At 48.3% G+C, this 144,179-nt stretch overlaps 3 protein-coding genes across 3 annotated transcripts; 2 read left to right on the top strand and 1 right to left on the bottom strand.

Annotated features, from left to right (window-relative positions):
* Positions 1-3,188: 3,188 nt before the first annotated feature.
* Positions 3,189-39,634, top strand: LOC144160041 (calcium-activated chloride channel regulator 1-like). The gene is made up of 8 exons (XM_077691661.1): positions 3,189-3,937; positions 6,984-7,281; positions 15,666-15,772; positions 24,226-24,390; positions 32,644-32,771; positions 38,205-38,319; positions 38,664-38,891; positions 39,335-39,634. The coding sequence occupies exons 1-8, from the start codon at positions 3,680-3,682 to the stop codon at positions 39,632-39,634; spliced, it is 1,599 nt and encodes a 532-aa protein (XP_077547787.1). The 5' UTR covers positions 3,189-3,679.
* Positions 39,635-64,667: 25,033 nt separating this feature from the next.
* Positions 64,668-122,619, top strand: LOC144160040 (calcium-activated chloride channel regulator 3A-1-like). Its single transcript, XM_077691660.1, has 6 exons — positions 64,668-64,851; positions 65,031-65,246; positions 102,360-102,508; positions 103,990-104,139; positions 116,459-116,704; positions 122,081-122,619. Exons 2-6 carry the CDS (start codon positions 65,203-65,205, stop codon positions 122,617-122,619), a joined length of 1,128 nt encoding a protein of 375 aa, XP_077547786.1. The 5' UTR covers positions 64,668-64,851; positions 65,031-65,202.
* Positions 77,197-78,565, bottom strand: LOC144158060 (uncharacterized). The gene is made up of 2 exons (XM_077688727.1): positions 78,199-78,565; positions 77,197-77,599 (listed from the first exon to the last, which is right to left on the bottom strand). The coding sequence occupies exons 1-2, from the start codon at positions 78,456-78,458 to the stop codon at positions 77,272-77,274; spliced, it is 588 nt and encodes a 195-aa protein (XP_077544853.1). The 5' UTR covers positions 78,459-78,565; the 3' UTR covers positions 77,197-77,271.
* Positions 122,620-144,179: the final 21,560 nt, after the last annotated feature.

The raw sequence follows: 144,179 nt of genomic DNA, 5'->3' as shown, positions 1-144,179 counted from the left end.
CAATCATCAGCACCATCAGCAGCACGCGCGTCGCGCGGCCATGCGCGGGGCACGGGCAAGGCCTGCGACGCCATTTTGTCACCAGCTGTGGAGGTGAGTGCCACGCCATCGTTCTCTCCTGACCCTGCCGAACGCGTCTCAGGTCGGTCGCCTTGATGGTCTTTATGGTCGGTCGGCTAGCAGCGATGTTTGCCTGGCCCTGAAGCGCTCTAGCAGAGCCGTGTCCCTCCGTAAATCGCCTTTCGCCGCCGCCGTCGTCTTGTGACTGGATTTCGAGCTCGTCACGCCCGTTAGGCCTAATTTTGTTCCGCGCTCCCTAGAGCTGACGTGCCGTAAGATGGTCGTTGGCGCAGTTTTGCAAATGTCGTTTGTTGTTAATGTCTAGTCGAGTGTCGTACCCTCTGTTTTCGGTGTCAGAAAATCCTCTGGTTTCTGAACTACGTCTCTGGTTGTTGGATTTTCTCGCTGCGCCCCACGCGTCTCGAGTCGGCCGCCTTGACGGTATTTTTGGTCGGTCGGCTAGCAGCGAGGTTTGCCTGGCCCTGAGACGCTCTAGCAGAGCCGCGTCCCTCTGTATATCGCTGGGTTTTATAAGGTGCGTCGTTTCGCCGCCGTCGTCTGGTAACTGGATTTCGAGCTCGTCACGCCCGTTAAGGCCGAACCGCATGGAGCGTTTTTTCACGCGATTCGCGCGCGTCGGCGTTGCGCGTGCGTTTTTTCAATCTGCCTTGGCTAGATTTTGACGCGCGGCAGTGGGAGGAGCCTGACGACTTGCGCCAATGGGGAGGCGCGCGCCTCATGGAGGTGGTTATGAAGACGGTCGTGGTATTAACTATGCCCGAGACAGCCGGTTGGCTCCGCCGGGGATGTTTATTTAGGCTTACCACCCCAGCAGATATTGAATGGGCGCTGTCACTAGCTGCGCGGATGGTTTTATACTACCGTTTTCACCCACATTGTAAGCTCCTTTACCGCACAAGCAACTGCGTGCGTTCCTTGAGCGGCATTTTAGAGAGCGCTTAGAAGCGGTCGCTCGAGCTCCCTACACCACTTCGCTGCCGAAGCCGCCGCCATGTTGCCGCCACCAGCCTGCGCAGCGTGCGGGTGGTTCCGCGGCAGCGTCAGCGCGCCTGTGGCGTGCGCGGCGCGTTTTCTCGAGTAGAAAACGCTCCATGCGGTTCACGCTTAGGCCTAATTTTGTTCTGCACTCCCGAAGGCGGCTGACGTGTCGTTAGGCGGTTGTTGACGCAGTTTTGCAAATGCCGTTTGTTGTGGATGTCTAGTCGAGTGTCGTACTTTGTTTTTGGTGTCCGAAAATCCTGTTTTCTGAATTATGTTTTTGATTGTTGGATTTTCTCGCTGCGCCTGTAGCGGTAGGTAGCCGTGACGTGCGGTTACGGCTTGATGCGCAGTGTGTAGAGGAACGTGCTTTGACTGATTGCACTGTGATCGTGTTGACTGTTTAATTTGTGGACTATCGTAATTTACAATATTTAATTACCCATTTTGTCAAGCGTCTGGTGGTTCTCATTTGTTCGCCTTTGTATACTCGGGTGCAAATTACGGCAATAGCACAAGTTGTGGATAACTCCGCCGATACGAGGGCGCCTAATGTCCGCGCGCGCGTTTTGAAATGCGATTGCGCTTGATGCATGACATCGTCTGCTCTTTCTAGCATAGTGTCACCGCTGCAGTAATTTATAAGCCAATTAAGATCGAGAAATCATGGAGATGACGCACGTCACGTTAAAAAAACTCGCATTAACGCGCTCTTTGCGCCACGTGGAGGAACAGCCGGCTGCGGTGATGAACTGCCCCTGTTCGTTCCTACGCATATTTGCGGGTACACTTTAAGGATGTCTACTTAGGAGAGCTGCAGATTTTTTCATCAAGTGGTGTTGTTATACATTAGAATTCTTAGTTTATTCGAATAGTTTCGAGGTTAAATAACTGATTGGCTGTTCATTTTCTGTGTGTGTGTGTGTGTGTGTGTGTGTGTGTGTGTGTGTGTGTGTGTGTGTGTGTGTGTGTGTGTGTGTGCAGTACTTGTGTATGTGTATCTTATGGGAACTATGGCATCTCCGATGGGGACTCGTATGGGATAGCGGAATGTTTTTGGCTGGAGAAATTTTTATTTGGGTCTTCTTTGCTAATACAATGTTCTTTTTTGTTGCCATTTTTCATATTTTTTAAGGTAAGTTGTGAACTGTTCAACCAGCTTCCGAGTGCGAATTTCTTATTCTTACGCTTATTGCACTCAGCCTTACTACATACTTCATGATTTTATTCACAATATGCAAGAAAATTAGCGTCAGCAGCAGTATAATTTCACAATTTTGCCAGAATATTTACGCCGTTTTTACGGGCTATGCATTATTCTCTATTTTTCCTAGTGAATGGTCACAGTCTTCAGTGGTTGTTCGTTGCAATTTTGGTATATCTGCGGATGAATGGTTTATCAGTAGTTGTTGGTGTCGTTTTTTGTGCAAGGTCTCCTGTAGTACACGAAAATCATGCGAAAAAAGTTTAGGGAGTGTCACTATTTGGACAGCACAAAGTGGCTAACAGCAAGTATTGAGGGAGTTTTTCCGCAGCTGCCCCCTGTAGCTTACTTGATCTGGGATCACATTTTTTCATCACAAATTGTAACGCTGTGCATTACAATTGTAACTGTGCCGCAATCTGCATATGATGGGGTCCCAAACACATTCTGCATTGAATTAGCAATAAAGACTTCTGCGCCCCTGATGCATATACAATGTTCAGCTATGTTTTCACAATGCAGAAGTAGCAAAGCGGCACATTGTGAAGGCAATGGGAAGTGCTTCTTGTATGGTGTTCTGGGGAAAGGCTACGATTTGTGATATCATTGGGGTGCTCTGAGACCGCTCCATGGGCTTATTAACCCGCGATGTCATTGGGGCTGCTTAGCAGACCGTGTTACGGTGACTACACATGGCTGCCTGGTGCTCCCTAATCACGAGGCTAAGCTTCATAGAACTTGTCAAAGTTTTCAGGTTGATTCCACTGCTTGCCAAATCAATTTTTGCGTTCCCCTGCTCACTCTGGTTGTTAGAACCTTTTCTTATTTTTTAACTTGCAGCACTGCCAAGAGGGGGCGCCCCGAGCGCTATATGTCTTATTTTCTAAAGCAAAAAACAAGCAGCCATCAATTTTTAACTACTATAACAAGAATGCTTGACTGATGATTAATTGATTGTGGAGTTTAACGTGCCGACGCTTCACACTCAATGAGGCGCACTGTAGTGAAGGCCTCCGGATTAATATTGACCACCTGGGGATCTTTAACTTCCCCCGAAATCTCGAACACACGAGCGTTTTCGCTTTCCGCGTCCATCAGAAAAGCAGGCGCCGTGGCCGGGAACCTAAAAAAACAGTGCAAATATTTCTTATGTAATAATGTAAAATATGCGTAATATTTTCTTTTAGCTCAATGATGCTGGCCAGTTTAAACATTGCTACCAGATTTAATAGCTAAGATCTCATTGAAGCATTCTTTTAACTTGCTTCAGCTGGTGCTAGGCGCTTGCTCTCCTATCGCTACGCTGTGCTCTCTACATTGCCGTGACCGCGTTATTACATTTCGTACCACAAAAGCCTCGCTCAAGAGAAGCTTTGCGGTTAAAATGAGAGATAACGAGAATCACCGGAAGTTTGAATGGGCAAGCGATGTTATTGTCTTCACGAATGTTCTTTGCGCTCGCAGTTTTTCCCTCGACTGTTACAAACGAACCCGCAGATCCCGCTCCATATTCTGCAGGAGTCCCTTAAAATGCTGCGCTTAGTCATCACAGCGCTTGTAATAGCTGCTGCTGGAACCATTCACATCGACACTACCGACGGAGGCTACGAAGGTGTGACGGTGTCCATTCACCACAGTGTTCCTTTCAACGAAGCCATTGTGGAAAACCTCAAGGTAATTCGAATGATCGTGTCGATAGACGCCCACTCGAGTCCGCGCGCTATAAAATCAGAGTGAAACAAGGCATTTCAATTGGGATGCACAAGCGGTGGCAGAAGCGCTTAAATGAAGTGCTTTCCGGAGTTCCGACAGGATCATGTTATCGCAAGAAAGTGTGACTGCATTCAGTTCGGCTGCTAATGTCAATATAGGTAACAAGTGATTAAGTTTGTGAGTGACTCGGTGAGCGAGTAATTTAGTAAACGAAAAATAAAGTAAGGAAGGAAGAAAGGAACAAAAAAGCAGTGCCGTTGAGATCCCAGTGTGCGATCCGGAGGGCCCTCTGTCGTGTACTGGTTAATGTTAGTAAAGCTGCAGTGGGGGCTACTTTGTACTGTATGGAAGTCAGGGAGTACGTCCCATGTTAGCATGTAGATGTCAGCATAAAGAACGAAGGCGGTAAAGTCTAGGGCGCTTTCAAGGTCGTCTTGCGTCTTCTTAAGCTCAAGCTGCATTCTATTAACATACACAAATCTCTACTAAACAACGTTTGAGTAAACTCCGCTAGCATCTTTAGTAGTGGAATGGCGAGCTTTCACTCTGCATAATTTTCATAGAATAAATACCCAACACTTAGCAGACAACATGCGAAATGAAGATGAAGGACAGCCCTATAAGATTTGAAAAACACCTAGTGGTATTTTCCTTGTCCTTTTCTTTCTGCACTGACCTCTACATTTCGGGTGTGACTATATGTATGTGTTTGATACTTATCGTTGATTCGTTCCTTTAAGGGGGCAGTTGGGTCTTGGAGGCCGAAAAACGGTCAAAAAAAGCGTTCGAAAAACGTCATTTTCGGCCTTCACGGCCATTTTTCTGTCAGTCTGTAAATTTTCTCATCAAAAGGAACCATATTTTGTTATTCTATTATAATAGCATTTTAAAGCGCACTCTGCAGCTCAGCACTGAATTCGATGATGAAACGGCACTTTTCTTGCAATACAAAGCTAGCATTTCGTCCTCAGTTATCTCTGCACCCAGAGCAGGTTCAACTTCAATTATTTTTGCTTCCGATACCAAAATGTGTGGAGAATACAGTGTTGGAAACAAATTTTTCAAATGGAGGCTTCGGAAAATATTATTGTGTTCAATTGGCACCACCCGCGAGCCATTTCTCGCAGAGCACGGGAGAAGCGAAATTCACTGTGTTGTATTGTAACTGTGACCCAAAATAATGGCAATTAATCATTAACTCAAAATATAAACAACTCACAAAACATCTAATGGCCGATTTGAAATCAGCACAAAAAGCTCTATAATGCAGTGCAGTTTCATTAAAATTGGTTGGTAAATAAAAAAAATTACGTACCATGATGTGATGCGACGCATCAGGGGGGAGCGTTAGGACTGACCTGGTATTGGATTGCGTCAGTCCACTCGCTGAAGGGACTGTTGCTTCCATCAACAAGATCTTGCACGGAGGTGTCGTCAAGCAAGTCAAGTGCGAGAGCGAGCGCTGGACTGATCCGGCGCCGTGCGCTCCCCCGCTTATATTCCCGGGGAGAGTCTCGCGCATGCGCACACATGTGCGCACCCAGAGCAGCGAAGCGCACACGCGCAGCTGTTATGATAATGACACGGAGTGAAAGTGTGCACACATGCGCGCACCCAGAGCAGCGAAGCGCACACGCGCAACTGTTATGATGAGACAGAGTGAGTGTTGCGCACAGCTGTCGGAGAGAAGAACGGAGGAGAGTTGCGCATGTGCAGTGAACGTGCGGACAAAGCCGCGACGACAACGGAGGGACATAGCCAAGAGCAAGAGATGCGTTGCATCTAAAAAATAGCTCTAAGACCAGTCTGCCCCCTAAAAAGCCAGCAACACTGTTTTTTACATGTCTAAATGCAGTACCAAAGGTTGAGTTCCCATTGAAGTGATTGGGCTGATTACTGCATTAGACGACTAAGATAAAAGCTCATGAACACTTCTTCGATGATGAGGAGCAGATAGAAGGTGGTAGTAGAGGGGAGGCCATGTTAACCAGTATCTAGCCAAGTTAAATACCTGCGCTTGGGTAAGAGAAATGGGAAAGGGGGGAGCAGAAAGAGAACGCTGAAAGCTTGAAATAGGACTAAAAGAGATGCGCCCAGTGTTAGGACACCAAGCATTCAAGTGGTGCAAATTTCACTGTGCAAACGTCTGTGCAAGTTTATTGTTTGGAGGGAGGGGGCGGGTGCCTCCATAACCTAGCAGGCCAATGAAAGAGACCGGTTGCCCAGGGTTGACGAGAGCTGCTGCTTTGGGTTGAAACACGCGGCTACTTCCATAAAAAGTGTTTATTACTACGCTCTACTTGCTCAAGTGCCGTTCAAGTGGGAGGGAGTTCTCTAGAGCTCCCAGCGGGAGCTATATGGGGGAACTATAAATGCAGCGACCAGAGAAAACAGGAAATGGTCACTTGTGTCACGTCAAGGAACATGTTCCTTGGCAAGGAAGGACTACAGAGTCAGGTCATGGCCGCAGATGCGAGCACGTATGAGTTGCTATGTGCAACGCCTGTGCAGTAAATAGTTTGCTTTAGCACCTTGTATAGAGCCAATCGAGAACCACAGATGTCCAAGTAATACTGTCCTATAGGGTTGAAAATGCCGTGAGACCGACGTTCTGCCCTTCAGCTACCTATTTTTCTCCACCATACTTTTTTATATTTTTATGGGAAAAGAGAGGTCAGCGCAGGTGAAGAATTTCGGGACATATACACAATGCTCAGGCGCCCCAAAAAGGAAACTGAGCACGGCTTTGAAATTAGAGTAATTTTTATTTTATGCGGCTGCGAGCATAAAGAAAATATGTGCGGACGATTTTGGAATGACTTCCTTGAACAGTCACTTAGAGGTTGCTGGCTAAGCACATGGTGGAGGTATCCCCTCAAAATCTCCAACCCGTGCTCCGTTTACATTTGAAGGCCCCTGTACATGCTATAGGAAGAAAAAAAATGCAAACTTCATCACCACTTAAACAGGGCTTTGTACATGTCTTTATTGTCTCTTACTCGCGCAGGAGATGTTTCGTGCTGCCTCGATATTTCTACACCATGCAACAAACGGCAGTGTTTACTTCAAGAGCATTAGGATTGAGTTCCCAATCTCGTGGCCAAAGAGGGACCATGCCCGGGCCGTGTCATCCAACTCCTACGAACGGAGTGACGTCCGAATTAACCTACCAACAGAGACAACTGGTGATGCGCCATTCACGGAATATCCAGGGATATGTGGTGAAATCGGATATTTCATCCAGCTAACTCCCCGATTCTTAGCGCAAACCCGAAACATGACGGCGGGTGGATCAGACTTCACAGGCAAGTCCATTTGCACCTCTCAAAGCTCTTTTAAAGGGAAAATAAAAATGTAGACGTCAGGTTCATTAAAGAGACTGCTTTGTCCTCATAACAATGAAACCAATTTTATTGCGAGCTTCAAGCAAATTGAGATAACCAGGAAAAGGGGGCACCGCTGGTGTAGAGGCAGAGCATCCGCCTCGCATGCAGAAGAACCGTGGCTCGAATCCCGGTGCCGCACAATTCGCACCAGATTAAAAAAAATCCTCTTGTTGATGGAATGGCAGAAGGGGGGCTTGGGGTGCGGCCTAATCCTGGCGAACATTGCCCGCAACATGCTCCCTCACCAGAGCAGGATTCGCCACTTTGGTGGATTGGCCACAACCTCCCAGGAACACGCCAATTAACCCTGGGCCCTCAGTCTTGTCGGGTTGCGAAGCAAGTGATTGCGGCGGTGGTCAGACCTCTGACTCAGCAGAGGGTGCTAAGAATCCCTGGATCCGGAAAGGCCGCCATTGTAATCTGAAGCTGGCAACGTTTAACACGAAAACGTTATCTAGCGAGACGAGCCTAGCGGTGTTCGTGCAGTCAGAGGACATTAAAGGGATGTAATAGGGCTTAGTGAGTCCAGGATAGCTGAAGCCTATGCAATGCTGACAAACGAGTACGTCGTATCTTTCCGGGGTCTAGTAGACAGGAGAAAACAGAGGGGGATTTCTAGTCAACAAAAGCATAGCGGGCAGCATCGACTAATACTGTGGCATTAACGAAAGTGTAGCTGGTCTTGTAATTATGCTGAATAAGAGGTACAAATTCACGGGGGTACAGGGCTACGCACCTACATCCAGGCACGACGATCTGGTAGTTGAACGCTTTTATGAAGATGTGGAATTGGCAATGGCTGAAGTAAAAACACAGTATACCGAAAGAATGGGAGACCCGAGTGCTAAAGTAGGCAAGAAGCAAGCATGGAGACAAAGCAGGTGGGAACTATGCCCTGGGTTGTACAAATAACAGAGGTGGCTTATTAGTCGAGTTCGCCGAACGGAATCCTGTACGCATCATGAGTACCTTCCTGTGCAAACGGGAGAGCCGGAAGTGGATGGGATGGAGTCCGAATGGAAAGCATAAACGTGAAATAGGCTTCACACTATGCGACGACCCTGGTGTCGTGCAGGTAGTGCAAGTGCTCGGAAGGGGGAGGTGTAGTGACCATCGTATGTTGCGATATCGAATTAAAGCTAGCTTTGAGGAGGGACCGTAACAAGCTAGTACGAAAGAAGCCGATCAAAGAACTAACAGTAAGACGGAACGTTGAAGAATTCAGGATCGCACGGCAGAAGCGATATTCAGCTCTTACAGAGGAAGCAGAGCTTACGACACAGGAAGCCTGCGAGAATCCTAACGCGCATTATCAAGGAGTGTGCAGGAGAAGTAGGAGGTACGATCGCTAGACAGGATCACCACCCCAGCTGACAGAATAGAGCTAGCAGAGCTATCGAAGTTAATAAGCGTAAGACAGCTGACATACACCATGTACAATATGGACAGGATCAGGAATGCTGTTTAGAATGGAGGCAGCCTGAAAGCAGTAAATAGGCGACTAGTCATGGGGAAAAATCAGATGTATACACTTAAAGGCAAGCAATGCAATGTTATCCAAACAGGGATAAAATAGTTATAGTAGCCAAGGAGTTGTAGAAAGATCTGTACAGTAGCCGAGACATCCAGGATAATACCGAACGAGGAAGTAGTTCAGAGGAGATAGACATCCCACCAGTAACGACACAAAAAGTAAAAAAGGATTTGAAAGAAATTCTATGGGGCAAAGCTTCTGAGGAGGATCGGATGATGGTAGACCTTCTGAAGGATGGCGGGCAAATTGTACTAGAAAAACTTTCAAACCTGTATACCTATTGCCTAATGACCGCGAGTGTACCGGAAACTTGGAAGAACGCGAGCATCATTCTAATCTATAAGAAAGGTGATATGAAGGACTTGAAAAATTACAGGCTGATAAGCTCACTGTCAAATGGCATGGCTTTTGTGAAGCTCTCTGAATATTATTGAGGGTGGCACTAAATTTGAAGCAGATATTTTGCGTGTGAGCAGAACAGTAGTAGAACAGTCTGGCACAGGTTCACCCCTGCACCCTTGAAAATACCTTGACAGGGTCTTGAAAGTCCTTGAATATCCTTGAATGCTTGTATTTGAATCCTGTACGAACCCTAATGACAGCTGCAGGGGTGAGACAGCTACGCATATTGCACCTTTATTAATATAATTCCATTTTCCTGCGCCAAGCTGCTCCAAAAGCATGAAAATTGGGAAAATTGCGCCAAACTGCTCCAGAAGAGCCTGAAAGGCACGGATTTTGATGCTGATGTCAGTTCCAGCGGGGACGAAAGCCTCCCGCATCCCGGTGACTGCTTTTATTGTCGGTCAACAGAAATGGCAGAAATAGAAAGACTGAAATGAAGCAAACAATAGCTGCTAAAACACGATTGCCTTTTTGTATGGGTTCGCTGGAACGGCCTTCCCGATTAGGCATCGCTGTAACTACAAACATGGCCGCCGCCTGATCTGCCTGCTACTGCCTACTTCACGCGCTCACTGCGCATCGCCGATATTTTCCCTGGTTTATTTTACGCTATCAGCTGGGGGACAGTCTATTCATTCTATCAATTGTGGCTCTGAACAGTGACGTTAACGCGGGGGCATGGTTTGAGATTGGTGCGAGATTACGAGAAGTTGCGCGGCTCGTAAAAAAGTTTTGAAATGTGGGGCCTACGGCTTCGGCGTGGTTTGTCCTTGAGTGCGAAACGTGGTGCGTGCGTTTATAATCGGGTTCGTGAATTGAACTTTTTGGCTCGTTGTGGTGTTATAAAATGCTGAGGTGTTGCTGTGCTTCGAACCGTGATCGCGAGCCTCGGCCCGGGAGGGAACGGTCGGCACGAAAGTTGCGGGCTGCACTGCGGCGCCGCAACCTGTCCGGGCAGCGCCCAATAGCTGCAGGACTGCATGGTTGCCATAGCACGCGACTAATAACACTTGATGTATGCGAAGTGAAATTTAATGCCCAAATCTAGGTGACTAAACAGTAACGCTACTCAAATGATCACCGGGTCGACGTGCGCCCCACGGACTGCAATGGGTAGGCTGGTTGGGCTATGCGACCGTTATCTCGAAGTTGCTCTACTGTTGCCGTGACTACACTCGTTCATACAACGCAGCCTGGGATTACAAAAGTAATAATTTTAGCCGGCAAGAAAACGCGCCACAATTGCAGAGCACTCAAATTTACCCTCGACCAAATTTATTTTTAATGCGTAGTAAGTACCCCCAAATCAGCTGTGACACAAGTGGCAGCCCCGTAAAACGCCTCGTTAATCAGCCGTAAGCGTTTAAAAAAGCTCCGCCGCAGACCACGCTGCACCTGCCGGCGGATCGCGTAAACAGCCATGACGCGCCTGTGACGTTCCAGCCGACGGGGGCTTTTTCCTCTGCTCAGCCACGCAGCCGGAGAACCGGTCGAGCTCGGCTGCGCACGTGCGCGCGTAGAGCGTGCGCGCAGACCTTCTCCCGAGCTGGTGACCGTCCAGCCGCTCACTGGACGGCTGCAACGTCACTGCGATGGCCGCGCTCTGCTCGGTTTCGGTTTCAAAATCGCCGATTTTTGCTGGCCGCTTGCGGCGTCCACGCGCGTATTTCAGCTGTTGTATTTTGCATGTTGCTTTCTTTTTAAGCAGACTATACGAAAATAGGGTTTTGAAGAGGTGGAAATTTTGAGTGCAGTTGGCCTTTAAATTTGATAATGTTAACGGCAGTATTGTTGTCAATGTTGCGGACATCCGCAACACAATATCAGTAGTTAGGAAAAAGGTAGTGCAGTTAGAACTTTGTGATACTCTTGAAAAATTCTTTCGCGTAAGGCTGTTCCAGTGTTCTGGGTATTTAAAACTGATTGGAATGTGTACTTGACCCTTCAAATTGCTGAAATTATGATTTTTTTAAGCTCACAAGATGTATAAATGTCCCTACCTGCTCCAAATCAAGATTCTTCTGCTCCAAAATCAAAATTTTGCTGCTCCGAAAACTGCTCCCAAATCTCTTTGGGCTGTCTCACCCCTGCAGCTGCATCTTACTGGTACTTATCTACGGGGCATTGGAGGCGCACGAAAAGGGTTCAACTTAAACTGGGGATGACTCGGCTAGCTTTGGAATGAGAAAATGATAGGGGTAACATTAAGGGATAAGAAGAAAGCGGAATGGTTCAGGGAACAAACACGTGTTAAGAACATAATAATAGAAATTAAGAAGACATGGGTGTGGGAAGGACATATAATGCAAAGGCAAGGTGACTGCTGGTCATTGTTTAATGGTAACAGAGTGGATACCTAGAGAAGCAAGCGTGGCAGAGGGTGGCAGGAAGTTAGGTGGGCAGATGACATCAAGACGTTTGCGGGGATAAAGTGGTCGCAGTTAGCACAGGGCCGGGATAATTGGAGGTCTATGGTAGCAGCCTTTGCCCTTCAGTGAGCGTAGATAGGCTGATGGTTATGATGATTGCGATTATGATGATTATGATGAATGGAAAAGAGATGAAGCAGTGCGACTCCCCAGCCACTTCCTGGGTCGGTCTCTCTGACGTGACAGGATCTTGTTCGTGCGATTGGATTCGAGCGTACAACTTGAATGATGTGGGAAAGTCCACCCCCTGAAAACTATTTTAGTGCTCACTCTAAGACGTCACCGTTTATGTCACTTAGCGAGAAAGTAGAACGTTTTTTAATATTTGTGCATTTTTTGCCAGAACACGTCTTGGTGGCCAAAGTAGAGCTTAGTGAGTCAGCAAAGGCCCTCCTTGAAAGTTTAACGAGTGTGTGTTTTGTCTGCACGGTCCCTTTAATTATAAGCAAAGTGGTTTAACTGGGATTGAATTCAGAGGAAAGGAAAGCTTCTACAGCACCCCCTTCTTTAGAACACACCAGATGGAATGCCTTGATCGCGGCTGACGGTGTGAAGGCAGACGCTTTCTTGTTTCGTGCTGGGATCACTGAACAATAAGCAGTGGTTTAAGTGACAAAGGCATTGGAACAAGAGATGGAATCCAAGCCTTTACCAGAGGATCCAACAGGCTGAATAGGTACATTGTGTTAGATTAGCACTGTAGATGTTGAGTCGCATTAACGCGCCCTTCATTAATATTTGCCTAGCGGCCAGCGTCTGAATAGTTTGTAGGCCTTTCAGTTACGAATTTCTATATTCACTGCAGAAAAATTCCATACTTAGAGGTTTAGCAGTGTCAAGTGTTTAGAGGTAAGAAAAAAAGTTCTATAGAATACCTATTACAGAAATCGCGTCGTGTCCTCATTTGCCTATAAAAAATAATAAATATCATGAGGCAGTTTACAAACAAGAAGGGGAAATAATAATCTCTGCACATGAAACAGGTGTTTCTAGCCTTTATAAATGATTTATGCGGCTTTAACTCTTTCGCTACCGCGCCTATTAAAATCGATCAATTTGATCGATACTTTGGAAGCGCCTTTTCATTGCATTTTCATAGCATTCCAGGCATTGCTCGAACAAGTAAAGCTGTTCGGAGTTAGATCAGAAAATCGCCTTTCAAAATCAGTTTCGTTTCATTTTTGCAACAGCCTTTCAAAATCAGTTTTGTTTTCATTTTTGCAACGGAAGCGTGATTTTTAACACACTTTTGAATCACCTGGGTGTGGAAAAGGGGCGTGGTCATCGCGCGTCACTTCTACCAACGAAGAATGCGTGCCACTCGTGATCGCTCTGCACCAGCGTTTGTTTTTTGCTATCAGGGCGTGAATGGTCAACCAGCAAACGATTTTCAATCGTCAGGTTCGCGCTCTGACAACAATAATCCCAGAAATCGGCTGAAAATGTCAAGCAGTGCCTGGTTGCAAAGCTACTTTATGATTTTAGGGAGTTTTATTGCCTTTGCGCACATTTTTCCAAGTTCTGTGGTAGTTCTACTTACCCCAGGACCATTCGCGAACAGTTTACAACAGTTTCGGTTTCGTTTCTGGATCGCGAAATTCATATTTAGCGCTACTATGCAGCTACCCAACTTCAAGGCTACCTCCCATGGCGCCTGGAGCGTCCGCGACCGATCCTCGAACAAAGCACCCCGCTCCTGATTTCCCACCACCATAACCCGATTTCTGCGATAAGAACTTCAGATGCAAGTCAAAAGATCACACGCAGTCGCCCGATATCTGTTCCGCCGAGGACAGCGCTTCAAACCGGCCTTACACTACCAGGTGTTCACCTTCCGGTTTCGTGTCCATGCGAGGGTATATCCGGCGCTCTAATGGTGCTGCTTTGTTGAACTGTCTATTCGGACGGAGTCTCCGATAAGTTTTTGTACTGTTTCATTTGAAAACTGTAAGGTGGCGCTGCAATAGAGGAGGCTCGTTGTGCTGATATTTTTCATTGCGCAACTGCTACTCTGCCAAAGATCGCAGGGCACAATTCTAGCGCATCATACCTCATTTCTGTGAGCAAGGCTACAATTGCGAGTAAGATGATGATATTAAAGCTCAGCTTTATGTTTTCAAAGATAACTGACCGTGATCATCAGCAAGCATCAACCACGGCGTTCCGTTTTCAACTTCATGCATGGTTTTTTCCGCATCGCGTGCTTGTGCCAAATATTGTGCTCGCTGTAAATGCAAAGTCGGTCATTGCGAAGACGTTTTTACTTTATGTGGGGGCAAATTGGTGCCTCTGATAATGTCAAACTGCCAGATTTATTGCAAGGAACCACATGAAATTGCACATTTTGAATTGGAAATTGGGCTTCACTGCATGACACGAGCACCGTGCGTGCTAACATATCTGACAAACTGTTCCGCACAAGTCGGCATTTTTCTAGGGCGTGTTTTTGAAATGTTTCCCTACAAAATGTATGTGTAATTTTTTCTACTACTGGTGGTTTGATATACACAACTCCTTTTTAATCTTTTTTTTTCGACAGCTTGACAAAAATTTTGATTTTAAATTTTTTTTACAACTATATGTAAAAACATTTAAAAAACTGGTGTTATTGGAAAGGCCGTTAAATAATCTGCATTTTGTGTTCCTGTAATTAGTGCCTAACCAATTTTTTAGCAGAAAAAAAGTTTTATTGGATTTCTCAAAATGGTCAATTTTCCGGCGGTAGCGAGAGAGTTAAACGCCAACTGCACTCAAAATTTCGACCGCGCGAAATCACTGTTCCTACATTGTTTGACTAAAAAGACCGCGATGTACGAAGTATGACGCCTAAAATGTGCGTAATTACGCCGCAAGCGACCAGCAAAAATCGACGATTTTGAAAACGAAACTGGGCAAAACGCGGCCATTACGGGCAGGCGGAAGTGACGTATCAGCCGTCGGCGCAAGCGGCCAGACGGCCTGGCCTGACGGCGCGAGCTCTGCGGACCGGCCGACGCGGCCGGCTCGGCCAGCCAGGAGGAGGGTGTGAGCGCGCGAGCGGGGGTGTGGGAAGCGCGCGGAAAAGCGAGCGCTTGTCCCGCAAGCACGCCAGCTAGCAGAACACCGCGTAGGCATGATGCCGCGATGACACTCGAAAAGGAGAGAACCGTACGGTTAACAAAGCCTCTTCGGAGCCATGAAAGCCAGGCGTACCGGCGCGAATGTGGCCTCCGCGATCGGCTACCGGCGGCGCGCCGCCGGCAGCAAATCGCGGAGGCCACGGGCGCGAAATACGAGTTTCCTGGATTCTCCCGCTGCGAGGCAGGCCGATCGGCCTCGACGGCTGGCATGTCACTTCCGCTAAATGGCTGTTTGCGCGACACGCCGGCAGGTGCTTTGTCGTCTGCAAGGGCGTTCTTTTGAGTGCCTGAAACTGAATAACCACGCATTGCACAGAGCTACCGGTCACGTCGAAGTAGTTCTCATAGTACCTACTACACATTTCGAAGGCATTTAGCAAGGGTGAAATTTGAGTGCAGTTGGCCTTTAAATAATTTAGGACGGCCACACACCGGAGCTCCCACAAACCTTGGTGGCGTCCATTTTGGAACGATGTTAATGAGTGCGGTTCTGCCATTCCACATCACATGGTGATACCTTTCACTTCCGTGGGTTTCGAACATCAGCGGCACCGCTCTGCAGCATGAACTCTTCGTTTTTACGAGGAAAACGACGAAGGAAGTTGCGTCTCCATATGGAGACAGTGACTAAAAGGGGTAGAGTGCAGTTGCTGAAGGCCACTTGAAATAAGTGCCGTGATGTCAATATAACTGGAATTTTTTTCAGCGGTGTTCTTTGTGCATCCTGAATGGGATTACAGGGCAGGCACTCTCTGAAGCGACAAAGTATCCTGTCTAAACACACTTTTTGATGAGGTGGGTATGTGTTCGTTCCAGCGTACGTGTTTGTGCACGAGTGGGCCCACTTGAGGTATGGCGTGTTCGACGAGTTTGGAAGCCTTGGTGATGCAGCCTATCCGCCTCTTTACTGTCAGAATGGCTCGGTGAGTACATTTGTGATTTGTACTGGTCACAGGGAGTGACCAGTACGTCCCTGGCTACTTCCCTTGCACGGCTCGTGTGCAAAAAAAAAAAACAATGAATCTTGCTCGACCTCTTAAGGGGAGACGCGTGTCTTGGAATCTTGAAATATTTATGACCAAAAAATCGATTTTTCAAAACTGCCATTTTCGGAAAGTAGCGCTATTTTTCTTTCTGTCGTCCAAATATCAAGACGCAAGAGTACATATTTGAGCCATGATATCAATTTATAGCACTGACAACTGCTAAAATCGGCCAGTATTCAATGTGAAAATAGCATTTTTTCAACGGCTTGCTGCTCGGACTCTACATGAGCTGTGGCGTCCATCTTAATCTCAATAGAAAGGGCGCCTTTTTTCGTTTTCTAATCTAATCTAATCGATTGGTTGCGAGTACAGTGTAGACAATTTATAACGTAACCGCTTAGTGTAGGACCGGATATGACGCGGGTGTTTTTGACCACCGGTTCACCTCCCACAGAACTCAATGCTTAATCATACCGCTTAGAATGTGGTTGGCCAAAGCACAATACCGATTTATAGTGCGGTTTTCTGGTGGGACTGCTGATCAACCGGCGCAGATGGGGCATTGTTTTAGGGTAGTAAAAGAAAAAAGAGGATGAAATCGGCCATCTGACGCAGCGCGCACCCCTTGCTCTCCTCTAACTGTGACACGGAAAAAAAAAAACTCCCCCCACCTCCCCGAAGGGGATCGTGCGGAAATGCGGATGCATTGGGTGCACCGATGGGTGCGCTGCGGCAAGCAGTCGCGGAGAGAGGCACGCGCTCCACTGCATTTATATATATTTTTGCAAGCGCAGGGTGCGGAGAGAGGGTACGCGGAGAGGAGAGAGAGACCCGCGCAACACGCCCGCTCCGCGCGCGAGCTCTCTCCGCCGAGCTCCGCGATGCTAGCGCCCTCACACGCCCGAGCGCGCTCCTCCTCTCCACTCACTCTCCGCTACTCCGCCCGAGCTCTGCGATGCGAGCGCCCTCACACGCCGAGCGCGCTCCTCCTCTCCCCTTGCCCTCCGCTACTCCCGCTCAAGCTACCGCGTGCTCCAGTTGCTAGGCGCGCCACAGCTGTTGCTAGGCGCACGCCGGCCAACGCACGACAACCCCCGACTAAGAAATGCATTTGCATTTAAAAAATGGGCACCCTTTTAGTTCACGCGTAGTGATAACATCAACTGACCTTGCTTGACGCACATAAGAAGATAGCGACCCCTTTCCCTGTCTGCGCGCGCCAAGTTATTTCTATTAAACGTGAACCGCATGGTCCGTTTTCGCACATGATTCGTGCAGGTTGACGTTGCGCCTGCATTTTTTGCATGCTCGTGTTGACGATCGCTCACGGTCGCTTCTTTGCGTGGCAGTGGGAAGAGCCTGTCAGCTTATCGGATTTGACTGCGGGAAGTATAGATGCGTCGCTCAGGAGGGAGCCGGATTTTTTGAGCCACATCTTTCTCAAGAGCGGATGAGCCGTGGCTTAGAAAGTGAGCGGCGGTACTTTTTGAGAGAGGCAGGCCCTTCTCGCCTGCTCAGTGACCCATGTGGATCAGAGCAAGCCCCAGTCCAGCCAACTATGAAGAAAGAAGAGCCAACTGATCCGGAGAGCTCCTTGTTGCGAGTTTTGCGCACTCTTCTAAGCCGCTCTGCACATTTTAAACTACTATTTTGTGTGGCGATGTTAACACATTTTGAAAGCCTAACATGGTTTATAAGATGTTCCAATGGCTAAGTTGGAAGTTGCTGAAGTTTACACAACTAGGGGCTGAATGTTGAAAGATGGCAGCTTGTCGCAGAATTGCGAGGTAATTTAGTGGCCGATGTCTCAGAATGGAGGAGTGACAAACAACTCCCCCCTACATGCGAATCAGATGATGTAGTTTGGACTTGCCAACCGGCAGGCCTGATCAGCCCTTTGCGCGAGGCATGAGTCGAGACACAGGATGTGCCGAACACAAAGACGTATTTTTACTCTCGTAGATAATACGGGAAATACACTCGCAGGCAGGCGCGTAGCCAGGATTTTTGTTCGGGGGGGGCTAAGGTTGTTCTCGTCCCCCCCCCCCCCCCGAAAGAAAAAAAAAAGCGCGGCAGTTTGCAAGCGCCCTTAAAGGCTATGAAGATAAAATACATGTTGGGTTCATTAAAAAGACTGTCTTGTCCCAATAACAACGATACCAGTTCTATCTCACACTAATCAAAGGAATAATCGACATAATAAATTAAACATTGGGCGTTCTGCTGCTGAGCATGAGGACGCGGGTTCGATTCCCGGCCGCGGAGGCCGCTTTTCTGATGGAGGCGAAAAGCACAAATGCCCGTATGTACAAGATTTAGGCGCACGTTAAAGATCTCCAGGTGGTAAAAATTAATCATGAGCCCCTCCACTACGGCGCGTAAACCCTACAATCCATCAATCAGTCAATTAAATATTTGAAGCAGTGGCCAATCCCCGCCCACTTCCTGGCGGCGATTTCACTATAACATCACAGGATCTTGTATGTACGATTGGCCCAACGACCTAAGTCACCGCCAAGGAACATGATTGCGCGATTGTAGAGCGGCCTCCATTGATCTTATCATTTGAATTCTAACGTGCAGTTAACATACTCATAACTACGTTTTAGTGCTGGCCTATATACATCACTCCTGCCCATATTACTTCACTGCAGCGCACAATTTGAAAATTTATGACATTTGTTGCATTGCTTCGGTTGAAAAAAACGTCTGTGATTGGAATGAAGCGGTGCGAGTTACCAAAGGCTAGTGCTATTAAATTGAACTAGGTTGTATTTTGTCTTCAAATAGCTAGGCCCTTTAAGGTTCTGATTGTATTTGTGCCAGGTGAAGTTGTAAACTGGGCGAAAATCCGCAGACCGCGTGGTGCAAATCTGCGCCCGTGATACGGGACGTACATTGCACGCACGGGCACATTGTGCAGGCATTGCACTAAATGGTCACAGTTTCACGTGATTACTTGCTTTATTTCAACACGGGCAGTATGGTGTCTGCGACATCCGCAATAAAATTACGTAGGCCGTAAAAATGAGATCTTTTTATTTAGTTGATGTTTAAATGCAGAAATTGTTTTGCCTATAAGCCTTCTGCGCTCGTACAGAATCTTCCAGTGTAAGGCCAATGAGAAAAGGTTTGTGCCGAATACACCGAGTCTATGCACTTACGTTGTAGCGCAGGTTTTATTTATGAATTATGCATACAAGAAGCGTTACACAGACATCACGCGCGAGAACTGCGCTGTTAACGGCGAAAATTACACGAACATGGTAGGATTAGCCCTCACGCAAAGCGGAATAATTCAGCCATAGGTACTGTCAAGCCATGTCAGTTGAAATTTCGGCTTCTGTTTTGATTCTGTGACGCAGTCCACCTCATAGCTTCTAAGGACGTCAGGCAGATATGAGAAGCTGGTGCTTTGTAACATCGCCAATCTGGTTAACGTTTCGGTACGCCCAAATGTTGACTCTGCCGTAAAAAGCTCGGCCTTGGTGTTCTGAAATACTTGCATTATTCTCTGTCAAGTTTTCAATGCTTCGTGCGTAAATGCCCTACAGTCTGCCTGGAGGAGTGTACTATTCAGTAACTTTTGTGGGGCGGCAATCCCCTTTAGGTGCAAGTAGCACTCCTTTATGAGGTAGAGCAAATCACTGCAAAGGTCACTATTCAATGCAATAACGAACTTTAAATTTATCAAGAACAAATAATAGCGCAAAGACGGCGTTGTTTGACCATACTGTTTCGGTTAGGCATGCAAGTTGAGCAAAACCTTGCTGCATTTGGAATTTTGTCGTCAGATCTCAGGAAAGAATTATAATGAAGTCCTACCATTCTGGTTACAAACATTAATGAAAGGACATACTGTTTAGTGGACGCGTGCGCTGCCATTGTTGAGCCGAGCACACACTGGCGGTTTTAGAGGTAAACGATAAAACAGCATTGGAGGACGCACAGGAATTTTGCGGTTTTCGTTAGCGACTCGGAAAATTGAAATATATTATTATGTTGGGACGCTCCTTGGTCCACCAGAAAACAGGGTGCAGTGGGAAGCTGCACATGACCTTCAGGCTTGGGTCGATGCTCGACACAAGTCAGCATTTTGTTGCCCGCAGCACCAAGAAAACATGCGTAATGGCATGGTCCCGCGTACATAAATGCCACAGACTACCGTATTTCAGCATGAAACGGACAGTAATGGTACAGTTGAGGTGGTACAGCGACCGTGATGTTCACATACATGATTTGATTTGATTTGATTTGAAATTGAAGCATGGTTTCAGGCTACGACACAATACATTGGCAAAAAATTGCAAAGTTGTTTACAGTGATAATTCCTCAGTCATTTCGGTTACTTAAGTAATGCTCGAAATTTACTTCATGCGATATTTTAGGACGTATAACAGTAGTGGATCCAGGCAAAATCACTTCAGCGCGCACCCGTATGTGGGGCGGGGGGCGGAAGTGTACTGGTGTTCTTGAGAAGGTCTGTGGTCTGTAGCCTATTTTTTTTAATTACGACATTCGTTGATCATGCCAAATCGAATGAGCATTGAAAGAACGATACTCTTGAGCCCACAAAACTTCAAAAAAAGGCCAGAAAGAGCTGAAGGAAAATTCTACTAGAAAGGCAAGTTGGTTTCTTCGCCACCAGTACGAGGGTCCTTCACTTGCGCATGATGATTTTAAAATTGGGTGTAGCAGTGAATGCGCGCGTCGGTATGAAACGCGGCAACGTTCCGATAACGGGCACACCATGCGACAGTGGCTACCTCATATTGAGTTGCGTGAATGTAGATGAAGCAAACTATACTAAAGCTGCAGCGAACACAAATATATTTTTAACTCTTCACGTACTTCTTGGACAGCGGTAACTCTTAATGAACTTAACGCTGTCCCGATACGCTTTGAGTAACCCTCGTCAACTTTGTGCATCATAGGATAGTTAAGTATTTATATGAGTAGAATTTACGTTTTCCATCTTTCAAAGGTACCTACCCGGTTTATAGCTGGCGCTCCTTCAACAACCAATTCAAACGCAAAAATTGCATTAGACATAAAATTAGATATACTTTTTTTCCGCACGCAGACATAAAGGCACTGTGACGTCGTCTAAATATTAGGAAACAATTATTTAAATATTAAAAGATGCAGTGATCACGCAAGCATAAATCAGGGGTCAAGGGAAGAAAATGACTTACAATTGCGGCCTCTTTTGTGTGTTGCACGGCACTTCGAGTGTGAGCTTCCCAAAGCCAGGTCGCTTCTGCCCTTGCACCGTTCTCTCATGTCGGCGTTGTTGTGACTCAGGCCCTGAATATACACAGCTCTGGGCAGCCGCCGCCCTGGCAAAAAGCGGCCGTGGACGCAATGGAGGGGCTTTAGTTGTGACCGAGGTCGAAGATGGCCACCGGGTATTGGTTACTGTCGCGACCGCCGTCTGCCCGTGGTAGGGCTGGTGACTGTCGCGCCTTCGCGCTTACAATAAAGCCGCGCCGGATTCGCCGAACCAATGCGATACGCTGCTGTCGCATTCATGTAAACCCGCTTTGGGGGCAGCGCGCCCTTTTTGTCAAGTGGGCGTTCCCCAGTTTCCTAGAAGGCGAAAAATACCGCCGAACGAATCTGCCTAATCGCGGAGGAGAAAATGTCTGTCTGGAACACCGCTTTCAGGAGAGGACATGCAGTGCGCGCAAGCTGAGACCATACAATTATCCCACGCCAACACCCTCCCGGGCTCCACAGAAACGTGAAAAAGAATGAAGGGGTGACGTGCAGAAGAGGGGCATACTTTGCTGTGCGCCTCACCCACAAACCCCCCTTCCCCCCCCCCCCCCCCCCCGGACAGTCATCCAGCTAAAGCAGACGTTTCGCCCAATACGCAGAACCATCGTCTTCTTCAGAACCACCACCGCTTACACGTGGTTCTGCTTACGCATACAAAGATCGTCTTCTCCCTTTCGGGCCTTCATCGCCAGTCTTCACCCATCAATGACCGGCGGTCCCTCTTCTTTTGCGCACTCCATGCTTCCCCGGCCATACTGTGACGAGTCAATCTACTCTGCTGAGAACGACTCAGCCGGGCAATTATTCTCTGTGTGGCGACATGTCACACACAAAGGGACACAACGCACGCCTTTGGCGTCCCGTGGGCTGAGCTTACCCGAAGGCGCCATCGCTTTTGGAGCTGCACCCCTCCGCAATTATCCTGACCTGGGCGCTTCGTTTTGTGTAAGCACCAATGCGACAGGACAGGCATTCAGTCGTGAATGTTTTTAATAGTAGCACATCCGAAGGTTATGCCCCTTTGTTCACAGGCGACGTACCAGGCATAACAGGCAGCACGGCGCCGGCCGGAAAAATTTCGGGGGGGGCTTGAGCCCGGTTAGCCCCCCCCTGGCTACGCCACTGCTCGCAGGTCACGGCACACACGCCGTGTGCAACATACCTCAGCTGACACCCCGCTGGGGTCAGAGCTGACATCAGACAAAGAGGGAGGGCATGATGACTTGCCAACGCACTGCAGTTGACACCCTGTTAGGTTCAGAGCTGACGCGAGAGTACATTGACGACAGCGAAAGAAACGGTACTTGCCATTGCGAGCCCAAGAAGGCGACAGTAGATGGAGATAGTAAAGTGTACAATAGGCGGGGTTGGAGGCTTCCCCCAACTGCTAACAAAGGCCTGCGAGAAACACATACAGCATGGTGCACTGAAGGAAGCGTACTTCTCTAAGTGGACTGCCTGTGCAGTCCACTTAGAGAAGTACGACAGAGCAGACAATTACCAAGAGTCCGCAGAAAAGTGGAGAAGGGGAGGACAGCTTAGCTGCGTTCCGGCTGATGGTCCTGCCGGGGTGACGCCTGAGGCTGCCAGCCGTCTGTGGTGGGGCGGCGCTCATTAGCGGCGCAATTTAAGCAAACTTCGACCGCACTATTTGACCTCCTTGAAGTGATCTTTGGGGGCCCAGAGTTCACCGCCGTAGGCACTCGGCCTCCACAGCACACCCCTCAAGGCCGATGCAGCGTCCCGGCTGTCCGTCCGGCCACTGCCAGTTCTCACTCCATTCTCCGCGCAAACCCCGCACTTCACCGCGCACAGTCCCTGAAGTTGCGCGTCTTCCGGGAACCCGCTGGGTGCAGGCTTCCGTTGGCCGCGGCACTCTCGCGTACCTCCCTCCGCAAAACACGTGGCCATCTGAACCGGGCGCGGCAATGCAGGCGAAAACTCTTTTGCTACGCTGTACACTTCTAGTCACCTGTAAAATGGTGAGCGGTGAAAAACAGCCAAGCAGGGACACGAATTTCACGTAAGGTAGTAAAGCGTATAGAATCTTACAGTTGCTCAGTATATTCGTGCTTGAATTGAAATTATGTCCGTGACAGCCCGTGTATCAAGAACCTTCCTGTTACGTAACTCAGCATCAACGCCGTTGCGGCATTCTGATGCGAGCTTTTCGAAGAATCTTGACTGGTGCGTTAAAGCTTTGATTTTTGTGGGGTACTGTCCGAGTAAAGAACCGTGCAAGTGGTCCGGATTTCGATTTGTTAGCTACGTATCTGCTTCTCGTCAAGTTTACGAACATTAACCTGGTATGCGTATTCGTCAAGCACGAATAAATGTTTACATTCCATGCCCAGTGCTTGGGTAATTTTGGTCGTCTGCTCGACAGCTACCAAGCTCGCCGACAATTGTTTGTTTCACTGTGTGATGGCAACGGCGAAGGCATAAATGTCTTGGCTCGTAAAGAGCTGCGACAGTGATATTGTTTGTTCGCTACCGGCCGCTGACTGAAAGTGACCGTAGCGAAAAAAACAATGGGCGCGTATCACTTGTTACTCGACACTGACACCCTGCTACTACTGGTCATGTTTATCAAGCATATTGTCTACAACCAGCATACAGTCCTCCTTGAGAGGTGCAATGTGCATGTGGTATACTTCTGAAGCATTTGGAATGGGCCAACATTACTTCGTCCCTCTTGCCGCGCCCCTGCGAGCCGATAACCAGGCATTGACTGGTACATTCATGCTTGAAGAGACAAAATTGTTGACTCCAAATCGTTTGCTCATAGAAATCACTGTTAAACACAGTAGCACCACTGTGCTTGTGTTGCGTCACGTCCGGTTGTTTGCTTTTAGCCAATCAGAGCTCACTCAAAATGGTTCGAAATGGACACAAAACAGATCAGGGGTGGAGCTAGAAGTGGATTGTTTTTGAAGCGATGATCTTGTGTTTAACCTGCTTCGTGGCTTTGAAAGTCCTTAGCCTGCTGCCTATTTCACTGTTACTTTATACAATGCCTTCTAGACCGCATACCCATTACACAAAATTACTTGCCACAAGGGAGTCATGTCCTCAAGTCTTGTATTTTCTCTAATAAATCTTTTTTGCAGGTGTGGCTGAACGGATGCTCAAAAAATTTCGAAACGGTGGAAAACGTTACGAAATGCATAGGACCTAACTGCACGGTTGACCCAAGCTGCAAAATCACACCTAGAATATCGCGCTCGCTTCATGTTGAATCATCCATCATGTTCTTGCCCTACATGGGCAGCGACGTAAGTAGCATTTAAATCCATCCATCGAAACAAGACTGTGTGTGTAGCTCTGCTTCTAAAATACACAACATTTTTTGTACGCACTTCGGCAAATTCGGCAATGCTGACGCGCATTGGAGCATCGTATGACTGCGCAACCGGTGACGATTGAACGCCAGTAGTTGTAATTAATGCCTGCTACGTCCTATTTAATCTTTATAGTCAACTGACCAGACACATCAGGGATAATCAAAGTGCGATATGTCGCGGTAAGCGTGCGCTGCGATGCGTGCGAGCCATATCGCCTTTCTTGTGCAACGTTTCCTGTGCGCTTCTAATAATCATGAAAACAAGTTGAGTTAGGAATATAGGAATAAAAATAGGTTCTCTGCGTTAAAAATTACCTTACTATCGCAGCATTTAACAGTGAATTTTTTTAGGGAAAAATTGATACCAATGCATGTATGGCTTAGGGCATACTGGCTGTGCTGCGAGAACTTTTAGATGCCTTGAATGTCAAAAGTATTAAAAGAATGCCCTTGCATTGAAGTTGGAGTTGTCCAGAATATTATACCAAGCTTTAAAGTAGCTCATTTGCATCCTTGTGGTATGCAAACTTTTCGCAACGAACACCTGCATGTATGAATACTAAGTTGCTGCGCCAGGCAAGATAAAACATAACAGAAGCCAAAAATTCAAATTTAAGTAAAAAAAATGCTTCACATGTTGCTATGGGGACAACACTTCTAAGGGAAGTTGTCCAATGCGATACAGCCAACCAGCTAACCTACTTTGCATTGAAAGCCTATTGAAAGCCATCTCCCTCTTTGTTTGGTCTGCAAACTGGGCTATGTACTCTTCACAGAGGAGCTGAAATTGACGTTTTGTGGAAAGAAAAAGGCTGTAAAAGGCACTCCAATTTCAAGGCACGGCATTTCAGAAGCCTCATGTTAAAAAGGACACGAAAGGCTACAGCCCTGACCTATGTAGCAACTTCGGAAACCGTTTGCCACCTGTGTCGCTTGTTCCAGGGATTTCTTCATGACTGCTGGGTGTGTTTTGATTCCGTTTATTGCATTACATTCCTTGATGAACAGTTCAGGTCGTGACACTCTTGGTTTTCAGGATTTGTTTTTGTGATTTTTTTATTCAAATAGTCGTTCACAGTTGACATGCCTGTTGCACATTAACCTCTAAAAGTGAAAACTAAAAAACAGTGTTGTAAAAAAATTCTAAAACTGTCGCGACCTCGTCCATTCATTCGGGAATGCAAAGGACTTCGAACAAGTTTCCTATCATGTTTTATAAGCCGCTCAAGCTTGGTATAAGCGGAACAGAAAGAAAATTTAATAAAAATATCAAAGTATATTTTGAAAACTTTTTTATTTATGGTGTTATCACAGAAGCATTTCCAGTTGCTGTGCCGATTTTTATCAAAATCTTATAAAAAAATAAAAAAAGTTGATTTTGAAATCTACGTCCCCCCTTAAGTCTTCTTGCGTGATTTGAAGGCGAAAGCTTAGCGATACTCAATAACTGATACATTGTACTTCGATACTTAACATCTGGCATTTAACATCTGATTTTTGGCTGTTTTTGCACTGTTTTTTTTTAATTTTATGGAATTTTGTGGTATCACCTGATCCTGATTTCTTGATGTTCCCAATGTGCCTATACATTTTGATTTGCATTCCTTGATTATTCGTCCAGTATAGTGAACTTTCTAATTTTGTGCCCAAAACTCGCAAAAATATGAAATGTTATCATGGAAAGCAATTTATTTTTCTTCGCCTGTCCATGACATGATAATGGTTTAAGGGGGGACGCGGCTTTCAAAATCAACTTTTTTATTTCTTTGTGGATTTTGATGAAAATTGGCACAGCAACTGGAAATGCTTCCGTGATAACACCATAAAAATTTCAAACTAATATTTTGAAAACTTGTTTATGTATTTCATTTTCTTTCTGTTCCGCTTGTACCGAGCTTGACCGGCTTATAAAACATGATAGAAAACTTGTTCGAAGTGCTTTGCATTCCCAAATGAATGAACGAGGTCGTGACAGTTTTAGAATTTTTTTTTACAACACAATGTTTTTTAGTTTTCATTTTTTGAGGTTAATGTGCAATAGGCATCGACTGTGAACGATTATTTGAATAAAAAAATCACAAAAAACAAATCTGGAAAACCAAAAGTGTCACGACCTGAACTGTTCATCAAGGAATGTAATGCAAGAAACGGAATCAAAATAGACCAAGCGGTCACAAAGGAATCCCTGGTACAAGCGACACAGGTGGCAAAAAAAAACTGTTTTGAGAAAACGGCTTCCGAAGTTGCAACATAGGTTTCACTTATCAAAAGTCGTCACGGTTGTAGCCTTTCAAGTCCTTTTGAACATGGGGCTTCTGGAATGCCTTTCCTTGAAATTGGAGTGCCTTTTACAGCCTTTCTCTTTCCAGAAAACATCATTTTCAGCTCCTCTGTGAAGAGTACATACCCCACTTTGCAGACCAAACGAAGGGGGAGATGGGTTTCAATGGGCTTTCAATGCAAAGTAGGTTAGCTGGTTGGCTGTATCACACTGAACAGCCTCCTTTTGCAGTGTTGTCACCATGGCAACAAGTTAAGCATTTTTGTTAACTTAAATTTGAACATTTTTGGCTTTTTTTATGTTTTATCATCGTTCCTGGCACAGCAACTTAGTACTCATACGTGCAGGTGTTCATTGCCAAACGTTTGCATACCACAAGGATGAAAATGAGCTACTTTGAAGCTTCGTAGAGTATTCTGGATTACTCCCAACTTCAATGCAAGAGCATATTTTTTTACTACTTTTGACATTCAAGGCATCCAATATTTCTCGCAGCAAAGCCAGTATGCCCTAAGCAATGGTATCAATAATTTCACTAAAAAATCACTGTTAAGTGCTGCGACAGTAACGTACATTTCTAATGCAGAGAACATATTTTTATTCCTATATTACTAACTCAAACCTGTTTGCATGAAAATTACAAGTGCACGGGAAACGTTGCGTAAGAAAGGCGATATGGCTCGCGCGCATTGCAGCGCACGCTTACCGCGACATATCGAACTTTGATTATACCTGATATGACTGGTCAGGTCGCTTTTAAGATTAAATCTAACGTCGCAGGCATTAATTACAACTACTGGCGTTCAATCGTAACCGGTTGCCCAATCATGTGCTGCTCCAATGCGCGTCGGCTATGCCGTGCGCGCCGCAGCGTTTGACACGTCGACCGTTTCTTTCTCAAGGCTAGCGAGCCCACAGTCAAAACGCAGCAATAACTAAGCGTGTAAACATCGCAAACCCGACTAAAAGTTCACTTCACGAACCGCTATCGCAAGCGCGCACACCGCGTCACCCTCCGGGGTCTGGCGACGGTAGAGTCACGCGCACCACGAAGCGTTCGATGACCTCCTCCTTTCGAGCCACACAACTTCCCGTAATCTGGCTCGTTATCTCCGGCATTCCCACCGCGATAACGTCCGTGTTGAATACCATAGATTGAACAGGCTATGCAAATGCGTGGAAACTTCCATGGATATGCAAATGCGTGAAAATATTTGTGTGGTGTGTGGATGCTCCGTGAATTTTGTGGCCCTTTGGAGCCAGGCTGACTTCTGTTTGCGAGTCAAATATATGCTTAGGTCGAAAGGGATCTCACCAATTTGCATCGTTGAATAATTAGGCCCCATAGCACGTAACGCTGCGTCCTCAGTTGGGAATATCTGTTATGAAAATGCCAAATAAAAATATTAGGTGTGTACGCATGCATACGATGTTTTTGGCACTGCCAGTCAACAGGCGGAAACTGGTACCATCAAATCTTTTATAACGCGCCCCTGTAATTTTTGTGAGTTCCACAATTTGATAAATTCGCTAACTTGAGGGGCCCGCGTAACGAATCAAGCTGCATTCTTCATTGCACAACGCTTTTTTTGATCGCCCGCATACTCGGATGAATCGCGAGATGCTCGCTGGGAAAGCAAGAAGGGAGAATGTTTGTGTTATGACCTTAGTTATTCTGGCAAATTTGCAAGGTTCGAAGTGTTTCTGATTAAGCACGACGACCCATTCGTGGCGGCACTCAAGGAACGCAGGCAATGTGCAATGAATAGACTCCGCACATGCAGAAACTTGTGTCGTGGGCACTTCACATATTTCTTGCATGAGCTCTTTGCACTTACACTGATTGATGTGCAGCCAACAATGGCGTAGTCGCACCCAGACGAGTAGCTTCTGTACATAGTCAAGTAAAGGCAGTGACGACAGCCTGCCCACAATTAAGAAAATAACAATAAATTGTAGACGAAAAGTCGGGCGTCCTGCTCGCACGGCGAAACGTAGCCTCCCAGGCAACCCCCGTCGGGACAATGCGCGTGTAGGGTGGCCCGCCACCATAGCGGGTTGGGAATGTAATTTACGCACAAACCTGACAGCTCTCGGATGCTTTGAAAGTTCTCCTTACTGTTGAACTTGTCGTTGCTGATATACACCGAATAAATGACTTACCAGCTTTCGATGCCGCCTGTAGTCTGATGTACACGCATGGCAGGGAGAGAGAGAGAGAAACAACTTTATTGATGCCTGCAGCAAAAAAGCGGCCTAACCGTCGTGACGGCCTGCACCCTGTCGCGACCTATTAGCACCGCCTCCGGTGGAGGGAGCACTTTTGGACCGCTGACAGTCGAGGGCAGCCATCACCTGCTGGACGGCCAAGAGTTGGGTGGCGTGGTCACTGCTTCTTGCCGCAGCCTCGAGCTGCGGCGGGATCGTCATGGCTTTGCTGGCTTCTCGTGGGTGGAGTTCGCAGTTCCACAGGATGTGAGCCACCGTGGCCATCTCCTTCGCACATAGTCTGTACACATCACTGGAGTACACTTCGGAACACATATGCTTGGCAAGCAGCGGGGTTAGCAGCGAGTTTGTAGCTGTCTGTATATCACTGATTCTTCCCTTGTCAGCCTCGGATGAGGCGGCAGGTAGGTTCGACGACCGAGGCGGTACCACTCGAGGACGTCCCGGTATGTGGTGAGGTGTTCCAGTTCCGCGAGTAGGGGCGGCACAGGCGGGGAGGCCAGACCATCGGGCGCGTCGCGATGGGTGAGCGCGTGCGTGGCCCGGTCGGCCTCCTCGTTCCTGGGGCCCGCGTGCGCCGGGAAGCAGAGTAGAGTTACCGGTGTCATTCGGGGAGGTAGGGCACCGCACACCCTCACAGCACTGGGGGACCCTCTGTTTGTGGCGTAGCTAAGGATCGCCAGTCGAGTCGCTGAGCACGGTGGTACATCTTGGGTTCGTGAGTGCCAGGGCAATGGCCATCTCTTCGGCTTAGTGGGCGTCGCCAGAGACAGCTGCTTTGACTACTGCAGCGTAAGCGTTCGGTCGGCTTGGTTACTTAGCGATGTCGACGTAGAAGGCGCCGGTGTCCCTGGCGAGTCAACGCTCCTGGTTGTGGTCCGGATGCATGTGTCGAGGAACCGGGGGCACGTGGAGGTTGCATAGTATACTCTGCGGCAGAGACGGCGAGACTTCGCTGCACCGCTCCTCTCGTCTTCTAAGGCCGAGACGCTGCAGGATGTAGCGCCCGGTGCAAGTTTGCGACAATCGCGTGAGTTGAGCCGTACGCTGGGCTCAAGAGCTTGTCCGTGCTGGCGTGGAAATAGAGGCCGAGGGCCGCCTTGTAGATCTTGCGAATGATGGCGCTCAGCTTCTGGCGCTCAGCGACTTTCCAATTGTGGAAAACGGCTACATAGGTGATGTGGCTGATGGCGAACGACTGCACCAGCTGGAGGAGACTAGCCTCCTTCATACCCGCGTGGCATGTGGATACCCTCCGGATGACCCGGGTGGCTGCCGTAACGTTGATCTCCAGCTTGTTGATGGCGAAACCGTTGCGCCTGTGCACGTCGAGATGAAGGCCCAGGACACCTAGGGTCTTCACGTGCGGAATTGTAGTTCCGTCTCCCGTGCGGAGCTGCTGAGGCACCAGGGCGGCGTTCGTGGGGCGGTAGTATTAGAAGCTCGGACTTGGTTGGGGAGCAGACCAGACCCGTGTGCTGAAGTCGGTCTTCGATGACATCGATCGCTTGCTGTAGGGTAGCTTCGATGTGGCCGTGCACGGCAGGGAGCAACAGCATGGGACTGCGGCATCGCCTGCTCGCCTCGCAGTCCCCATGAACTGCCTGCCAGCTGGCGCCTTGATCGTTCAAAAATGGCCAACCCGGCAAAATTCTAGTCTATACAACTTGTTGCGTTCTACGAAACGTGCCTCTATTAGACTGGCCTACCCACGTGGTCGTCGCTGACGTGTAGCATTTGTTTTGGGGGCCGTGACGTGGTTGTAACCGGTTGTAACGTGGTTGTGTTTTGGCCGGCATCGCTGTGCGTGGTCGTGTGGACAAGGTTGCCCCCCCGCGTCCCTAAGCGGTTCCTCGGTGGCTACCCTTGTGGTAGCCGCTGCCACCCGAGGTACCCAAGAGGATGCATAAAATAGCCTTGCGGGGCCGTCGAAGTGAAAGTCGACGGGGTGTAGGCGCTAGGCGCAGGTGCCCGTTCATCGCCGCTGGGGCAACCAATGTGCAGGTCGGTGGTGCAGCTAAGACGCCGAAGCCGATGCGAGGTCGGCCTGCTCCTGCACAGGCTTGGTTGGCACAGTCGGAGGACCGGCCACGTCCCCCTTCTCGTTCCTTAAAGCTCACGTGCTCCTTCCGCCTCCTGGTTGTCTCTCCTCTCTTGTCCTTGGACTCCTCCCTTGTATATCTTCTGAGCACTGTTGCGGTGCCTCGGGTGGGCCGTCTCCCTTTTCACTTTCATATTTGGTCACAAAGCTCTGGGTCCCGTTGTGCGTTCACGGATTGGCTCCCCATTTCACTACCATATATGGTAATGGTGCTGTCGTCATGGCGCTAGTGAATAGGTCCGTTTTTGGCGCGCGCTTCAAATTTATGGTGTTTTTTTCTTTCTTCGGAGGGTTTTGGGGCATCCCCTCTTTTTAGTGAACCAATGAAAACTAAGGCAAACTGCCCCTGGTATTCTTTGTGTCATGTTTGCAGGCTCTGTTCTTGGTTTATCGGAGCTTACAAACTGATGTTCGCAGTGATTGCATAAATACGAAGCATATATTTGTGCAGTCACCTAGGGAGTAGTGTCTTAAAAGGCTTGCTATTTTGGAGATGTGTAAATTTACGGATTCTGTCGTACAGGCCCCAGATCTTAATGTCGAAAAAACAGTGGCGTACATAATGCAAATAATGCATGATTTACAAAGCCCGAGTAAAGGTATTGCTAACATAGTAAGCCTAATGATATCCTAAAAGTTTTCTGATTGCCTTTAGAGGCAAAATGCATTTGCATCATTTCAAGTAGCTCCGTATTGTAAGAGTACTACTTATCGCAAGATCAAATTTCTCTCATGCATTTTCAAGCGAAGCTTTATATATATCGGTGAAATTGAAATCTCGCGGTCACTTGTACTCAAACTCCTTTGGCAAACACCATGCACATAAGCCAAAAAAGACGAGGTGAAATGACGAGGCAAAGAAATAAGAAAAGACACGCGAAATGAAAAAAAAAGAAGCGGCCGCAATGTGAGAGCAAAGGATTCTGCCTTCACTTTCGTAAAGGGTGGACAACGCGTCATGCGCAAAACAGCGGGCTGCACATTGCAGCTTCCCGGCTTAACCATTTCTAAGGAGTGTATGCCCACATGTTTTGTGGCGAGAAAGTGGGATCACTTTATATAGGTGGCTACTGAAACCCTTCCAGCCTGCATATCACCCTAAATCAGTGGGCATATGACACTTTCTGGGTTTTCTTTCACCACGGCTTCAACCTAAGAGCAACGGTTTTCTTGTTTCTTATTCTGGTTTTGCTACAAAGAATTGAAACCATACCTTTTAAATATTTTATGTTCTATGATATGTTTTATGATCATAGGTCCTACAGTGAATGTACCCGAGGTTTCTTATGTGATGAAAAAAGTTGGCATGCATGAATAACAGTACAGATGTTGCCGTTGGGTTACATAGGGCTGTGAATTTTCTTGAATTTAAAAGGCTTTGTTAATATTATCGTAGCCTTGTGATCTGCGGGGGATTGATTTGGCGTCAGAAGTGCAACACGTAGAGATAAAAAGAGAATGCACATTAATGTGCAAGTGTAGTTCGTCGCCACCGAAATTGCTTTTGCTGTGTGCGTTTTCTAGCTCACAGATACATTGTAGTTTCCTTCTTGTCGTTAACCTAATCCCACTAGGTGAAATACTTCTGTGATGACGAAGGGGGAATCCGTCAACATAACTATAAAGCTCCCAGTAGGCAGAATGCACTCTGCAAACAAAGATCAACTTGGGACGTTATCAAGGAACATGCCGACTTTAAGAAGTGAGTGGTCTTTTTTGTGCGACTGGAGTCGTGCTTACAATAGCTTCTTTTTTAGGAACACCTTAAGTGGCTTACTGGTTACAGTCTACAGTTAAAGGAGCCATGAAGACAAAATGCAAGTTGGGTTTATTAAAAAGACGGCTTAGTCCCGATGACAATGATACCAATATCATCGCAATCTTCGAACAAATAACGGAGATATGAAAGAAAATGTGTGAAGCAGTCACGACCCCCTAGCCAATTTCCCGCAACTTTTCTATGACGTCACGGAACCTGGTTTGTGCGATTGGCGGCCGCCTAGCGTACCTGTCGCGACGACACATGACTGGACGTCTGTAATGGGGCCTCTAGTTCCATTTGACCACATCACTTGAATGCTAACGTGCAGTTAACGCACTGAAAATTATGTTTTATTGTTGGCCCGTATGACGTCATTCTTGCTCATAACACGTCACTGTGGCGCCAAATTTGAAAGTTTTTAAATACTTCCTGCTTTTTTTTCGTTAAAAAACATCTTTTGTGGCTGTAATGAAGCTGACTGAGATAGTGAATCCTAGTTCTTTCAAATTAAACGAAGTTGTATTTTCTCTTCATGGCTCCCTGATGTAACGAAGTCGGTAAAATTCGTAATTTACTTCGTTACATTGAAATTCGCGGTTATAATGAAGTGTTCATACCGTGAAGCGTTTCCTGCTAAAGAAAACGTGGCGCGCATACACGGTTGGCACACTGTTTCTGTTTCTATCGGACCTTAATCGTCTTTGCGGGCATCAGTGTGAACCGCCTGGAGCGTCTTCTCCCTGCAAAAACATGCCCCGAAAGCCACAGGCCCGCTGACGCAGCCGCGGGGACCACTCGAAGAATTTCAAGCTTTTTTTAGTCAAAAGCAATGATAATTGCCTGTGACAACTGCGCGCCACTTTATGCCATCTGCAGTAGCTACAGTTCAGAATAAATTCAAAGTAACATCAAACTGGGTTGCAAAACCAAAATGCAGCTTGTAAATTATTACAGAGAGTTACTCTGAAAGAGGTAAATGCGCTGCTAACTCATAAAATGACAGCTTCTGATCAGTTTCGATTTTCGCGCCGCTTCCGTTCGTGTCACTTCCGTGCGCCATGACACCTTTATTGCGCTGATTTACGACAGCAAGCAAGAGACGTGGCCAAATGGGTCTCCGACTCTTGGGACTCATTTCTACAAAAACAGTTGTAGCCGGGTTGATAAAGGCCGGAGTAATCTGATCCGCTAGTGGGGACAATGTTGGCGAAGAAGACATCGGAGAGTCGGAGGAAGACAGTGATGCGCCGGCAGAACTCCCACTTGAATTTGCTAAATTCATTAGTGAGTCGGAGGAAGAAGACTTCGATGGTTTTGACTAAACGCCGTCTTTAAGTATACTGCCATATGTGTGTATCAATAAACCATTTTTGAGAAGTTAGTTCTGTCTAGACTTCGGACGGTATATTCAAGTGTCTAGCCGCCTTACCGGGGAATGTGTTCATCGGCCGCGGCCGCCGCAACCATGTTCTTTTGCCACAGTTTCTAACGATCTGATTCACTATGAGTTTACCTACTTAACAAGTGTGTCTTATAACTGGTGTGTCTCATACACCGGTGCAACTTAATCGGAAAAACTCATTTTGATGGGGGTGCGAATAATAGACCGGAAATTACGGTTCTGGTTTTTACAGTCTATAACGTTTTTTGTAGGCGTAAGGATAACATGGGGATGACCCTAACAAAACATGGGCAATTTCATGTCCCTGCTTTACAGTGTAGTATCTCAATTCTGTACCCACAATGACAAAGCAAATCAGAACGACAATCACTGAATCTGGACATAAAGAACCCAGAATAGTGCGTAAAAACATCGAAACGAGTGACTGGATTGTGTCAACATTGCACGAAGGTCTCAAGGGTTTCCCCCTCAAACAATTCGAGCAGCAGGCAGCAATACTCTCACTGTAGTGCCTATTTTCCTTATTGCCTCTATTGAGATGCAGAAAAGAGGAAGCGCTGATAACGAGCTTAGATGGATGGAGATGTAGCGCGTTCTTCTGCGCTCGGCTAAGCATACAAGAGGGGTTGATAGTTCGACTACATTGCGAAGGGAGGGTGGACGGCACCTAGAGTTTACAATCCTGGTTACCTTTTGGTGATTGAACTACTGGTAACTAATTTTGCCCACTTTAATCAAGAAAGCACGAAGAAAAAGGTACGTGTACCATAGTGTTTTACCATCTGGCTGACAACAATTAAAAACTTACATCTCCCTTGATATTATTTAAATCTAGACAAGTAATGTGTCCTTTATGGTTTTTGTAAGCACTCATGGTCATGTCAGGTTTTAATTGTTGTCATGCAGTTTCCCTACCAGACGGGTTTCCATCCAACCCTTTATATCCTACCGTCTGGCTAGACTTAAAGCGAAAAATGCTCACTAGGCAAAATATATACACGCCATTTTTGGTCGTGCACGATGTTATTTATCAAACACGAGAGATGGCCAGCTAAAAAATTATAAGGGGCTGCTTATGTCAGTGTGCAAATGTGATTTGATCCAAAAGGCGACCAACAGCCACCAGAACCTCGCCGGTGATTCCTTTGAAGTCATTTTGTTTTCAAACCAAAAGAATCTTACGGAGTAACATAAGAAAAGTTCTAAAAGTTTCGCGGGCGCAAAAAGCGGGTAAAGCCCATGAAGCACATCAGTTTTTCGGACGGGCGCAAAGGACGAAACCGAAACCAGTCGCTGCACGCCCGCGCATGACCCGATACGCAAGTGATAGATGGCTCACCGCTCCAGCAAAAGAAAGCCATCCATGCAAGAAAAAAATGTGGTTGATGCCTCTTTCAATTGGTAAAACACGAAACTGAAATGTGCCTTCACAGGAGCATTTAAATAGTTATTGGGCATCCATATGAACTTGCACATCGCTATTTATTACGTAGGTATGGCACCGTTAGAAAATCAACTTTAGACACTCTATTGCATGTGCCGGAACATTGCGCAAGTCCGAATGGAACCACAGCCCCTTGAAAACCGTGCGAACAAAACTGAACCGAAACAAAACGCAGTGTGGGGCCAAGAGTGTCTCAATTCACCTGCATCCTGCGTTCACGAAGGCACTGGCATCGAGGCCCCAACTGTCGGCGTTCAACAGCGTCATGAACTACTTTGCTTCGCCTCTCCTAGACGGCAGCACCATCTGAATAAAGTCGGTAGTGGGGAAAAGGCGCATTCGGATACCTCGGGCTTGAATTCATAGTGCAGATAACATAGCTCTCTGTAGCTCCCGTTGCGGCAACAGAGTTCGTAGCTAGAAACCGGGCGGAGCCGTGTCATTGGAACTTTTTTGGTGAGGTCATTTTTGTGACGGATACGCCGGGGAGATCTTGGTGTACGTGGGCATAAAACACTTGTTCCGCAGTGTGGCAGCGCAGGCCAAGCGAGAGAACTGCGCTTTTACCAGCGATGAGGTACATGTACGTCATTTTGCCGTTTTGAAGGTGTTTGCTGGGGACCTGTACGTCGTTGACCCTGAAAGGGTTAAAAGGAGCCACAAAGACAAAATACAAGTTTGTTTTATTTGAAAGATTTCATGTTTTATAGGGCTGCTAGCGCTTGTCCGGCAGCAAATGATGCCGTATTCACTGAGAAATTAAAGGCTAACTGCACTCAAAATGTTGATTTTTTGAAAACCCTATTTTCGTATAGTCTACTTAAAGAGAAAGCAACATGCAAAATGCAACAACTGAAATAAGCCCGTGGACACTTCAAAAGGCCAGCGAGAATTGGCGATTTTGAAACCGAAACCGAGGAGAGCGCGCCCATTGCAGTGACGTTGCAGCTGTCCAGCGAGCGGCCGGACGGTCCCCAGCTCGGGAGGGTGTCTGTGCGCAAGCTCTACATGTGCATGGGGCAGCAAATGGGTGAAGCGTGCACAGCAGAGTTCGACCGGTTCTCTGCCGGCGTGGCTGGCCAGAGGAAGAAGCGCCCATCGGCTGGAACGTCATGGGCGCGTCATGGCTGTTTACGCGATCCGTCAGCAGGTGCAACGTGGTCTGCGGCAGAGCTTTTTTAAACGTTTCTGAATGATTGACGAGGCATCTCACAGAGCTACCACTCGTGTCCCAGCTGATTTGGAGGTACGTACTACACATTAAAAATAAATTTGGTCCAGGTGAAATTTTAGTGCAGTTGGCCTTTAATCAATTTATGTTAACATTTTGATCCTCCTGCGAAATTGTGTGTTTTCGGCATGTCAGCAATGAAGTCATAAGGGCGCGTATACCAATGAACTTGCACTGCATGATTCGGCAGCAGCGCTGCTTGCCGTCAGTCTTCCCAGATGGCGCTGCTATACTCATGCATAGACCATTGTCTGCGGTTGCTTTGTTTTTTGACCGTATTTGCACCTGGCTTGTTTTTGTTACTGTAGAAAGTAATCGTTTCATGAAACATGGTAATTCCTCGACAAACAGGGTCGCGTAAGACAACATCGTTCATGATAGTGCATGTAAGGCAACTCAAAAGTGGCAGACTGCTGTGCAGTTAAAACAAGCATCGTGCACGCAGTACCACCAGCAGTGCGCATCGGTACTTTAATGTTTACGTGTGCTTTCGTAACTTCCACTGCTATCTCTTCATTCTTACTGTTTTAATAAGAATGTGCCCTAAATCTAAGCGCAAGTAGTAGCTCGTTCAGCAAGCTTATAAGCTCCGCTGAATTTGGGTTTGCTTTTGCCGGTCTCCGCCAATCGCAGACCTGGCTGGTATGACTTCATAGGTTCTGTGGCGGGAAATGAGCTGGTGGGTCGCATGTACATTCCTTTTTTCGCAAATATATTGCTTATTTGAGCGAAGTGTGTGTTAAAATGGGTGTCAGTATGATTGTAACAGGCCAATTTTTCGAATGAGCCAGACTTGTATTTTGTCTTCATGGCTCCTTTAAGCACAGAGCCCAGGTCCCCAACCAAGCGTACGGCGGCTATGATTTTGCCATTGCTCGTCCCCTTCTTAGAGGCAAGTTCCTCCCTCAGGAGTGCCTTACAAAACACGGGATCAGCTACAGTTCAGGGCCGTAAAGGTATCCTGTCATGGCAACCCTATGAAATAATGAAGGCAGTGTTTCAAGAAGAGCTGGCAATGTTTCAAGAAGAGCTAGCTTCCCTTGTTGGCACTGAAAGGCAATGCAACAATCACCATGTGTACACTGACCAGTGCAGTATGTAGGTCGTCGCTACAAGCTACAACCTGACGAACAAGATGGCTCACTAGAATACTAATTAGGTTCTACTACTAATTACATACTATTTACAATCACAATTACTCAGAATACTAATTACCATTTCCTTTCACTTGTTGCTGGTTGTGCTACTTGGCAATTATTTCGCCGTAAATATTCAGTGCCATTTTCTTCGATCCAGTCTTGCAATGCCGAATCGGTCCAAGACCATTCAAGTCAACTTCGAGGAGGTGCAGCAAAAGGAACTGCTCCCCCAGCGCGTTGTTCTCGTCCTGGATGCTTCGATTAGCATGCGTGTGAGTATCTCGTCATTAATGTCTGCGATACCTGTAGGCATTGTTTCTATATCAAGCGCTTAAAATTGGGTGTTAGATTTTTCCGCGAGCCGAACTGTTAGCGAGGCACACATATCAAATAATTCTTGTACTGGGAGGCCTCTGCAGAATTTAGGTTCTTCTACTTGTTTTGTGTCGCCTTGTGAGCGACGTTAAGCAACTGTGCCAAGAGGACGCTTCAGTTTCAGGTCGCGTGGCCGCAACTGTACTCTTGCTTGATTATTCATTTGATCACTCAGTCGACCATCGACCCACTGACTCACTCTATCACTCCCTCATTCACTCACTCACCCATTTTGTTACAGGAAAAAGACCGGTTGAAAATCCTAAAAGAGGGTGTAACGAGCTATGTGCAGCACATAAAAGATAACACCTGGCGACTCGCCATCGTCACCTTCAGTTGGAACGCGACAACTGTGCGCTCACTGATGATGGTGAATGGCACCACACGGAGGGGATACCTGGAAGAAATAGAAAAGATGTCTGTGGGTCCATATACCTGCATTGGCTGTGGCCTCGAGAGGGCACTTCAGGTACGCAGAAGTAATGGTGCCGGCATGTTTCTGTTAACAGAAGTGGAGGAAAAATGAGCAGTGAGCGGGAGACATATTTGAACTTAGCGAATTTTGGTGATCGAATCCCTTCGAAATGTAAAATGAATGTTTACAAAATTTAAATTTTTTTTGTTGTTGTTATGATTGCCAGCACTCAGGTCATCAGCTGTACCTGGCCACGTAAATAAATGTTATTGATTATTATATTTTTATTTATATTGTGAATATTTTTAGTATTAATATTATTGATGGTTCCCCGTAAGGATGCTTGTGTTCTTGGCTGCTGCCTTTTCTTTAGAAATGTTGTGAGTGCAACAAGTGTGGTGACGCTAAATGTATAACGTTGGCGGAAGAAGACGCGAAGTGCGCGAAGTGCTTGATAGTCACTAGCGCTGGCTTAACGGCACTTTCTGTCTTTGCAGGAACTCACTTCTCCGAAGGAGAGTGCAGAAGGTGGCGTGATCGTGCTCGTAACCGATGGAGAGGAGAACAAGGGCCCCATGATCAAAGACACTCTACCGAAGTTGGTTGAAGCGAAAGCCGTGGTCAGCACAGTGGGACTTGCATCGGCGGTGGACGAAAAGCTCCTGGAGCTGGCAGTATCGACGGGTGGCAAGGCGTTCACCATGCGAGACAGCAGCTGGCCGAGGGATTCATTATTGGAGGAATTTATTGAGTCGACTACTTTCACCAAGAATGACAACTACTTGGAACTGGTATGAGCTTCTGTGCTAGTAGACTTCATACCATATAGTAAAAAACCCTTGCTTTACAGCACTGGCAACCGGCAAATGTAGTTGAGTACGCTGCTGTTCCTTGTATACAAAGCCAAGATATTATTACGCTTAAAAGAGCGTGTTGAAGCACAATTGTCAACTGTTTAGTTAAAACTTAATGTAGAGTATGCAGCATCAGCTAAAATCTGTTGCTTCTTTCTTTTCTGTGCACTCTGCTTAACACTTCTGCGGGTGGTCTCTTACGTAATTGTGCCTCCTGTTACAGCATATTAGAGCAATTTTTTCGTGTAGTGTCACTGCGGGTAGGATTTGCTGTTGTGGTAGAGTTTTTAATGAAACCGAAAAAAAAATTGCGCAGATTGCAATAGTTGTGCAAGGCAGGAGAAACAACAGAGCTGGCTGCCCCCCTCACCCTTCGTCAGAGGCCGGGCTGTGGCCTCTCCCATGAATTTCCGAACTTGCCACTGAAAGTTCTCCATGACTGGCAAGTCCGGATCGTTCTTTCGACAGGCTTTCATTCACACCGCTCCCAAACTTGACGGCATTAGCATGTGCTAGAATCTGCGGCAACCGGCTTCGTGAACTCAGCCTCTGTGCTCTCTATTTTAGGCTGGAACGCACGCGAGCTGGTGAAGAGAACAGCAGGCAAAAGATAATGCGAGGGACCTAGGTTAGATTCCAGCCACGCGAAGCGTTCCCCCCCCCCCCCCCCCCCGAACCCGTTAGGCTTTTTCACGCGGTGGCTGTCTTTTAATGATTTTTGTTGGGCATAATTTGTGGTATTGTGTTATTGCTTTTTTATTTTGTTATTTATTTTTAGGCTCCCCTACCCATGTGCTTTAGAGCTTAAAGATGTGTTCATTGGCCTTCCCGTCCCGTAATGAGGCGGCCTGCTAAGGTGACAAGGAACGGCTTTTGCATGCTATGGGGCCCTAAATTCTTTGTTAGGTTAATTTTTTTTCCGCTTCAAAATTAACCTGTTTTAGTGTTACACTTGCGAAAATTCTAATGTGGCCTTTTTTCCATGCAGATGTTGTGCACTGCGTGCCAACACAAACGTTTTTTTTCCAGATGGCTCCACATGTTGTTCCCCGCCACTGCTCGCATGTATCCCTCGGGCCTTGGGTGAAGCACAGTGGTTAGGTTGCCGGTTCTGCAGCGTAGAGGTTCCGAGTTCAATTCCCGCGGACATTCCTAACATTTTTTTCTCTAGGCGCGCAATCCCAACTTCTGCTTGTGGAAACCTTTCCACCACACCACTTTCCCTCAGACTTCTTGGCATGTAGAATGTTCACCCTCTCCGCATCATTGGTGATGAGTTTTCTGGGAGTGCTCCACAGCAGAACTAAAACCTGAAAGAGCTCTGCTGGGGAAACGCTGCAGAAAATTTCCAAGGGCATCCAATCCGAAACAACTTCTGGACGTGCCGCATAGTGAGCAAGCCACCAAGTCTTCATTCCTTGCTCTTGGGCCACAAATCTTATCAATTCTTACTCAATCTCGAGGGTATAAGATAACCCGTGAAGGATTCGCTTATAAAGCACTTGCGCGTCGCGCGTTTCCTCACACAACGCACAGGAATCTCAAATCAGTTGCGAGAAGGGCATACCGTGCATAACATTAATGTATCAAAAGTGTTGAAACAGTGATCAGCATTAGTGTGTGATAACACTTAATTGCCTGATGAAAAAATGTGCTCAGAAACCAGCTTCGTGAGTGTCACAATGCAGGTGCGTGCTTCTCAAGAAAGCTTTATCTCGGTGTCTAGGATCGTGAAGCTAGACAAATTATTTGTTTTTTTTGTAAAAAAAGAGGATTGCTACAAGTTAAAAAAAGTTATATGAAAACCGGGAAGTAGGGGACTTTAACGGCACGCAGATGACCTCTCTTATCTAGGCAGCACTGACTGAGAGATCAGCGTGCGAAGAAAGAACCATGAGGGCGTAAGAGGCTTAGGAGGTAGAGGTAGAGGTTTTCTCGTGCTGTTTGTTTACTTGTCACCGTCACTGCAAGGAAACGCTTGTCAGCAGCGGATTGATTGATTGATTGATTGTGGGGTTTAACGCGCCGACGCAACGCAGGCGATGAGGCGCGCCGTAGTGGAGGGCTCCGGATTAATTTAGACCACCTGGGGATCTTTAACGTGCGCCGAAATCTCGTACACACGGGCGTTTTTGCTTTTCGCCTCCATCAGAGAAGCGGCCGCCGCGGCCGGGAATTGAACCCGCGACCTCGTGCTCAACAGCGCAACGCCTTAGCCGCTGAGCCACCGCGGCGGGTCTGTCAGCAGCGGAGAGCGCCGGTGCATGTTTTCAAATTTCGAAATAAATTGTTTGAAGCCGAATCGAATATTGCGCCATCTGCACCGATATGAGTGACTTTAGGATATTGGCACGCCCATAAGTTCTTCTTATTCTTTCAACATACCGAAAGGTTAAATCATTTCGAAAACGGGAGCGAAGGGAGTTGAAAAAGTTTTAGTGCTCCATTGAATCCTGCTGTAGTAATACGTTCGTGGAGACATCAGTTAGAGATTGAGCCAAGTAAAATCCCAACAGATGGGCTCAATTTGTACCTGTTAAGAGAAGTGCCTGGCTCAGTGACTGGCTGACTTATCGAGGCCCGGCCAGGACAGCTCTACCTAAAGATTTGAAACTGCGAGAGTACCGAAGTAGACTCGAATGTAGGAAGACCCACTCAAAATTGCATATAAAAAAAAGCAATCCCAGGAATGCTGGTGCGAACGAGCGCCGAGAGTTATTCGGGGTCACCCCCGGTAAATCATTTCGAAACATTTTCCGGGGGTGACAGCCCAGGGCTCTCATGACAGACGGGGCGATTCAGCACAACACTGAAGTGACACAAGAACAGGAGGCAACGCGGCCGCTTAGAAACTCGTATCACAAAATGAAGCTCTTCCGTCAACTACCAGTACCCCCCAGACGGCGGCACTCAATGATCGATGCTCCCTTCAAGAGCCGTACGCTCGTGGTGTGCGCAGGTGCTTTTGTATAAGCGCGCAGAATAACCATGTGCTGTGGGTTGAGCGGGAAACGTTATTCCCAATCATGAGAACACATTCGCTGCCACATCCATCGAAGCTACCGGCAGCGGCACTGCCGTGCCATATCAAAGCAAACATGGCGGCTGACACTAGCGGCCGCTCTCGATTTCCTTTGATTCGTGAGTACGTTATTCGCTTTTAAGTGTTTTGTTCGTCTCTAATAAACAAAATGAGTATTATCGAATTCCTTGAATCGATGCATGGCGCGCGCTGACATAGGCACAATCGTATCACGTTCGGTACATTTCTGAATGTGCTGGTGGAAGGTTAGCCGCTCTATAGTCCACACCACAAGCTGCATGCAGCACTGTGGGGTCGACATTGTTGTCAATAGAGCACCCTCTGAGGGCGCCAACTTACTGCGAAAGGAAGTGAGAATAGGTGGGCGCCGGGGCCTTGCGGTTCCACATGGCGATAGGGGAGACTGACAGATTTTTTCAAAACCCCCTTCACGCCGAGTTGGGTGCCCTGAGTGGACGCTCTACTGACAACAATGTAGCCTCCACAGTGCTGCATGCAGCTTTTCGTATGAACTATAGGTACGGTGGACAAAGCGCACAGATCGGAATTGCCAACCTTCAAAGTCGGCATTAGCTTTATTGATGCTAGAATGTATGCAATGGTATGCATCAATAAAGCTAAACGCTACACTTCGACCTTAAACATAGACACGAGGGTGTTACTCTTTCCCCAGCTCCTAGCACCCCCGATTTCTCATTTCTCTTGCCGTTACTAAGCCGACCCCCAACATTGGATTGTCAAACTTCAAACTTCAAACCTGCAATCGTGTAAATATGGTACATGTACGGTACATGTAAATACCCGTAGGGCCCCCCCTCTGGTCTCTCGTCTAGAACTTGTGGTAATCCGGCAATAGTGGCGGTGGACAATCCCGCGCGATGGACATGTGCCGGCGGAGTATGAAGAGGTGGCGCGAGAGGAGCGAGGATAGGACATGGCGGACTCGGCTGGGCGACGTGTGTGCAGCCGGATCGGCTGAGCGGTGTACCTTGGCGTAGCGGGACTCCAAGTAAAGGTGTGATCGAGGGGGCTCAGTGTCCTTTCTTGGGAACCGCGGCCGGGTGCAAGAACCCCGGTACCACATTTGGCGCCCTGAACGTGGGGCCGGCCGTGGTTCCTGGGAAGGGCATTGTGGTCTTCTTCCCGCCCAGAATGCAGTGGCACAGGACATGGTGAGTGGGCGTTTTCGAACGGAGGAAGCAGCGAGGCCGGGTCGGAGCGGTCGCTGCTTTGGGTCGTGCGTGATTTCGGTGGACTGCGTCGTCGCTGTGCCGGCCAGCGCCCAGTGATGATGACTCTTCAGGACGGCAGCGATGACACGGCAAACGTGACCGACAGCTCGCTGAGGATGCGGTCAGACACGATCGACCTGGCGGACCAGTCTCTGGTGGTGGACATCTCGGATGCCCTCAGCGAGAGGGACAAGGTCAAGTTCACTGTCCACACCAAGACGACGCTGTCGAACTTCCAGAAGCCGGAGTTCTCTGTGCTTCGGCAGTACGAGGAGTTCATCTGGCTCCATGACGCCCTGGAGGAGAGCGAGGACTACGCCGGGATGATCATTCCCCCGGCCCCTCCGCGGCCGGACTTCGACGCCTCGCGGGAGAAGCTCCAGAAGCTCGGCGAGGGCGATGGCTCCATGACCAAGGAGGAGTTCGCCAAGATGAAGCAGGAGCTCGAGGCGGACAGCTGCTGACGACTGCGCCGGACACCACCCCCGCGGAGCAAGGCCCGCGGACAGGACCTTGCCACGTTTGGACCTTCTGCAAGGACCCCGGGTTTTAGGAGGCCACCTGTGGCACCGGTCTACTGCCATCCGGGCTGAGCCGTGGGAGTCCCTCGAGAGTGCCGACGCGACCCGCGGAGCAAGGCCCGTGGACAGGACCTTGCCACGTTTGGACCTTCTGCAAGGACCCCCGGGTTTTAGGAGGCCACCTGTGGCACCGGTCTACTGCCATCCGGGCTGAGCCGTGGGAGTCCCTCGAGAGTGCCGACGACTGCAGCCGAGGGCAGCCAGCGTCGGCCTTTTCTTTGGAGGGGGGGAGAGTGTGGTAATCCGGCAATAGTGGCGGTGGACAATCCCGCGCGATGGACATGTGCCGGCGGAGTATGAAGAGGTGGCGCGAGAGGAGCGAGGATAGGACATGGCGGACTCGGCTGGGCGACGTGTGTGCAGCCGGATCGGCTGAGCGGTGTACCTTGGCGTAGCGGGACTCCAAGTAAAGGTGTGATCGAGGGGGCTCAGTGTCCTTTCTTGGGAACCGCGGCCGGGTGCAAGAACCCCGGTACCACAAACTTGACAAGACCACAAACCCTGTAGTACCCTTGACAGCACCGGGTCTGTTGCAGTGGCTTCAGCAACCACTTTGGGTGACAGCACACAGGGATATACGCCTTCCAGCATGAACACTTCTGCCGGGGCCCCTGCAGAACATCCTGTTGTTGGCAAAGGCAACCGACTCAACCCATCCGCAGGGGCTATCAGGCCTCCGGGCCGATTCGGATATCGGATAATGGCCCCGCGTTCGTGAGTGAAGCATACGAGGTATTTCTGAAGAACGGCGTGAAGAGGATGCTCGTGCCTCCCTATCATCCTGCCTCTAACGGTGCTGCAGAGAGAGCTGTGCAATGAAAGTGAATCTACAGAAAGTTGGCACAGGGGACCTACATGCACAAATTGCCCGAATACTGTTAACCTATCGGTCTACTCCCCACGAAGTTACCGGGTGTTGCCCGTCCAAACTCCTAATGGGACGGAAGCTGAGGACTGCGTTGGATCTTCTGCGGCCGGATCTACGAACAACAGTCCTCCAGAAACAAATCGCTCAGAAGAGGGATTATGATCAACGAGCCAAGCCGAGGGCGCAAGCACAACCAGGAGACAGGGTATTCGCCAGGAATTTTCGTCCAGGTCCAGCTGGATGCCTGCCACTGTCACCAGGCAACACAATTCCCAGACGGAGCTGCAGTTGGATGATGGGCGACAATGGACCCGCCACCTGGATCACGTAAGGCAACCCCAGCCGATACCAGGCCGGCACAGCCTTTGTGGCTCTGGCACTGAAGGCACCGAGCTACAAGTACCGCCGTCGTCAACTCCAGAAAACACCGAGGACAGTGTCTATCCCAACGCGGTGCCAAGTTTGGCTGAACAAGTGCATCCCTCCGGTGCGTCCTTCCCATTGGAGGCCAGGGACATAAGTGCACCGCGCACAGAGTGCGCCTCATCTCCTCCCACACCACGGCTTCGTCGGAGCACCATGGAACGCGGTCCTGTGGCACCATGATGCGAGCCTTAACCCCCCGGAACGTGCCTAACCCTTCAGAAAACACCTCCTGGAACTCCACCACCGCTTCTTCCGCAGACGACACGGAACAAATGGATTCCGGCTTGCTGATTCCTACTTGAAATTCTCTCATCCAGCTCCTACCGAACAATGTGGGGCAAGGTCCTTTTACCACAAACAGTGGCAGCTGTCTCTCTTCTCTGAGCTTCACAGTTGCCGCGTACTTCCCAGTGACTGGTCGTGTGTCTCCACAAAAACTCCGAAGTTGCACGTCGGATGGTTCAAAACGGCAGAAGGAAACAGCTGCGTGAACTTCTTTTCACTTATCGTTGACACACTGTTGCCCGTATCTAGTTCCATTTCTAACGGCACGCTGTTAACGATAACCGCAATGCGCATCGGCACCGGTCCGGCCGTCTGTAGTGGCCAAAGGTCATACACTTCCCCCTTGTCTTCCGCCTCGCGCGCTTCATCCACAGTATTCACGCGGATCGAATCTGCGCGGAGAATCATTTTATCTGTTAGCCCTTGATCAGCCTTGCACACTCTTGCCAGATGCCCTTGCCGCCCGCATTTGTAGCAGACATGAGTTCACGTGTTGGCACTGGTGCGCTTGATGGGTACCGCCGCAGAGGAAACACCCGCATTCACGATGCCCCGTTTGTACGATGTTTGCCGACACCGTGGCCGTTTCGACTGTCAATTGGGCTGGCACAGACTGTGGTGTTGGTTGAGCGCTCAGCGTACGGGAATCCTCACGAGCAGCTTCGATGGCCCTCACCGTACTTATCGCGGTTTCTAAGTTTAGATCAACTGTTTCTAATAACCGCGTTTGCATCGGGACGTAGTTAATGCCACTGACGATTTGGTCTCGTAGCATGCGGTTCCGGAATGACTCAAACTTGCAGTCCTCGGCCAGTCGCTTCAAAGATGCTATGTAGTCCCCCACCGCCTCCCCTTCCCGCCTGTGTCTTGAAAAGAACTTGAAACTTCCTACCACCTCCGACACCCTTGGCGAGAAGTGGTTGTTGAGAGCTTCAAAAATTGTCGCTAAGTTCGTCTCTGCAGGTTTTCCTGGGGCCAGTAAACTTCGTAGCAAAGAATACGTCGCGGCTCCGCAACAGGTCAGAAATACGGCCGTCGTCTTACCGTCGGGGACGTCGTTCACCGTGATGTAAAGCCCCACCCGCTGCCGGTATTCCGTCCAATCCATGGTGTCCGCGTTGAACTCGTCTATCTTCCCGATGACCGGCATGGCTGCTCGTGCGTCGTCGTTCACTTGACTCATTTTTCCTCGTCGCCAGTTGTGGTGACCGGTCCCGCGAACATAGCGCGCGGCAGTCAGCACACACAGCCGCTGTCGGGGGCGTAGGCACTCTGACCCACAGGTCACGCGCTCTACCTTTATTGGCACTCTCGTCGCGGCATCCCGTGGATGTACATGGAAGTTCCTCCGTGTATTGCTCCCAGGTGGCGCCAGTTACCACAGTATATCATGACGTAGAGCCTCACTAAGGCATTATTTTGGCAATATATGCTCCTAACTGAGAAAAGAGAAATAGTGTTCTTGCAAATTCGTTATTTCACTCACCCATGCAGATTTGAAGTGCCTTTCGCTGATATATGCATTCAGTAACAATCTATAAAGCATATTTGCCGTTTTGCCCTAACAAATCGGCATTTTGGAGCATATGGGGTGTGTAAAGATACCACAAAATGCGTTTCGCGGCTTTGTACGCTCAATTGATTTTTAGTGATAAATGTTATTCAATCGAACACAGAAAACCAATCTGAAGGATTTCGCCTTGCGATGCCGCTCAAAGGTCGGAAAAGATATTTTTGAAATTAAGCCCCTGACAGGACAAAAAGACTTAGCATTTATGTGAATGCCAAACCAAACTGCTGCTTCAAGAGATTTCAGGTTTCTGGATCGCTTTCGTATTATAATGTAGACGGTCAATTATACTGAATTTTTGAAGATACCTATAGGTCTTAGAGCAGGAACATGTAAAAACTTTTCCACAATTTTTTTTCGAAGGGCCACTGAGATATCGAAGAGGATTTTGTCGATATTTTCACGGATGGCACAGAGACCTTGACGTGAAGCAAATTGAAAGTTAAAAAACCTGGTGTTTAATTGCTGGGAACCACCCCGCACGGGGCACCTTGAGCAATCTTGGTGACGGTATTGGCGACACGGCGGACTCCGAGGCCCCATACACATAAGCTGGATCCAACGGTGGCGATGTGTTCTTAGGTGAAGGGTAGAAACCTCAAACGGTAGCCGTCGGAGCCCAGATCAGGCTCCGGCGGATGGCCTCCCTGTCTTTTTACCAAGCAGCGAGCTCTGGGACCTCTTCAGCTATCAGGGTAAGGCTGACGAAGAAAGTACCCCTGTCCCTGCTTTTATACATGCTGTATGGTTTTTTCTTGCCTTGCGCCATTAACATCCAACCATCATCAATTGCTGAGAACCACTGGAGCAAAAGTGAGGAAAATGTGCTCGCCGATCACACGTGGTCAGCGTTCTTCTACTATCACCTCGGTTACAGCTAGACGGCGATTGGGGATTGATCATTGCGTCACTGGTGGTGAAGGAGACGTTGGAATGATCATAACTGGCAGCTTTGTCATTACTCTGCCTGTTAAGAAGCATCGTGTACATGGCTGGTGCGGAAAGGATGAACAGAAACGTGATGTTCTTAGTACGACAGCTCTCATGTTATCGTTCGTAGTATGGCTCAGACCACTCAACGCGTGCCCCTTCCAATTTCATTGTTTAGACGATAACGCATTCCATCAGAAATAAATTCGTAGTTGAGGGCTCCGACGCGGCTCTGCACTTTGTACGGATCGATATACCGCATCAGTAGTTCTTCACTGAGACCCCGGAGGTGTACTGGAGTCCACTCGCCAACCCAATCACTAGGTCTGAAGGACGCGCCGTCAACGAAGCTTGTAACGGTGAGCATCAACACTGTTGGTGTTGAATCTAAACCTTGGCGAGTTGTCGAGCTTCCTCCACTCTCTAGGCGTGGGAGCTGTCACAGGGTATGTGAGGCAGCATCGCATTCAGCACCGTGGTAACGGGTCGGCTGTGCACTGGGTGGAAGAGCCCCCTTGTTTCTTGGACGGCCGTGTAATACGTGAATGTCAAAAGGGGGCATTTGCTCCCACGTTGGTTGCTTTGCGTCGACATCAAAGGGGATCATGTCAGCAGTGGTTTTATTGGGCACTCGGAGAGCCTGTTTGTCGGTGGAAGGTAGGCCTTTGTTCGGCGGTGGGTGACTTGCTATTCAGTCGCGGGATATCCTGCATAAGTTAAGACCTAACCGCGGACCCGTGGTCAGTGATTACAACATTCGTAGCGCAGTGTCCTAATACCACACACTGTGTAAAGAATGCGGCAACTTCAGTATTCATTCTAGACAGAAGGAGTTTCAATGTCTCAGATCAGCTTCAGTAGTTCGGGCTATTATGAATCGCTGACCGAGTGTTGGATTTAGAAAACTGGCCGTGTAGATTTGTTCCTACATGTTGTAAGGGCGTCGTTGGTGGCTCAACAGGGTGTGGAAGTCCGGCAGGCCACATTGCAGGTCTCTTGCGCCTCTGGCACTCCCTTTGTATTTTGGTGTACTGGTGGCCGGTCTCGGGCCATGGGGCCAATACTACTGTTAGCGAATTGTCGCTAGTGTTCTACTGTAGCCAAAACGCCAGCGGCTGGGTCACCATGGCATGCTTAGATGACCTCTTCTAGTAAATCGTCTGGCACGACAGGTTGTTTCTGTTGAAGTTATTTTGAACGCGAAGCATTTTACGGGCCTGGTTTGCTGTCGTAGCTTGTCCCTGGTCACGGTGTCATGCGGCATCGTGCACCCAAACAGCCACGTGGTGTCGCGCACCCAAACATTGCCTTCGAAAATATACCTGTTTGCCCCTCGACTCAGCCTTCGGGCCAAAAGTTAAGAGGATATTTGAACAAGAAGTTTATATTGCCAGTACCGTTAAAATCCTGGAACCACTGGCACTGGTCGTACATGGCCCCATTAGTTCGTGCAAAGAAACCTGCAGGTACATTTGAGGCAAAATATGTGCACTTGACGAGACAGTCCTCGCGTTCATTGAGTTGGGAATGCTCGTTTGGTTTGTTTTTATTTAGTTATTTGTGTAATCTGCCTACCTTTGAAACGAGGTCCTTGGCAGGAGTGAGCGATACAATATACAAATGACATAGAATAGGTTGATAGGCAGATAAAAAATGGCCGCGTATCTGCTCCTTTCGTTGCAATAAAATATAGCTGCGTATCTGCTCCTTTCATTGCAAATGTCGACGAAAGAAGATAGTCTACTGGCGCCCCTGCCAAGTAAATGCCTCTTCTCTTTCCCGCTCACCAAGATAACGTGCTAGAGGTTAGCTAAAGCCAATTTAAATTTGCCGCGTTCCACTGCTCCAAGTTGGGTGCCTTGATGCCAGCACTGTCGTTCAGCGGAGACGCACGTGAATTGAGGCACCCTAGCATAGGTCGGCGTGCTCACTCGGGAGTACACTCATTTGTACTCAAACTCACGAGTGAGTATGATGATGAAAGAGTACACACCCAGAAAAAAAGAGTGAGTACGATGACGAGTGAGTACAGGGGTAAGTCCACTACTTGTGAGTACAGTACTCATGAGTACACTACTCATGAGTGAGTACTCATGAGTACAGCATTCAAGAGTTTGAGTACCAGCGAGTTTGAGTACTAATGAGTATGAGTACTCACAGTAGTAGTGAGTACACAGTACTAGTGAGTACACAGTACTCGTGAGTACAATATACATGAATCCTGGTTTTGCGAGTGCTTGCCCCCTTGAGTATGTGCACTCGTGAGTACAGTAGTGCAAACAAGTTTTATCACGAGCTCGAGTCCGGACGCGCGTGTACGAGTTGCAAAGATTTAGCAGTGCCGCTGTGCAGCTTAACTGTCAGGCATGGCTTAACACACACACACACACACACGCGCGCACGCACGCGCACGCGCACACACGCACGCACGCGCACACGCGCACACGCGCACGCACGCACGCACGCACGCACACACGCACACACGCACACACGCACACACACACACACACACACACACACACGCACGCGCACACACGCGCACGCGCACGCGCACACGCACACGCGCACACACGCACGCACGCACGCCCCGCCGCAGCCGCTTGCAGTTCGAATCTTTCTAATCAGGCCTATCACTGGCCGCAGTTTGAAAGCGAAGTGATTGCGTCAGCCGAGCCACGATGCGGGTTTTGACCGTGCTGTTACCAGAAATAGACACAACGCCGCGTAGCGCCCTTGTCCTGTCCCTTTCTCGCGGCGGGACCTCCCTCTTTGGCTTTTTGCGCGGCAGCCGGTTTTCGTCTTTCTGTTTATCTGTTACTCTGCGAGCTAGCGGCGGTTGCGAGGGGTAGGGTTGCGCAATGTTCGCAGAATGTGGAACTGTGGCGGCAGCGTCTCTTTCCAGCTGGTTTTAAAGACGATAGCCTTTCTTTGGCCACTTGAGCGCGACAATGTTGGCCTGTCAGTCTGTTTGTCTGTGTCTCATAAAGATAATTTATTGCAACTTAATATCACGCCCCGCTGTATACGTGGGGGCTACTGGGGTCGCCGTTAAGTAGCTTTATGTACATAATGTGCCCTCTCTACAACTGGCCAACTGCCCCGCGATTCAGCCGCTCGGCCAAAAGTTAAAAGAATCCTTGATCGAGGGCTTCATATTGGCAAAATATACCCTCGCTACTAAAGCTCGTACTATGCTTCCTATTTATGAGCTTTGTTCAACAAAAATAAAACATTAGGGATATTTGAACCCAAACATAAATACGAAAGTGATATGAAAGTGAAAGTGAATGTCTCAGGCTACAGAACCCCGCGCGCTTCGAAGACTCATGGAGTCTCGGGAGTTCTTATTTACAGACAAGAATTATACACGGAGCCGCAGGCACACAAGCTTGGCTAACAGCCGTGAGCCTTCTGATGCCACCGACGTCGACAGTGCATTATTTATCTACAGTGGAGCACACAACGATTAAAGCATTGCCGCGTTTTCGAGCTATTACGGGAACTTTACGTCATGAAAGTAAGAAAAAAAAAACACGAGAAATCCATCAGAAGGGCGATTTTTTCCCTCTTCGCTGAGCCGCCTCGCTGGCGCGCCGGCACCGGGAGCGCAAGCGTGAAAGTAAAAAGAAAGGGTGTGCAACCGGCAGCACAAGGCGGCGAAAAATCCGCTTTTTTCTTTGTTTTGCTGACCTCGGTTAACCCACGCCATCGACCAATGAGAGGCATCCCATTGCCTGTTGCCCTGAGCTCCTTTCCAGGCACTGTGATAGCATCCTTGGAGAAAAGAAAGCGGCGCGCCACCCTGACGCTTTTCCCTGCGTCCCGATACACACAACGGACCGAGTCCGCGGTCCAATCGGTCACGTGATGAGACGTCGCGGTCCGCCACGGTCCGATCCAAAGCAGAGCACATCCACACGGCGGGCCGGCTGAGCGGACCGCGAATGGCCGACCGTCTGAACTCACAAGCTAGAAGGTTGAACACAGGCGCCGTTTGGCCGCGACAACATGTAATGCACAAGCCTGCACGAAACGTTTCATCCCCACAATAACAGCCACCCGCATGCAAGCCGGGTGGGCGTGCTCACGCAGCCGCCGCTGTCGGTCGCACGAAGGCGACACGACGAGCGGCGACGGCGGGGCGATCGGGGCTGCATACGGCTCGTCACCGCTCGCTGGAACCGAACTCTTCCCTGAATTGAGGTCCACATTCGTGAAACAAAGTGATAATCATAGCTAACATCACACTAGTAAGAGTCATAAGAATCGCAAGAAAAAGCACGAATAAAGTAGGCGTCGCGATTGTAAGCCTAGCCCGCTGCTTATCCAACCGGGGGTGATTCAGGCTCTTTCGAGCAGTTCGAAACAGCTGCGCAGCCCGCGCTGTTCTCTATTGGCGCAACTGGACGCGGCTCCGCCCACGCGACGCGGCTGCTTTCAGACCATGCTGATTGATGTCGCGGTCCGCTGTCGAGACTGTGGACCGAAAAGTCTCGGCGAATATTTGGACCGCGAAGGCCGCGGTCCAACGGCGGTCCCCGCGAACTGGTGACGTCCTATCACGTGATGCGCGGACCGCGGTCCAAATAATCGTTTTGGTCCACCGTGTGGATCGGCGAACACACAAGCCTTAGCCAAAAGGTAAACACATCAGGGAGGGAGTACTTGTGGTGGTTGCGCCGTGAAACTTGCAACTTCGCGCTGCGTAGCGCGAGGTATTGCAGTGTCGCCCGTTCCTCTTTCGCCCGTTCCTCTTTCGTGCTGTCCTGGCGCCGGTCCTTGCAACCAACGACATCGCATCCGGATTGGTGGATATGGCCCCGACAAGCGTGCAAGACGCACGGCGCCCGAAATGCACCATACGTGGTGAACGACCGCACACTAATTATAAGGGAGTTCCCTAGATAAAACGAGACGCACAGCGCACAAAACGCACCAGAGGGGACGAACAACATCCATTTTGAACCAGTGGAGCTGACCATGGCGAACGAAATGCACAGCGCACGGAACGCCGCCAAGCCAGCACACACGGAGGAAACTGATATTCGCGACATCCTCCGCTTCCACTTCTGCTATCCGGACTAGGCCAGCGAATGTTACAACCGCAGAAATCACCTGGCCACAAGCAACAAAAGACCCAGCACACGCCGTTCTACCCTACCGGAACGTACGAGCTCTCCGACACCCGCTGCTCCAGCCAGAGTCCAGCGGACGAACGACATAACACTCGTGCAGGTAGGTACATCAACGAGCAACGACACGGCCAGCACATGCGGCATTTCCGAGTCAGAACGAACAAGATCCCCAGCTCTGACCGAGACTCGCACGATAAACACCATTTCGTACAAGAGGACGCAACCGCGAGCAAGCGTACTCGGGACGAACGGAGCCTGCTTTTATGGGAGAGTTAGCGATTATAGCATTCTCGAAATAACGGGCAAAAAACGATGGCTTGAGCGACGACACGCACACAGCAAGAACGGCAACGAATGAACCCGATCCAGACGAAGGCATCGAATGCCCTAACGATGAAGTCACGCTTGCGATGCCAAGGAATGTGGGACCGAACGGACGGCACGAACTACGCTCGCTTCCCCACCACAACGGTTTCACTTCCGAAACAACCACGGCGACTGCGAGCACGGAGCCGCAACGACTTTGACCGAGCAGACATGCCACCCTACGAAAACGCCACGCTACCGCACACTAAACGAAAAGCAAATCGGCTCCCGCACCATACGCAATGCATACGTCAATCCAAGCAACATCCTCAACGCGCCGAACTATGCCTTCCCTACACAGCGCAGCTCGCCACCGGACAAACCGGACGTCTACGCCCCCACATGCATCAAACACGCGACGAGCTACACGAACACAATCGCCGACGGAAGTGGCGCGACTAACGCAACGCCGTAAACACTGTCAAGTTCAGGTCTGACAAAGTGAATCCCACGGCACACACACAATAAAATAAAGCAAATTTGAAATTCACCGAAGCTGAACGAGACGAACACCCTCTACAAACGACAGCATCGAGCATCTGTGAATAAGCGTACAGTGATCTGGATATGATTGGACGTCAATCTACGGAAACTTCATTGTGCCTGGGGCAGGCACAATTTGGATTTGGAGCACGATTAGGAGAGTATTGGCGCTCCCGGAAACGAAAACGGACGACAAAAGCTGCCACCCGAAGACATGCAGAAAACCGCAGTTTACGGCTACGGCCGCCCCGACAGGCCCCGAGCTCCCCTGAGCCCGACCCGGCCCAGACTTTGTTCTTTTATGCCTGAGAACAAGAGGAGACGCCAGACGCAACGCGAGTGCTTACGTTCCGTTTCGATCTCTCACATGTACGTGCCTTAGCGCAGTAAGTCACCCTACTACAGTGCACTGCGTCAGACGTTTTCTTCCTCTGTCCTGATATATATGTAACCTGTGTTTTTCTTGTCAATTAAACATTTCATTTTTGTCTATTTAGTCTTTCATTTGAGATACGAACTAGCTCACAGTGCAGATAAGTTGATTATTCGTGAGTAATACAAATTGAGTACTCATGAGTACAGATTGAGTACTCATGAGTGCAGAATGAGTAGTACTCATAATTGCAGAATGAGTAGTACTCATGAGTACAGAAGATTGAGTACTCATGAGTACAGATTGAGTACTCACAAGTACAGAGTGAGTACTCATGAGTACATATTGAGTACGAATACTCGTGAGGACAAATGAATTCGAGTACAAGTGAGTATGATTACAAATGAGTATTTGATGAGTGAGTACGAGTGATTTTGTGAACAGACGAGCTTTTTGAGTGAGTTTGATTGAGTACAGCGTGAATGAAAAAAATTGTGATTGAGTTTGAGTGAGTTCTTTCTGTTTTGCCTAGTACATTTATAGAACCACATTGCCTTACTCCATGAGCAGTCCATGAGGAACGTGGATCTCATCTAATGGAACCATTCGTTGCTATTGCCGTTTGATTTCTTGTGTGCTGCCAGGAGGTGGCACGGGCAACCACAGTCGACAGTAAGGAACAACGCAAATATAACTTATGTATTGATTTTCTGCCCTATGTTTGCGTAATGCCTTGTTGGTACCAACATTTAGATTTGACGTTCTGCCCTATGTTTGCGCAATGCCTTGTTGGTACCAACGTTTAGATTTGACGGTAAGTATATGACTATTGTGCAGCTTTTGTTTCACTTTACCCGGGTGGCTGAATCGAGTCGCACAGAGAGAGAGACATACAGACAGACCAAAATTTCTTCCTTTGAGTAGCCCAAGAAAGACTATCATCCTTAAAACAGTTCCCTGGGGTACTCATAGCTAACCGTACAGCACTTCATACAAACATCAAGCCAATGAGCAGCAAAAGTTTAGAACAAAACTGCAAACAACAGATAACCAGTATATCTGTGAGATATGAAAATAAATGCGCCGTCGTCGTGAACAAGATGACACAAGGACCACATTAATCGCTCTTCAAAGGGAAGTTTTATAACCCGTGTAGACCTAACTATAAGTGTAGCAACGCCCTGCATGCTCCCCCTGAAAGTGGAAGGAAAGGATAAACAATGGGGTTTTAATATTTAAGAGTTATTTTTAAAGTTCCCAAAGGTTGAAGGGACCAGCATTCCACAACATCTGTTAGAAGCCTATTCCAATCGCGAACTGTCCTCGGAAAAGAATTTTTAAAGGCATCTTTTCTGCAAGAGAAAGTTTTTTTAGTGTTGTGAGACTGCAGAAGGTGAAACCGCTTGGTCCATGTGCATATTTTTATTTATGGCCATTTTTCCATGGAAAATTAGGCACCAAAGTTTTTTTGTCATAATACCGTCTGGACTGTAAGGTATCTAACTGCGCGTGTTCTAAGAACAGCTTGGGTGATAGTGCGCCAACCACAGCTGTTGTTAAATTGGAATCCAAGACAACTGAGGCAAATTTAATATTTCACGGCTGTAGGTTTTGCAGGCTAGTAGTTTGATTTATTTCGTAGACGTTTTCAATGACCTTCCCAGACACTCAAAGGCGCATGGCTTTTTTTTTGTATATTTGCGCCAACTACAGCTGTTGTTAAATTGGAATCCCAGACAACTGAGGCAAATTTAATATTTCACGGACGTATTTCGTAGACGTTTTCAATGTCCTTCCCAGACACTCAAAGGCGCATGGCTTTTTTTTTGTATATTTGGACATGATCGTTTCTTCACAAATGTGAGAAAATTATTACTTGAGTATTTGTAGTAATTTACGGATGACAAAGCGTGACCATCGATACAATATTAGAGGTTTTCGCTTGCGTGATTAGCCCATTGGTAGTTTTTTTTCTCACATTAACCTTGATACCATGACTGAATTTAATGGAATTCGAAATTTAGACGAATTTGGTCAGCAGAAGCGTGTACTTCCTGAGAGAGCACAGTCATCAGCAAACAATTTGATTTTTACCGGTAATTCATGGTATAATTTATCTAAATTAAGAAAAGAGGACTAAGCATGGATCCTTGCGATATACTGGAATGAACTACTGGAATGAACTACATATGCGCTCGAACACTGATTATGGTTGATAACGAGGTTTAACGCGATGACGTCACACAGGCGACGAGGTGCGCTGTAGTGGAGCACTCCAGATCAATTTTGGCCCCCTGGGGATCTTTAACGTGAGCCAAAATCTTGAACACGGGCGTTTTCGCTTTCCGTCATCAGAAAGCGGGCCTGAACCCAACCAATCACAACGTCACTGAAATAAATGGTGCTTTAACAGTAATTTTGTATGCGACACGCAGTCAAAGGCTTTCTCAAAGTCAACAAAAATAACGGCGATTTTTCTTTGCTTATCTTAAACAGCGCTGAAGTTGTGGATGCTTTCGACTAGCTGCGTTGTAGATCAATCCTTACTGAAACCGCGTTGGCAAGAAATAATGATGCTATGTTCTTCGAAGAGCTGTGATAAATGCTTGAAGATTATGTGCTCAAGAATTTTAGCGCTAGTGCATAACAAAATTGTTCGGTAACATGGATTCTGGTTGGTGTTACTGGTACTTCTACAATTTTCGAAAATTTCCAGTCTTTTCTACAACCGTTCCTTGGCTGTAGCACTGCTCCGCACATGACAGCTTTGACATTTAGTGGAACTGCTTTGACGTTTTGTTAAGAGCATCGTTTCAGACACAAAATGTTGATAAATGATGGGTGAGGGATCGAAGAATAACCGTCTTTATCTTCAAGATGAGCAATCTACTTGCTCAGTTCGGGATCATGTATTGCGGCCATGTCTTAGATCGGCAGGGTCCCAAGGAAGGCGCCATCGTCATCGTCAATATCTGTCTGGTGTGGCTCAACGGGTGATCTGGACAGAGTCAGCGTTACTGTGCTTAGGACCTGATTTATGGGTGATGGTGGAGTCAAATTCCTGGAGGTAGAACCTACCGTCGTCATGAAGGGTCCCTCAGATTAGGGAGCCAGCATAGCGAGTGGTGGTCAATAACACATGAGAGGGGCGTTCAATAGGTGGGTCGAAATATAGTGGTTGCCCAAACAACTACGAAACCTTTCGTTTTCATCGTTGAGTAATCGTGGTGAGGTTTGCAGAGTGCGATATTGGTGTACGCTATTACGCGTTCATCGCCATCCTATTTTTAAATGAGCATAGCACACATCACCTCTTCACTGGCATCGGTATGAATTTCTGTTTGTGCCTCTGAATTGAAGTGCATCAGGGAGGGCGTTGTCAGTAGTGTTCTCTTCAGTTTCTGGAAGGCATTTTGTTCCTCGGTTCATTTAAATTAAACGTCTTTAAAGAGATAAGTGAGCGGTGTCTCAATCTGCGAGAAATTTGATACAAAGCGGCGGTAATATGCGCATAAGCCTCTTTTCTGATAAGGTCTGCGGGACAGGTTGTATGGTGGCCGGTTTTTTGGTCAGTGCTGATACCTTGGCTGTTAACTTTATTGACGAGGAACGTAGGGTCGTCATATCCGAATCGGGATTTTGGGTGGTTAGGGGCGGTCCCCACGCTTTTCATAGAGTGGAAAACTGCTCTGAAGTGCTCTTGGATGGGGTGGGCACAGATGACGGCGTCGTCTAAATGCACTAGGCAAGTTGGCCACTTCAGGCTGGAGGGGACATTGTGCATCACTCAGAGACGTCGCCAATGCTGTACAGAGCCCAAATGGTATGACTTTAAACCTGGAAAAACTCTTAAAGCCCACATGGAATGTGAAATGCTGTTCTTCCTGTCTCGCTCATGTTTCAGCTAGATCACCATCTGTTTCAGCTACATGGCGATCGAAAGTGTTGTCAATCCGGGGTAGTGGGTACAGGTCATTTTTGTATACTTTATATATGCGCCAGTTGTCCACGCAAAATCACATAACCCCATCCTTATTCTCACAAGCACCAGCGGTGCAGACAAGGGACTGTGTGGCGGCTAAAACGCTTCACCTCTTAAAGGGACACAAGTGATTTGTAAACATTGTCAGATTGTAAACATTGTCGAATTGTAGTCCGCAGTTCATAGGCCAAGTTTCGACCACTCTGAATGCATTTAAGTGAATTTATTTAGCGGAAAAATCAGTTCGAAAACGCTGTCCACCTCTCTGGATCTTCGCCCATTTTCTGTGGAGTTTTCGTGTGACGTCAGGAATAAATGGCTTGGCTTCAGTGCGCTACTGAACGGCCTCCCCCGACCTTCCGACAGAGCCAGTCGGCCCAGCGTTTAGTCCGCCAGCCGCCGACGGGTTGTCGCAATTCGTTCGTTTATTTGGAATTAAGCCGCAAACGCGTTTGTGAATGGAAGAATGTGCCTTTCTTGAGTTTGTTAGTTTGAACATTGTATCAAATTAAGCTCCAAGTCCAGGTCGATCCACACAAGCACACATGCGACGCTTCGCTGACTGGTACGCTAGTAGGAAAATCGAAGGCCACTTGAAGGCGGGAAAAAAGTCAGCCAAGTCTTACCGTACAGCGTAAAACTAGGGAGCAGGAAGCACGTTTTGCGCTGGCTGAACAAGCGCAGCGGTCAGCAGCATGACCACACATCAGTGTACGCTTTTCTGTCTAAGAAATGCAATTGCTGGACGTGAGATATGGAAATTTGGGGATGCTGACTAAATGAGCGTTATACAACAAAGTCACCTAAGCTAAATGCTGAAACTAAATAGTGTAAACTGATTATACACTATGTACCTCATATTTCCTACGCTGCAGCGCTAACCCGTGGCCGAGTGGTCTGGAGGGCTTTAGGTTATTTTGGAAGTCGCAAGTTCGAATCCCCGAAAATGCATTTTTTCGTAAGTTGACTGTTTCGTTTTAGGCCGATTTCTATACTGAGATCATCATTGTTGTGCCGTAATGTTCACTGCTCCACGAACGAGTTCGCAGAACGCGCGCAGACTGATTGTGACACCCTAGCTAGTTTTCGTTGGCGTGCTGTTGCCATAAGCATCGACTGCTTGCGGGAAGTGGGCACAGGCCAGAATCAGCAGACCCTTGGCCTGGTGCAAACACGCGTTTTGCGATACAGGCATGAGTGAGGCAAGCTCCAAATACAAGGCAAGAGCGCATGGCATTTGAGTGTCTGCAGTGACGCGGAGGGCGTTCAGCCACTGCTTTGGCCTGGGCTAGTGATTCCTACGATTCCAAGCCGTCCTTTGAGGCTTATCTTGAAACATTTTACAGCCGACAACGTGGCGGAATAATGATATCGAGAATGCTTATCCAATGATAAGGTCGGATGTCAAGCATGTTGTTTTACAGAACCGAAACTTGTTAGAGTCCAATAACGGTGCACCTCCTCTCGACGTCAGAGTCTTCAGTTTGTGCAGCCGCTGCAGACTGCGCATGGTAGTTTTTCTTTTTTCGGGCTTTATAAAATGATTACCGACTTAACAACCGAATAAATGAAGAAGTGTGTTAATTTGAGCCAGTCTACGCAGTGCAAGCAAAAATGTGAGCTTGACAAATTCACTTCAGTGTCCCTTTAAATTATCATTTCTCACACCTGAATCAGTATGGCCCTTCGCTATATTGGTGAAACGTGGTGTGGTGACTGGTGGGTTGGGTGCGCAGCTTCGTCAGGTAGTATTCGGTATTTTGAACCCCCGTTCTTCCCACAGCAGAAAGCATTGCAAAAAGTCATAAAACCCTGCCACCAAATCCAGCAGATCCAACTCGCATCGAGGCTCTTGAGGAAAAATAAACATCGAGTTCAAGGCTCGGTGGCGTTTCTCGTTTGGGCATTTTTTTTCTATCTGATACCGTAGCAAATGGTAGGACTCAGCCATCTCGTCTGGGTGCGCTATGACCATTCCCTTCATTGCATACGCATACCTAAAATTGTGGACAAGTACTCGCGCATGCCCGTCCTCAGTCAGTGCTACGCCCCTCGGGGAACCAATTGCTTTATCTGGAAAAAGCTGTATGCTGCCCTCTACGATAACTTCACCTAGGGTGATGGTGCCAATCCGGACAGGCAAGAAAATGGCTATTCGGCAGCTTCACATGGTCGGCTACGACTTCTTGCGAAGGAAGACGACCTAAACGAGTTTGCACTGTGGCGACAGAGGCATCCAAAGCGACAGATTGCTCGAGGCAAGATTAATGACGAAGTCCCAAAGGGGAGTCCATTACGAGGATAATGTATCCTAACCAGTTTGCTAAACCCCGAATTTCACAGCACACGTCTTACCGTGATTCTCGGTGCGAGCCGTGCACCCTCTGATTGGCGTCATAAGGTGTCCTCCGGCGGTGAGTGTCGGGGCCATTCCACTCGGTCGTCGCTTTTCAGAAACTGCAGAAAAATGTTTCGCCCATATTAGAGTAGCCAGCCCCGGTATCGTGCAGTGTTGTGGCGTTGTGGCGTTTGATAACGATGACAATTATATTCGACGTCTTCTAAGAAGACTATCGGGATAGGCAAGGGTATTTGTGTGCTGCCACTCGACGAATGTGGAGGTTTTTCTTGGGGTTCATCGTCGGCAACGCCACCTCCAGATGTTGGTGCACTTACGTTTCCCGGTTTTGCAGGGGTGACAGGCTCTTCCGGTAAGACCGCCGGAGATGCGAAGGAGGGCGACGAGGTTAGGGCATGCGCAGACCGAGTTGCAACCCTTACAGCTGTTGGCGGGCGCCGGAGGTACTTCTCGATTTCGTAAAGCTGTTCACAGTGGCGTGAACATCGGATAGGCGTATGGAATTCGCGATGCCCTAGTTCACGATACGGAAAGCCGCGATACACTTGGTTGCCCTCGCCACAGCAAAAGCACAGCCGTCGGGTGTCCGGCGTCCACCAGATGTAGATTTTCCATAGACCAGGCGGCCGCAGTCTGCTAGTACGACGGCATAGTAGCTCGTCGCGGGTTACCTATGGGCGTTTTGTGACTGGCGGGTGAGGGTGGTAGGAAGCCATGGCTCACGTCAGAACAGGGCGCACGATAGCTGTGTTCGCGCATAATTCAAAAAGGAGTGCCCGTTGTAATTCTTCCTGGACAACCGCTGCAACCGAAACGGAGGAGACTGATCGCTCGAACGTTAGAAAGAACATGCGCAGGTCCTCCTGGAGAATTTCGCAGACAGTCTCGTGCCGCCCTCTTGTCACGGGCGTCCACTCCAGGCCATGACGCCACGCCGGTATGTTGGTGGTGCCGTTGCCATACGATAAAAGTGGTTGCTTTTTTTCTCAAGTTAGTTGCTTCAGCCTAAAACTCGTTGACAGTTGTTGGGGGATGAACTAGCTTGCGAACGATATCGCTTTTTACGCCTCTCATTAAAGCACGCACTTCCTTTTTCTCGACGGCCTGCGGGTAGCCCGCGCTATCAGCTGAAGCACGTCTTACGAATCTGGTGAGTGTTTAATTGGGCCCTTAGATTCTGGCCTCGAGGAGGTCCTCAGCTCTTTGCCGTCGGTACTGGTTGGTGTGCGGCAGACTGTCATTTGGCCACGCCCAAAATGTGAGAGGAGCCTCGTGGCTCTCAGACCAGTTGCGTGCTGTGCCTACGTGCGAGAAGTAGAAGTACAGTCCTCCACATCTTCGAACGCGTCGCTGCGGAACGGAGCATGACTACGCGGTGTCGTAGGCCAATACATGACGTGCGACCAGAGTACATCTCCTGAGACTGCGACGTTATGGCTATTGGCACGCTCGCCTGTGTATTTCTCTGCTGAGACTGCACTGGGTGGACCTCCGGTGCGTGAACTTTTAGTAGACGGCTGGCACGAGCTTCGGGATTTTCAACGAAGGTTCGGTGGCCCGGACTTGTTATTGGACTAGGTTTGCGGAGCCGTTGAAGGTGGCTCAGCATGAAATACAAGTGCGCGGCTCCTCACTGTACAGAAGATGAAATGGGCGAATAGAGCATACCGCGGTGGTTCCTACGATCTACAACAGTTGTGTGTGCGGACAGCATGAACAGGTTCCGTTATGGCTACCTTTAAATCGTTCGTCTCGTAACGTAAATACATGGCGTCAGCGCTGCAAGGTTCGTGTCATCTCTTCTACAGCCACGTAAAATTTTAGTGGTAGTGCTAAATGCATCGCATTCAGGTAATAATGATGTGGGCGTTAGCCACCTTGTTGAGAGCAGGGCTGTCACACTATTTGCTTCATCTTCTGAGGAGGGGATGCCTGGTGCTTTGTGTAATTGTGTACTTTTCTTTGTGACATATCCTCTGGTCAAGGGTGACCTTCCCTGTTGAGGCTGTTGTGAACTTACAAATGGGAAGAAGACAATGCGTTGATTGTGAATAGTGAGGTACTTGCAGCAACAGGTGACGATGGTTGCATCGATCATGCCTATCTCTGCTATAGCGATGTTCTCAAGGCAACGACGAAGCGTCATGTACGGGGAACCACATCAGACGATATGTCTTGGGACATGTCATTGGCTAATCGTTGCTGTTCATGATCGGCTCGTCATGGGCCGGGGACACGAGGCAGGGCACGGGGTTGATCGAGTGCTGGTCGCAGCAGGGCTAGGGCTGGCGGACGAGAAGGTGCGAAGCTTGGGCTAGGCCGCAAGATCCACCTGAATGCTGTGTGATCGCAGGGCAAATGAGGCGAGGATTGTTTAATGATGACCAATGGGGGCCCAGCCTCCAAGAAAGACAAAAAAGCACTAGGAACGTAACCGGGAGCAGCCACGGAATGTGAAGAATGGGTATTCTACAATGGAAAGAATGCGTGTTTTTACAAAAGAATACACAGTAAATTTTCATTCCCTGCTTATATATCGTTTTTGCTTACAAATGTGGGCCGTACAATTGTCCTAGCAAACATACAAAAGGTGAGCAGTTCTAAATCAGATCCCTCAGTCAGGGAATTCATTTCAATTTTTGCACGCCACCATAGTTGCCATACCTTAAGACTTTCCGTAACCACGCGCCTCCCACAAGAGCCCTTTGTATACGTTATAAACCCATGAGTGATGGGTATTCATCACACTTGAGGAGGTCATACTTCCCTTGGGCAGAGAGAGAAGAAAGTTTCATTGCCATAAGTGATTGCGGCATGGTGGCTGCAACCCTTCGCGTCGCGATGATTTCAGCTGCTCCTTCGTGATCTGGGGTCCGAGCGGTCCGCCTCCACCTACTGGCCGCCAGGGGAATGATTTGGAGGGAAATATGTTTCCTGTACAATCCCACATCACAGCACACTATCTTGATACATTGTAATTTAGGATAAGTCGCCTTAAAATAGGAGTTCCCGCCCTTTATGTAAAAACAGGAGGGAATTCGCAATCGTGTACAACTCCATGGTGAATTATCACAAGTAGGAAAAGTGAACACGTGTTAAACCATTTACTATCATTAATAGAGCGGCCGATCAGGGAATCTCCGGCTACTACCGCTAGTAACTTAGAACACTAAATCTCCGAATACATTTTCAGACATAATGTATAAGCTGGCTGGCACTAAACCAATTTGTTCCCCTGTACACACGTGGGAGAATCAATTAAGCAGTGCACGGGAAGTGTTCTGTCACTAATGTTTCCCTTTTTTTCACAACAGAATCAGGATAGCGATGAAGTAAACACAAAAATGTCTACGAGGAGATCCCTTACCGACTTTGAACTAGGTACAAACACGGAGGTGCATATGACCAAGAACAATCCCGGCGCCGTTGTGGCACGACTTGTCGATTGCAGCTATCGGCAATACAAGGACTGCCACATTACCGATGGCACAGGCCACAAACACATTCCTATACCCACGCCGGCTAAGGTAAGAAAGAGATGTCTCTTGTTTCGCTGTACTGTTCTAAATATGTACTTCCGTTTCGCTAATACAATACGCATACGCTGGCTGGCCAGGGTTCATTGTGTTCCCGAGGGCACACCAAGAAGAACCATCCAAACAACAATGACGTTTTGCCACTTGTGTTTATTTCTGCTTTTTTACAGCAGTTGATGAAGAGGCAGGAGGAATCCACAAACACTTTTATAAAGACATTGTACGTAAGCAGTCAAACAGTAAACAACACAGAGGTGCGTCTCCGCACGAACCATACCGGCAACATTACGGTCAGGGTTGTCAAACCCAGCGGTCAGGTGTGCAACGAATGCGACCCGCGGTATGATGGCAACGAAACACGCATCCTTTTACCCACGCCTGCAGAGGTAAGACGACGTTCTCATTTGCTGCTGTTGAGTTACGATGCAAAAAATGGAGCTACTTTTCTTGTCTGGTTGATGTCGCTATGAACCTTAAAGGGATGCTAAAGCATAAAATAAGTTGGCCTGATTCGATAGATTATGGTGCTGCGAACCAAAGTACGCTATTGTCACGATGAGTTTTTCTCTAATAAGGCAGAAAGCGCCAGAAACGTGAAAACGAGACGACGGCCCGTAGGCTTTTGGTAGTATGGCTCGTGACGTCACAAAAATTGCGAACGGTGAGAGGCTTTTGGAGAAGCATTTATAAATAAAGTTTCCCTCAAATAAATAGTTCCTCAGTTGTGCACGCAATGTTACATTTACATTATGTAAACGTTTACATTATGTAAACGTAAATGAAAACTTTCCGTGAGCTCGTTTAATTTAAAAAAATCGACCACAGCTTTATACACTGCGTTAAAGGCTGCTTCCCTCAGGCTTCATAGTCCGCCATCATGCTTTCAGTAGTTTCATTTCGGAAAAGCATTGGTGAGAAATTAGCGAAGTCAATAATGTACCACGGTGAACACCCGAGCTTCTGCGAGCAATAACCAAGGTAGGAAGCGTCAAAGTGTACAAGTGGTTCAGCGACCCGTCTGAGTCTAATACGTTTTCCCCGTGCGGATTTTGCTATCGGTATAGCATGCCTGCGCCGGTTTCGAACCGTACCTTATCGCCCGTGGAAGGTGAGGGTACTTACAGCAGGTGGTTATCCGACTGATTCCGAACTTCTGCTGTTTTGTTCACCGCGAGCCGCTGTTGATAAAAAACCCGTTATTCGTGCGTCGTGTGAGCATTACCCATTGGTATGTTTGGACCCGGCGTAGCTGGGCCCCAAGGACTACTTCAGACAGGTGCCGGGAATCGAGCGTATATTTAACGCTAGGTTGGTGTGAAAGGATAGGGACGTGATCGCCAGTTGACGTGAGATGAATGCACCGGTCTGAGGGACGGACGCCTAGCTCACCGTTTATACGTTGGCCTAGCCGGGCAGCCGCGCTTGCCTGGTATTTGAAACAGCGCTTGTGTTTTCTGAAGGGAGCGCTTCGGCGGGTTTGATGGGGTCCGGGCTTCCGGTGAAGGCGGACATGCTAGAAAGTCGACCATTGAAATGAATTTCCGGTTTTGATGGTCCAAGTGCAAGCTAATTTCCTCGGCGAGAGAAACTTTCTGGGCTGTTGGAAATAACTTGGACACGTGAAAGCTGCAGTTGCCAGTGTCAGTGCGGTGCCTACGTCACGAAAAAACGAAAGGGAAGCGGAAGAGTGTATTAGCATCCGCAGCAGCGCTATCGTCGTTGGTAGGCTGTGGTGCTGCACGAGCGGGAAGAGAACGAAGTGGGTGCCAGGCTCGGACGCTAGCATTGCGTCTGCGTCTTGTCTCCGCAGCCCCGGCCCGTCGGCCACAAGCGCTGTGCAACATTTCTGGGTGCAGGAGGCCTGCCTGCTTACGTGACGGCCAGTCCTGCCTACAAAATTGGTGACCCGGAGACACCAGACTCGACAAAACCATGAATTCGCCGCCAAGGTATCAGCAAGGAGGAGGACGAGGAGCAGGAGGAGGAGGCGTATAACTTTTATGGTTTCAAAAAGTCTTGTGGGTGGATCCCTCAGTCCAGGGCGCCATTGGAGCGACCCGCCGTCTTCGCCCGTTCGATGAGCTGCAGGTGTCTGCTGTGCTGGGGCAAGAGCTAGCGAGTTATCTCCCACTGCTCTCGGGAGGGGTTTGGGATGGGGTCAATGTGGGGATTAACTTGGAATTCCCATACCATGTGGTAAAGCGTGGCAGGGACGCCGCAGTGTCTGCACAGGGGATCATAGAGGGTGGGGTGTAGGGCGTGCAGCCTCGTAGGGTGTGGGTACGTGTTCGTCGGGAGTTGACGAAGAGCAGTTTGTTGGGGCCTGCTTAGTTGCTGAGAAACTGGAGGGTATCGCATTCGGCCAAGCCGGTAATGCTGTGTGATGTCCTTGTACGTGAGAAGGGGGTATACTGTACTTGCCTCTACTAACGGTGCTCGGCTGACCAAATCTCGAGCGAAGGCGTGCGCCGCCTGGTTTCCGCAGAGAAAAGAGTGGGCTGGGGTCCAGATTTTCTTAGGTTTCTCCGAGGTAGGTGTTGAAGGATGATGGAAAGAGCGATCATGGAAATTCTTCCTGCCGCATAATTTCTGAATGCCGCTTGGCAGTCGGTGATGATGGTGGATGCTCGGGTTTGGGCGATTGCGAGGGTGATTGCCGTCTCTTCTGCTTGCAGCGTTGTTGCCTTCCGTAATGTTAAGCTACCGAGGAGGGAGTGGGGTGTGGCGGTTACTGCAGCTTTTACTTTATACCAGGCATAGTCCGCGGCGTCAGTGTATACCACCTCCTCGGATTTTCCGTATTGACGTTGAAGAGCTTCTGCCTTAGCCGCTCTTCGTGCTTGATGGTGTTCGGGATGCATGTTCCTCGGCAAGGGGTGAAGTTTGTCTTCTCCTGATTTCTAGAGGGACTATGGCCGCGTCTTCCGTCTCCGTGAGAGCGTTAAGCTTTAAAGATGTCAGAACTGATCGACCGGTGCTCGTGAGGCCGAGCCGGACTTGCTGCGCCGTGAGATGGGCTTCTACGATTTCTTCTATGGTGTTGTGTGTCCCTAGCGCTGCAAGACGTTCGGTGGACGTTGTCGGTAGGAGGGCCAAGGCTTGTTTGTAAGCTTTCCTAATAAGGGTGTTGAGCTTTTGTTTGTCTGCTGCTTGGAGGACCGTGTAGGGGATTACGTATGCGAGGCGTGTAATTATAAATGCTTCAACGAGCTTTATCGTATCTTGTTCTTTCATGCCACACTTTTGAGTCGATACTCTGCGGATCATTCTCGTTATCTGAGCAGTGGATGAGTCCAGTTTTTAAAGTAGGCGGGTGTTCTAGCAGTCTTCTTGATAAGTCATGCCGAGAATTTTGATGTGACCGGTGGGTTCTATGTGTATACTGTCCATCATTATGCAGAACGAGGTAGCTGGGTCATGACGTTTTTGCACCAGCAGGAGTTCGGATTTTTGGGGAGCGCAGGCGAGTCCGCATTCTTTCGCGTACGTGTGTACGTATCTGCAGCCTGTTGCAATTTCTCCCGCATTTCCCCTTCCGACCCTTTGGCTATCCATATTGTGATGTCGTCTGCATGAAGACCATGTTTTGTGTCTGGAATGCTTCCAAGTTTTTGGGGCGGGTTTATTATTGCGATGTTGAACAGCATCGGAGATAATACAGCGCGTTGCGGCGTGCCTCTGCTTCCATATTTGTGGTGGTCAGACTGCAGGTCGCCTACTTTCAGGATCGCCTGTCTGGCTGTTAAAAAGCTCTAACTTAGCCGTATGTACGTTCTCCGCAGTCTAAGGAGGCGAGATTTCCGAGTATGGCAGAGTGGGCTACAGTATTACATGCTCCGTTTAGATCAAGTGGGAGAATTGCCTTGGGTGCATTTTTGATTGCGGTCTCAAAAAGTTCTATTTTTATTTGTAGTAGTATGTCCTACGTCGATAGCTTTGTCCGGAATCCAAACATTGTCTGTGGTATGCGACCGGTGTCCTCGAGGTAGTTCTGAAGTCTCGGTAGAACGACGGGCTCCATGAGTTTCCCCACGCAAGATGTAAAGAAATTGGGCGTAGGTTCTCTATACATCGTGTTTTCCTCGGTTTTGGCAAGTGCCTCACTTCTGCCTCTTTCCATTTTTTGGGATGCTTGCTGCCGGTCCAACACTCATTCATATAGTTATTCAGGAGCTCTACAGAAGTGTCGTCGAGGTTGATCAGTGTTTTATTGGTGATCTTGTCTCTGCCGGGAGCGGTGTTTCTGCGGAGTTTGAGAAGTGCTGCGCGTACCTCTGCCGTGGTGATGGGCTTGTCTAGTTCCAAGTTCGGGGATCCTGTGTAATCAGGGAGCTGATCCTGTTGTATTTCAGGGAGGTATCTGTCCCCAAGCACAGTGATGAGTGACTGCTCGCTTCCTTGAAATTTGTGCATTATCGTTTGCATTGTCTTGCAAGTTTGTTTTACTTCGGGCAGGATCTATGAGGTAGTGAAGGAAGTTCCATGTTTTGGACGTACTAAGTATGCCACTAAGGCCATCGCACGTGTGGGCCCAGTTTTGGTGGCATAACTGTGCTGCATATGTTGATGCCTCACTTTTGATTTGCGCAATACGTCGTCTGAGCTTTTTTAAGCTATTTCTCGCCATAAGTGTGCGAGATGGTTGTCAACTGCTGGCGTTTCGATGCTTCTCTGAATATTCTTGGTGTAGGTGTTGACGTCTGCAGCTAGCGTTTGTGGCCATTGTTCAATGTCCTTTATTTCTTCTTGCTGCGCCTGGCTTCTGGCCTTTATGAAGCTATTCCAGTCGGTTAATTTGACAGCGCGTATATTTCTCCTATATTGAGGTTCACAGTTTCTTTAATCATGTGATCACTTCCGAGATTATCCTCCCTGTTATGCCATGTGGTTCTCGGAGCGTTGGCTGCCAGCGTAAGATCGGGGCATGTGTCCCTCACTGCTCGTGCCGATTCTGGTCGGTAGGTGGTGTTCGGTGAGCAGAATAAGTTGCTCTCCATCCATGATGGTCAAGAGTTCGCGACCCCTCTTTGTTATGTGTATCCCCAGGCGGTGTGTGCTGCATTGAAATCCCCGGTGACTATGAAAGGGTTTTCTGCTGTGATACACTTAGCCTGACGAATAATGTCCGCCAATCCAATGGCGTGGTTTTTTGGGCGACAGTATACGTTGAGGGCGAATGTGCTCTTCTTCTTCATCGTCTTCCGAGGAATTAATTCGACGAGAATGTTATCATGGCTATGAGTAGTTAGTTGATGCTGTATGGCCGTGATGAATTTTTAATGAGCGTACACACGTCTCTCCCGTTCTGCGTGGAGATAGTTAAGTAGCCGGGCAGTTTAGCGATTGAGGGCGTTTCCTGAAGGGCTATGACATCTGGAGGATCAGAGAGGAGGGAAAAGTACTGTTGGAGATCACCTCTTTTATTTTTAAAGCTGCTGCAATTCCCCTGCCAAATAGTTAGTTTTGATTCCTGATTGGTTTTAGAGGGAATCATCAGCAGCTTGGCTTTAGAGGGAGTCGTCATATCCGGTGTTTTTGGTGTCCGCAGGTGTCGCGTCGTTCGTTTCTGGTCTGCTGTACGGCTTTTCTCCTCGAGCAAAGCGATTTGTGGGTGTTTGCTGCTGTCGTTCCAAGCGTTCTACCCGGGCGACGAGATTTTAATTTTGCTCCGTCAGTTGGGTCAACTGACAGCTGGTTTGTTTCATTTGGGAAATTACGGCAGGGAGCGTATCTCGCACCGTTTCGTATATTTCTGTCAGGCCTTTCTGCAAATCTTTTTTCGTTATGAAGTTATTTTGTTCTACGATATCCCGGGGTTGGGGTGTCTGTACCTTGCGTTTCTTTTCACTGGCTGGTTGTAGAGGTGTGAGGGGCTGTTTTTCTGCCTGTGGTTTGATTGTTTCGAGCACAACCGTTTGTGCGTGTTGGGGAGCCGATTGCTGAGGAGATTTTGTTATTAAAGTTTTGAGGCTTTGGATTTCTGCTTTGAGTGTTTGTAGCTCATGCTGTAGTTTCTCGCATTCGTTACACCGGGGTATAGCATTGGCGGGGGGAGCAGTGGGAGAGAGAATCGACGCCCAGCGGTGTTGCTGTGTCACCTCCTCCTTGGGCGGCGGTGGCAAGTTTCTAGTCCGGGATCTGGACCTCAAACGGGTCCATCCAGCTCGGGTCGATGATTCCAAACGGCTGCTGCTTTGGGTTCTCCTGGTCGTACTCTTAGATCTTCGGGTGGTGTTCAGTTGTTCCCATTCTCGGCGCCTTTGACGTGCAAGATACGGCTTTTTTAACCTCGAACGGCAGCCCTTAGTAGCCGGGAGATGATCTCTTGGGGTTGCACAAATGATTCGGTTGCGGGTCCCGCATTCCACACTTTTCGCACGCTTTTACGTCCAGTGTGGGGCAAACGTCTGAGCGATGTCGTTGTTGGTAGCACTTGTAACAGTAAGGTGTTGTCTTCTTATACAGGTAGCATCGTGTCTCTGCGCCTCTGTAATAAAAGTAGAAGGGGACTTTTGGGCCGAGGATAGGGATGACTACGGAGCTTGACTATCCTAGGCGCCGGCATGGTGCAAATTCTAGCCTGGCATCCGAAGGTTGTCCAAAATTTCTTCTGAAGTGTGGTGGCTTGGGATGCCGTAAATAACTCCCTTACTTGAGTCGTGCGGGAAGAGGCCGTAATGATTGACGCGGTAGTACCTGCCTTGTAGCTTCAACTTTTCTATGCCGTCCAGTTTCCTTGCAGCCATCTCGTTCAGTGTGCTGACGGTGGCAATGTTCTGTGCCGGGTCGATCCTGATTTTGATATCCGCTTGTTTCCACGTGAGTTGTGCTTCTTGCAAAATACTGTCCGCGATAGTACAGGCTTGGTACTTGCGGAAATCGAGGCCATCCGTTGGTCTCTTTGGGGGAAGTCTTCGAGAGGCCCAGCTCGTTTCCTATCGCTGCGCTCATCTTATTCTGCTTCCTCCTTTGAGATTTACTTACTACATGTATCCAGTTCTCCTTGGGAGTCTTCTCTTCCTCGTTCTCGAAGTCGTAGTAATTCGGTTCTTCAATTACGGTAGGCTGCGCGGAGGTGTCGATCGCTGATCCCGCCTCGACGGCAGCCATAGCAGCTGTAGCTGACGTGGGCATCAGCGAAGCAGCGGTGGTGTTTTCGCCGTTCAAAGTAGGCTTAGCTACGGGTTGCTGCCTCGGAAGTTTGAAGTTTGTACTTACGGCGAACAAAACTGTTGTGTTCGGAGTCCACTTGTCGTTAGGAAGACGTCGCTATAGGGCTTCATCCAGTTCCGACGAGTTTTCGGCCGAATTTAACTTCTTGTGGGGAGCCGAAGCGAAGCGTGACAGCGACGATCTGCCCCCTAGTGGCGTGTCTATCAGCAAGGCTTCTGTAGTAAGCCGCCATCTCCGCCGTTCCCTCCCCTGCCACCGTTGAACCCCAAGGACACGGAGCTGTGTTTCGCGCTCATAGAGAGCCACTTTTACATTTGCTTTCCTTCAGTCCAGCCACACGGTGCAACATCACAATCCAGGCCCTCCCAACCGAGATGCTTGCCCAGCTTCGCGCTGCACCGTCTGGACTAAGTCTAAAGCGACCTAAAATGCGCGGTGCTAGAGTGCCTCGACTCGAGTGCCTCGAGTGCGGTGCTAGAGTGGTTCGCCTTCCGCCACTCGCAACAGAACCCAGCGCACTAACTCTAAAGGCACAACCGCCCAAACCTATACTGAAACTCGAGCCCCTTATCAATTTCTGCGATTTCAGTGACACCGGCACGCCTAGGAGAAATGGGTACTTGCCAGTCTTGGGCAGTAACTAGTCACTAGTAACGCGTTACCGGTAACTAGTTACTTTTTTCAGTAACTGTAACTAGTTATTTTTAAGTTAGAGGAACTTGTAACTGTAACATTGTTACTTTTTTGCGGAGTAACTGTAACGAGAAATATTGTTAGTTACTTTATTTCTATTAAAAAATTATCCAACAACAACACTCATTAACGGCCGATGTAAAGTATGCGCGTTTCACTTTTTTGGCCTTTCTTCCGCAGAACCTTCGTCTACTTCATCGATGCCAGCTAACTTCCTTCGCATGGGTGAAAAACAAAACATCTGGACTAGAAATGTTTAGGCGTGCACGTGTGCGTGGTGTCTCACGCGGTCTACTAAGGGCTCGAAGTTTCCAAGTCTAAGCTGCAGTATTTTCTCAGCAGCGCGACATTGCTCTCACCCAGGCCATAAACAACGCTGCGACACGCGTCTAAGCGCACGTGGATGCATGTTGACGCGCCAGAGCCTATAGGCCGACGCGCGGCTGCACCATTTTCGCCACATCTGGGGCGCAGTAAAAGTGTTTGACACAAAGGCGAACAGGAAAACATACACTCACAAACGCCGCACAACGCACTGAAATATTTGCACTTTCGCGGAAGCCTGGAAAACTCCGGTAAGGGCATCGCTTTCCCATTAGCGACGTGCCGCCCCGTTTTTGGAGTCATAAAACGCCGCGGGGAGTCTCTCGGCGGCCTCGCGCTCGTCCAGCCCCTTGCGCACTGTAGTGTTCGATTCACAAGTCTCCGTTGCTTGCGACTATTGTGCTCTTTAGAGACGCCTGCCCGTGTTTGGGACCACGCGTTTGGCACCCCTGGTCCAGAGGCTTCATCGAGCTGTCAACAGTACTCGAACGAGGTCGAGGAAGTAATAAATTTCACGCCCCTCCACACATTCGACGACCCCAACGATGGTGGCCCCCGAGTGCCCTCACACCAGCCAGCAGTGGCTAGTCAGTGAGCGGAAGCGATTTGGCTGGTTGGGTAAAAATCAAGACAGACTGCTCCCATCCAGTACGGCAATCCTCGCTGGTGTCGTTTCGCAACTGCAAACGGATCAGTCTGTCTTGATTTACCCAACCAGACAAACCGCTTCCGCTTACTGACTAGCCAGAGTCATTATTAATAATTACAGTGACTCTGGCTTGTCAGTAAGCGGAAGCAGTTCGGCCGGTTAGGTAAAATCAACTATGACTGCTCCCTTCGCCGCCATTATGCGACACTAATTAGACCTTTGCCCGTTCGGCCTACGCCTCAAAGCAAACGAAGGGAGGGGTTCCTAGGATGGGCGACGTGATTGCTGTGGAAGGCTGGAATTTTGATAGCAGTGTTTCCCGGTCGAGACGGCAAAATCCGCCTTTGTGAGGACAGGGGGGAGGAGCAGGAGGGGAAAACAGTACAGCGTTCATTTCAGTTCCTATTCTCTCTGGAAATGTCTTGCCTCATTCGTGGGATGGAAGTGGCTGGGGGTTGGGGCGGGAGAACAACTCCGAGGGCCTACAGACAAACGTCGCTTCGGCAATGGCTCAAATTGGTCTCCGTCTCCGACCACAAACACGAAATAAAAAGTTAACGAAGCGCATTTTGGGTATCTTTCAAAAACACCGCGACAACCTATGTACACCGACGTCCGTTTCCCCATTCCTCCCAGGGCCTTCCGTCGATCCGCCACCTTCGCCCCCTTTTTTCCCATTCTCTCTTACTACGCGGGGCGGACAAGCGACGGCATTGTAGGAGAAAATAAAGTTGACATTGAGAGATTGTTTCGGCTATGGTGTCATCCAGCTCGGTATAGTATAAGTTCGGCCTCTCTGATTCAAATTAAAAAAAAACAACTACTTCTGTGCTACAATAATGTTTCTAAATAAATTTGTTACAGCGAGAGTGAAGCAACACAAAAAATAAAGTTCCTTGTGATGGATAGCAAAACTTCCGTAATAAAAAAATCAGGCGTACACAACGATTGTTGGTTTGGGCGTGAGAGTGCATCATTTTAGGTTCCCCTCGTGTAGGCTTTACTTCGTGTAATTTTTACTAGCTGCATGCCTTCGTACGTTTCTATTAAGTAAGCCAAATCTTTTCAGTAACGGAAAAGTAACGACGTTACTTTTTTGCAGTAACTGTAACTAGTTACTTTTGGAAAATTCGTAACTAGCTGTTAGAGTTACTTTTGTGGGTTAGGTAACTGTAACTGTAACACTGTTACTTTTTTTTTCGGTAACGTCCCCATGACTGGCACTTGCACCTTTATCCTCCTAGTCGCTGCCAGTCACCGTGACTCGTAAAAAAACCTCGCCTCCCCTTCTGGCCAGGCCAAAATGGAGACGCCTACTCCAACGCACGTCACTGACACTCCTACGAGCGCATCTTCGGCATCACCCCACATCGACAGCGCGCTATTACGCCTTCAGCGTAGCGCACTTACCCTTACAACTATACGGCCGTTGTTTGCTCATGATGCCCGCTCTGCAGTCTCACTATAGTGCCAAGAATCCTCAACCTGCCATACGAAGCAACAATGTCGCCCTAGTCAGATCGCACTCCCTCCCCAGCTGCAGTGCCGTAGTCATCCAAACAAGCAAACCTAATTCTCTGCAACTGGAAGAGCCCAGCGAAACACTGGGCATCACGACAACCATGGCATCTAACGCGTGGGGCCCTGGCGCATTGTTTCTCGTGCGCAGTTCACCCGAGTTCTTAAGCGACGAGAAGCAAGGCCGTTAGATTTGGCTGGAGAAAAGATGAAACTACGTTTCAAGCGTCGTGCAGGGCGTCGACGTCGTGGTCGTCCGCCGCGCTGCCTGTCTAAACCCACTTCCCCGTCTGTCTCAAAGCTCCAGGCACAGGATTAACCTACGACCTCCGGACTCTCTGGGGGGTTCTACTTCCTACTTATTCCATAGTCAGTTGGCCTACGTTTGCGCTGCAGCCACAGGAATTAGACTAACAGCATTCACGCCCACGCGACCCCGCCCTCAGTGCCACTCCCAGCCCAGACCTCCTGAACTCGCTATATGGCTGCCTGTGCCGCAACGACGACGACTGGACAGGACATTAGACATATTGCCCTTTAATGGACATGCACAGTGTGTGTACGTGTCTGTACATAGTACATTTCTCCTATTTTGTGCATCTATTCAGGTCATCATCATTAGAGCTCCTTAATGAATAGGTTGCTGCTCTTTGGCCGAACCAATAACCCGTGCCCAACCCATAGACTGAACGTGAATTATGGTAATCTGCATCATTGGAGTTTACTTTGGTGGGCTTTACTGTGTGACGATTAGCATAGAGCTCTCCCGCCGAACAAATCACCCGTGGGTTACACCTAGACCTGCGAACGGGAGTTCAGGTCGTCATCATATATGGCACCTTTTTTTCAGTTATTTGAATGATCGCATGAAATATAATCTTCAAAGGGACAGCAGCTGAACACGTGAATGGGCATTGCTGTCCCTCCGCAGATTCTATGTATGGCTCTAATTTCATGCTGGTCCTGGTCATTCGCCAGATTAGATTTTGGTTCGGTGATTTGTCGTTCCTGGGCGTTGTGAGGAAGCCCACTTGACGCGACATTGCTCGGGTGCCCGTGGCTTATTTCTGAAGAGTGAAACCCAATTTCATGAGTCTGGAAATATGTGATCTAGCGGGCATCTTCGAGAGAAACCTACAATTGTATGCAACATTTAGGTTTTGTTTCCATTAGGTAGTCGTTGATTTTGGGAACACATAGGAGGGAACTCTGTGCGGGCATCGAGATTTTTTAAGAATTTACCGCCATGCAAACTATTAAATCGCCGCAAAGCTTGCAATCGAATCGACTGTTTATCTTTCGTTTCCGCGCATTGGTGCTGCACCGTCACTGCTTTTTAGCCGTTCTTAGCCCCGGGGGCACCGCATACCGTTGCTTGCAAAAATCACATCAGCCAGAACAGAAACAACACGAAGGATATATCAGAATTTCCTTTCACCAGGACTTTTTAGGGCTCATTCATATGATCATTGTTTAAAGAAAAATATCAGGCATCTATGAGGCGAAAATAGACGACAGAGGATATTAGCACCCTTTTAATTTAAAATAAGTTGGTTTGGTTTATGAGTGATTCCAGACCTCGTTAAAAGTGCATCCAAGAGGACGAGATTTATAAAAATAAAGCCACCAAACAGGTCACTAATTATTTAGAAGAACAGCGACGCAGCTATTGTCCCGGGGAACCTACCTCACTTCCACAACCCTTCCCAGTTATAACTCAATCTCTCCACGGAATGCTTCGTTCCCATTTCGGTACAAAGAAAGGGACAGGGAGATGTGGATGGCCCCAGGCAAAGTAAAAAAAGCACACAACACAATTTGAAATTACACCTCTCCCAATTATGCACTGAACGATGAAGTTTAAGGATATTGCACAAATTTTTATTCATTAAAATTTGTCAGTGTTTACTTATACGGTAAAGGTAATAAAGGTAAAGGTAATTGAGGGATAATGAAAACTTCACATTTCCAGAGGTCTTTACAAACAGATTCGTCCGAGAATTGGTGTCCTTATTTACGCGAAATTTGTGTCACACCGCGAAATTCTTCCTTCTTCAAAGCTTGCAAAATTCGGCAAGAACTTGTGCTGGGGTCACTTCGACTTCCCTATGTACACTCAGGAGCGCCAGTCCGGTCAACCGCTCTTGTTGAACCCGATTCCTTAGGTAGTTTTTCAGCCTCCGCAGAGTTGAAAATGTGCGTTCGGGAGTTGATGTGGAGGCAGGAAGCATAGCCAAGATGCCAAATAGGCGGTGAATGGTGGAAAAAAATTCAGCATTGCACATGCTTAGGGCACCCAAAGCGCCTGCTGGGAAATCCGCTTCAGGGACTTTAGACCATTTTTTCCTCCACAGCATCAATTCCACTTCGATCACACATGCTCACCGAGGTAAAATTGGGCTGCATCAGTGATCCGAGAAATGCTTGCTGATGCACAATATATTGGTAGGATCATTTGAAGACCCACCACAACACTTCTGTGGTTCTCAAAACGCTCTTTGAGCTGGTTTTCCAGGTCGGCCAAGAAAGGCGAATACACATTTCACCTATAGTACTCTTCTGGATTGGCAGTAGGCGTCTCACATCTTTGGTTTTGCCTCAAAACCGTTCGTGGCAGTGCCATCTCTACATTCACATCGCTTAGAAGACGACAGGCCTTCCCAAAAATCTTCGTGAATTCCTTGGCTGCGTCTCCTCTGTTTTCAATGAGGACGCTGACAATGTCTTCGACGTGGTCACACGCCTGCGACAAGTCACAGTCGACCTTTTGCAAAAACTTGCAAAGTGGCAATGTCGGGGAAAACAGCCGGCTGATTATGTGTAGGGAGACCACAAATTCGGGCTTAGTGATCACACTTAGCAGCTGGCATGCTTTGGACGATATATGTGACGGCACAGCCCCCTCTAACTCTTCAAGGAATCTAGTGATCGGCATGTAAAGTTCCAAAAAGCGCTGGAGAGCATCGTGGCTTTCAACCCACCTTGTCTGGCAGAAAGATATGAGGGACATTCTTCCTTGTTGTTCCGTTTCAACTTGATCTTGTAGCTGGTTGCATCTCTTTGGGGACGCCTTGACAAATCCACACACGGAAGAAACAGTCCCTAAGCAGTTTCGAATGCTAGCCAGCTGGCACGAATGAAGCAATGTCAGGTTTAAGGAGTGAGCGCCACAATGAACGTACAAGGCTTTTGGAAATGTCTCTCGAATGACAGCTTGAACACCGTTTAGGTACCCACTCATGGAAGCCGCGCCATTGTAGCCCTGCCCACAAAGTAAAGTTAAATCAAGGTCGTGGCTCCGTAGAGTGCTCAAAATGCTGTGTGCTAGGGCCTTGCCGGTGAGGTCATACACAGGAACAAAATCAAGAAAATCTTCTCTAAGTACACAATGCTTTGTTGTGCGCTTCTCGACGTATCAGATACGGAGAGCTGCGCAGTGCAAGAAATGTCTGTCGCATCGTCAGCAAGAATTGAAAAACAACCAGAAGCGTTGACTCGGTTCACAATTTTGCTCTGGATGATTTTGCCACACAACGCAATTATCTCATTTTGAATTTGTGGGCTTGTGTACATGGCATTGCCGGGAAACGTTTCAATATGCTTCTTTAAGGGAGCATCTCCACATGCGGCCCTCATTCTAAGAAGTGCTCGAAAATTCCCATCGTTTTTGTTGGGAAAGCCTTCCGCCAAATCGATAGTACCGCATTCATCCGTTCCGCGAAGTGCCAGTTCTTGACGTCCGCAAAACATTACTGTTTGAATTATCGGCTCCACATTTTTCCGGCTTGCTTTTTCACTGCGGTGTCCAATTGACTTATTACGTCAGACTGAAGTCCTGAGTGAACTGCAAGAAAACCCTCCGACTGCGATGCGGCCTTCACATGGTAGCTGCTGTCTGCATGACTTTTGAAGGCGTCTAAGGCTTTCGTCACAAAGCAACCCAAGTGCTGATGTTCCCCCTTTCCAGCACATTCTTTGGCGAAGAGGAGGTACGCAATATTTACAGAGTGCTCCTCCCAAAAACTCTGAATACACAAGCCACGGGTAGCTAGTCGCCCAATGAAGTTGGAAGCGCAGGTCCCCGCAGGGGCACCGTGTGTGTTCAAGGTGACGGTAGTGGCGACACCGCGGACCCTGAGCCCATGTGGGTTGGACCCACCCACGCTCTGGCTGTGCGTGGCTTTGCCGTGTCCAGGTAAAAGGGCATCCTGGTGGCTGAGCAAAAACCAGGGTTGTTTTGGACCTTTACGGCCCCCTGGGGGCGGCAACACGCCACTTTGGCCCCTGCTTCCAGCAGACGGTACCCCAGGATTGACCCGCCCTGGGGAAATCAGCCAGTCGCCTTTTCCTGTCCTCTCCATTCTTTCTCTTTCATGTTTTCTTTCCTAACCCTGTCCTGTCATCTCCTTCCTTTGCTTCCATGCTTCTCCAGGCGGCAAGGGTTAACCCTGTGCAAAGACATCACTCTTGATTTCAAGCATAAGGTTATAGTGGCAAGGTACGGTTAGCGTGTGCTGAAAAAGCGACGTCCTTTGTTGGACTCGGTGGTGGGCGACCGGCCTTGCCACCGAACACATACTTGTATGGCATCTCCAAATCCCTTTTCCATGAATCGCTCTCTTAAAAGGGGGTGCACCGAGGCAACCACCTTTGAATTTTTTCCTTCAAAGAGGCAAGTGTTTTCCACGCTTTCACGTGATGCACTCGGAAAATGAGAACACAACAATGAGAAAGATGTCACCATTTCTTGTGTTCAAATGTCTGTCGAACCTCATTGGGGCTGGCTATAAGGCACAAAAACCCGCGCCGCTGCTCTACATGTCAGAAATTTGGCCACGGATCAGAGTTTCAGGGGTAAGCAGACGTGTGCAAAATGCTGCAAAACCGACCATGTGTCGGAAAGCTGCGCTGCCCCACCACACCGTGTCAGCTGCAGCGGTGACCATGCTGCATACTCGCGCTCATGCCAGCAATGAAAAAAAAAGAAAAACAAATCGCGTGGAAAGTAAAAGAAAACATCTCTTACCCCGAAGCACGCAGGCGTCTTGCTATCACGCATAAGATAGCATACGCCAACGTGGCGCGTCAGGGGGTGGCGCCACGTGCGGCAACTGTCCAATGAGGGACCTCGTTGAGAGGGCCTGAGGAAATACTAGCAATGGCTTTTTCTAGTGTACTGCAGTGGAACTGCAGGGGGCTTCTGAAAAACTTGGATGATAAAGAGCTGCTCTAGGAGCATGCACCTCTGGCAGTGTGTCTCCAAGAAACCCACTTATGCAGCAAACACAGACTTTTAAGTGCGAATGCACTTCTTAAGCGACCCTGAATCACGCGTCCACCGCCGTCCGTCCATCCGCACCACATACCCACTTAGGGCGATTGGCCAAGAAGAGTTCCTAATTTCTTTAGCACATACCCACTTAGGGCGATTGGCCAAGAAGAATTCTTTCGCATCACCCGTGCATTCCCACTTCCCCATCGACGACTGCTGCTTCGCCAGGAGCGGAAGTCGGGGCGAGTACTGCGGCGTCTACCTCGTCGGTCACGTCTACGCGAACCTCGTGTCGCACGCCGTGTCCACCTCGCCGGTCAGGGACGAGTCGCCGTACAGTGCCGTCTACACCGACGCGTACTCGGGCGACGGAATCGTGGTCGTCACCCTCTACCTCGCGCCAAACATCTCGCGCGACGACGTCGTCGAATACGTGGACGCGGCGCTGGAGAGTGTGGCCAGGCGCGTAAAGCCCTCGGACCCGGTCGTGGTTGTTGGGGACTTTAACGTGGACGTGCGAAAGGGCGGCGAGTGGTTGATGGAATACATGCTCGCCAACCACTCCATGACGTGCCTACCGCTAGAGGCTCCCACCACCATCAACGGCAGCTACATCGACCTGGCCTTTGCGAGGAACTGTCTGATACGCGCGGTCTTGCAACAACTCTTGACCGTACATTTCAGTGACCACAAGGCGGTCATAATGACCGTCAACTACAACGACAACACCAACAAGTGCTGAATAAAGAATACAGTCAAACTCCACTACAGCGAACTCCGCTACAACAAAATTCCCGCTTCAACGAAGGTTTTTCGATTCCCCGCCCGCATCCCATAGGCCCCAATGTATTAAAACTCCCTCCACAACGAACCACTTTTTTTATTGTTCTCCCGGTTCAACGAAATTTTCCCGGGACACAAGTCACTCGATCTGCAACGGACTGAACCACTCTAACTAATTTTGATAAGTTCTAACAATGTAAATTATATAGTAGCAACATTTTCTCCGAACATCCGGACATCGAGAAGCTGCCGCTTCGCGATGTCCGGATTACCGGCGCCGACGGCGCTCAAAAGCGGCGGCGGCGGCGGCGGTGGCGATGCACAAGTGACGATGCACAAGCTGCCGACGACGTTGGACCGGGGCAAGACGCGACAACGGCCGAAGCATGGGCAGCTCTCGAGGAAGCCGGCATTGTTCCTGAGAACGTAGCATTGAGCGACTACGTAAATCCCGACGCGGACGTGATCGTCTACGAGGAGCTGAGTGATGCCGAGATCCTCAAGAGTGCTCGCGCCGCCTCCGCCGCCGATTCATCCGACGACGAAGAAGTCGGGCATGGTGTTCCGACGGTCCCAACGTCAGTGACCGCGTCGCAGGTCATGGACTCCTTGGACGTTTTACGTAGTTTCCTTGGCGCCCATGACGATGATGTCGCCATGCAGCTCCTCGCAGACTGTGAGCAGCGCATTCTCCCGTTGCTCGTGCGAAAGCGCAAACACTAAAAAATGAAATAAAATGCTCCCAGAGTGTCGTGCATATCCTGTGCATATCCGTGACCGCAAATTAAAATATAAACTCCGCGCTGTGATTTCACGACGCCTGCTTTTGCGCGGATCTCCACGAGTACGACGTGCATATTACTACGCTGGTCTAAGCGCCGCGAGACGCGTTGTGACCGCAAATTACGATATAAACTCCGTGCTATAAAAAGGGGGCTATATTTGGCGGAGCGAGCTCCAAGCAAGTTGGCAACATTGGGGCGAAAAGGTAGGTGGGAGATTTCACGACGCCAGTTAGATGCCTGCCCTGTTTTCTTTATTTACTTATCCGCGACAACGAAATTCTCGCTACAACGAAATTTTTCGCGATCCTCGTGAATTTCGTTGTAGCGTAGTTTAACTGTACTGTCGTTTCACTTTACTTGCGTGTGTGTGTGATCTCCTCGAACATACACTTTAATTCACCAAGATTTCAAGAGAACGGCTAACGGGGTGTGTGAATCCCCACTTGATCACGCGGGGGTGTTAAATGCAACTAACGGGCGAATGCCAACACAGTTCAACATAACTCCCCCTCATAGCATCACCCGTGCATTCGCACTTCCCCATGCTCCCCTTCGGGGAAATGCGGGTGAATTTTTTACCCCAGTACATCACATACAGAAAGGACAGGCAAAACACCAACCAACCATCGGGTGGTGTGGCTATTATCCTTCAAAGGTCCACCACAGCTAAGGAAGTTAAACTCAAGACTGAACTAGAGGCTGTAGCTGTGAGAGTTATATGGTTGCAGCGACTAATAACAATTTGCTCCATTTACATTCCCCCAGACAAGCGACTACAGAAATCTGAATTTGAAAATCTAATGGACCAGCTCCCAGAGCTGTACATAATAGCAGGAGACTACAATGCCCATCATCCTCTCTGGGGCTGTTAAAACTACGATTCAAGAGGGCGAATGATAGAAAAATTACTTGTTTCCACTGGAGCTTGCATATTGAACAAAAAGAAGCCCACATACTTTAGTCCCACGCACAAAACATCATCAGTGGACTTGGCTCCCTGCACTGCTACTCTCTTCCCACTATTGGACTGGCACGTCCTGGGTGGTCCTTATGGAAGCGACCACTTTCCAATTGTGCTAAAAGAAAAGGTAGTGTCGACACATGGGCATAACAGTGTAGCATGATGGAGGATGGGGTCTGCTGACTGGAAAAAGTTTCGTCAGCTCACCTGTCTTCCACGTGACTAGATTCGCTGGACATTGACAGCGCACCTTCCTTTATCGAAAAGCACATAATTGAAGCCGCTAGTGAATGTATCCCACAAATTTCTGGTAACCCAAAAAGAACGCCGATTTCTTGGTGGAATGAGGACTACCAGAGTGCTAGGAAAAAATGCAGCATGGCGCCTTTTCTGTAACTCTCCCACCACTGAAAACTACATAAACTTTAAACGCATCAAATCCCAATCGAGAACAGTGAGACGGATTGCAAAAAGTGAGAGTTGGGAGAAGTACATAGAGGGCATTAACTCTTACACCGGCCAAAATAAAGTATGGAATAGGATACGCAAACTGCAAGGGCAGCATACTTGTCCCCGCCCACTAGTTGATAATGCTGGTGGCACTCTGGAAGATCTGGCGGATGCACTGGGAGCATACTTTGAATCGGTTTCAAGTGCAGCGCACTACTCAGCCGAGTTTCTTAAATTGAAACGTAGGGAAGAAAAACTGCAACTTCATTGTAAATCGCCTCCAAGTGAGGCATATAATGCTGAGTTTTCTATTGCTAAGTTCGAAGCTTGCCTTAACACATTTGGTAAAGCAGCACCTGGACCTGATAATATTCATTATGAAATGATCAAGAACTTGCACCCAGAAACTCAACTTGCATTACTATCACTTTTTAATAGGATCTGGAACAATGGATATATCCCTCCAAGGCTGAAAGAGGCCGTTGTTCCAGTATTGAAGGAAGGGAAAGACCCAGGAGTTGCATCTAGCTACAGACCTATAGCTCTGACTAGCTGTTTGTGCAAAGTATTTGAAAAAATGATCAACCGAAGATTAATGCATTTTCTAGAAGCAAACAGGCTCCTGGATCCATTCCAGTGTGGCTTTCGAGAACAAAAATCCACGCTTGACCAACTTGTGCGCTTGGAGTCCCAAATAAGATATGCGTTCGTGCATAAACAGTACTTTGTCTGTATTTTTTGACCTTGAAAAGGCCTGTGATACTACTTGGTGGTTTGGTATACTGAGAGACCTTTGTGCCCTTGGAATACAAGGAAATATGCTAAAAACAATTGAAAGCTACCTCTCTGATCGGACATTTCGAGTAAGGATAGGCAGTACTCTGTCTAAACCATTTACACAAGGGACAGGGGTGCCGCAGGGAGGTGTGCTGAGCTGCACACTTTTCATTGTAAAAATGAATTCCCTATGCACGGTACTTCTACCAACCATGTTTTACTTTGGGTATGTTGACGATGTGCAGATTGGCTTCAAGTCCTGCAATCTCTCCTTTTGTGAACGCCAAATTCAGCTGTCAGTGAATAAGCTCTACAAATGGGCAGATGAGAATGGCTTCAAGTTTAACCCCTCAAATATGCATGTGTACTGTTCTCGAAAAAAAGGGGCATTGCCCCTGCACCAGAAATCTACTTAAATGGACAGCTGCTTCCTGTTAAAGCCGAACATAAGTTTCTCGGATTGATCTTTGACTCGAGACATCGTTCACCCCCCACCTGAAGCATCAGAAACTGAAGTGTTTGAAGGCAATGAATGTGCTTAAGATACTAGCACATATGGAATGGGGCACTGACAAGAAGTGTTTACTACACCTGTACAAAAGTCTTGTTTTGTCCTGCCTAGATTATGGATGTGTAGTTTATGGGTCAGCCTCTAGCACTGCACTGAAAATGCTTGATCCTATCCACAATCTGGGCATCAGGTTGGCCACAGGGGCCTTCCGCACTAGTCCAGTACTGAGCCTCTATGCTGAATAGACTGTTGGTCTCTGGAGTACCAGCGAACTTTTTATTGGCATTATTTATGCCCTGAAGGTTACGTCACAGCCCGAGCACCCGTGTGACTCCCTGATTAGAGATAACTCAAGAATGCTGCTCTTTCCAAATCGACCTTTCTTAGCTACACCGTTTCCACTGCTGATCAATTCCATCTCTACAAAACTATCCATCTCGTTTGATGACACCCTCAAAATGACCCCAGATGAATGCGTGGCACCCTGGGATACAAGCATCATATCATGCGACACCTCATTTAGACAAGTAGACAGGAAAGGCTCAGTATTGGAAGTCAAACAGCACTTCGCATACCTCTAAGACAAGTACAAGGCTGCTCAGTTTTTCACTGATGCATTGAAAATCAAATCGGCTGTGGCCTGTGCAGTTGTTGGACAGCACCTTTCAGTAGCAAAAACAATGCATAAAAACACAACCATATTTACAGCAGAAGCACACGGAGTATATCTGGCTGTGGACCACATTATCACAAGCAAAACACAAAAGTCTGTTATCTTCACAGACTCACTCAGCGTTGTCACGGCCCTGTCCACAGGAAAGGGCACCAAGAATCCCACATTTACTGCCCTTCTTAAAGCTCTGTACAAAGCACACCAGCTAAATTTAGAAATTATAGTGTGCTGGGTTCCTGGCCACTGTGGCATAGCTGGAAACGAGGAAGCCGACCAGGCTGCCGCCAGGACAACTGAAAGAACCAGTATTACAGCACGCAAGTACCTTACCTGGATATGGAACTAGCAGTAAAATACATACTCCTTCAGCTCTGGCAGAAAGAATGGGACTGAGAAGTAAACAAGCTTCAGTTGGTACAACCTATAATTGGCCGATCAGGTGCCAGGGAAAAAAGCATGGCCTTTGAGGTCTGGCGATGCAGACTACGAATAGGACACACACATGGCACGCATTCCTACCTCCTGACTGGTGACCAGCAACCGAACTATGCCAGATGTGGCGAGAGTCTTCCAGTCCCCCATGTTTTGGTAGAATGCTTGGCCATGGAACCGGAAAGGAAACGCTATTTCCCGGAAATGTACCGTAAGAATATGCCACGGCGCATTGCAATGTTTTTATCAGATTGTCCTGTGTTCGATTTCAGCAGAGTTTTTGAGTACTTTAATGATATCGGTTTTTTAAAACAGGTTTGTTTTAGAAAGTAGCATTCTCGTCCACTTCATTACCTTGTTAATTTGTAGTGTACTGTTTACCATGGCCCTATACACCGTTAGCTCATTCCATGCCTCATCATGCTCCTCACTCATCTGTTGGATCCGGCCCTTTACACTGAAGGAATTTTATGCACTATTTGTACTCATTTCATCAGCACATTTTTACCCGATCATAGCAATGCCGCTCTTGGCCTTAGATGCCCTTGCGCCAAAACACCCCACCAATGAAGAGAAGATGGAAGTGCAGGTTTCCAGTTGTTGTGGGTGGAAAATTGTAGTTATCCGAAGGATTCCAGGGGCTTCGCAGGAGTGTTTCTTTTAAGGTGGGGTCGACCACAGTCTTTGTGACGTAATGTCCCAAGTCTTTGTGACGTAATGTCCCAAGGCTTTACATCCTCGTTGCACGTGGTGTCACAATCAGAAGAACATGCGAAGGCTATGCCACCCACCTCACTCGTGTCCACGCCTGTGTTCCGCGTTGCCGGCGCGGTATTGCTGGCTGCTGAAGCACGTTGTCCCGAAGCGTGGTGCATTTCGCTCCAGTTGAGTAGATCCTGGGACGGAAGAATGTCGCTTGTGCGAACTTCTGCGCCGAACTGAAGGCTTGTCGCAGAAGCAGACCCGCCTGGTTGTGAGTCCACGTGGTTGTTTGGTCCTTGAACATGATCGTCCGTAGTAACTCGAGCCTTTTTCGTTAAGTAGCACGCAATGCTCGCTTGCTTTTAATTCGAACCCTGCCTTTTCATGGTGTCACTGCATCGCAAGCGCTACGAACGAACTAGCACGTTTCACGAAAGTCCCTCTAGGAAGGAGAGGCGAAAGTTTGCTATGCGACAGCAGCGCCGATTCTCTTCACTGGAGCCTCTTTTGGGTGCACCCCCGAGCGTCCGAGTGGTGCCGGCGGCGTCTGGTACGTATCGGGTTTCAAACTCACAACAGTAAGTTTGAATTTATCCCCAAAATGGCCAGGACAGCGAACAAGGTTGAAACGAAGGGGAGGGGGGGGACCAAGATGCCAGTTAAGTGCTCGAAGTTTCGAAGTGCACTGGGAGGGGAGTCGAGGCCGAACATTGGGAGGGGAGCCGAGGCTGAACAGAGAGAAGTGATTTAGACCGCCCGCTGTGGGTCCGGTCGCTGAAATAGGAACACGTGTGCGCCCCGACGAAATGGGGGGGCAGAGGGTCGCGGCTTCAGCGGAGACCGAAAGCCGGCTTCTCGGAACTGTGCAGCCGTGGCGGTGCGCGCGGCTCGAGACCTTAGATGCCCTTGGCCTTAAATGCTCTTGGCCTTAGATGCCCTTGCGCCAAAAAACCCCACCAAAGAAGAATGTTGGTACCTTAAGCAAACACTGCAAAAGGGAGCCATTGATCCCAGTCCCTGTGATCGTGGTCGACGTACTGGGATAGCATTGTTACCAGTTAGGTTCAGCCTCTCTACGGCCTCATTACATTGAGGGTGGTAAGCAGGGGTGTGCAGCTCCTTAACGCCTAACAGATCGCACACTTAAGGAAATTCGTAGCCTCGTCCATTCACAGCTGCTCGGGTGCGCCGTGCTTGAGGACAATTTTCTTTACGAACTCTGGAGTGACCCTTTCGGTCTTTTGGTCTGGGAGCGGGAAAGCCTCGGCGTAACGACGCAAGGGGCATACAAATACCTAAATGCACTTGTCCCCGGCTGAGAACATTGGTGAGGGGCACACTATATCCATGGCTGTCCGCAGGAAAAAGGATTTAAGCTCCTGGAACACCCCGCCCCACAGCGGCGCCGATTTTTTGGGCTCTTTTGGTAAGCGCAGGATCGACACTTTGCACAGTACTCCATGACCTGGTTAGAAGTAGGCTGTGGTTTTCTGGCTTTTTTTCGTGTCCTCGGGTGCCCCGTGCACTGGGCGTCATGGTGCAGCTGAAGCAGTGTCACCTTCGTGGAGGTGGGTATCACCAATCGCCCCTGCACCTTGTCAAGACGGTCGCTGTGTCCTAAAATTCGCCCTTCATTTAAGAAATAATGCCCCTTGGTAGCACACGTTTCCAGTGACGTGATGATAGCCTTGAGTGGTTGATCGTTGCGTTCTTGTTTCATACGGGCTGCTTCCGCCAATGGTACAAAGATGTCTGCCGTTCAAACGGGTGCTCTATTAGGCGTCCGTGTTCTGATTCGCTGTTCCCGACTTGTGAATGATCTTGAAGTTGTACACCTGCCAAAGCAGGTTGCATCTTGCTAAACGCGAGCTCTGGTCGCCGTAGTTCATCAGCCACTTGAGATGCCTGCAATCAATGAGTATACGAAAGTATCGGCTGTACAACAGGCATGTGAAATGGTGTACAGCCCATACTACTGCGAGGCACTCCTACTGGGCAGCGACATACTTTTTACGCAACTGCCTACTCGCGTATGCCACTGGGTGTCCTTTGCCGTGAAACTCCTATGACATGTCATAGGAGTTTTATGGCAACTGCACGTCAAAAGGAGTTTCATGTAACTGCATGGGCAGGGCTGCAGCCCTGACCATGCAGTTACTTTGGAAGCGTTCGTCGCAAGCGTGAATGGCCATGTGAAGTCTAGTTAAGTACGCGATCTTCAACCAACTTGCGTTTCATCGGCACGAAGCGTTTTGCTGCTAGGCTTCCCATTGAAAAGCTTCCTTTGTTGTAAGCTGTGTGAGCGGCCGCGCCTTTTCAGCAAATTTTGGTATGTGCTGGCGGTAGTGAGAGGAGGCCCAGGAATGGCCTCACGTTCGTCTTTGTTCGAGGCTTGTGAAAATACTGCACGAACTGGATTTTAGTCTGGTCGGGTCGCACCGTCTTAGCTGATATGGATGCCCGATATATTTCCCCTCTGGTCGGAAAAATTGGCACTTCGATGGCTTCAGATATAAGCCCGCAACTTGTAGCATGTGAAATACCTTGAGCAAGTCGGTGAGGTGACTTTTGGACGTGCTGCTGTAAATTAGATGTCTAAAAAAACGTGGCTCCTCTTGCCTAAGAGCCCCGCTACGACGACATCGGCTGTCCGCTGCCAAACCATGGCGCTGTTCACAAGCCAGATGGGCATCCGTCGCCATTGTCCGGATGGTGTTTAATGCAGTTGTGTCTTTTGTCCGGATGGTGTTTCATGCAGTCATGTCTTTGTCATTATCGTGCATTTCGATTTGTCAATACCATGATGCCATGTCTACGACGGCAAAAAAACTTGGCGGAACCTAGTTCTGACAGTTTTGGCGATGTTAGGTAACGGGTACGGATCCTTGCGAGAAAGGCGATTTAAGTCGCGGTAGTCGACGACGAGGCGCTAACACCTAGTGCAACCCGCTGCGACGTGGAGTGCTCAATAATTAACTCTTTATGAAAACTCGTTCACCTTGCGATCCATCTCTTCTCTTCTCGAATACGGTATTCGGTATGCCCTACAGTAGACAGGGCTGGCCTCGCTGGTAGGAACCCTGTGCTTTATCGCCTCGTAGGGGCCGATGTCAGTGCTTGGGGTAGCAAAAGCCGTACCGAACTCGTGTATCAGCTATTGGATTTGGGATATCTTGGGTTCGGGAATGTGCGAACTGTTAAACAGATTGTGCACCTCGGCTCGTTCTAAAAGCCTGCATACAGCCTTATTGGATGGCTCGTCTGCCATTACAGCTGCTATCAAGGTGCAATTCACTTTGTTCTTAGGAATCTGGATCTCCTGTAGCGTGGTGTTTACTATGCAAAACGGTACTCGGCCATTTGTCGCCACGGTGACTACACTTTGCGCGGCCATGAATCCAGACACCTCGAAAACACTGCTCTGAACAACTCCTAAATTTCCCCTTGCAAGTTCGTAAGCCACTTCGCCCTCCAGCACCCATTCGCTTAATGCCGGCAGCACTATCTTTGATGAGGTGGACTGGCTCCGTATCGTAGACATCTATCCTCCGGTTCGGCTGCCCAGGCTCCACTCATTCCCAGTTGATGGGCACTTTAACACCATCTATTTTCAAAACATCCGCTCAACAACAAATCCATCTTCCCCTCAGCGAGAATATTTTGTCCTATTAGACCTGCCACTGGTAGTATCGCCTTTTCGGTGCAAAGAACGTCACGGTGAAGTTAGGCCCCAATAGCATTGTAGGTATCGCAACACGATACCGTCTCAAGGGTGTCGCTGGTGATACCGACGACGCGGGCTGTTTTGCTTCCTGCGTGGAATTTGTTTTGCCACCCCGGAATGGCCTGATTCAGTGCGGTTTCTCGCAGAAGGCTTAGATCATGTGTCCACAAGGCACTCAAGAGGGGTGCCAGCGACGTGGAACGATATATTTGGGCTCGTTTCTCCACATATGTCTATCGTTAGCCTTTCAATGCCCCCTTTGCTTCTCTCATCGGCCCTTCAGATGGAAAGAGAAGGCGCTCTTATTTTTCCTGGTTCCGTGCCGTTACCGCTTCGGTGTTAGCGGGGCTCACCTTGTTCGTCCTTTGTTGCCGGTGTTGGGAAGGCACACGCTGCGTGCAATCCATGTGTTGGTGTTAACACTTTTCCACCCGAAAACAAATAAGTGATTCCACATGTGAGTGGAAGAGGGCGATTAGAACGATGGCGGCGATCGGAAGTGTTCTGTGTGTATTCTAATGTAAATACAGTTCTTTTCCCCTTAACCGAATTCGTTGTAGTCGCGACGTAGTGGCCGTACTCACCGCAAGTGTAGTCTGTGTGCCACGGCCCGCTGTCTCGACGGCCGACGTTTAGCTGCGTGTGGCTGTTCTGTAGCCCGATTGTAGCTTCGAAATTGTACCTGCGGCTGAGGCAGCCAACCCCCCCGCAGCCTCATATGCATGCGGCGCTGGTTCGTTTCGGGCAATGTCACTCGTCTCGCGCCCGGCGAAGAGGAAGGGTGTGGTGCGTTCACCATGTATGAACGCCGCGTTCGCCCGGCCTCCTTCTGTGAGCGTTGCACGGAACCGAAAGTCTTAGGCACGTCGTAGGCAACACAGGTAAATCAAAGGTTTAACCAAAGACTCAACCAGACTAAGCCAAGCTTTTGCTTTGCATATCCAAGATTAGCTGAGCTAAGCCACAGTCATTTTTTCGGTTTGACTGTATTCTGCTCTCCCTTCATCCTCGCAGGCGTGGAACAAAGGCTCATCGGTGCAAGTTAAACCACGGCAACGTGAACTCATGCTTCTCTTATCACAGCTCAACTTTATCGAACGCGACAACCGGTCACTCAAGGGAAGAGTTTTTAGGCGGTTTATTATACACTTGACATTCCGTAAGGAACCCCCTGAAGCTTCTCATGTAATTTTGGTTATTGAATTAGATTGCACATATAAAAAATCTGGTTGATTGTTTGTTCTGTAATGAGAGCGCAGCCACAGACCCTCAGCGCTTCACAAGGTTCTTTTACGCTTTTATCGTTTTTCTTGTCTCATGTTTTCTTCCTGACTTTGAGCACAAAGGAGAGTGATCTAGACCCCCCACGTTCGTGGATTTTAGGCAGTATTGTCAAAATGAAACATTGACATAGGGTAGGCACAGATGGTTTGCGGTCAGGGTAACCTGATCGGAAAGGGAAGCCAATAGGGGGTGGGAATATGGGCGGTCTAACTACCAGGCTCCATGCGGGCTGAAGTGATTTACCTCCATCGTGCGACACTCGTCTACATACTACAAACCAGGCCTACTTCGTGTCGACAGCATCGTTATTGAACAGCACGAGGCCTCGTGAAGATGACTCTCAACGGAGAAGCCGACGCCGCGTGGACAAGAACAAATCCGAATAGCCTAGTTTTCCCACAACCGACTTTATAGATAGCGGCCTGACTATCGTGTGTTACCTTGTGTTGCCATTCTTGCGGCAAAACATAATATTGCCACAGTGTAATCCCCCCATCGGGGTATGCGTCATAGCGCCGGTATGAAAGGACTGAAAGGAAGACGAGGAAGAGGATCGAGACGCGTTCTGCCTGTTTTGCCATTGCTACTGCATCGCGGCCTAGTGTGTTTTCTCAAGGTGTGTCTACACCATTAAACTCTCCTGTTTCATTTTTCCCGTGACATTTTTGGTGGTGGTGCGGGGTACCAACCCATGCACTTCGACCCCGAAGAAACCGTCGCCTTCAAACCAAGCGGAGTGGACACAACACCTGTCCACAAGGTGAGCCGCCACCTGCGAGGCCTTGAACCCGAGTTCGGCGGTCTTACAACTCGAACAAGGGCCGTCATGACCAGCACCGCCAGCCAAACCACCCAGTGCAGCGGTTCCACCTCGCCGGTGGTTTTTCACACACCACGCACACCACGGCCGTTTCACGGAGAACCCTATGAGGACGTGGAGGACTGGCTGGACGATTTCAATCGTGTAGCCGAGTTTAACGACTGGGACGACAATCGCAAGCTCCGCCACGTTTAATTTTCGCTGGAAGAGTCCGTTCGAATATGGTTGGTTCGTAAATAATGAGCGGAAGATGACCAGCTGGCGAGAGTTCCGGCGTAGGTTGCTGAAGACCTACGGCAGCGAGGAGCGGAAAGAGAAGGCAGAGCAGGCTCTTCAGTCCCGCGCTCAGAAGCCAAATGAGAGCGTGGTCATGTTTGTGGAAGACATGTCGTTTTTGTTCAGGCGCGACAACCCCGAAATGAGTGAAGCAGTGAAGGTGCGCCACCTCATGCGTGGTGTCAAGGAACAGCTTTTCGCTGGACTTGCTCGAAGCCCTCCTACGACAGTAGTCGAATTCGCACGAGAGGCGTCCACAATGGAACGCTCTCTGCGGCAACGCGCCACGCAGTATGGACGTCAAGTGAATATTGCCGCTTGCGGATCACCATTTGACGACATGAGATCCCTCCGGGAACTTGTGCGTAGCATTCTGCGCGAAGAACTGCAGCTGCTACAGGGAGAAGGCAACCAGCCAACCGTCGCTACCATTGCCGATGTTATCCGTGAAGAAGTGCGCCGAGTGGTGGTACGACCAACATCTGAAGTCGAACGGTCGGTTCCAACTTACACGGATGTGCTGCGCACCGAAGCTCCCGTGACACGTCCAGTGACACCTCATACTGATGTGGTCCGCACTCCTGCTCCTGTAGCGCCTGCGTTTCGGCCTGCTGCCCCACAGCCATTTCAGCGCGTCTTGAACCCTGCGACCTGTTACGAACCAAGACGCCTGTAACGTAAAGCGGCCTTGAGGCGCACTTCTGACAACCGGCCCCTGTGCTACCATTGTGGAGAAGACGGTCATGTAATCTGCCACTGCCCTTATCGCCGAATGGGGCTCCGTGGGTTTTCGCCGGATGCACCGCGACCGCGCTATGGGGAACGACCACGGGAAATTCAGGAGTACCTGGCCGTGAACGAGCTACCGTCAACACGTCGAGCAGTGCACCAATCCAGGTCTCCCTCACCCCGACACTACACCTCGCCTGGCCGTCCCCTCAGTTCTGACCAGATTCGGGACAGGTCCCCGAGCCCACGTCGGGGAAATTGAAGCCTGCGACCTCCGGGGGCAAGGTCGCTGCGTATCAAGTTCCAGAGCCTCCATCTACGCGACGAACTCCTTTAGCTCACCCGACCCAGATAACGAACTTTGATGAAAACGAAATAATTTCCGCCGACATTCCAGTATTCGTCGATAATCACCCAGTTACCGCTCTAGTCGATACTGGTGCCGATTATTGCGTCATAAATGGCTCCCTCGGAGCAAAGCTTCGGAAGGTTACAACACCCTGGAATGGCTCGCCAATCCGTACAGCGGGCGGTCACCTCGTGGTGCCCATTGGCATGTGTACGGCGAGGATCGAAATTCGCGGTGTGACCTTTACCCGTTGTTTCGTTTTGCTGCATGAATGCTCAAAGCAGCTTATACTCGGCCTGGACTTCCTTCGCGAGTACGGCGCAATAATAAACCTAAGGGAGCTGGTCGTCACATTTTCCGCCCCCAAAACACGGTACGACGAGAATGCTCAGTCAAGATCGGCACTCCGCATCTGCGAAGACAACGTGACGCTGTCGCCTCAAGCCAGCATGTTTGTCACCGTTGAATGCCAGCGAGCACCGGCAAATTGTGGCATCGTGGAGTAAAACGTTTCGCTTCTCCTCGCTCGGCAAGTTTGCGCCGCCCGTGGCCTGGTTGACCTTATTAACGGGCGAACCGAAATTCTCTTGACGAATTTCAGCGCAGAACACCAGTATCTGCCATTCCATACAGCCGTCGCCTACTTCGAAGGAGTCAGCGACGGTCCCAAGCTGCACAGTTTAGCGGAGTCATCCACCTCAACTCATGTCTCAAGAACTACAAAGGTTGACGTGAACCCTAACCTGACAGCACAACAACAGCGGCAGCTTCTCGAGATTGTAGACTCTTTTAGCGATTGCTTTGCTACATCGTCAAAAGTACGGCAGACCAGCATAACAAAACATCGTATCATAACCGACGAAAACGAGCGACCCATACACCAGCGCCCTTACCGAGTTTGGCAAGGGAACAGGATGCTATTCGCCGGCAGGTGAAAGAAATGCTCGCCGACGACGTCGTACAACCATCGAGTCCGTTGGCATCACCTGTGGTTCTCGTAGAAAAGAAAGAGGGTGCGCTCCGTTTCTGTGTGGGTTACAGGAAACTGAACAAGGTGGCAAAATAAGATGTGTACCCTCTCCCGCGTATTGACGACTCTTTAGATCGCCTCCGCCATGCTACGTTCTTCTCATCAATTTACTTACGCAGTGGATATTGGCAAATCGAGGTTGACGAACGAGACCGCGAGAAAACCGCATTCATTACTCCAGACGGGCTCTATGAATTTAAAGTGCTCCCATTCGGCTTGTGTACCGCTTCTGCCACGTTCCAGAGAATGATGGACGCTGTTTTATCCGGCCTCAAATGGCAGACACGCCTTGTCTATCTAGACGACGTGGTGGTGTTTTCTGAAACTTTCGAAGAGCACTTAGCGCGACTCCGTTCAGTTCTGCAAGCCACTCGTTCTGCGCAACTTTCTCTCAAACCAGAAAAGTGCCACTTTGGGTACAAGGAACTGAAATTTTTAGGCCATGTTGTCAGTGGTGAAGGCATCCGTCGCGATCCAGAGAAAACAGCTGCCGTAGCCGCATTTGCCGTTCCTACTGACGAATGAGCTGTACGCCGATTTTTGGGCCTCTGTGCATGCTATCGGCGCTTTGTGCCGAATTTTTCTAAAATAGCGGAGCCTTTAACCCGTTTGACGAAAAATGACGTTTCCTTCAGTTGGGGCCCGGAGGAGTCCGGAGCATTTGGCGAACTCAAAAATCGTTTACAGAGCACGCCTGTCCTTGGCCACTTTGATGAAGATGCAGAAACGGAAATACACACCGATGCAATCAATATCGGCCTAGGAGCGGTACTTGTACACTGGCAAGGTGGTGTCGCGCGTGTAATAGCATACGCCAGCCGAACACTTTCACGCGCCGAAGGCAACTACTCCACAGCAGAAAAAGAGTGCTTGGCAGTCGTGTGGGCGGTCACCAAATTCCGGCCATATTTATACGGGCGACCTTTTAAAGTGGCAACGGATCATCACTCCCTCTGTTGGCTGGCGAACCTGAAAGATCCTTCAGGGCGTCTAGCCCGCTGGAGCCTCCGATTACAGGAGTTCGACGTCACGACAGTGGGCCGCAAGCACAGCGACGCAGACTGCTTGTCGCGCGCCCCTGTTGCTCAGGACTCAACCGATGCAGACGATGATGGCGGCTTCCTCGGTGCCATAAACCCAATGGCTCTGCCTCAAGAGCAGCGAGATGATTCAGAGCTCAGTCCCCTAATTGATCACCTCGAAGGGCAAACCTCTCGGTTACCTCCAATTTTCGCACGCTGCCGTACATTGTTTTGTCTCCTCAACAACGTCCTGTACAAGAATTGTGGTCCCACGCAAACAACGTACCTACTCGTCGCTCCCAAAACACTCCGTGAGGAGATCCTCGGAGCCTGTCACGACGAGCCATCCTCCGGTCATCTCGGCTTCTCCCGCACCTTGGCGCGCATACGCCTCAAGTATTACTGGCCGAAGCTGACTGAGAGCGTGAAGCGGTATGTTAGAACCTGTCGTGACGGTCAGAGGCGCAAGATGCGACCGACAAAGCCAGCGGGATTTCTGCAGCCCATAGATCCCCCAGAAGTACCCTTTCAGCAAGTGGGGATGGACCTTTTGGGTCCTTTTCCTCTGTCCCCGTCTGGCAACAAGTGCATCGTTGTTGCTACTGATTATTTGACTCGTTATTGTGAGATCAAAGCTATTTCCCGGGGCACTGCCACAGAGGTCGCGAAGTTCGTTGAAAACATAGTACTTCGCCATTCTGCCCCGACGGTAGTCATCACAGGCAGAGGAACTGCTTTCACTGCGCAACTGCCTGACGAAGTCCTGAAGCTTAGCTGCACCAGCCACCGTAAAACAACCGCGTATCACCCTCATTCTAATGGTTTTACACAACAGTTAAACAAGACACTAGCATATATGCTTTCAATGTACGTAGACATAGACCACCGTAACTGGGATGACGTCCTTCCATATGTGACGTTCGCCTACAATACGGCGGAACAAGAAATACGCGCTTTTCTCCTTTCCGCTTAGTATATGGTCGGGATGTCATCACAATGCTCGACTCGATGCTTCTTCCTGAAGGGTGCGCCAATGTCACTTGTGGTGCTGAAGAAATCGTTCAGCGCACAGAAGCCTCACGCCAGCTAGCACGTCAGCGCATTCGACACCAGCAAACCCGTGAAGCGCGGCGGTACAACCTCCGGCACAGAGAAGTCACTTACCGGCCAGGAGAACAAGTGTAGGTGTGGACCCCGGTTCGTCGACGAGGCCACTCCGAGAAGTTACTGCAACGCTACTTCGGACCATACACAGTTTTGCGCCGGATGAGTGACGTGAATTATGAGGTTATTCCTGAAGGAACAGTGCGTTCACCGCGGGCCCCTGTGCGAGCTGAGGTTGTCCATGTTGCACGGATGAAACCTTATCACGCTCGTTGAACTCAACTTCGGGCAACTGTGGTGTTGCGTAAAACTGTCATTTCTCTTGTTTTTCCTTCTAGAGGACCTGTATGTAAAGCATCGGGACGATGCCTTTCAGGGGAGGGGGCAATGCCGCAGTGCAATCCCCCCATCGGGGTATGCGTCATAGCGCCGGTATGAAAGGACTGAAAGGAAGACGAGGAATAGGGTCTAGACGCGTTCTGCCTGTTTTGCCAGTGCTACTGCATCGTGGCCTAGTGTGACCTTTTCAGCGGCTGCAAGGTTTTACCATAACTCCGGCGTCACGTTTGTAAGAGCTCCGTCGGGGTGGCTTACAACCCCAACAGTTGGCAAACTTGGGTATAGCAGCCGTCCGCCGTCAATGCCTGTGGTGAGAACCACAGTTCTATTCGGGATATCTTTTTGACCTACTGCCCCCCCCCCCCCCCCACCAAAGCGGTCGGAACCTGGTGCACGGCCGCTCGATCAGCCCATCCCCCAAGGAGACAGAGTGGCCGTGCCTGGTGTAAACACAATGCCTCTTCCGTGCGATTTCCGGGCTTGCTCAGCTGCACGCAACAAATACAATCGCGTAAGATATGTTCACTGAAAGTGCGGTGAGAAATATTGCATGGTCTTTTCCATATTCTTTTGCAAACGCGTTTCTTTTGGCCAGGTTTGTTGCCGAGCCTGCTGCCTAAGTCGTCTATGACATACAGTGTGGTATCGGAATCGTGCTGCTACTTCTCAAGAATCACTATTCATGCTGCTGCCATACTAGCTCCACATACGCCGAAGGCCAACAAAGAAATTTCTGGCGCACGCCGTTTTATATTGTTTGGCGTAATTGTGCTATGCGTCGTAAGCTAATGCATCGAAAGCTAACATCGTAAGCGAGCGTTGAGTACCCTGTTTTTCTCCTTTTTATGCACCTTATAAAACTACGCGCAAAGTCCTTCTTCCATTCTTCCATTTTTTCTGTTCCGTGCTGTAGAAAAAACGTACTCAACATATCTGCCTTCAGTTTTTTGTTTTGAGAGATCCCTCTCACCCTTAGGTCTTTTTTAATCTTGCAGTTGAGCTATCGTGATAACACTGGTATCATTGTATTCGTATATAATTGCTTTAACAGGTGATGCTATTTGTAAAACCATAGTGTTAATCACAAATTGCAATATCCAGCTACGGCCGTGCAGTTTTTTGTTTTGAGAGGTCCCTCACCCCTTACGGGGGTCTTTTTTATCTTTCAGTTGATGTATGATGATAACACTGGTATCATTGTATTTGTATTGAATTGCTGTAGCAGGTGATGCTATTTGTACAACCCTAGTGTTGGTCACAAAATTGCAATATCCAGCTACGGCCCTGCAGTGTTTTGTTGTGACAGATACCTCTCCCCCTTACGGGGTCTTTTTTATCTTGCAGTGTAGCTATGATAAGACTGGTATCATTGTATTCATATTGGATTGTTCTAGCAGGTGATGCTATTTGCACAACCCTACTTTTGATCACAAAATTGCAATATCCAGCCACGGCCCTGGATTTTTGTTTTGAGAGGTCCCTCTCCCCTTCACAGGGTCTTGTTTTATCTTGCAGTTGAGCTATGATGATAATACTGGTATCATTGTACTCGTATTGAATTGCTCTAGGAGGTGATGCTATTTTTACAACCCTAGTGTAGAACACAAAATTGCAATATCCAGACGGCTCTGCAGTTTTTTGTTTTGAGAGAGCTCCCTCTCCCCCTTATGGAGTTTTTGTTATCTTGCAGTTAAGATGATAAGACTGGTGTCATTGTATTCATATTGAACTGGTCTAGGAGGTGATGGTATTTGTACAACCGTAGTGTTGATCACAAAATTACAATATCCAGCTTCGGCCCTTCAGTTTCCTGTTTTGAGATTCCTCCCTCCTTATGGGGTCTTTTTATCTCGCAGTTGAGCTATGATGATAAGACTGGTATCATTGTATTCGTATGGAATTGCTCTAGTAAGTGATGTTTGTGCAACCTTAGTTTTGATCACAAAATTGCAATATCCAGACGGCTCTGCAGTTTTTTGTTTTGAGAGATTCCTCTACCCCTTATGGAGTCTTTTTTTATCTTGCAGTTAAGTTATGATGATAAGACTGGCATCATTGTATTCATATTGAATTGCTCTAGCAGGTGATAACCATTTGTACAACCCTAGTGTTGATAACAAAATTGCGATATCCAGCTACGGCCCTGCAGTTTTGTTTTGAGAGAACCCTCTCCCCTTACGGGGTCTTTTTATCTTGCAGTTGAGCTAAGTCTGGTATCATTGTATTCGTATATAATTGCTTTAGCAGGTGATGCTTTTTGTACAACCCTAGTTTTGATCTCAAAATTGCAATATTCAGCTACGGCCCTTCAGTTGTCTGTTTTGAGACATCCCTCCCCCCTTATGGGGTCTTTTTATCTTGCAGTTGAGCTATGATGATAAGACTGGTATCATTGTATTGGTATTGAATTCCTCTAGCAGGTGATGTTTGTGCAACCCTAGTTTTGATCACAAAATTGTAATATCGAGACAGCTCGGCAGTTTTTTGTTTTGAGAGATCCCTCTCCCCGTACGGGGTCTTTTATCTTGCAGTTGAGCTATGATGGTAAGACTGGTATCACTATATTCGTATTGAATTGCTCTAACGGGTGGAGCTATTTGCACAACTCTAGTGTTGATCACAAAATTGCAATATCCAGCTACGGCCCTGCAGTTTGCAGTTGAGCTAAGATAAGACTGGTATCATTGCATTCGTATTGAATTGCTATAGCAGGTGATTCTATTTGTACAACCATAGTGTTGATCACAAAATTGCAATATCACGCTACGGTTCTACAGTTTTTTGTTTTGAGAGTTCCCTCTCCTCCTTACCGAGTCTTGTTTTATCTTGGAGTTGAGCTATGATGATAAGGCTGCTATTTTTGTATTCGTATATAATTGCTTTAGCAGATAACTATTTGGACAACCCTAGTGTTGATCACAATATTGCAATATCCATCTACGGCCCTGTAGCTTTTTGTTTTAGAGATCCCTCTCCCCCTTACGGGGTCTTTTTTATCTTGCAGTTGAGCTATGATGATAAGACTGGTATCATTGTATTCATATTGAACTGGTCTAGGAGGTGATGGTATTTGTACAACGCTAGTGTTGATCACAAAATTGCAATGTCCAGCTACGGCCCTGCAGTTTTTCTTGTTTTAACAGACCCCTCTCTCCCTTGTGGGGTCTTTTTATCTTGCTGTTGAGCTATGATGATAACACTGGTATCATTGTATTCGTTTTGAATTGCTCTAGCAGGTGATGTATTTGTACAACCCTAGTTTTGATGACAAAATTGCAATATCTAGCTACGGCCCTGCAGTTTTTGTTTTTAAAGATCCCTCTCCCATTTATGGGGTCTTTGTTATCTTGCAGTTGAGTTATGATAATAAGACTGGTATCATTGTAGTCGTATTGCATTGCTCTAGCAGGGGATGCTTTTGTACAACCCTAGTTTTGATCACAAAATTGCAATATCCCACTACGGCCCTGCAGTTTGTTTTGAGAGATCCCTCTCTCCCTTACGGGGTTTGCTCTAGCAGGTGAGACTTTTTGTACAACCCCAGTTTTGATCACAAAATTGCAATATCCAGCTATGGCCCTGCAGTTTTTTTTTGAGATCCCTCACCCCTTGTGGGGTCTTTTTTTATCTTGCAATTGAGCTATGATAAGACTGGTATCATTGTATTCGTATTGGATTGCTCTAGCAGGTTATGCTATTTGTTTAACCCTAGTTTTGATCACCAAATTGCAATATCCAGCTACTTCCCTGCAGTTTTTTGTTTTGAGAGATCCCTCTCCCCCTTACCGGTCTTTTTCATCTTGCAGTTGACCTATGATGATAAGTCTGGTATCATTGTATTTGTATTTTACTGCTCTAGCAGGTGATGCTATTTGTACAATCCTAGCTTTGATTAGAAAATTGCACTTCACCTACATATTTGCTTTAGTTTTGAAAAGCATAACGGAATAATGTCAGTTTTTTTTTGCTGCTGTGCCTTAGCATTACAGGTAGCATAAAATACTGCAGTAGGTGATGTGTGGGCTTGTATGTAGTTTTCAGAGGCACTGGAACAAACTGGGAAATAGTAAACTTGTTTTCTGAAGTTTGTTATTAGCAAATCTACTTTTTCTCAACTGGTTTCAGACATTATGGTTGGCTTTACGCTGAATTTTTTACACCTATTTTTGTGGTACAGACACATACGTAGTGTGCGTTTCTTCATGAAGGACTGAGCTACACAGTGATACCATTTTCGTTATTGTAGCTGTGCTGTAGCAAAAGGTACCATGATCGGAATCGTCAAATGCATTTTTTTCAGTTTCTTTTTTGCGAGACTGTGCTCCGCCTTGCGGGGTTTTTTATGTTGCTGTTGAGCTAGGATGACAAGACTGGTATCACTGTATTCGTTTTGAATTGATGTAGCAGGTTATGCTATATTTATTACTCGGTCACTGTTCACCTATAAAAAAAATTGAGTAATGGTGAAATAATTTTATAGAAATGGTTGCTATAAAATGTTCACTTCTTCATACTTTGCCAAAGCTTTTGAAATGAATAAAAATAGCATAGCCTGGCAGAGCAGACGTTTGGAATTATGTCCATATAATTCATCTTTGAATTGGATAAAGGGAAATTGCTCTAAACCCCCGTAAGAAATTCCTCAATAAATCATTTCAAAGCACTCTATCTCTTACACAACTTCTGCTACGTTAAAACGAATTACATATTTGAAATCAACATAAAAACTGCTCAAGACTGCCTATTTTCATCAAGCTGGCACTAGAAAAAGCAATGTCCATAAACCCATCTCCCCCCTTAACAAGCCGGATAACCCCTTATCCAGAGCTATGGGACTCAATAAAGGCCGGCTGGCAGCATATGGTGTCATAAACGGGCCTGCTCATTCGCACTAGCCGTTCTGATCTTGCTTGAAAACGTTATAGCAGGGGTTTGGCATTCTCGTGTAACGCAGGCAGAGGGGGTTCAACTATTGATATGAGTACGCACTTTCTCATTAGGTTGGGAACTGGACGTTGTACATTTCAAGTAGTGCCTCCAAATTAAGAATACGCACTCAACTATGGACCACAGTGACATACACAAATAACACGGCTGTGGTTCGCTGTGAGGTGCGAAGGACCCTCACCGAGCCCGAGAAAGCCTACGTCTATGCCTGGTTTACGCAAGGCGGCAGAGTGTTCAAGGATGCTGTCGTTGTTGCCGAAGTGACCGCTCCAGAGCCGCTGGACAACTCAACGAAATTTCGCCTGTACGACAATGGCAGAGGTGAGGAAAATGGTTGTTTTAAGACCTTTTCCTGCAATGGACATAAATATGCTGATAGTGATGATACGCCAAAACGTATGTACAGCTGGATCATTGCACGCAAGAGGAAGCGCTATACGGTAGGAGGAAACATAAAAAACAGCTGCAGCTATATGTATACTGTCCGACGCTTTTGCTTATTGATGCTGTGCGTATAACGTAGTGATATGTAATAATAGGTTGATTATATTTGCGATTTGTAATTGCATTTGAAGGACGAAATGAAAGTGTTATCGAGGTGTGCGCAAACCCAAAAGGTTTAACATAATTCATTTAGTTGAAGCTGCATATTGTATTAAGCATTACGGCACAATAAATGAGTATAGAAAGAGAAAGTTTATTTGCATTACTCCTTCAACTGGGGTATAGCACCTCGGAAAATTTGAGTCGCGGCTGTGAAGCCACAAAAAGTGTGTTTGCGGATATAATGACACAAGCACTTATACTGAATGTCCCTAAAGACTCATTTTGAATTAAGGCTGTGGAAGTGCTGTAGTACATGCAATTCGATACGGTGTTAACAAAGCCAGCAAAGGCACTGCCTGAGCTCCAGAAAGTGAGTGGGGTTTGGGTTGGGTTTTTTTAGGCTTGTTCCTACAATCATGCCGAGGCCTTCTCCTTGTTTTATTGTCTTAGGGTGTAGACAAAAGTTTGACATGAATTCAGGCGGTTGTTAATGGCTCAAAGTTAGGATAGTTGGTGAAATGATGTAAAAGGTATATTGTTATCGCTGAAAGACCGGGCAGAAACTAGGAATGCACGGGGAAAATGTGGAAGCTTCAGGTATTTACTTTTGGATATTGGAAGAGAGCTCGTCGATCTGAACTAGTATTGCACACATACTTGTTGAAGTTTTTTATGTGCCGGGGGTCCCATCAAACATTTTTTCAGCGCTTGTACTTATAGATAGTCTTTTTACTTTTGCTACATTCGTGAATAGCATCTTCCTTCAACAATTTGCATTTAATTTTGTTAGTCTTGATAGGACGGGAAATACCCTACGTGATTCTTGATTTCGTTACATATAGTTTCACTTGCCAAGTAAATAAGATCTGCAATGGAGGACATTGGCTTCCGTTATGAATGTCTTATCTATGTGTGAACTCTGGAGTACTGACTGATGTATTGCATCAAGAGCGATGGTGGAAAGGAAGGTTACTAGAATCGATTGCCGAAATTGGTCAAAGTTGAACTGTACAGTACATAAGTGTTAAAAGCAGTGATCACAGCTACATCCTCAAGCATTCCTTGCTCATGGCACAAAAATATATTTATGCTCACTGCGAAAACGGTGCGGTCAAGTAAATGTGCGGGATCGAAAGGAATTTTGTTGAACCATTTGTGGCTCTAATGTTCATTCACTTGACGCTGTTTTTTAGAGTTCGTCAGCTCACCACGGCCAGCATTTAGATTTTACACCGGTTGTGTCTACTCTTACATAGGCGCTGACAAGGACCCTGATGATGGAAAGTACAGCGGATACTTCAGCACGTTCAGCGGCAAAGGGAAGTACCTTGTTAGGGTTCACGTGCAAACCCAGAACACCACACGACTTGGATTTCCAAGGAGGCCCCACGCCGCCATCGGGTTGGGTAAGTCTGTGTACGAGAAACGTTTGAACCTCAAGTCCTTAAATCATCTGCCCTCTAAAGCACTTGCTGAACGACTGCGCAATTTGATGCAAAAAAATCCTCCAAGCTTCCGCCGAGGTAGCCGGTGCGTTGAAGTTTGAGAAGCGAATTGTGCGTCCGCTGGAACTAATAGGGTGTCAAATTAAGTGACGAACACGTGTGTCTAAAACTGGAGTGGCGCACACGTAAGAAGTGTGATGGTGTACGTGTTATGTGCAGTCCTAGTGCTCAGACTTCCTGACTTCACTCTGCGGTCTTCTCGGGTACCAGAATACCGACTTCTCGATGACCTTAATTACTTTGCTGCTTCCGCGTCTGTTGCCAGGTTTCGGATTGGTTAATGGGAGTCGCTCAGAATCGTGTCGCAGTCGGCTTCGGTCATTGCCATGGCTGTGGCGATTTCCTCCGCCTCCGTGGCGCTCTGGCACGTTGCGCTCGCTGCCGTGGCTATTCGCGTTCTTGCGTTGATCGTTAGTGCAGCGTATCTGCCTTGGCCGTAGTCCACCCCGTCGACGTATACCGTTCTTGGGTCTTCGACGTGTCCTTCACGATGTGCTTGGCTCTCGTCCTTCTCCTTTCTCTGTTGTAATGTGGCTGTACGTTCGTCGGTAGGAGACTCACTTGTATGTTTCTGCGCGTTTTTGCGGCAGCTGTTTTCGCGTGGTTCGGTGTCCTTGGCCTAGAGTACTGCGCGGGCCCGGGCCGGCCCGAAAGCCCGGGCGCGACCCGGCCCGCGGGCCGGGCCGCCCGAAGTCGATTATCGGCGGGCCCTGCCCGGGCCCGGGCTCATTGCCGTGGGTCCGGGCCGGGCTCAGGCTCAACGCCATGGTCCCGGGCAGGGCTCGGGCTTGAATTCATAGGCGCGGCCGTTAATATTTACGACGCGAAGTGTACAAAAGAGCATAAAAATGAATATTCTCAGTTTAATCTTACGCGCTTAACTTTAGTTGTACACATTGTTTTAAAACGTTTTTTCTTTTTAATGACATTTCATGTACTGCATCTAGATTTTATATTGGTGTATAACATGTCGAAGATACGGTTACAAGGAATTTCCTAGCGGGGACGGAACTAAGACACCCTAGAGCAGTGCACCTGTATCTATGTACAAATCTTTTAGATGTGGAACCAATCCAAATGCGGCTGCCGTGGTTGGAAATCCAACTCGCAAGCTAGAGAAGCACCACCGCTTAACAACCACTTCAGGGAAAATATTTCAATGCACGTACATACTCGTTGATTCGAATGAGGATCAAAAAAATCCAGCAATACCAACTTGCGGCTGAGACAACCACGTGAAGTTCCCAAGAGTCTGGTCATCAAAGATGATGGTGTATCGTGTAAGAATACGAGCTATTATTACTCCGATGTGGCGGGAACTGCAGACGGTGTAATCTAAACTACTTGCAGTTATAAACCCCCATTTTCTGCGTTTCAATTCATGACGTGCTTGTACAGACTAGATGCTTCGTTTGATTTCCCGCTACGAGGACACTGGACCAAATATAATAAACAAATTTTCTTCAGCATCTAAGACTGAGCCCGGTCACACACACGCGGGTCCTCCCTAGGCTCAAATAAATGACCGAGCCCGGGCCGGGCCTGGGCTTGAAACGACGGACCCGGGCCGAGCCCTGAATGGGCTGACTTCTGAATGCCCAGGCCCGGGCTGGGCCCGGGCTTGGTGTTACAGGCCCAGGTGAGGCTCGGGCTGGGCTCGGGCCTTAAAATCAGGCCCGTGCAGTGCTCTACCTTTGCCCAGTGTTTCGAGGATGGTTCTGCCTGTCTTTTTTGACAATATCTGCTGTCGTTGCACTTCCATTTGTCCTTCGATGAGCGCAGCTACCGTGTTGTGGGTGCCCAGTTGCAGCACTGTTCTCGTGCTCGTTGACTCACTCAGGCCTCAGGTACAGGATTTTGTCCAGCAAAATTATGTAACTCAGATGAAGGCAAGTCCTATTGCCGCTACATGAGTAAACATTCTTTGTTCTTGTTCTTGCTGTGTATCTGACTCTTTACTGATACTATTTCTGCGCGCTTTGCGAGTTTTCTTTCTCTAAATTTGTGTATATATATTTGATACGATGACATTCAGATATTTGTGAGATGACATGAGGGTTCATTTACAAGGCCTGGGTGAGGGCTGTTGCTGAGTGTGATGTCCGAGCCCTGAATCCGCCAAAAGCACCTCGTTGTTATCCTCCTCGCCCCGGTCTTCCAACCAGGGGATTTGACTACAATTGAGCCGCTGCCACCTAGTCAGCGCAACATTCAATCAGTTAGGAAACGTGACTGTGTGTGCGCGTGTGTGTGCAGTTAGGACAGGGGCGGGCACGTTGAGGAAATACAGAAATATAGGTCGGTGGTCTACATTGCCAAAGAAGGCATAGCTGTATGGTTAGGCTCTTTTTTTACAACGGTTAGTAAAGTTAATATTTTTAACTTTACATGAGGTAGAAAGTAGGGAAGAAAAATGCGCCCAGAGTGGGGACCGAACCGAGGCCTTTCAGTTTGATCTCAAAAGCTTTTACCAACTCGGCCGAATCGGTAACGCATTCGAGATCAAATCGAAAGACCTGGGTTCCGACCCAACTCTGGACGCGTTTTCTCCATTTATTTCCATCTCACGTAAATTTAAAAATAAACTTCACTAACCCTAGTGAACAAAAAGCTAAGCCATACCACAATACCTGATTTAACGTTGTAGACTGCGGCTCATTGAATTAGGACAGAAATAAGGGTTGGCGGTCAAGAAAACCTCTAAAAGCAAACGGGAGAATGCGGTTGGTTATTGCAACAGATAAATAATTTGGAAAGACAGATAGAAAGTGGATAAAAAATGGCAGCATCTCCACTCTGTGGATGATGGCGAGGGTGCGGAGTACGGGGACTCGAAATTACATTCATGATGATGATGTTTTTTGTTTTCTGGCGCAAGGGCAACGAAGGCCAAAGAGCGCCAATACAATGGTTGTGTCGTTTCTGGTGTAAGATTTTAAGTAAAATAGAAATGTGGTAAGTTACTGCAGGGTGTATAGAGCCCCTTGTTTAAAAAAAATTATGGAGTGAGCCAGATGATTATGACATAAGAGTAAAGAGTGAACGTTCAATCAAAGCTACCCAACTAAGGGGCTTTATCATATGTTGCATGAGATGCCTTTTAAAAATCCAATGTCTCCAAAGTAAGCTAACAGACGTTTACTAGGAATGACGGAATTATCACATAAAAACAATGATGGATGAAGTGGAATCATTTGAGTGTACTCTTCCCGGAAATGCTTCTTTCTCGCACTGTGAAGTGCGCACATTCAACGAGAGCATGCATCACTGACAGGCGATGTCCGAGACTTTTGCATCGTGGCGGTGGGGAAGATGGGAATGAGTGGCATATGTATGACCCATATGTAGTCTGCACATGTACACTCCACATGTTTTTTTTGTGTAGTAGCTGCTGCATGTTTTCTGCACAGGTTTTTTTGTGTAGTAGCTGCCAATGTGGGGTTTTATAGTGTGGAGTTTGTTTTCTGTCTGTGTCCCCGTGTTGCCGCCAGCGTTTTGGTAGTGCCTTAAGGATGAGTGATTTTATGTCAAGATAGGACTGCTGATGGACGTCGATTTCACAGCGGAGTGCTGCTGCGGTGGCGCTCTGGTGAGCGAGCTCATTTCCAGGAATTCCGCAGTGTCCAGGCACCCAGCACACTATTATGGTCTGTTTTAAAGCACACGCTGGCATTATTTCTTTAATGACCTTGTTCAGTATCGCATTTCTACGTTTTTTGCCTGAGCGTAACGCTGTTACAACACGTCTGTGAATATAATGGATTGTTGTGTTTTCGTTTGTGTTATGTGTTCCAGAGTTATTAAAATAGCATGTGCCTCTGCCGTAAATATACTTGTGTCTCTGTTTAGCGTTCTTGTGCTGAAAAAGTGGGGACCATGTGCCGCAGATGCCACTGCAGTGGAAGACTTTGAGGCATCCGTATAAAGCAGTGTATGGGTACTTGTATTGTAAGTGCAGAAAGTGTTGCAAAATGAGTTCCTTGGGTTCGTGTCTTTTGTCAATTTCCTTAAGACACCTCACAGATGACAGGGAGCAGACTCCAAGGTGCAATAAACTCGGTGATGTTTGTTTTGTAGGTGTTGGTCAGGGTGACACCGAGGTCCTCTGCGTCTGCTCTCACTCGGAAAGAAAAAGGCAGAGGGAGTGATTGACGGCTCAAAAACGACCTTTCAGACGATGTGTTTTGAATAATAGCGTTGAACGTATGATTCCTCATCGACGTCGCTCTATCGCAGTACAAAACCGCCATGTATATGCATTGGTGCTCTAAGCACCACTGGTCAGTTTCAGCATACACGCTTTCTATAGGGCTTGTCCGGAAAGCTCCAGACGCAAGGCGGAGCCCTAAATGCAACACTGGGTCGAGCATTTTGAGAGCTGCTTTCGAGGCAGAACCTTACCACACTGCCATAGTCTATGCGCGATCGCAATAAACTATTGAAAAGACGGATCAAGCATGTCTTATCTGCACCATGTGATTGGTTCAACAGTGTTTTAATATTGTTCATAGTTTTAATGCACTTAATTTTTGTTTATTCTGGGGGATAAATGTGGCCTTTTGTCCAGCAGAAAGCCCAGAAACTTGTGTTCAATTTTGACGGGTATCACTACAATATTAATACGTACTTCAGGGTCAGGTCAGACTCCACGCTTCCGAGAAAGCAGTCTGAGCCAGCGCAGCGGTGGCTCAGAGGTACAGCACTCGCGTCGTATGCGGAAGGTACTGGGTTCGAATCCTGGTGCCGCCGGGCACCCATAGGTTTCTTTAATGTGTACAGGCATCCCTGGTCGAGTGCGGACCCTTGAAAGGGGAATCCACGTCTGGAAAGCTGCCTTTACCCAATGGAGGGGCCCCTGACCCTTGTCCATCTGGCGGGGCCCCCGGCCATCGTGCGACGTTGCGCCATTGCCGGGGGTGAAAGAGTCTGGCGGCATGTCCTGCCACAGGCGGTTGCGAGTTGAGCGTCCATCGTGGCTGTGGAAGGCACCATGTGAATTCGTGTTCCTTGGTGGCGCCGGGCACCTACCGGTAAAATAGGTACAAGCGACTCCCCGGCCTGGCACTCGGCCCTAGTGTGGGACTACAATGCTGGGGAAGTCCACCCGGCTTGCACGGGAAATCGCCCCTATGGAAAGGGGCGGCTGGAAAAACGCAGGACCTTTTTTTTTTGTTCGGGTTGATGTGTTCAATTTTGATGGGAATTACTACATTATAAATGCGTACTGTGGGATGCCACATATGTGCACTGTTTACCTTTTTCTTTTCGCAGTGTGCGGGGCTGCCTTAGTGTGTATGTTTTATTTGTACTGATTTTGATTTTCTTTTGTCATTAGTGCTTCACCAGTTCGCTATTAGCTTGCTCCCTGTGATTTGGGTAAGCGTGGAGAGTTTGGTTTGGTGCTAAGTATCATTTTTTTCTCATCTACAAATTGGTTTCTACAAAAAACAATATTTTTGGGCTATCGCTCCTTTTCATTTATTTTTTATTGGCTGTTAACCTGCCATAGCTTGGCTGGAGCGGGTTTCGTTCCCCGATTTTTTTTTGTTTTTTTTTATTATGGGGAACACGGAATTAATAAAGGAATAAAGGGTCAGGCCAGAGTCCACGCTTCCGAGAAAACAGTAGACATGTGCTCTTTTCAGGATTAATCATAAAGCCATTTTCATCGGCCCACTTTTTAAGTTTATTAGCAGTAAGTTGTAATTGCCGCCTGCAGATTAAAGGGATTACAAAACTTATAGCTGACTTGAATATCATCAACGTACACTGAGTAGAAAATTGCGGGGGGAAGTGACTTTTGGAGTGAGTTCATTTTGACAATGAAAAGTGTATAACTCAGTACTTCACTCTGCGGGACCCCGTTTTCTTGAATGTGTATTCTAGAAAGTGATGCTCCGACCCATACGCGAAAAGTTCGCTCATACATGTAGCTTTCTATAGTATTGAGCATATTTCCAGATACACCGTAAACTTCGAGGTCACGGAGGATGCCATAGCGCCATGCAGTATCGTACGCCTTCTCCCAGGCGAAGAAAATAGACATACAGGGCTGCCTGTGGACAAAAGCATCTTTAATGTACGATTCCAATGCCACAAGCTGGTCGGTTGTAGATATTCCTGGACGGAAACCTCCCTGGCACCTATCTAGAATACCATGGTATTCTAAAAAGTACACGAGCCTTCTATTGACCATCTTCTCGAACAGTTTACCTGAACAACTGGTAAGTGCTATTGGCCGATAGCTAAAAGAAGAAGAGGCATCTTTCCTTTGTATCAGCAGTGGCACCACAATTGCCTCTTTCCAAGTCCGTGGAAGATGTCCTGCACTCCATATCTTGTTTAAGGAGTGTTTCGAGGGTGTCTGCGTGAAGGTGTTGAATTATTGTCTATGTGATTTGGTCTGCACCTGGTGCTGATGTCTTACAAGTCGCCAAGGCCACTTTAAGATCGTGGATAGAAAATGGACAGTTGTAAGAGTCTTGTGACGATTTCTTGATGTACCTAATGGATTTTCGCTCAGATGTTTTGTACCTCATACATTTGTCTGTGTAATGTGAAGAGCTTGATATAAGTTCAAACTGTTTAGCTAGTGTGTTTGCCTGGTCTTCTAATGTGTTACCAGTGGTGCTAACCAGGGGTAAGGTTGTTTTGTGCCCTTTGAACTTTCTTATTCGGTTCCACGCCTTGCTTGTGTCGGTGTAAGAGTTAATGGAACCCACAAAAGCTCTCCAGCAGTTAGTTTTGGCTTCTTGGCGAATACGCCTTCCAACTGCCTTGGCATGCTTGATCGCAATGAGATTCTGTGCCGTTGGGTACCTTCGGAGGTTACCCCAAGCCTTGTTTTGTGCTTTGCGCGCGTTTCAACATTCTTCATTCCACCAAGGCCTTCTGAGATTTTGAGGAGTACCGGAGATTTGAAGGATTGAACTCTTGGCAGCCTCTATAATGTGGGCGGTAACAATTCTACAAGCTTCATCGATCTGTAAGTGTTTTATAAATATGTAGGAGAGCTGTGACTTTTGCCTAAAAGCCACCCAGTCTGCTCGGGTTTCTTTAAACCTTTTATGGTAAATGGAACTGTCAGCGAGTGTATCTAGACAAAAGAGTGACAGGGAGGTGGTCACTTCCATTAGGTTTGGAGTCCACATTCCACTCGAACGAAGTAAAGAGAATGGGTGAACCTATTGCTAAATCGATGTGCGAGTAGGTTTTATGGGCTGTGCTGTAGTATGTTTTTATTAAATATACAGGCACCAGATGACAGTAAGAACCTTTCAATTAAACGGCCCCGGCCATCTTCGCGTTCAGATCCCCACAGTTTACTGTGGGCATTAAAGTCGCCCACGAGTGGAATGGGTCCGGTAGGTGGTTAATTAGGGACTGAAATTCTGGACTACAAAGGCGAAAGTCAGGAGGAATGTATATTGAAGCTATTGTTATTAACCTGTCGGCGATTATTACACGTACAGCAACCACTTCGAGGGTTGTGGTCAAAGGAACATGTTGACAGGGAATAGACTGTTGTTTTACTATTAGCGGTGAGCGCGACCACGGGCGGCGCTGCGAAGTGCGTCTCCGTGACTTCGGCTTAGGGATTCTCGCATTTGTCGTCTGCTTCACTCGGGCTCGCTCTCCCTGCTGTTTCTTTGCGCTCGGTTGACGTCTGATGTTTGTCCGCACCAGATTTTGCGTGTGCGTAAGTTTTTATTACAATATTAGACTTAAAATTGCATGCATTAGCTCAAAGCGCGAGTTAAAGTATAGTTTTGGATACCGCTACGGAAGAAACATTGCCGGCGTCGCCCGATTCTTTGCGAAGCCGCCCTGTGCGGAGCCTGAAGAGTCGGAGCTAGGCGTCAGCTTCTGTATGAAGCGATCTTTTGAAGAAAGGGAACAGCCAGCTGCTAGCAGCCGACAACAGCGAAAATACAAGACCAAAACAAATTCCAGGCCTTCGGGGCTGTTGGCTTTCGCAGAAGGGCAATTACCGATTCCAGTTAATCATATGTAAAGTAAAACAGTTTTTGCAACCTTGCAGAACGCTCGAAAGTGTTGTATCACTTGACGCTGTCATCGCACGAAAGTATGCCGACATGCACTATGGATTGCAAAAACTGTAGACTGAATTCCAAATAACCCACTGTGTGTATAGGCGGGTGTTGGTTTTATAGCAGGTTTCTAACCAGTATGGTGGTTTATTGAGCAAAACGAGTCACGTCTACGGTAAAGATACAGTAGCACTATGGTTGTTCAGACCTGTAGGGATATTTCGGTACATTCCCAGTAAAATCGGTCTGATTAGTGGTCCGGGTCCTCAGTCCACGGCAGAAGTGTAAGAGTAATTTTTGGGTAGAGCAGGATTGTTTCTTTACGCCTGGAAGGGTTGGAAAACAATAAAGAGCAGCTTGGAAATATTCATCGGTTTAGATTTTTCTAGCCAGTATACCACGCTTCAACACCGTTATCATGTCATAATTGTTCGGGTTGAGAACCAGTTCATTATGATAACGATGGTTACTATACACATTCCGAGCACAGAAGCCGCCTTCGAGTACTCTGGACAACGTTGTCTGGGGCGCTATCGCGGTGGCGTAACACAAGCTTTCTCATTGTATTTCCATGTGAATGAACAATGCACGCTGCGGATATGCAGCTTCTTGCACGCAGCCATAGCGAAAGCCAATTTGTGAAGAAGGGAATCTATGCCATATAGCTCGAATAAAATATCCACACGATCTTTGCGAGTCTCCCAAACATCCCTAAACCTAATAATACGACGCTTGTGACTGTGCAGAGAAATTAATGCGTTGGACACAAAAAAAAATAAAACATTGCTGATACAAGTCAACAACAACAAAACAAATATAGAAGACAGCCGCTTTATTTTCTGGGGTGCAATGCTCGTGTATAGGAGCCCGCTGCTTGATAGCTAGACTGTTTAGTCTTCATAAAAGCATCTCAAAAATACCATACGGAAAGAAGCCTACGCATTTTGAATACTTATCGAGGAGCTCTGAGCGCTGAACCTCGCGAATAAGCCAGAAAGGACGATTTAGACTCGATATTCTGGCCGATGCTCTGAAGAAAGTTCTCTCTCTCTCTCGTGTGTTGTAAACCTCTGCGGATACAGCTTGATATTATTCAGAGGTGTCAGAAGCTGGCAAAAATGACTGAATTACCAGAAATACGCTTTTTAATGCACTAAAGCAACAAAGCGGGCGATTTCTAGCACAGGTACTGCTGCCCCTCACAAGCGGAGTGTAGCAGACGACAGCGGTGCGAGTCCCTAAGCTGACGTGAGAGCCAGGGGGCGCCACTCAAACATCTCACCGCCAATGAGAACAGCCTTCCTTATCTTTCCTAAAGACAGAATAGCGCTTCAGGAAGTTTGTTTGGTTTGGTGTGTTTCCTGAAGACATAAGATGGTTCATTGGTTTTTATGAAGAATTTCGTATATGTCATCCAAGCTTTTCATTAAGCCCCTGCAGTTCCACTGTGTAATGCATTGTACTACCATAAGTGTTTAAAGAGAGAGGGCAGCGTGTATCTGTGTGTTGCAGACGGGTGGTGTTATCTATGTTACTGAGCCTGCGTTAGGGCCAATTATGCGCGGAGCTGGTTTTTTCCCTCGGCCGATGTTGCCACGCTGCTCGTTTGGCTGAACAGCTGACCGAGCTGCCGTGGGTGCTACATCCATCTCTTCATCCGACGGCAAAGTGTAAATGCAGGATCTCCCTCCTTTATCCATGGACATCGGGGAGCGCCACTCGTGTTTGCCGCGCGGGCCAATGGCGGCTGTAGTGGTGTTGTGCACGTAGACGTGGATGCAAGGCTGCCCACCTCGCTGCCCACTGTGCCCAAGGGCGACAGCGCAGCAGAAGCGGAAAGCAAGCCGTCTCCACCTACGGTGTTCGCATTGGAATCCACAGACTGTGGTATAACATTTTGGGCAGCAGAAGCCAGCCCAGTGGGGGGTGGGGGTGGGACCAGGTCAGCATTGCTGCACTCGGTAGCCGCCAAAACCTGACGCCGCCCCACCCCCGGTGACCAGCGTCAGCGTAACTTCCTTAGGGAAGCATCGAATGTCTTTTCCGATCTTCTGGGTAAAACAGGTTGTGGGTCACTTTGAGGTTTATTTCTTTCTTATTTTTGAGTTTTTTGCAAGAACGGGAGTACGCGGCGTGGTGTCCTGCACAGTTAACACAGTGAAATTGCGTTGCATTACACTCACCTGTCTGGTGGTCGTGCTTCGAGCATTTTTCACATGTGTTTTGCCCTCGACAGTTGTTGATACTGTGCTCGTACCTTTGACATTTGAAGCAACGTCGCGGATTTGGGACGTACGCCCTGATCTTACAGTGGAGAAACCCGGCTTTGAGAGATTCGGGGAGCGTACTACGATCAAAAGTCAAGATGATACGTTTGGTTTTGATCTCAGTTCAGTCGCGCCTCATTGTGATACATCTAACATGAGTCACTCCTTGCTCACGCAAGCCCTCAAGAATATCTGCCTCAGTTTTATTTGTGAGTTCAGTTTCCGAGAGCACACCTTGGCAGCTGTTGAGGGTTCGGTGAGGTGTTACAGTCATCTGTAAGTCACCCATGCTTGTCTGTTTTAGAAGGTTAGCAAATTTTTCCTTAGTTCTGACCTCAATAAGCATGTCACCAAATGCAAGTTTCTTTGCGTCATAGTTCTTTCCAACTATACCTTCAATGAACTTGGCGATCAGGAACACAGATTTCTAAGTTATTGGGGTGGCTTTGTCAGCAGTCTGCATGACTAGGAAGCGAGGAAAGTTGTCAGGGGTGTTGAAAACGAGGTTTTGTAGGGGTTTAAAGATTGCTTCGGTGCGGGCCCTTTTCGGGGCCCGATCATTTGGAAGAAAGGGTTTAGATAATACCACGCGCCATAGTATAAAGCAGGGGATGGGGGTACTTTCTTCTTTGACTTTTCCCTGATGGTCAAAGAGGTCCCAGAGATGCCAGCCTGATAGACAGACAGGGAGCCCATCGGCCGGAGCTTGACCAGGGCTCCGACGGCCACCGTTCACCGCTTCTAACCCTTCATCTTTCAACTTCTCGCCACGGTAGGTAGCATCTTAAATATGGGGGGCTCGGGGTACGCCGTGTCACCATTCACCGTCACCAAGATTACTCAAGGTGCCCCGCGCGTGGGAAATGACATCCATGTTGCTCCACGAGTAACATGCGATTTGCGCCCTGATCGTCATTTGTTTGAGCCTTGAGTTGCACCTTGATTATTCCCTAAATAAAACTGCAACTCACGCCTCAAATCGAATTTCTCTTGATTTCTGCTTGATGGTGGTGTGCGCATGGACGGACGCGGACAGACATTGGGAGGTCCTAAGGTACTCCACACCGTTACAGGCGAGAGAGTAAGCCGCTTGACTCTTGGGTACTAACTCTCGGTCGTAGCCCAATGGGTAAGACGACTGACACAGGCTGGAATCCTGCCGCTTCCTGTGTGATTTTTGCGATTGTAAATGCTATGCGCCAGGACGCGGACGGACATTGTGTGGTCCTAAGGTGCTCCACACCTAAAAATGCCCGCCTGGTGGGATCCGAACCCACGACCTCTGGAATATGCGTCTAGTGCGATGACCACTACGCTACCGACGGGGATATTTGCCTCCACTTTCTGGGGTATTTATGTTCAGGTATTTTTGTTTCCTGCACTTAGGGGTGGTAGCTAGCGCCACTCCTAGTCGAGATGAAGGGGGCCTTCTTTTTAACCCCCGAGCCGGGACTCGAGTGTCTACGACATGTCGAGAGTGGTCGACGGGTTTATTTATATTTATATATCCATAAATGAAAGTAAAGACAGACACATAAGAAAAACATTAAAAATTAGTTTACTGATGTTTCAGGAAGAAGACTTCCTTTTTTCAGGTACTCTAAAGAAAGTCCTCTTCCTGAAACGTCAGTAAACTTATATTTTAAATGTTTTTTTTCGTCTTGGTCTTTACTTAGCCTATTTTCTCGTGCTCTTTTTGTGTTTTTTTTTGTTTCCAGAACAGGTGGATCGTACTTCAGCTGTTTGCACATTTCAGGCTACCATTGTTTTGTATCTGCCTTAAACTTGAAACGGCTGCCGCCATTTGAGAACCAGCTCTCCACTACGCAGTGTTGCTTCCTTGGCGTAAACTTTCACACAACGAGTTTGCATCGTGTTAAACGAAGGATTTTTATTGAACAGGTCTGGGGAGCAGCCTGAATGCTCCCTCCGGGGATCGTGACGAGGACGTTCAAGAGCCAGTGCCGGTACACTCCTTGGTGAAGCAATGTGGATTCTTCAGTGTGACAACGGACATTTTTTACTGGCAGTTGCCTCCAGCGTATGTCTCCGACCTCAGAGTGACTGCTACTGTACCGAAGCCGAACGGCACACTACTGGTGCAACTCACGTGGACTTGGCCCGGAGCCCATATGCACATCGGCAATGGTGAGCTTTCAATCCGCTAGCTGGACCGAGTGTGTTCTACTATGAAAGTGTAATCAATGATCACTGGCACGATCATTGCAAAAGCTCGGCGCAGTACAAATAACCATCCGTAATTTTTTTCCGCGCGAAAACCTCTCCTCAAACCTCACATCTCAAAACTTGCTCTCAAACCTCACACGAATATCGCATATTTTGGTCTATTTTGTTTGATACCAAGGACAACCAGAGTACGTACCTTTATATACAATAAATAGATAAGGAAATATGTTCGCCTATGGGAAAATGCCGGACAATTTAAAGGTGCAAGCTGATCTTGGAACGACGGCGCCAGCTGGGTTATGCAGAACGAAACTCGTGATGCCAAAGCCAAATTTCGCAGATCTCGCCTTCTTTGTCCATAGCTTACGATGGCACAAATAGTTGCGTAACCGCTGATATGTCACAATGAAATATTCCAACGGTTCATCGTTGCAAAGAAAGATGTGCAGCAATTCAGAGAATTGTCTGCTAATGTGTAGCACCCTTATGCTCCTAGTCTAGCTGACAGCTGGCCAGTGACTGCTGTGAAGACGCGATCGGTCTGATTCAGCGCTCACGCAATGCAGCAGAGGCCGTTGGAACCTTAGACCGAGCCACCCCTGCTGACCCTGTCAGGAGCTTTAGCACGGGGCACCCCAGCGGAGTGCCGCCGAACCACTAAAAAAAAACCTTCCCTTCTCTCGAGTGCCAGTTCTTTACAGCCAAATTTCATGGTTTTTGTAAATACTGTACTACTGATTATCTCCATTTACGCCATTACTATAATGATTACAGGTGTTATTCCGCCAAATCTGCATTTTTGTGTAGATGAAGGGCGTTACACGGTTCGCCAGTTTTTTCTCTGTTTTTGTTCAACATTCTCTTAAATAATTATCTTCCCCGAAATTTGCATTTTCTTGAAAATGCAGCACGTACATGGTTCTCCATTTTCGAGATTTTTTATATATTTTTTATTTTCTGGTTTTTTAAATTCTGTTCGACAAATTATCTCTGTTTACGCTGTTATGATTGAAAGTGGAATATCTGCAAAATCGGCATTATCGTGGAAATGCAAGGCGTTATACGGTTTGCCATTTGCGCCATTTTTTTAAGTTTTTGTTTTTTCGTTTTTCGAAATTCTGTTCCACCAAATAACTCCATTGGCGTTAATATAACTATTACAGATGAAACTTCTGCGAAGTCTGCGTTATTGTGGAACTGCATTGCGTTACAGGGTTCGCCATTTACGCAATTTTTTATATTTTTCTTATTCTTGGTATTTAAAATTTTTGTTTGACCAATTATCTCCATTTACGCTATCATAACGAATAAAGGTGAACTTCCGGGAAATTTAAATTTTTCTAGATATGCGTGGCATTGCACGGTTAACCATTTCATTCTATTTTTTTATTTTTTGCTTTTTTTTTGCTTAGACGACAGCGTGAATTGCCTGGAAAATTGTCCTTGTTAGGGCCAAGAAATACTGCGTAGTGAGAGCATCTGAACTCGTTCACCACCCAGTTCTTAGCACAGTAAAATTTAAACAGCGGCCAGTGTAATTGAAAATTGTAAATGGCACATTAGTTAAATGTTTTTCATACGACTTACCTCGTGGGAACGCAGCAGGCAGAAACCACGCAGTTTTTCAGTGAGATAAATTTTTGCAGGGTGAGTCCACCGAGGCTGGTGTTTAGCACTTTGGTCTCGTTTCTTCACTCACGTGAGCCTTAACTCGAAACCTGCATGTAACAGAAACCCGCATGTAACGAAAAATTGTAAATTCGTTGTCAACTTCGTTAAATCCAGGTTTAACTGTATACACATTCCAAATGTTGTTTTATGGGGATGTGGTAGTGGCAGTGTGCAGTGAAGGATGTTGTGATCGCTGATTTCTTCTAGTATATGCATGGAGGTACTATCGGGATTATTGGTTAAAACTAGACCCAATGTATGACCACCGCGTGAAGGCTCAAGTACAAGCGGCGTTAATTGAAAAAGCTGCATCATATGGAAGGGTAATTAAAGCCTCCAGCCAAGATGATTATGTAATCGGGAAATTTCGCTGTACCTTCCTCGAGCGAGATAGCTGGGCATTCGATAAACTCGGATCGACTGTCGGGGAGGCGTTACCAGGCACCGAAGCTGTAATTTATCCAATTTTAGCAGGCAGAGATCCAGACAAGCTGAAGAGCAGAATCTACCGTTATTATCTTTGGTTTATAATTTTCTTTTATTGCTATCACACCTTGAGTCAATCCTGCCCTTTCGGAATTGGCTTGGAAGAAATTGGCCTGGTAGACCAAGCTCGCTGTTATGTTAACCGAAAGTCACGTTTCGGTGCCAATGACCATGTTAGCTGAGCAGGTATGAATACATGCCTTCAAAGCGTCGACGTTTGTCCTAATAATGGATAGCCCATAGGAAGTAAGCGGTTTGTTCTCTACTCGTACTTGTCATCGACGGGCTGTTCCCTCCTTGTGGAGACCTGGAAGACAACACTGCCTGTCGCCGCGTTGTACGGAAAAATACGGCCTCGAAAATGGAGGCTATGGAAACGTGCCTGAAAGCGCTCGCTTTCCTCGCGACTACCCTTGGCAAACTCTCTTTTTTTTCGCGCCAACTGGATTCTCGGCGAAAAATGCATGCCAAATCCTCCGGCCAATCTTTTGGCGACTTTTGAGCTTGCTAGCATTGCTCACGCTTCACTTTTTTATTTGAAATTTAGGAACCTGACAATAATGGGTCGCTGGAAATTTGGTCGCGGTAGGCCCACATGAAGGGCTGTCGATCTCGCAGGTGTTAAGGTGGGTAGTGAGGAAATTACAATTTCTTCAGATTCTTTATAGCCTTTCTTCTCAACCTCGGGGAGGCCCTTCACGATGAGGTTGTCTCTTCGCATTCAGCTGCTACATCGACGTAACGAGCTCTTCACTAGTTTTTTGGAGGCTGTTTGGTTTGTCGAACCGAATCGTTTACAGCATCAAAATTATTTGTGAACTGAGGAAAAGTGGTGATTTTCGGCTCGACTGAACTAATCATGGCGTTAATGTTTGCTACATTTTCTTTTAATTCACCGAGTGCGGAAGTAGTTTCAAGATGTGGTTGCTTGGGAATATGAGTACATCTATGTTGGCGTCGTCTAAATCCACAAAGCAGAACCAACGCAAGACATGTCGACAGGACTAACAAGTCATTAGGGCACAAAAAGCTCAGAAGGCATGATCATACACTGAAGCGTTCAACATGGCAACAACCAGACCGCCCGTGTAGAAAAATACGCGCCGATGCGTGCACAGTACATGGACATGTCTACACCCATTAGGCTGCACAGAATACAAATTTAGATCATATTTTAAAACCGGGTCATTGACGGCCCCCACAAACAGGGCAAAATATTTGGTAGATAAAGTCAACGCCTACCTAGAACAGTGAAGGGGTACAATTTAGAGACTGTACATCGTGGCCACAAATCCCAGGTGGACGGAGCACAGCAGTTCTTTAAAGGAGCCATGAAGAGAAAATACAACTTTGTTTACTTTGAAAGAACTAGGATTCAGTATCTCACTCAGCTCCATCACAGCCACAAAATATGTTTTTTAACGAAAAAAAAGCAAGAAGTATTTAAAAAGTTTCAAATTTTGCGCCACAGTGACGTGTTATGAGCAAGAATGACGTCATACGGGCCAGCAATAAAATATAATTTTCAGTGCGTTAACTGCACGTTAACATTCAAGTAATGCGGTCAAATGGAACTACAGGCCCCATTACAGACGTCCAGTCATGTGTCGTCGCGACAGGTCAGTTAGGCGGCCGCCAATCGCACAAACAAGGTTCCGTGACGTCATAGAAAAGTTGCGGGAAATTGGCTAGGGGGTCGCCACGGCTTCACACGTTTTCTTTAATATCTCCGTTATTTGTTCGAAGATTGCGATGATATTGATATCATTGTTATCGGGACTAAGCAGTCTTTCTAATAAACCCAACTTGTGTTTTGTCTTCATGGCTCCTTTAATTAAGTAAAGTCTGATCGGGGCCGGACCGCCTTCCTTGTGACGTCACAGGTGATGATGCACTCCCAGCGGGCTCGCCGACGTCCGCTAGATAAGATACGTGAAAAATGTTCCATATGCCAGTGGACAATATTCTTGGGTTTCAAAAACACTGGCTGGTTGACCAGAACTGGTTGTCCACTGGACAGGGCTGGTTAGCCGCTGCTTAAAAAAAGGACACGTGTTTGACTACACCAACACAACACTAGCACGTGAACAGCGATGGGACCCCTGAAAATTTATGGAGTCATGGGTTATTCGCCATGACCCAACGGTGTGCAATACTAATCATGACCCCCTGCCGGATGTTTACGGTGCGCCTGACAAATAGGTTTGTGTCTTTTACGGGCCTGTTCCTTACTTGCGATGCCACCCGCAGAGGTGGCGAAACGTCTTATGATTTTGTTTTAAACGCTGTTGAGTAAAGCCGGTGTTTTTGAAACCCAAAAGATAAGATACGGGCCACGCAGTGACAGTCGTCAGTCAGCAAAGCGGCTGTCTGCACGGGTGATGCTTGGAACCTAGAACGGTGAAGGGGTACAACTTCGCGACTGTACATAGTGGCCGTAAATCCCCTTGATGTCGTATGGAGCGGCCTTCAGTCAATTTTCTGAATGCGTATCACAAGTCTAGTTTTAATATTAATATGAATTCTGACCACTCACAATACATAGGTCGTTTTCTTTGTAGTATTTTAATAGTGAGAAATGTCTTACGAGGTGTGTTTGAACGACACTCGTTTTGCAACGTCAGTAAGACCGGTGTATAAAAATATAGATGATGCAGCGTTTGAGTTAAGCGCAGATCCAAGTAGAAGCGAGAAAGAGCTAATTGTTCTCGCATTGCTACTTTGTGCTCGACTGCATCGACATTATGACTGGTGACATGTGAAATACGTTCAATGTGAAGCAGCGAGCAGTGGTCCAGTGCGTTAGGCAATTTTTGAAAATAAAACCCTCATTTATGTTTGTTATCCATTCTTACTGCCTTACCACATCCGCCACTACGTCTCTTGATTCGTTCAATAGATATGTACGATATGGTTTTATTTCATCACCTTTTTGTATGTTAGTTGCATCATTACCAATCTTAAAACCTGCACAGTATTCGCTCAATAAAGCAAACCGGAACGCGTTGCGGAAGGATTTCTTTTCGCGCAACATTTCTGCTTCCAATTACTTTTTTTAAACGCGTCATGACTCCGATATGAGCTTATCAATAGAATTAACCTTCGTGGGAAATTCTGAGACCACATTTTGCGGGCTTCACGACGAGCAACGTCTCACCTGTGTTTTTGCTTTTTTTGTAGCTTCAGGCGTGATCATTCGAGCAAGTGAGGACAAAGACCAACTGCTGAAAAACTTTGACAACCAAACGCAAATCACCAGTGTTGTGGAGGGCAATCTCGATCCACTTCCGCCTGGTTCCAAACACGTCGTAACCATCGCCCTGCCTTCAACATTCGCAAGTCTTGGAGGTGACGGAGAATATAGATGGAGTGCTTCGATAGCAATTCGCGTCATGAACAGTTACGGGCTGAGTTCCACGACCTCGTGGGTTGTGGATGTCTCGCACACGGCTCTGGGCATTGAAACTTGGGTGACTGCCACGACCGGAGCTGAGGAGACTGTCACGACAGAAACAGCGGCCCCTAAAGACAAAAAAGACAGCGAGTCGTCGGCATGGTTCCCGTTAATGTGTGTTGGCATCATAATTTTACTGGTGGCTGCTGTTCTCCTGGCTGCCTATATCACAGCTATCAGGAAAGGAATGGACGCCCCGAATGAGCTCCTGACTGGAGAGGCTTCTAAAAGCCAGGAAGAACCTTTGACAAAAACGGTTGGATAGTCTGTGACATTGTATGCTTGTTTTGGACAGCGATGTTCCTTCACCTGTGTGTTCCTTCCCTTGTTCCTTGTGTTCCTTCCCAATGTGTGTGTTCCTTCATGATGTTTCTTTACTTGTTTCTTAACCCTAATAAAAGTGTAACAAATGAAGAAAAGCGCCGTTTGCAGACAGGCAGGGGTGAGACAGCTGCGCATATTGCGCAGTTTTGATACAAATTTCTTTTCCTGCGCCATGCTGCTTCAAAAGCTTGAAAATTGCAAACATTGCGCCCAACTGCTCCAAAACAGTCCGAGAGCCAAGGATTTTAACGCTCCCGTCAGTTTCACTGAGGAAAAATGCTTACCGACGACATAATTTTCCAGCACCCCCAAAGTGATGCTGTATGTAAAAGTTTAATTGATTAGTTGTTCTGAATGTCACTGTGTCTTGTTGCGGAAGTTTTATTCGGTGAGTTTAAGTTTTCCCATCGAAAATCATTCCAAAGTCTTGTAGAAAAAATATTTCTGTACTGAGGCGCCAAACTACTTGTGTAAGTTGATGAAAAAACAGCAATTTCGGAGCTCGGTATCTCTGGAACGACATTACTGGGCGCGCCATCTTTGTGTGGGGAAGATAGGAAAACATGGCCTCCGGGTAAGGAAGTTGCTCGTGGTTCAGGCAGAGCGCTCTTCGCCAATTTCTACCGTGGTGGTGTTCAGGGGGGGGGGGGGGCTGGGACTACATTTAGTCATTTGATGTGTTGCGGGAAGTTGCGCGACTCGAAAGACGGGAGTTCATCAAAAACGTGGTGTCCGCGAATTCGCCGTGTTTCGGCCTTGAGTGTGAGGTGGGGTGCGTGCTTTAAGTGAAATTACGGACTCGTGGCGGTGTTTAAAATTCTGAGTTAGTGCTGCCTTTGACAGCGAGCGAGCGGCGGCAATCGGATGGTTGACATTGCTGAAGTGGCGGCGCAGGCTACATCTCCGTAAAATGTTCGAGCAGTGCCCGATAGCGGGATGGGCTATTATTGCACGATAATAATAAAGGGTAATGTATCTGAAGTGAAATTTAATGCCAAGCGGGAGGTGGCTAGACATACTAACGTTACTCAAATTACGATCGTAGTGAACGTGCACCTAGGGGACTGAAATTGGAGGGACGACGACTGTCACCTCGCTTTGCTCAACTTCTGCCCTGGCTCTACTTTTGGGCGTAAATCCGAGTCTGGGATTACAAAAATAAAAATTTCGGCCTTCACTTGAAATCAGTTCGATATTTTCAGCGGTTTCAATATTTTCGATATTCGGTTTCGATATTTTCGAATTCGGTTTCGATATTTTCGATACGGTTTCGATATTTTCGGTTTCGATATTTTCGGCATTCGATATTTTCGATATTTCGATATTACGGTTTCGATATTTTCGGCATTTACTTAAAATCAATTCGATATTTTCTACGGTTTCGATATTTTCAACTACCTATGCATTGAGCGAATTTAAAAATTTTTTTTACGACGGTAGCACAGTTCGTACCTTGTGATACTCTGTTAGAAAAAACTATTGGATGGCTGTTTCAGTGATATGTACATTAAAAATCAATTAAAAAATTAACTCCTCCCCCCAAGTTGCCAAAAATCGTTCTTCTGCTCCAAAATTGTGATTTTGCTGCTCCAGAAACTGCTCCCAAATCTGATTCAGCTGTCACACCCCTGTACAGGGTTAGACCACTCCTGCCTTGGGCGAAAGATGTCTCCAAGTATAGTAGCGTATTCAACTTTCTGTGGCAATAGAGAAAAAGCTCCATCGGGGGGGAGGGGGGACTGCTTTGTGTTATTACGCCAAAGCAGTTCCCAGTAAACTAGTTTCGGTTTCGGCGTGACGCATACGCAGTTGCTACAGTTCGTTTCCTCGCATGAGCTCTGTGGTTGAGTGCGCTCACCTAACCGGCATCACACAATCCAACACAATCCACTTTAATCCAATCCAAGCCAAGCCAATCGAATCCAATCCAATGCCCCTCGCGAGAGAGAGTTCGCTATCGGAGAGGAAAGGGGGTGAGCGGAGGAGAGTGCGGACGCCAACGACGACGACGGACGCACGCAGGAAGGACAGGGCCGCCGACAAGAGATGCTCTCAGCGTCGCATCTAAAAGGGGGTTTTGTAACTTGTTGCACACAAGCAGCACCACATAAACCAACAGAGCGTACTTCCAAGCTTGTGGTCACCAGAAAAGAAAACAAAGTACCTTGCCACTTGCCACACAAGGCCAGCACCACATAACCTACGAAGTGTACTTCCAAGAAGTCGTCACAGAAAAGCAGCACCACATAAACCAACAGAGCCTACTTCCAAGAAGCTACCGTCACCAGAACCGTAAGCAAAGAACCTCGTCACTTGCCACACACGACCAGCACCACATGAGTCAGCGCAAACCGGTTTCGTCACAGTTCCTCTACACCGCTCATTTTGGTGTCAGTGCAGTCACTGGAGCTGCTGGAGTCGGAACCTAGCGGAATCGCGAGATTGTCGATTCTGGTGTCGATTGCACCATCCCGCTCCCAGGCCTCTTTCTTAAGACGCTCCACATGAGCGCAGTCCCGGACCTAGTTTTCGCGAGTCACGAGGGTGATGGCTTCGTTGAGTAGCTCAACTTCAGCGAGAGTGAATGAAGTGTTGTTGGCAGCAATATAACGTTAACCTGGTTCCACACCATTTCAGTAGGGTTGAATTCTCAGTTGTAAGGAGGGAACAGAACAATATCATGACCAGCAACTCTGGCCAGGGCTTGAATCCGGTATCCCAAAGACTCGTGTTTGCTCTCATTAACCAGCCAAAGGAGCTCGGGCTTCAACTGGTTTTTGCAGTCAACCAAGAGTGAATGGCGGCCTTGCGCCACGGCGTCGTTGGCAGCTTTTCGATCTGAACACTGGTACAGAGCATTGTCCGTGACAATAACACTCTGTGGCTTAATGTTGGGTGGAGGTTCTGCAAAACACCTCTCAAAGCATGGGCTGTCCATGTTTCACTGTGGTAGTCCGTGGAAGCACTCTTTGATGCACGAAAATGAGACATGCTCTGTTCACAAAGCCCTTCTAACTTCCAGCACGAAGGATGATGAGCCGACCACCTTTGCCACTTGGTGCACGAAGCCCAGTAGTTAGACCCTTGCTAAAGGCGTCTTCACGGGATGACACAGTGGTGTCCTCCAACACCGTGCCCTTGTTGTACCCAGCATTGACCCAAGTCTTATCGAGATAGTATATAGTCCTGACAAAATGAAAGGAATACGTTTTAAGTGCAATGCACTTAAGCGACCCTGAACCTGCGTCCACCGGCGATGTCCGCGCACGTGGAGACGGGTGCGCGCAGCCTGGCCGCTGACATAGCACATACCCACGTGGGGGATTGGCCAGGAATCTCCTCGTCTTCCTTGGCAACGGGGGGAGATGGGCGCGCGCTGCCTGGCCGCTGACATGGCACATACCCACGTGGGGGATTGGCCAAGAATCGGGCGTGAGAGGGGCTAATGCACCTGCTTAAAGGAGTACTGACACGAAATTTCAAAGCTGAGATCCGCTCTAGGAATCAAGTACAACGACAACACAAATAGGTGTCTGTGAATAAATGCATCTTTCTTTCTTTGTAGTTATGTGTGTGTGTGAGATCTCTCTTTCGCGAACATTACCGAACCGCGCAAATTCAACTCGTGAACTCGCACTTTCACTTTCTTCCCCTCGGGGAAATGCGGGGAATTTTTTCTTTTGGGAGAGGGGTTAAGACAGAGAAGGCGTTTATTGCTTGCACCTAACATCATTCTACTACGCAGGCAGGTATGTTTAGTGTTTGATTGAACCGCAAAATACCAAAATAAAAAAGTTCGCAGAACGTATACCACCCACCTGACTAACAAAATCCACTAAGTGGGTGCTATCCATACATTATTAAAACATGTCGATGCATACTTTTCCATTAACTTGCTTAATCAGAATAGCATGAAAAATACGAACAAGAGGCAGGGATCCAGAAAAATGCCAGGAAAAAAGTCAAGTGAACCAGTATGCATGCGGAGCGGTGTTGATAAGTTACTCTCAGCAATAAAATATATTGTGCTGTACGAGAACTTCTATCGTTATTTTTTGTTCTGATATTTCAACTGTCAAATATTGTCATTTATCTATCTGTCCTCCAAATCGAAGCAATAACCACGTACCGTTTCTGCTTTCGCATTTCTCGAGTGGTCGCAGATATTTCCGCCGCCACACGATGATGTCCTCCATGGATGGTGTCCTCCCTTTCCAGAAGCGCAGGGTTACGTTTTCGCTTCCGAAAAGCAAATAAAATGTCATTCAGAAGCCGACGCATCGTTCTGACACTAAGCTTCGGCAGCTCCATGTCGGGGTCGCTGGTCACATCGCTGAGGATCTTTTCTGCAGTTGGCGCCTCGATCGTTGCGAATGCAGTGCTGATGCACTTTCCGTCGGAGAGCAGCAAGGGCGAAGCTGTCGTACCGCTGTACTCTTGTCTTTCGTGTAACTGCAGGCGGTTTCCCAGTTGACAAACGAAGCCTTTTGCGCTTTGGGGGCTTCAGGGTGCCACGCAAAACCGTGTGACCGTACGCTCGCTTACGCCGGCAAGTTGGCTAACCGAACGAAATGCTGAAACGACGAACAGTCCTGGTTGCGTCAGTCTCACTTGGGCGCACGCGTTGCAGACAGCTTGCTTGGTCTGTTTTGACAGCTTTTGGTTGTGAAGCTTTGTGAAAATCCTTTGCGGCGAATTTAGTGGTGGGCTATCGGACAGAAAAGTAGCTGCTGTTAGGGTGGCTAGACGTGGCCTCCGCGATCGGCTACCGGCGGCGCGCCGTTGCTCCGTCCGTCCCAATCGCGCGGAGAGAGCGGTTGTTGAAAAGGGGGCGTGGCCGCGTTTTTCGCCGCACCGGGGCGCGCGTAGCCTAAGGTCGCTTTCCCTGGCGCGGGCGGGCGCAGGGGACGAAAACTCGGCCTTCGCAGCCTGTGTGCGACATTTAATAAAAAAGTTACCGCACAACAATGCAGGAGAAATGTAGCACTTGTTCCTGGTGCCATTGTTACTGTGGTTTTGAATTTTCTACGTAGACTACGCCCGGGGTGACGCATAAGTGAATTCGTTACAGAGCTGTATTCCTTTTTGTAATCATGCACGCTTCCAAAACAACACGTTTTCCGAATTTATTTCTGAAAATCTGTTGTTTAAAACTCACGGAACGCATGTTCCATGCGTTCCCAGCAAGAACCAGATTATGGGAATTCAACCGACCGAAATCCAACCATTAGTAAACACGAAAATACCACCTATGCCGTTTCCTTTTTTTCTCCTTTAAACGTGCGGTCTCTGACAGATTAAGTAAATGACATGGCGACACTACTTGAAACGTTTGGCACAAGTTTTACCACGATACTATTCACAAAGATGTAGTATACTTCAGTATGAGAAGTGTTTACTGTAAAAACAGCTCATTATATCTTCTGCAATAGGTAGGGTAAACGTGCTGGTGCTGTTTATTGGCATGCATGCTTGCACATACAAACGCACAAAGAGACTTCCAGTCCACCATAAATAGACGTGGTCTAAGTAATGTCATAAAAATCTTTACCCGAGGTGTCAAAGGACTTCAAAACGCTCAGGATGCCGTACCGCTTAGCAGTATCGTACGCCTTTTCAAGATCAAAGAATACTGTCATACAGTACTGCTTGTGGAGGAAATCATCTTTGATACATGACTAACGCAACGAGTTGATCGTTGGTAGATCGCCCCGCCTTAAAGCCTGCCCGACAGCTCTCGAGAAGACGTACACGATTACTCTAAGAAGTACACGAGTCTCCTGTTTATCATCTTCTCGAAGAGCTTACACAGGCAGCTTGTCAGGGCAATGGGGCGATAACTGGCGAGAGAAGAAGGGTCCTTGCCTTCTTTTAGGAAAGCCACTACTATAGCCTCCCTCTAAGAACGTGGAATGTGCCCCGAAAGCCATATTTTATTGTATAGGTGTAAAGTGTTTCAAGAGTGTCTGGGTGTAGTTGCTGTATCATGGTGTATGTAATCTTATCTGCGCCTGGAGCTGAAGGTTTGCACGTGCTCATTGCAGCCCTCAACTCATTGAGAGTGAATTCCGAGTTGTAAGAAGTGTTAGATTTTAAGGGATTTTTTTCTGCAGATGTTTTGTTTCATGTAAGTGTTTGTGTAGTGTGCTGAACTGGACACGTGTTCGAAGTGTTGTGCAAGTGTGTTAGCCTGGTCTTCAAGTGTGTCCCCTGTTGCGCTAACCAGGGGGAGGCTGTGTGTCGGTTGTCCTTTTAGTGATCGTATTCGTGTCCAGACTTTGCGAGTGTCAGTGTATGAGTTTATGAATGTTATGAATGAGCGCCAACTGTCTCGTTTTACCTCACGGCGCGCACGTTTACCGAACGCCTTGGCCCGTTTGAATAAGAGGAGATTAGCCGACGTGGGGTACCTAGGAAGGATACCCCACGCCTTGTTCTGGGCCTCTCGCGCTCGCCTACAGTCCTGATTCCACCACGGCCCCCTCTGATTGCGCGGGGCATCAGAGGCGTGGGGAATTGACTTTTCGGCGGCGTCGAGGACGTGTGCCGTGAGGTGTTTGGTAGCTTCTTCAACGTGTAGGTGTCCTATGGATGTGTGGTGTAGTTTGGATGTCTCGGTAAATGTATTCCCGTTATTTTGTTGGCAGTGTTCGATTCTGTCTGAAGTGTTGTCAGCTATAAAAGTTATTTTTGTAACTTGTGCAGTGCATTTCTGAGGAATGAACCCAGCAATTTGTTTGTCCTTTATTTTTCTTCAGGGTTCATAGAATGGCCTTCGGGAGCAATAAAAAAATTGCACCATCTTCCCACGTGGGAACCCTTAGGGGATGCAAGGCCGTGGAGTAGTTGTGTGTTAATTGGTTGTTAGAGTAAAGACACATTTAGTAGCGTATTAAATGCCTTCTTTATTTATCGAGTAGTGGGGAACATTTTGCGGCTTCTCGTTTGAGAAGCGAGGAATCCGCTGTTCGATGCTAGCGTTTGGAAGCGTCATCACGTTGCCGAATGACATCTGGATCAGCTACTCGCCGCTGGCGTTTCAAAGCGGCTTCTCCGCTTTGAAGCGAGGAATCCGCTGCTCGACGCTGCCGTTTACGATCGGCGTCGCGAGCTCTCCTCTGTGCAGCCTTGTCTTCGGAGGCACAAAAAGGATCCGAGCGGCGAGGAGGAGAGCGGCGTTACCACAGCTGGTTAGGGCTCCTGGAGCGACAGTGTCGCCAGTGTCTTCCTGAGCCGGCACGAGACGAGCCGAGCGGCGAGGAGGAGAGCGGCGTTATCACAGCTAGCGTGGAGAGGGATACGAGAGTTGCGGACGCCGGACGACGGAGGGTCGACTAAAGGTTGCTTTGCATCTAAAATCTGTTTTTTGAAATTGTGTTTCATAGTGATGGCTGAAGTTTCATGATTACATTTTAGTGCTTGTGCAGTTTAACAGTAGAGGATAAATTTCTACAAAGGAGTTTACAAAGCGTATTGGCAAACAGTCAGGTGTCCAGCGTCCCCTTGCAATGATAGAGCCGTTATATCACCACCGGTGCAGTCCAGGTTTCTTAGCCGCATATCGGCTCCGTTTTTTTTGCCCCTGCTTTTGCTGAGGGCGTTTCCCGCCCGAGCAGTTATTACCTATCATTTTACGAAGCCTTGAGGATCATCCAGCCACCATCGGGGTCCCGGTCCGACGACGTCGTGACCCCCATGCCCATTCAAAAGTCCGTAGCAGCGCGTCGCCTCGCTATGACTACAGCGTCGCCCTGGCACTCCGGGAATGCATAACAGCACCAGGCCCCTACAGCTGATCACCACCGACGCTTCGCCGTTCTTCCACCTTCCTGCCTCCGATGCTGCTGCACCTTCTCCCATCACAGGGCTATGGCCGACACCGCAAGCCAAAATCCTGAAGTCGCCTCTGCAAACACCGCGATGCCTGCTCCGAACGCGGTGAGTGGCGTCGACAGCGCAGTGCGGGCGTCTGCGTTCGTCACCGCAAGTTGCACCGCCATAGCGTCTCCCACCATGACCTTAGCCTAGGAACACGCAAAAAGAAAAAAAAATTGTCATTCTTGCGTGTTTCGCTTTGTTTACAAAGCAAGAAACGCAAATGCTTGTGGAGTTGTTAACTAACTGACTGACTGACTGCAACGGCTTACTTGCACGAATGTTTTGCTCTGTGGACAGCCAATGCACTCGCCATTTGTACAAGTGCGGCACGCACAGGCACAGCTGGCTGGCGCCGCATCTTTTAAAGTGCTACGAGTTGTGCCGCGCCTCCGCCAGATGGTGCCACGGGTCCCGCGACCGAGAGAAGACGCAGTGAAACATCCCCCTTGCGTGGGGTACGATCAAATGCAGAGCATTTCCGGGGGCGCACGACGTTAGGTAGTTTGCGTTACGTTAATGTTGTTGCACTTGTGGCAACTGCTGACGAGAGAGCGCTCGTCAGCAGTAATTTGAATGAGTCAACGATATAAGGCGCGTTCGTAGCGTCCCATTCTGTGTCGGCTTTGTGGCTCAGTGGGTAGAGCACCATGTACATTGCGTTCCGCTCGCAGGGTCGAGGGATCGAAACCGGGCGCCGGATAGTATTTTTTATATAGTAGGGACAACGACGGTGCGGACTACGGACGTCAACGCGGGTGACATCGTGAGTTACTGAAATGCTCTGCATTTAAGAGCCCTCCTCCCCCGCTAACCGCGTCGCCGCTGGACGCTACCACCGCTCCTGGCCCTTTCATAGCTACACCTACCGTGTGTTCCATTACCCAGTCCTTCCGTAGTGCTGCTGCCTCCTATGGTAGACAAGAACATTCCATTAAGACCGCCGTGCCTCCGACTGAAGACACGTCGGCCGAAATGGATCTCACTCAGCCGCCAGGAGATGACGCTACCACGCAATCTACTGCAAACGCCTGGACCACTGTTGGTGCCGCCCGTAAACCCGCCTCCACCGCCCGATCCCGCACCGAACTGATCACTGTCGGCATCCAACTTCCTCCAGGCACCCTTACTCCCAAGCTACCTCTTTACGACTTGCTCACGGCTATTGCCTCCGCTGCACAACTTTCCTCCAAGACGAGTGAAGAAATCACCCTCCAGGTGAAGCCCACTCAGAGCCTTGTGTTTCTGAAAACTCTCCCCTCTTACCGCTCACCTCCTACTCTCTCTCGCACGTCCGGCTTCATGGTAAGACCATCAGCATCAAACTTTATGCTCGCAGCCCTCCAATCACTTGCCTTGGTGTTATCCATAACGTTGGCGGCCATTTCACTCCTCGTCAGATTATGCAGGAACTACAGTCGTATACCACCGATATTCTTGCTGCACGCATGATGGGTAGCACACAATCAGTTCTCATTACTTTTTCTGGCACCGTAATCCCCCGCTTCGTATATTTCAAACGTGTTGCTTTTCTGTGTCGCCCCCACCAGCACAAACCTCCGACATGCACCCGCTGTCTCGCTCTGGGACACCGGGCTCACCAGTGCCCCCAGCATTGTGCTCCGGCGAAGTGCCGCCGTTGTGCTGCCCCTCTACCAGCTGACCCTAGCACCCACGTATGTTCTCAGCCCTGGTGCATTCATTGCAATGTTAACACTCACCTCTCTCTTGACCCTGCGTGCCTCTTCCTCCTCGAAAAGCAACGCGCATGTGCTAAAGCTGCGTTTGAACGCAGCATAGCTTTGCGCCGGGTCACGCAGGACACCCCTTGCCTTCCGTCCTCTAAACCTGCATGTGACTCACCGGTCACATCCCCACTGGGCTCGTACGCTGCTAAACTGAAAGGACCGTCGGTACCACCGCCCGCTTCCTCCAATGCTACACCCTCACCGTCCTTGATTGAGGAGAGCCGTCACTCTTTCGACCTCCGACTCGCGATGCTCGAACGCCACCTGCGTGAGCAGCAGCGCATTTCCCAGGAATTGCAACAGCAGATTTAGTCTCTCACCGAAACACTCCAAACAACCACAAGCTGTCTTACCTCCCAACTTGCGCAGCTCAATCAGCACCTTGCCACGTTCACCACAACTTCCTCTACAACCCAACTCATGTCTTTGGCAGACTTAGTCGAAAGCACATCCACCGCCAAGCACACTCGATTGGTTCAGCTGGAAACCTCAATCTTCAAAGTAATTACCGCGCTGAATGCCCAATCCTAGCAGCTCAAGACATTTGGTTCAATTGCTATTTCTTTACAAGAATCACCTCCCCCGGCTAAGAAAAAGGACCTTCCTTCTACATCCACCTTTACCTAGATGTCCAGTGCTGAGGGTCTGGAGGTGGTGCAGTGGAACTGCCGAAACTTACGCAATAATAAGACCTCCTCAGCCGCCATTTTGTCCCTCATTTTCTTTTGATACAAGAGGCCCGGGCCACTAGTGCCATCCCAGGTTACCGCGCATATCATGCCGCTACAAGCACGCCGCTAGCGTCCATTTATGTGCGTGGCGACATGCTCGTGGAACCACTGGACGTACCCTGTACCCTTCTCAAATATTAAGTCAGCGTGGTCTATTATGATCCTTCTAAAATCTCACCTGGCCCTCTTGTTCAGTGCGCTAGGCAAGTTCCTTCGCTCACTTCGGTCCACCACCAATCTAATCCTTGGGGGTGACTTCAATGCCCCTTGTACTGGAGTGCCACCTCACCCTTCTTAATATAGACGGTATTCATTCAAAAGTTTAGCGGGCGATTTTCTTCGCTTGGCCACACTGAAAGCCGCCATGTCTGTGGCCACTGTGCTAGCGCATGCGCTGTGCGCCCACATCTCGAGGAAAAAAAAAACACCGGTGTCCCGTTTGTCGTCTGCCGCGTTTCAACCCAATAATCGGTAGTGGCGTCAAGAGATATATTATTAATCGCATTCACATTATGTGGTGGCGCTTTACCTGCCATCGATTACTTCGCATCACCGGAGGATGAAACCACGGCAGCGAACGGCCGGAACGGCGCGCAAAAGTCCGACACTGCAGTTGGCTGCCGCCGTTGATGCCGACGCAAGTGCACCCGCACCGTATCCACGACTTTGTCTGGTAAGTTCCATAAATGGTTGATTACAATACATGGTTGATTACAAAAACCGAATAATTTCTTTGGAGAGCTGTTTCACGCGTACGCCGATTTAGCGATGGTAGCGAATGCGAGGCCGCTTCCCGAGCCGTGCTGTAACCCGAGCGCTGACGGATCGCAAGCGCCCTTTGAACAAATCCCTCGAGTTTGGCTTCCGTACGGCAACATTTTCTGCATATGCCTTCGGGCGATCGCTTTTCCGCGAGCATACGCGTGACTTATCGCGACGCAGTCGCACGCATACGTGGGCTCAAACGTTTTAAGTGCGAATGCACTTTATAAGCGACCCCAAACCTTCCACCGCCGGCGGCGGCGTCCGCAGTCCTCCTCTCTATATAAAAAAAAACAGCATCCGGCGCCAGGTTTCGATCCGATGACTTTGCGGCCGCAGCGCGACGCTCTACCGACTAAGCCACGGACGCGACGCTGATATCAGTGTTAGTAACGCGCCTTATATCTTTAACGCATTCAAACTACGTCGTCAGCGGCGTGCGTTGGCGACTCAGCGGCGTTATAGCGGCTTGATAACTGCGTGGTGTACATGTGATACTACAAACCCGATGGAAGAGATGGGAGAGAAGGCGGCGAGGCGGTGGGCTGCGGGGGCCGAGCGCAAGCGCCGCAAGCGGGCCGACAACCGTGCATTCGCACTTTCACATTCCCCCCCTCGGGGAAATGCGGGGGAATTTTTACCGCTCTACCTACTCGTGCACGCCCCCGTGTGCCAACATGTTTTCAAATAAATTGGAATGAAAACTTAGGCAGGCAGCAATGCGTCCCCATCAGCTTCGCAGTCACCAGTCGCGGTCGCAGGCTGGATGCCTTGTCGGTTGTTCGTACGAGGGATAAAAAAAAGGCGCGCTCTTGTTTTTTATTTAAATCGCGGCAATCACTGACACTGACAATCACTGACATCACTGAGATTTTCTTCAGACTCCAATTCCAGAGAAAATCTGCTGTTGCAGTGACCAACCCGTTCCGCTGGTGCCGTGTAGATTCAATGCGCAAGTCTTGACGCAGAAAAATTACTAGGACCCAGATTTCGGAAGTGTAGTGGACGCGCATTTCACGGCGCGCTGAAGGTGCGTTTCTCACGCTCGCTCGGGCGGCGGTTCGTGTTACCGGACCCGCCGGATGTGTGACGCGTGAGCTATCGTGTTCCACGCCTGCGCCGCCGCGCCATCGGGGACCGGGGGGGTTTATTTCTCTTCGCTTAAAAAAGACACTTGAGTTCCAGCAACCGGTCGGTGTGGTCGCTTTCATCGTCGCTCGTCAGCCGACGAGACGTGTCAGAAGCAGAAGTGGGATAAAGTTAGCGACACATCGATCAATTATTAATAGCAAGGTGTGTAGCATGCAAAATACGCTATGGCGGATGGAGATCCTTCTATCCAGTTCAGCGGCACCGGGCTTCAACCGCCACCGAAATTTGATTTTGGGAACCCAAGCTCTTGGAAAGAATGGGTCTACCAGTTCGACGACTATTGCTATGCATCTGGGCTCTACCAAGCGCCGGGAGAAGTACAGGTCAGAACGCTTCTTTACGACATGGGCTCCCAAGACGCCCACCGCGTTCTCGACACTCTAGCATTGTCCAGCGAAGACTGGAGCTCGCTAGAAGAAGTTCACCGATCACTTCATCCACCCGGTCTACGAGGTCTACGAAAGTGTCCGCTTCCACCGTCGAACCCAGGGCGAAGGCGAGACCGTAGACGAGTTCTACACTGCGCTGCGTACACTTGTCAAAAAGTGCAACTACGCCTCAGCGGACGTGGAAGAACGACTCGTTTGAGACAGGTTCGTCGTGGGTCTCCGGGACTCTAACCTTGTGGACAAACTGTGCCGAACACAAAAGCTTACCCTTGAAGAAGCAAGACTACAGGCTCGCATCAACGAAGATGCCGTGAAAGCCCGTGCAGCAGTGTTCCAAAAAGAGCCGAATCCTGCTCACGTTGTGGCCGATGCCAAAGTTCAAAAGCGCTTCCAAAAGCCGCGACATGGCTCGGATTCTCAAGGGAGCTCCGGCAAGCGTGTTACGAAGTCCAACACAAGCGACGCTACCACGTGCTGCAGACACTGCGGTCGACCAACGCATCCTCGTGCAGATTGCCCAGCTAGGCAAGCCAAGTGCAAAGGGTGTAATCGGATTGGACACTTCGAAGCAGTCTGCGAAAAGAAAAGCAAGAAGAACATGGGAGCTCTCACACTGCACTCCGTAGCAGCCATCACCAGAGCCAAGTTCGTAAAAGTGGCCGTCAACGGACTACGCTAACTTCAAAGTTGACTCGGGTGCGGAGGTGACAGTGGTACCGGACTCGTTTCCAGGCATACCGAAACAGCTGCAAAAGCCAGAAGGTGAGCTTACGGGCCCAGGAAATTACTCCCTCACCATTCTCGGAACATTCCAAGAGAAACTGAGCTGGAAAGGTAGGTCTACAGTGCAAACAGTGTATGTTGTGCCTTCGCAAGACCCGCCGCTTCTTGGATTCCCTGCGATACAGGCTCTCGGAGTTATACGGTTCGTGGACAGTGTAACGGATTCTACCGTCACTTTGAAGGACAGTCTCTTCGATGGCTTGGGCGAGCTGCAAGACGAATACGTGATACGTCTCCAACCAGGCGCCAAACCGTTCTCACTCAGCGTGCCGAGAAGAGTACCGATTCCGCTTCACAAACCAGTTCGAGAGGAGCTCACCAAGCTCGAATCCCAGGGAGTCATCCAACGGGTGGACCGTCTCACACCATGGTGTTCCGGTATGGTGGCTGTTCCAAAAGCAGGAGGAGGCTACCGAATATGCGTTGACCTCACCCGACTCAACGAAGTCGTGCTTCGGGAGCGTCACATACTACCCTCAGTCGAGAACATCCTGGGACGCCTCGGATCAGCAAAGGTATTCTCTAAGCTCGATGCTACCGCTAGCTTTCACCAGGTGAAGCTTTCAGAAGAAAGTCAAGAACTCACTACGTTCATAACACCAGTGGGAAGATTCTGTTTCCAAAGGCTACCTTTTGGAATCTGCTCAGCGCCAGAATATTTTGAGCGACAGATGAACAGAATTCTGGAAGGCCTCGAAGGAGTTGTGAGCATGATTGACGACATTCTTGGCTTCGGAGCACCGCAGCAAGAGCATGACCAACGTCTCAAGCAGGTGTTACAGCGCTTGGAAGAAGCGGGAATCAAGCTGAACCGCAAGAAATGCACGTTCTCTGCAAACCAAGTCAAGTTTCTTCGAGTCGTGGTTAGCGCACAAGGAATCAGTCCCGATCCAGAAAAGGTCGAGGCCTTGGCCAAGCTACCAACCCCATCGGATGTCAGCGGTGTCCGAAGACTGCTGGGAATGGTGAACCATGTGGGCCGCTTCATTTCTCATCTTTCCGACATCACAGCACCGATCAGGGCATTGCTTCAAAAGAGAAACTCATGGCTTTGGGGACCATGCCAGCAAGCTGCTTTCGACAAGCTCAAAAGCTTGCTCAGTTCAGAGGTCTGCATGGCTAAATATGACCCATCGTACCCCACGGTTGTGTGAGCTGACGCAAGCTCATACGGTCTCGGAGCCGTATTGCTTCAAGATCAACCATCGGGAGAACGACGAGCGGTTGCTTACGCCTCACGATCCGCAACAGACACTGAAAGCCGCTACAGTCAAACAGAAAAAGAAGCTTTGGATGTGACGTGGGCTGTCGAGAGATTCGACCAGTTTCTGAGGGGTATCGCATTTCAAGTCGAAACGGATCATCGTCCTTTTGTCACGCTCCTGGGATCAGCAGAACTCGACATGATTCCGCCCAGAATCCAGCGCTTGCGAATCCGTCTTATGCGCTATCAGTTCACTGTTCTCTACGTCCCTGGCAAGCTGATCGCCACGGCAGACACGCTGTCAAGGGCTCCTATTCAGGAAAACGATGCTGAGCGAAGTCAATGGCAGACAGACTCCATCGAGTTATTCATCGGGGAAGTCGTTACCGCAGCTGCCAACCTCATGTCCTCCCGCATGTATGCCTTACGCAAGCACCAAGCGGAAGACGGCATCTGTTCTGGGCTACTCCGCTTCTGTGAGAAAGGATGGCCAGAAAACGTCTCAAAGGTTCCAGTTCATCTAAGGGAGTACTGGAAGGAAAGAGGCAACATCACAGTGTGCGATGGCTTCTTGCTCAAAGATCGCCGCATCATTATTCCAAGCCTGATGCGCCGTGAGGTACTCCAGCAAATCCACGAAGGCCACCAGGGCATTGGACGGTGCAAGGCAAGGGCAAGGGACGCAGTTTGGTGGCCTACCCTTAACAGCGAAATTGAGCAGCTCGTAACATCGTGTGAGAAATGCGCTCAGACGAGAGTTTAGCGTTCGGAGCCACTAATCGCAACACCGACTCCAAATCGGCCATGGCAGCGTGTAGGCGCCTACTTGTTTGAACTTGACGGAACTCACTACATAATCGTGGTGGACTACTACTCTCGTTTTCCGGAAGTAATCAGCTTGTCGTCGACCACCTCCACAGCTGTCATTGTGGCTGTCAAGAGCCCGTTCGCGCGACATGGAATACCTGATGTGTTCGTGTCCGACAACGGCCCGCAATTTTCGTCACGGGTGTTCGCCGAGTTCGTGCAGACCTACGGATTTCATCACATCACGAGCAGCCCGGGCTACCCACAGTCAAACGGCGAGGCAGAACACATGGTGCGGACCATGAAGGATCTTTTCACAAAATCAAAGGACCCACACATGGCGCTTCTGGTGTACCGCGACACGCCAGGAGTGAGCGGATACAGCCCGTCGCAGCTCCTAATGGGCCGACGTCTGCAAACGACAGTGCCGAAGATGCCAGACACCCTGCAAACGGAGTGGCCGCCACACGACGAAGTCGCAGCTAAGGATAAAGCTAACCGAACAAAACAAAGTCAAGACTTCAACCGTCGTCACGCCGCCCACCAACTCCGCCCACTCGCTGACGGGGAGGATGTGTGGGTGCAGGATATGTCATGCGCAGCAAAGGTGCTCAGCCCAGCAAGAAGACCACGCTCATATGTGGTGGAAACACCGACAGGCATCATTCAGCGCAACCGTCGGCATTTGGTGCCATTCAACGGTGCAGGCATGCCTGATGGCCTTGCGTCTGACAGTTATTCAAGCACAGACGAAACACCAGCAGTGACGGTCAAAAGCTCCGCGGATCAAACCCGCCGGATGTGTGACGCGTGAGCTATCGTGTTCCACGCCTGCGCCGCCGTGCCATCGTGGACCTGGGGGGGTTTATTTCTCTTCGCTTAATAAAGGCACTTGAGTTCCAGCAACCGGTCGGTGTGGTCGCTTTCATCGTTGCTCGTCAGCGGACGAGACAGGAAGTACCTTAATTTGAGGAATGAAAAAAAATTGGCCGTTTTAATTAGTGAACAAAGCGGAGTAACGCTAGTTCCATCTTTGGCTCGTTCCTTTTAACTGCGCCATTTTTACTGTGCACCTTAAAACACCCGGTTATTCCTCCCTCCCCCTCTGTGCTTTTACTACATAGCTGCATTTATTACATGGAATGGCGAGTTGATTTTTAAGCAATGCCTTGGGCACAGATGGTATCTAGCAGGTTATTTTATGCACCATTCTTTTTTTAAGCAACCAACCTTCCCAACCGGCAAGCAGACTATTCATATGCTTGCAGGCTCTGTTTTCACCATCCTTACGTCTGCACATATGTATATTTGTTAAACGTTGCCTGCATACCTTCTAGTCCAGCCTTCATATTTGAAAAGCGGCAACTGGCCACAGTTGCCGCTTTTCTAATGGAGGCAAAAAGCAGAAATGCCCATGTTCGAGATTTTGGCACACGTTAAAACATCCCCAAGTGGTCAAAATTAACCTTAGTCCCTCACTACGGTGTGCCTCATCGCCTGTGTAGTGTCAGTGTGTTAAACCTCATAGTCAATCAAAGTGTTCGTACAAACCTTCTACAAAGCCAGCACAAGCCGTTTTCAACTTTATGTGGTCACTGGTGAACTGACTGTTGTAAGACTGCATCGCAGCATGTTTAAGTTCACATGTTACTACTCACTCTTGCAGGTCTGAAGCATGAGATCAACCACTGGCTCTGAACAGCCACTCCCCCAGTCCAGCGAAGTCAACAAAAAGCCATCCAGCCACCACTAGGCACACAAGGCTGCAGAAAAAACTTGGCATAGCGTATGCATGCTTCTGGCCTATTTTTGCTTCTCTAAGAAGGTAAAGTTTATGCAGCCTGTGTTGCTTTTCAGTTTCAGTTGTACAACTTTTTTTTATGTTGATTATGCATTTTCGTGTTGAAACGTATAAAAATGTGCAGTGCCAAAGGGACACTGCACCTCCAAGGCAAACTTCATTTTAGATTTTTTTATCCTTCACCTCCGTAAATGCTGGCATCATTACAGGAGTACTTGTCGAACGTTTTGATGTGTGGGTGTTTGCGTCTGTCCCGAATGCAAGATGGTGTGCCACGGTCCCTTAAAGGGGCTGGACCCACCCCACTTGTGATAGTGATGAAAAGCATGTCATAGTCTTCACATAAGCCATATGATGGCCAATTCTTTAAATACGTGTGAACATCCACTGCCTGACTACTCTTTACGTCCCAACTTTCAGCCTCTCATCAGTGCTAGTAAACATCCTACGCGAGGCTGACCCCTTTACTAAGCTGCACAGAAAAAAGGTCAACCCAACAGCTCAGCCATTATCAGCAGCTGACAATCCTTGTAAACCCTCAGGTGCTGTCAAGTGCACAAATAACTCCGCCATGTGCTCACCTTTGTGAGAGAGAAACGAGCCAAGAATGCCCCAGCAACACATCAGTGATGGCCTCTTAGATGGCCGATAGGATTCTCCAGGTACAGCGCGAAAGGGTTTTGAATCCCCTCCCCCAAATATTTTACTATGCTGCCCATAAGCAAGTGCTAGCATTCATTTTGGCAAGGCTCCTTCCATTCTCCCATACCTCCATACACCCCCAACCCCTAAAAGTATTTCTGGCTGTACCAACAGTTGATGGACTGTGAAGAATGAGCACCCTGGAAAGAACTAAAGGAGGTGTTTCAGGTGTGCATTTGGAGGTTGTCAGGTGACACACTGTTGAGTCGAGTTGATACGTGCAGCATACCACGGTAGCAATGCACCAAGAATGTGTGATCCTGCATTCAAGGCCGGTGCACTGCAGGCGTATTAGTAAATGCACTTGCATTGGGTCAAATTAAACTACGCAGCTGTTGAGAAAAACAATGGGGTGTACTCACGGGAGAAAAACTCTAGATTGATGCAAGCAGCAGCTGAAAGGCATTACATGCTGCCGCATGAATAAGTGCCTCCTGCCAAGAAGACACTGGCTGTACGGCCTAGTTTAACAGTACGATATTCATTTCGTGGTTGTTGCTTTGGCTACATGTGGCTTCGGCCTTGTTGAAGCGTTTTAGCGATTAGCGGTCAGTAATGCATTGAACGTTTTTTTCTTGACCTCTGATTGGGAGCTTAAGCACGCGACAGGCTTCATTAAAATCAAGTCCTAGCACTTCGGGATTTACACTCTATGCGCAGATTGTGACTATTCGTGAAGGACGAGGACAATAGAAAGGAGCAGTAAAAAATTCTTTAGGGCCTCATCTGGGGAGAGTGACCATTTAGGCTCCTTTCCTTGGTTGCAGCAAAGCCAAGGGAATGCGAGCTGTGGACCGGCGACCAAGGACAACTCCACCCGGAGCTGGGATTGTGTGCGCTGGACGTTGCGTCGTCAGCTGCCGAGCACCGAGGGCTAAAACCATCGAGGACAGGCGGCCATATTCATGCCAACAGAATCAACCTAAGCAACAAGGTGAGCTGGGCAGCTACGGTCTCCCACGGCAAACACACTCAGAGACACATGGTCCCCCAGAGTCAATACACTCACGGCAGACATTCCGATTCATGCTCACAAATTAACAAAATCCATCACATGCTTGAGTCCATTATCGTTGGAAAAAAAAGCTCTAAAAGCAGCCCTAACTGAACTTAAGGGAGTCGACACCACTGTCAACCCCGCCTCTTTCAAAACGTCAGACCAGCATCTCAGGCCATCGTTGACTCCAGCCACAGCAGGTTACCGACCTTGGGGTCCTCAGAAGTTGGGTCCGCAGATGCAATGGACAATTCTCCATCTGGCTCTACTCAGTTAAAACACTGGGACAAGAAAATTGGCCTCGGCAAACCCCCCTTGCTTCGGGGTCGGATGATTAGTACGTTACGGAAGGTGTGCTTCAAAATTTTGGAGAACAGATCACGGAAACCCTCGTGCGACATTCAAAGCCATGTTAGTGCATTTTGAGGATAAGATTGGTGCTGAAATCACCGGTCTCAACATTTGCATCACCGGTTCTTTGAGGATGCTGCGTGAAGGGGAATGGGCCCCATAAAATTGACTGCACGTGCGTCTGGCCTCCGTCAGCGGACAGTTCCAAAGTGCTCACCAATCGTCTAAAGGCACATTCCCACTGGCGACTTGGCACATTGCGTGACGTCGCAAGTGATGAGCCAGGCATCGCTTTTTCTCGCTTTGCGAGGGAGGACAAGATCGCTCTAGGACTGAATCCCCTCGTTACGCCTAGGCAATGCAAAACCGGATAGCCGATCATGCCTAAGGAGTCAGCTGACGTAGCTGCAAAGGAAATATTTGTTTACATCCAGCAATGCAAACAATGGTGAGCCGCTGCTGCCGCAGAGGGCTGACTGTGCCTGTCGGGTCAGGGGTCAGGCCGGCAAGGAATTTTTCATGCGCTTCAGTTCTTTGGTCAGTGAATTCATGGTATGCGTGTACTAATCAACAAACAGCGTGGAACTCATCAGTGTGGAAAGTCTTTTCAAATGGCAAACACGGTGTAGAACTTGGAGCGTTCGGAGGCGTCAAAACTTCTGCGTCTGTGAAAAGACGTGAAATTTGCCGGCCGGGATGCGAGTATTGTTGCATCGAATTAATTACTAAATGCAAAACATGGCTGACCGGCACGTTTCTCCTAAACGTATGGAGCCCTTCTCGCAACACCTCCAAATTGACCAAGCTTTTTTAGAAAACTCTTGAAATTTTCCATTTCGACACATTACTCATTGTCGGTGATTTTAATGCACATCACACTAAGTGGGGATTGCAAGCATGACACCATTATAAAGCGAAAACCTTTGGCTTGATGCCCAACAAGAAGGCCTCACCTTTACCACTGACCATACGCATCCCACTTGAACCGGAAGTAGTGTGAGCAGTGATGAGCAGCAGTGTGAGCAGCCTTGCCTCAATTTTACAGAACACACGTAAAGGAAGACCACTTTACGCAACACATAAGAGAATCTCGGCAGCGACCACCCGGCAACATCAAACGAAGGTCTGGTAGGCCCGCTTATCCTCATTTACTGAGATGCATTTCAAGGGCTCTGAGTGGTGCAGCGGGATTCCTCACACTCGGTGATTGGTCCACATATCTGAGAAATAACTAACATCAAGGCAAAGGCGGATCAACTGGGCCGAGATGCTGAGCAGGTAACTAATTATACATTTGAAGCAGGGAACCAATGCCAGGTTGACTTGCAGCTTCCCCACATGTGGGAGGCCAAGAGTGGTTTGCAACAGCAGCTCCGCAAGAAGAAAGTCAGTTGCAACGTATTTTGTCCCCTGGATTGGCTTGACCAACACATTAAAGAATACTCAGTTATTGCGACAAAATTGGCATGCAGCTTGCGATTGCAGCATGAGAAGCAACTACCCAAGACATGAAACGTCGTTTGATGCTTAATCGATCTTGGTAAGAGCCAAGCCATACATCGATGCAACCTAATGGGGAATTCCATTGAGAGAACAGGAGCAGTGGCGTCGTGCAGTGAGGAGTAGGTGACAGAACACTTGGGGGCACGCGGGAGCAGGGCCATTGCACCTGCCATGAGTGCGGCACGCACCCGGAGAGCAGGTGGGAGAGGAAAAAACGACGAGGGGAAAACACGGTCCCGACCGGCTGTCGTGGCTTGTGTCGCCGAGATGGGCATACATGATAGCATTTATCAGGTTAAATAAGGGCGATCCGGCTACATTACTTGCAGTAGCAGCAATATGAGGCCTGCCTGCAAGATTGGCGAGTGAGGAACAGGCGGTATCACTACGAGGGCGTCTCAAATACGACAAAAACCAGTAACAGAGGCTATTTAGCTCAAATGCACCATCTCTCGGGGTGAAGTAGAGGTTAAACTGCCGGCTACTTGTTCTTGTAGTCGCTCGTGCGAATCTCCCCGTGCCGTTCGTTTTTTTTTTCTTTCTCTCTCTCGTCAGCCTTTAGCGTTTTTGAGAACTGAGAACGAATATTTCAGTAGAAGAAACACCCCCGCCCCACGCAGAATCGTTAAATGATGTACAACCAAAGTGGGAAGCTCCTTCACTGGGTCTGTTTACTGAACAGCACCGTTGATTCTG

This window comes from Haemaphysalis longicornis, unplaced genomic scaffold (genome assembly GCF_048455015.1).
Source record: "Haemaphysalis longicornis isolate Haplotype H1 unplaced genomic scaffold, Haemaphysalis longicornis Haplotype H1 scaffold_10, whole genome shotgun sequence".
Taxonomy (NCBI): domain Eukaryota; kingdom Metazoa; phylum Arthropoda; class Arachnida; order Ixodida; family Ixodidae; genus Haemaphysalis; species Haemaphysalis longicornis.
Note: the sequence above shows the minus strand (reverse complement) of the source record. Positions and strands in the feature narration are given on the sequence as shown.

Bases quoted from the DNA above. Each gene is read 5' to 3' on its own strand.
- LOC144160041 (XM_077691661.1), top strand. From the start codon at position 3,680: ATGGGCAAGCGATGTTATTGTCTTCACGAATGTTCTTTGCGCTCGCAG. The intron at 15,773-24,225 runs GTGAGTACATTT...TCTTTTTTGCAG, and splicing joins TTTACTGTCAGAATGGCTCG to GTGTGGCTGAACGGATGCTC. The intron at 38,320-38,663 runs GTGAGTATCTCG...ATTTTGTTACAG, and splicing joins ATGCTTCGATTAGCATGCGT to GAAAAAGACCGGTTGAAAAT.
- LOC144160040 (XM_077691660.1), top strand. From the start codon at position 65,203: ATGATGGCAACGAAACACGCATCCTTTTACCCACGCCTGCAGAG. The intron at 102,509-103,989 runs GTGAGGAAAATG...ACTCTTACATAG, and splicing joins CCTGTACGACAATGGCAGAG to GCGCTGACAAGGACCCTGAT. The intron at 104,140-116,458 runs GTAAGTCTGTGT...TTTATTGAACAG, and splicing joins CCACGCCGCCATCGGGTTGG to GTCTGGGGAGCAGCCTGAAT.
- LOC144158060 (XM_077688727.1), bottom strand. From the start codon at position 78,458: ATGAGTGGGTACCTAAACGGTGTTCAAGCTGTCATTCGAGAGACATTT. The intron at 77,600-78,198 runs GTGGGTTGAAAG...TTTACCTCGGTG, and splicing joins ATATCTTTCTGCCAGACAAG to AGCATGTGTGATCGAAGTGG.